The sequence below is a fragment of the Dasypus novemcinctus genome, chromosome 9, assembly GCF_030445035.2.
Source record: "Dasypus novemcinctus isolate mDasNov1 chromosome 9, mDasNov1.1.hap2, whole genome shotgun sequence".
Taxonomy (NCBI): Eukaryota; Metazoa; Chordata; class Mammalia; order Cingulata; family Dasypodidae; genus Dasypus; species Dasypus novemcinctus.
Window position 1 is genome coordinate 93,762,406 of NC_080681.1, and position 106,886 is coordinate 93,869,291.

The 106,886-nt window shown below is 41.7% G+C and overlaps 1 protein-coding gene across 9 annotated transcripts; it reads right to left on the reverse strand.

The window, feature by feature from the left end:
• Positions 1-6,166: 6,166 nt before the first annotated feature.
• NFYC (nuclear transcription factor Y subunit gamma) lies at positions 6,167-83,446 on the reverse strand. Of its 9 annotated transcripts, XM_071217524.1 has the most exons (11): positions 83,177-83,446; positions 36,872-36,984; positions 28,049-28,120; positions 26,299-26,412; positions 23,341-23,436; positions 17,948-18,121; positions 13,877-14,035; positions 10,742-10,849; positions 8,327-8,386; positions 7,252-7,384; positions 6,796-7,072 (listed from the first exon to the last, which is right to left on the reverse strand). In XM_071217524.1, the coding sequence occupies exons 2-11, from the start codon at positions 36,974-36,976 to the stop codon at positions 6,945-6,947; spliced, it is 1,149 nt and encodes a 382-aa protein (XP_071073625.1). In that variant the 5' UTR covers positions 36,977-36,984; positions 83,177-83,446; the 3' UTR covers positions 6,796-6,944. The 9 variants fall into 9 exon arrangements, with proteins under 9 accessions (XP_012377723.1, XP_071073624.1, XP_004450704.1 ...); XM_012522269.4 differs by lacking the exon at positions 7,252-7,384 and having other exon boundaries at positions 6,167-7,072; XM_071217523.1 differs by having other exon boundaries at positions 6,167-7,384; positions 83,179-83,283.
• Between the last annotated feature and the right edge of the window lie 23,440 nt (positions 83,447-106,886).

The window sequence follows — 106,886 nt, forward strand, 5'->3', positions numbered from 1 at the left end:
GGGCCAACCAGCTCAGAGCCACAGGAAGAGGGGAGGGAGCGGGGTTGCTGAGCTCAATGAAAGTGAACCCCCATTGATCCTAAGGGCTGGAGGGGGCTGACAGGGAGGAGACACAGAGGGAGAAGGGGATGTAGAAATGAAGGTCAAAGCCATCTCCTCTTGTGCTGCTCCTCCTCTGCCTTCAGGATTCTTCCTCCTTAACCCCAGCTCCTGGAAGACCATGCAGAAGGCAACAGTATTGCAGTAGTGCTGGGAAGTTCCACGTTCTCAGTGAGAGCTGCTGGGACAGCAGAGTTGGTTGGAAAATGAAGAGGCAGGACTTTTCTGAGTTGCTGAGGGTGCAACTTCCATGCACTCAGGGCTTTCATGCTCCCTGTTCCCCTAGTGGAGAAACTTGGGTGAGGGCTCAGGGAGGGAGACAGGTGAGTAGGTGTGACTGAAGATTGAGTGACAGGGAAGGGGTTCAGAAATGGGATGAGATGTGATAAGGGAGATAGGAGTTAAGGAGGAAAATGGGGCTCAGAAGAGAGGCTAGGAGCTCAGTAACAGGGATGGGAGGTTCAGAGAGGGGATGAGGACTTCCAAGTCAAGCTTGATTGAACACTTACTGAAACCCCTCCTCCTTGAAATATAAGATATGCAAAGATCAATATTGCATATATTTTTTAAAATTAAAAATACATACTTCCCCCTCAAAAAACCCAAACAAATGGAGGTGGTGATGGTAGCACAACATTGTGAATGTAATTAACAACACTGAATTATATATTTGAATGTGGTTAAAATGGGAAGTTTTAGGTTGTACATTTGGTACTAGAATTTTTTTAAAAATTCTGCAGAACTGCATGACACAAACAGTAACCTAAGTTAAGCCATGGACTATAGTTAATAGTATTATATAAAATGTGCTGTCATCAATTGTAACAAATGTTCCACATCAATGAAAGTTGTTAATAATAGGGTGGTATATGGGGATCCTGTATTTTATACATGACTGTTCTCCCAGTAGATGGGAGGGAAAAAAAATTCAATAGGTGGACTGGTAGACCAGATACAGCTGAAGAGAGAATTAGTGAGTTAAAAGCTAGAACTGAGGAAATCACCCAGAATGAAGCACAGAATAATAAAGAGATTAAATATCTGAAAAAAAAGAGATGTAGAAGATTGAATGGGACATGACAGCATATGTATTGTTAGTTCCAGATAAAGATACTGGAAAGTGTGACTAAGCTCTTTCCAGAAATAAGATACGAATTTTTAGACTTAAAAGGCCCACAGGCTACCTAGTAAGAGATCTTGAAAAGAAAAACAAAACACTACATCTAGACACCTTGTAATCAAAATGTAGAATAACAAGAATAAAAGGGGAAATTCTAAAAGCCACCAGAGGAAAAAAGATCGTTTATCTATAAAGGTCCAATAATTGGATTGACAGTAAACCTCTCCTAAGCAACAAAACATGCCAAAAGACAATGGAATAGTATTTTCAGAATGCTGAGGGCAAATGATTGTGAGCCTAGAATTCCATACCTTGCCAAGCCATCATTTAAATGAAAGGGCAAAATACATTTTCATATATACAAAATCTTGGAAAGCTTCTGCCCCACGGACCTTTGCTGAAAGAGAGAGGCACAGGGGTTTGGGGAAGGGATTGGGAGCCAGAGAGGGCTCAGCGGGAAGGGCAGGGTGCTAAAGAAAGGGCTGGAGTCTCAGGGAAGGGAGGCTGGCTCTGCTTCAGACTCTCCTCAGCACCAGCCAGAAGAAGGAGCCTAGCCCAGCCTGGCACCTCTGGGCCCCAGCTCAGGTTCTTCCCTCCTGAGTGCCTGTCTCCTGTCCCTTCTTCTTAGGCCATGGTAGGAGCATAGCAGCCAAGCTGGGGGTAGGGGTGGATGGGGGCGGCGGTGCTGCCAGCCTGGCTCTGAGCTGCTCATGTGCCTGGGAACTTGATCTGCATTCTAGGGTCCTCTTCTCCAGGGAGGTCAGATGCCACCTTATCGAGGCCTGTAGAGGTCTGGGGTTGTGGGACAAAGGCTAAGTCCCTACCCAGGAGGTGGTAGGGGAAGAGGCTTTCATTTCTGCATAAAGAATCCTGGGCCAAAGGGTCAAGACCAGTGCAGGCTGAGCTGGCTGGGCTACAAGGGACAGGAGGCATCTTATGAGCATCTGGCTCCACTCAACTTGCTGCTACCCTTGGGTAATTTCTTAACCTCTTGAGGATCAGTTTCTCATTTATAAACTGAGAATACCTACTGACTGAGGATGTGAGGGTGAAATGAGATAATCCACTTGAGTTCCAAGTTTTAGATATATTTTCCTTTAGAGAAATTTCTTAAAAGAGTAACCTGTGTCTTCATCTAACAACCCTGCCAAGCAGTGCTCAATAAGAAATCATTAATGGAAAAATGTAATGGTGAGAGCCAAGAGCAGAGGTGGGAATTTGTGTGGAATGCTGAAGGCCCTGTCTGCAGTTTGGCTACAGGGAAGGGTTCATGTTCATTCATTCCCTCATCAGTTACTGTTATGGTCTTGGTGCCAGCACCTGTGCTGGGCTCTGGAGGTACAGAGATGACTCTGAACTGGAAGAGAACCATCTGTGAGGGAAACAGCCAGAGACAGAAAAGCCTAACATAGTGTGATATGGGGTTTCTTCAGAGCTTAACCTGGGCTGGTGCTTATTGTCTATCTCCTCCATTTCTAGCCACCACCACCCCCACCCCCCCACACACACATGCAATATAAGCTCCATGTTAGCAGGGACCTCGTGTGGCTTGCTTTCAGCTGTATTCAAAATGCCAGAAACAATGTCTGACACACAGAGGATACCAAAGAAGCATTTTCTGAATGTGCATACAAACACTAATAATAGAAGTTGTAGAATTTGCTATGGAAGCATCAAAGAGGTCTTCACTCACTCTGCCCAAGGAATTAGAAGTTTCTCAGAAAGGGCCATTTAAGTCGGGCCTTGATGGATGTATAGGAGATCAATAAGTGAAAAGGGAAGTGAACGGACATTTTAGGCAGAGAGGCCAGCACATTCTGAAAACATGGAGGTGAGTTCAGGGACCAGTTAGTGGGTATGACTGGAGCATAGTGCAGGGAGTAGAGGAAGAGAGTAGAAAGAAACAAACCTGGGGAGATAGGAAGGGCCTTGAATGAACTTGGGCTGTCAGAAATAACATTAAAATCTAACCACCTACCCTGAGGCAATACTTTGGAGAGTATTACAACGGCTTTAACTGTTGTCCTGCAGAAGTCCCTCCTTTCAAAGGTAAAGGTCTCATCAGGAAGGCAGCTAAGGATCTAGTACCTTCTGAGAAAGAGGACAGCCACAACCCCATTAGCAACTAAAATTGTCTCAAGTTGGGATGAGGGTGGGACCAGGCACCTCCCAAACTTGGGTGTCACATGCTGCCCCCTTGTGGCCAGTGGGTAGAACTGAGCTACAAGGCCGCCAGCGGCCAGCTTGTCTGCTCACAATCTCCGGGCTTCTAGTCTCCAGCATCACTTAAGCGGAGCCTCAGGGGAAAGTTAACCTAACCACCAGCTGACCCCAGGCCAGGCTCAATTGCCATATTTATTCCACATATACTCAGTGCTGGGCCAGTAACTGAGAAGTGCACAGTAAAAGACAAGTTTCACATTTGGTAAAGCCTTGTTCTTTCCCTTTCCCCTCCCATATCCCCCCATCTCCCCTTTAGCCAGAGAGCGACTGAGCACGCACAGGGGGTCAGAAGACCAGTGTTTTGGTTTCAACTCCACCCCTAATTCATGGAGTGACCTTGGACAAGTCACTGCAATTTGCAGGGCCCCCATGACTCCATCTGAACTCAGGAATCACGATACTTCTTCCTGTCTCCCCTGCAGGGTCACTGTGAAGATCATCAGGAGGTCAAAGCCGAAAGTGCTAGGGAAAGTGTCAAGAGTGCTCCGGATGTAAGGGGATCGTGCTGGGTATTAGACAGGGGCACTCCAGGGCTGTACCAAAGTGTTTGTTTACACACCCGGTAGGGATGGGCCTGCTGGTCCGGCAATTTAAAGGGAACGTGCTCAGCAGGGTAGCTGCTTGCCAATCACAACTGATCTCCAGAACAAGAATGGAAGTCTACAGGAAAATGGGATCCTATTGACTGACCTTAAATCCCAAGCACACTAGACTTTTCAGAGAGGGTCTAAGAGCAGCAAAATGGGACAGAGGAAGCTGGCCTCAACACAGGGGTTGGCCAGGAAAAGAAATAGTAGAATTTCTGCCTGCTCCCTTCCAGGCCAGGGCCCCTCTGCTCTCTCCCTCTCTCCCATTCTATTAATGAACACTTGCTGACCACATAATGTCTCACTAAGACATTTTTGGGTATAGGACAGTGGGAAAGGCCAGGTGACCTCCTTCAGAGAAAATTCCAGAGCCAGAATGAAGGTAACTTGAGGCAAGAGGAATGAACTTGGGTGTCAGAAGCATGTGGACCCAGTTAGAGGGGCAGACCTGCTGACTTCTCATGGTCATAATGACCCCAGCTTTACCTATCCTGATGAGTCTGGGAGGTACCATGTACCCAAAATCTTACAACTACGGAAATCTTTGCTTTTGCAAAAGAATATTATTTTTCTTCCTTTTATATTGTGAATTGAATTCCTCACCTGACTCTTGTCTCTCTAATTGCTTTGGTGGCCAGAAAGCTCAGGGTCAAAATATGAAACCTAATTCTTAGAACTATATAGGTCTTTACAGCCAGCATATCTGTTCTTGTTTTTTATGATCCTGACTTCCCACTCAATTTATATTTTCCTAATTCTAATTCATACACTTGTCCATTGCATTATGTATGTTTTCATTGCAAGCCACCTCATTTTTTTCTGTGGAATGAGGTAAGGTGCACCTAAGTAAATGTGTTAAAACAGAACAGGTAACACAGATGTCAAAGTATTTTATAAACTACCAGTAGAGAGATGTGATAAACTACCAGTAGAGAGATGTGATCAACAGGGGCCTTCCCACCTCCCTCCCCACCCCATCCACCTCCTCCGCCCTCTCCCCCATTCTGGAAAGGAAAGAGTAGGACTGGGCAGACCTGAGGCTAGGCAAGATACTCAAGCAGATCCTTGGGAAGAAAGAACATAGGGCAGGCATGTGTTCTCTGAATCTACTAAAAGAAATTCTTGCAAACTTCGTCCCACCACCATGGTTCCATGGTTTATAGTGGGATATTTGGTAAGGAAATTTTAAGGGCTTATATGTCACACCTTGAAATCACGTTCCTCACCCTGACCCCCACCCCTGGAGACAGTCCCAAAGAGAAGGGAGTTGCCCAAGAGTCTAGAATATGTTACCATTATAGAAGAAAAGTCTACTTTTCCTGGCACACAGTTCACTGTTCTTTCTGAAGCAGCAGGTCTCATCTGCGTGATGGAGGTTAAGAAAAGACATGGCTCCTCACTGGCCTTTACAGCCAGTGAGACACTGGGAGCAGAACGCCTTCTATTCTCCCTGCTTCAGCTAACTGGAAGCAGGCCCTGGCCTATCCTCCATGCAGATACCATTCCTTTGGTAATGGACACAGCCACAGCAGGCAGCTCAGAGTGACAGGCTGTGCTGGGCATGAAGGGAGGAATTTACCCAGCTCCTTACGGGTGGCACGATAGGGCCAGCTTTCTCCACGAGACACCCTCCTAGTTCTCAACCAAGTCAAGCAACGGCCGAGTTTGGCACACATGGGGGAGCTCAGTAAGGTAGGCTGGTAGGCACCTCTCTGTGGCAAACATATTTGGATGAGGTTGTTTTTTTTTTTAATAAGACAGTACCAGGCAATGAACCCAGGACCTGGTACATGGGAAGGACATGCTCAACTACTGAGCTACATCCCTCCCCAATGAGAGTTAGTTTTTTGTTTTGTTTTTAGGAGGTACTGGGGATCAAACCTGGGGTCTGTACATGTGAAGCAGGTGCTCAACCACTTGAACGACAGCCACACCCAAGGTTCATTTTAAAAACTGGTTGAAGATCACGTCTGAATCAGATGTGCAGCTCAAGATGCCTCAACATTGGACATCCCCTGCTCACAAGCACCCCACTCTTCTTCCCAGCCATCTAACCTGAAGGCAAGCAAAATTTCCCAAGCCTTTCCCAAGCCAAGTGGCCCATAAATGCCCCAGACACAGAAATTGAGACTCTAAATAACCTAAAATGAGATTTATTGCATTTCATGCAGTTTGAAGTCCATGCAGCAAAGGAGGCTGGCACAACTGTTAATGCATTTAAAAAATAAAAAATGGGGATGAGGTGGGCAAATGCACCAAGTTCTAGACTCCTTGGATCCCTGGGAGAGAAGGTTTGGGAATGAAAGCTCTATTCTCCGCAGGGAATGAGCTAATTTCTTAAATGCAAGGAATGTTTCCGTGGCCTCTGGATGCAAATACACAGAGCTCTGGGCAAGAGAGATGGGGAGAGGACCACTAATGAAAAAGAAGCTTCACACATTCACCTAATTTAATCTGCAGATAGAACAAGGTGGCAAATCCTGGGAGAAGCAACTTGTTCCCAGAGTCAGGAGATGGTAACATGAACCCCTGGGGGAGATTTGCTTCTAAAAGGAAGTGGCAGTGAAAACAAAAAAAGAAAAACAAGAGAAGAAATATATCTTCAACCACACTCTTCAAGGAAATGCCATAAATATGTTATTTAATATTTTCATTTCATAGCACTGGACACACAGCTCGACATATTGAAATATTGATTCCTTGGGGGGGGGGGGAGAAAATGGAAAAAAAGGAAATAAAAAATATCGCATCTTTCTGTTGGAGAATCTCGGCCCCCCAGGCATGGGGCGTAGAGCACCAGTGTCCTAGCCTGCAGGAGGTGCTGAGGTCGGCCGGGTCCTCTGGGGAGGGTGGCTGTGCCCATCGCCTGGGGCTGTATGGCAAAAATTGTGTTGGGTGTCCTTGGCCTTGCCAGCTCAGGCCCTCAGTCGCCGGTCACCTGGGGGGCCTGCCCGTCGGAGGGCTGGTTGGCAGACTGGATGAACATGGGCTGGGCGAGGTCCTGGCCCGCAGGCATGGTGACTTGCTGGATCTGGTAGAGCTGCTGCGAGGGGTGGAGAGGAGAGAGTGAGGTCACCCCTGGGAGAGGGGCATGCAGCTCCCTATGGGCCTCGAGTTGGTTGGGGGCCCCAGATACTTCAACCACCACCCACTGCAAGGCATCAGAGGGAGGAGGGGGCGTGGAGTTCTGCTGGGGTCGGGAACAGCAGACACAGGAGGTACCAGCCCGGTGTGAGGGTGTGTGTGTGGTGGGCAGGGAAGAGGTGCAGGGAGTTGAATTTCCTGTGGCTTTCACTTCTCTGGGCTCTGCCTCTCCCGTTAGCTCAGAGCCTCGAGCCTGCTGCACGCTGTTCCTCTGTGACAAACACAAGCAATTCAAACCACTGTACCAGCAGCTTGGAAGTCAGCATTTCCCCAACTCTTGGTAATCCTCACTGGCAGGGGCAGTAGGCTTATTCCCTCTCCTCTTTTCCTCAGAATGTCCAGCTCAAATTAGGCTGAAATGATCCTGCCTTTCCTACATGGGCCCTGCTGAGGAGGTGGCCTAGAATTAAACATTTCCTACAGTCAAGACCCATGCAGGTGAAGAAGATGCCACAGAGCCACTTAGGAAGGCCAGGGCCAACTGGCCACTTTGTTTCTCAGGTGCCCCCAAAAGAAACCAAGTCAAGACTCCCCATGGGAGCCCTGGTACATGAGCCCAGCACCTGGTACCGGCAGAAGCTCCTCTCCCTTCTGGGCAGCAGCACAAGCTAGGGCATATCATTCTACTATGTCTTCAGGGTCTGAGGGGAAATGGGGAGGAAGAAGGAAAGAGCTCTTCCTTGTGTAAATTTTGAGTGAGTTTAGGATTACTGAAGTCCAGGTACCCAGGAAGCCCAAGAGGTTACATGTTCTCTACATTTCAACTAATCCATGCTATTATGAAGCAGCATGGCTTAGAAAAAAAATAGTCCTAGAGGGAAACAGGACCTGCATGCTACTCCTGGCTCTGCATTGAACTGCTAAGCGAGCTTGGGCAAAGCACTTCCCATCTCTGGGGCTCAGTTTACTCATCTGTAAAACAGGGATTTGGGCTATATACACATATAATGTCTAAAATTATTTTCAGCTCCCACAAATCTATCAATCTGAAGGGCAGGCACCCTGACTTAAAGACTGTGCTTGTTTTAATCAGTTTTGTTCATTCATTGCTAACAGAGGATGGGAGAGTTGCCCTAACCATCCAAACCCATAGAAACCATCCCTAACCCCTGCAATTTCTCACCCTCTCCCCCACCCAGGCTGGGTGTCCTACCTGTCCATCTGTGAACTGGCTGAATTGCTGCTGTCCTTGCTGGACCTCTGTCTGTGTGATCTGTAGGAATCAAGCACAGTAGAGAAGGCAAGTTGGCTGTACGGCCTGGTCCGCCAGCCCATCACCCAGAAAAGGGTAGTGAAGATCAAACAAGAAAATGTATATCAAGTGCCCAGAATGAGGATAGGCACAGAATAGGTGCTCAGTGAGTAGTAGAGAAACAAGGGTCCCTCCCCACCCCTCAGTACTGACAGCTACCTGGAGCTGGCACCATGCAGACACACAGAGGATCCTGGAGGACATACTATTCAACTCCCACACCCATCTCCTTTCATGTCCACCAGCTCCCCCACCTCCCTACTCATCCCAAGGCCTTGATGGGGCCTGAGGTTCAAGTCAAGCAGAACCCTAGCTCCTAGAACCTACCATCACATAGCATGACATTTCAGGTTTAGGCAGGAGCCCTAAACTGGTGTTTTAGCTGGTGGAGGCAGATTGTATAATGTTGGGTGAGCAGTGAGTGGTCCATTTCATTCCTGGAAGGTGGGATCCAAACCAAACCCCGATCGCCCAGATTATCTGACTGGAATATGAAACACCCTGGCAAGCAAGGTGGCCTTGGCCCTGGCAACTCTTGTGGCAAAACCATGAAGTACTTTTTCCGAGTGAGGCCATGTTCTGTCTCTGAGCCCAGGGAAGGGAGGAGGATGGCCTCAGAGAAAGGAGGAGGGGCAGTCGGTGGAGTAAGGAAGGCATTTATCATAGGCACTTACAATCTTCTGTGGGGTTTTTACTTAAATGGATTTTATTTTAAAGTAAATTTACTGACACAGAACTGCATCATATAACAATAACTGCTGGAGCTAGCGGTAGAGTGGAAAGAAGACTGAGGAATGGGTTTGTGTATCTACGGAACGTTTGACTAGCAACAATCTCTGTGTACTCTGCAATCACCATAGCCAACCTGCAAGGTAAGGACTGTTCTCAAGTATCCTCACGGGGGCCAAAAGCAACCCTGTCCAGCCTACCTGTAAGGCTATAAAGAGCAAGAAAGGGGATGACTATGCAAAGAGTCATCAAGATTTCACACTGTTGTTGTTTTTGGTCTTTTTCCTCCCACCAGTCTATAAACTGCTTGAGGGCAGGAATTAAGTTTTGTCCTTATACCCCCAGCACAAGTATTCAAGAAATGTCTGTAGAATAAATGAATGACTCTGAGACATGGAAAATAACCTCACAGCTGAGATTAACTATGCCATTTACATCAGCTGAGAAGAAAATTCATTTACTTTTAATTTTTAAAATTAACCATTCAACAAATGTTTACTGAGCACCTAATAAGTGCCAGGTTGTCCCAATTACAATTTATTTCTCCCCTCCTCTCCGTACACTCAACTTTCCTCACTGTTTGACTTTATTTTCCATTTCCAAAACCAACCTCTTGTGAGCCAAGAACACTTCCTTCTCATTTCCTTCCACCCCTGGGCCATGAAATGTTTTCAAAACCCCGGGAAGAATCTTATAAGGTTACAAAAAGGAGAGAGAAAGGTACACAATGGTACAACCAATTTTGTGATCTGATTCAGTGCTAGTGAGCCCCAAGGAAAATATGGAAAAGTCTAAGTCCTTAGAATAATCAGGGAGTTGGTATGGAGAGTGCCCTTTCATGATCACAGAGACTGTATGGAACTCAGAAGCTCTGCTTTTGGCTCATTTCCAAAATGGCTCATTTTCCCAAATGAGATCTTTGGAGACCTGCTCTACAAAACTCAGCTTTGTCACCAGTGTCAATAGATACATCATCAAAAAGGCAACTGGGCCAGATAGGTCTCTTAAATGATTGTAGCTTTTTTGGGTCTGAGGCAAAAGAATCCATTAATAATGCTTCCCTTTGACCAGCATCCTCCAACCCCTGCCAATGATACCCATGTCTTCCTACCTCCCCAGCCCAGGAAGGCAGCCCCTTCAGGATCTGACTCACTTCCCCGTGAATATCTTAGGGTATGAGAGCAGATGAGAGGGGCACTTTCTCTGGTTAGGAAGATGTGACGAGGTAGGGGGCAAAATCTAAGTAGGTTTTTCCAAAGGACAGGAGGACCCAGGGAAATGGCCTGATGATTAAGCAACCTGTCAAAATGCTTTCTATAGTTAGTCATGGATACACACATCAGGCTTTCAATTATCGTGAGGCTTCCCATGCTATGTGTTTCTTTACTCCTTGAGGAAAGGCTAAAGAGACACATCTTGAATACAATTTTCCAATTACCTCTAACTGACCCCTGGGTGCAGAACAGGTGTGGAGGTTCCTGCAGAAGGATAAGGTGGTGAGAGAGCAGTGTACGGAATACCCCTTTCCAGGCAGGAGCCAGCTCCTGCTCATCTCCCATTCAAGCCCCACACCTCTGGGACACATACCTGCTGGGCATTGGTGGCAAGTGTCTGGATCTGTCCCTGTACAACTTGGGTGCCTGATACAGGCTGGGCTAAACGGATATACTGCAGCTGGCCAGCATTCAGCTGTACCTGGGGCAGGGACAGAGACAAAGAAACCACAGGAGACTGAGTGCAACCTCAAACAAGCAAAGTTTCCATGACTAGAGATGCTGGCTGCTTCCCTCGCTCCCAAGATCTCCAAAGCCCATCCAGAAGAAAAGTTCCTTTTTAAATAGAGGTCAAAACAGGCAAAACCACAACATCTCCACCCCACAAGACACACAACATGAAAGAGGCTATATTCCCTGAATGGACCTTGGAAAAAATTACCAGAGGATCGTGTCGCATATGTGAAAACAGTATGGCTGCATCCTCATGATTCCCTGGCTCTTGGCTGTGTGATCACAGTCTGTCTTAGGAACTGATCCCCAAAATTATCTGACATTTTCAGAATGCGTGTACCATTAGTATGGGCGTCTTTCCCCTCCATCTCCACACTTCCCCACACTGGTTCTGGGGGTGACTGACCCAATTATGCTAAGAGCTCTGGTGTCCACCAGAAGCCCAAAGCAGACGGCCATGGCCCTGTGCCACTGCCCTAGCACTGCACAACCCTACACTGCAAATCTTGGAGGGAAAAAGCTGGCCCAGACCAACAGGAGTGGAGGTGGAGGGGCCTGGGGCCCTTTAAGGATCCTTGGTGTTCAGCACTAGCTTCGGCCAAACACCTCCCAAGGGGAAGCTGAATCAATAAGCCTTTTGCAGAAAGCCCCATCATGGGAAACCAAAGCTACAAAAGTGCCTTTAGAGTCCCTCACGCTTACGATTAAGTCTCAGATAATACAATAATACCACATGCCGCAATTAATTGTGTGCTAAAAGCCTTAACTCAGGCTCTTAACGCTCCAGTGTACCATGAAAGTATTTTGCTTCGAGCGTGAGAATGAAGAGAGGACACCAAGGCAGTTTCAACGTGAGAGGAACTGTAGCTCAGCAGAGAAGGACTGCAGGTATTCACACCCAGGATCTGGGGGATGAAAGACGTTCCAGGAGCACAGGTGGATTTCGTGTGTCTCTATTCTGGGGACCCAGAAACCACCACCCTCCCCTGGCTGACCAGGCAAGAATCCTGCCTCTGTGTGCTGGAGTATATTTCCCCTCTTGCTTTCAAGCGCAGACTTTACTGAAGGGAATTTTATTCCCCTGAGGAAAATGCTGATGAGATAAAGCTGCATTCCTGCATGCAGTATTAAAGCAAACTGCCTCTTTGAAACTTCTAGCCTTAAAGAGGATATGAACCACCAAGAAAAGACTAACTCTGAAGTTCTTGATACAACATCCCAGAATTGTCAGCTAGAGGAAAGATGGAGGGGCACAAAACCTAAACAAATTAATAAACTGGTTCAAAGGAAGTAGGACAAGAATATTGTGATCTGCAGTCATTTCTTTTCTGAGAATATTCCAGGAGCTCAAGCTGTGGCTCCAAGTCTAAATTTTCTACCTAAACCCCATAATGCAGTTTTCAAGGCAACAATGTTAAATTAAGATGCTTGTGAAGATGAAGGCAGCTGGGTGGAGAATTGTGAAATCTTATCTGAGACTGATGGTGGCTGGTCCTACAGGTCACCAGAACTCCAGCCAAAGATCACAGGATGAAGGCCTGAACTCAGCCTTATTCCAGGAGTGGGGAAAAGGGTTCTGACAGCCATAGGGACTTTTTTTTTTCCTAGCTGGTAAGAGGGGCTCTTTGTAGAAACCTAAATGTGACTAGAAAGCCAAATGGTTCCAAGCAGTTCTTAGACGGAAGCAAGAAGCTCTGTTCCTTGAGGTTTGGGTTAATGCACCTGGTCATGCTCTGCCTCACAGTCCTTTACCATAAGGATAGGTCTGGGAGCTTCACAGTCTTTTTATGTTAATTATAGAGCAATAAATCTATCCCTTGGGCTTTCAAAAGGAAGTTTCCTTCCCGAAACTCATCTTTATTACAGGTACTCTGAAGACGTACCTAAAGAGCCTTTTGCCAGACTCCTGCAGAAGGTGTATAAGACCAGTGAAGATGAAGTTGTGAATTCTGTAACACATTTTCTAGGCCAAAGCTCGGTGCCCAAGATGGTTAAGAACTCTACAATTAAAGTCACTGTAAGGTAGGAGATCTTCTCTGGCTTAAATAAATGTGTCTTGGTGTATTCACAAGCAAAAATGAGAACCGTTCAAGAGAGAGGTATTGGGTTGGTGGCTGAAAAACAGTGAGGCAAGGCAGGGCTCAGTCACCTGTAATTGATGGGTGGTATGCATGTAACACACACACACTCTCTCTCTCTCTCTCTCTGCTTTCTCAAGCCTTCTCTTAGAATATTACCATGTTAACTTAATAAGAATAGTTCCTAAACAGGGCTGAGGATGTTTTTCAAAGAGGAAGTGGTTGACAACCAAGTTCAAGTGAGTTTCTGTACCAGCTACATTTCATTCACAATAGAAAGAGGGGCATGCAACAGGAAAGAGAAGGACTGCTCCACATCATTTGCTTTCCACATTTTTGGTGGCAAATGACCATTATACAAACTTCAAGTGTTAAGACAAGGACATTTTTACAAAAGAACAAGTTAAAAAAAAAAAAAGCCAACAAATCTAAGAAATGAAATCCCTTAAGGCACACAGGAAGCAGCAGTCCACAGTGAAGGAATGGATAAGTTAAATGAAAGCCAAAAATATACTTTACTGCAGGGTCCACTGGGAACTGACTCATGAATATGCAACAAGTGTATTTATGGCTTTTACCATATACCTCCCTCTTACTGTCTGCTAATCAAAAGACAGGACTGCCTTGGCATGAGATGGTGGTTACAATGATTTCTCTGCGTAGGTGCAATGAGGCAAAATCGAGAATATCTGCCCCATAGTGAACCTGGATTAAAGGAAAGTAGGGAGTAAACATAGTGAAGCAAATTGCAGTCTGGGGGCAGTGGATATATGGGTAAAAAATACACACACACACATACATGTATGTATATGTATGTACATGCGGGTGTATGTATGTGCATGTTTATGTATGTGCATATATGAAATCTTCAAGCATTTCCTATTATGAAGCTGAGAATGGTGCCATGCGGGGCTTACCGGGATCTGCTGGATCTCTCCTGTGTTGGTTATGATCTGCTGCATCACCTGCATGGTCTGTCCAGTGCTACTCTGGGCCTGCTGGGCTTGCCCCTGAGGCTGGGCCTGCACAATCTGCACCTGCTGACCTTCTCCAACCTGCATCGTCACAGGCGTGGTCTGGAAGGAAGTCACAAGAAGGCTGACTGAGCTCTGGTTTGGAGCCAGGATTACCACGGGACTGATAGCAAGCAATTAATTGGGAGTAAACCCTCTCCATTAATGCCTGAACTCATCTCAATACTAATGACAACACTCAACCTACAGTGTCCTTCAGGCTTAGAATATTGCTAATATTACTCTTTGAAACAAAAGATGGGAAAAGCAAACAGGTTTTGTTTTGTTTTGTTTTTTTTGAGGTACCAGGGGCCAGGAATTGAACCTGGGGCCTTGTATGTGAGAAGTCGGTGCTCAAGCACTGAGCCACATTGGCTTCCCTGGGTTGGTTTCTTCATTTGTTTTGCTTGTTGTTTTTGTTTTTTTCAGGAGGCACCGGGAACCAAATCCAGGACCTCCCATGTGGGAGGTGGGCAACTCAGTAGTTTGAGCCACATCTGCTCCCCTGTAAACAGGTTTTTTAAGTTCATACTACAAAATATATGTCTAGGCCCCAAACATAAATTTTTATGCCTCAAATGTTGCAATTTTTCCATAGCCCCTTCAATGTTAAGGCCTATATGGTGCAAAAAGAATCAAAAGCAAACTGTGATGGTTCACTTACAAAATGGACAAAGTCAAGTCTGAAGAAGGAAAATTTCAAGGACAAAACTAAATGGAAAATGGGGTCAGTATGAATTTAAGACTATTCAGGGTTCTGGGCTCCTTCCTTTGGCACATGAGACACTGGAAGGAAAATAAAGCACATGAGTGCACCCCTGATGCTGAGCCTGGTGTCCACTGGCTTTCACCCCTATTCAAGAAGCAGAATGACTCCTGCCCATATTAGCCAGATGGCTGCTTTGGACCACAGCATGGCTTCCCAAGGGAGAGGAAAACTACCTGGACTCTTCACTGAGGTTATCCCTAGTGAACAGAATCTAATAAAGCAAAATCGTTAATGTTCTAGAAAAATGAGTCTCAGATTTAAGGAATTTCAGTCTACATGACTTGGCAGATTTTGTTCCTCTTGTACAGACTCAGTGGACTAGAGTCCTGTGAAATTTGTTTCTCTGAGAGATGGCAAAGGCTTGAACTGTCAAAAGAGTCAATTAGTCATTCCTTAGTCCTATATGTGGCCTTTACAGGTTAGAACAGTGAGCCCAACCTATCTAACTCAACTGGTGGTGGCAGGGATGGTGGTGTGGGGAGGTGGGGGGAGCCTTTTAAAATGACACCTGCAACTCCAACCCAATTCAGACATGATCTCTCTCCACTTTGAATTAAGAATCATCTCGGGGAAATGGACTTTGGCCCAGTGGTTAGGGCGTCCGTTTACCACATGGGAGGTCCACGGTTCAAGCCCCGGGCCTCCTTGACCCGTGTGGAGCTGGCCCATGCGCAGTGCTGATGCGTGCAAGGAATGCCGTGCCACACGGGGGTCCCCCGTGTAGGAGAGCCCCACGCACAAGGAGTGCACCCGTAAGGAGAGCCGCCCACCGCGAAGGAGGGAGCAGCCTGCCGAGGAATGGCGCCGCCCACACTTCCCGTGCCGCTGACGACAACAGAAGCGGACAAAGAAACAAGACGCAGCAAAAAGACACAGAAAACAGACAACCGGGGGAGGGGAGGGGAATTAAATAAATAAAATAAATAAATCTTAAAAAAAAAAAAAGAATCATCTCAATGAGAAGACTCTTGGGAGTCTCAACAGATCAAGGGCATAAATTGAAGTTGTTATCCTCATACTTTTACATTCTGACTGCGTAAGTCTACTGTACATTAAAACTACGCATCTAAAATTACAAGGGAAGGGGAAGTGCTCTGGGAGCATTAGATGAGGATTCAAGGGATTACTAAATAGGGAGAAATTACTACAAACTGGAGGGAGGGAGGGGAAGAATAATAGAAGGATCTAAGTAAAAATATTTGCAGTGTGGCTAGGACAACAGGAATCTCTCTTCCATTTTTACTCCACAATTTTCAACTCAGCCTACTTCCCAAACTTCCAAGAATAAAAGTTTCCAATTTTATGACAGAAAACACAGGAATCACTTTTACCAAATTATCCTGTCCTTCCAACTTTCCTTTATTATGTATTCTGCCCTGCAAAAGTCTTTGCACTCAACTTGAAATACCTAACAGTACAGGGAGAGGGAGGTGTGACACAGCATGAGGCCACCCTGAGGCAGACAGTGAAACAACAATTGGGAGAAGCTGGGAGGGACCAATCTCAACCTCACCACCCTCACAAGCCTTATCAGCTCCAAAGCGCCTAAGTCTGGAGTGGCAAAAAAAGTGATGAAATTTTTGCTGACTTAAAAAAAAAAAAGCATGCTAGCTTGCTGGCAACTTATCACTGTAATACATCAGCCCAATTTTCCCAAGAGGATTTCCAAGGTATTTCTAAATCATTTCAGGAAAATGAGAGCTTGTGTTAACAGGGCAGCTGTCAAATAATGTATGGAGTGCCTTGCTGTCAGGGCACAATGGCCATGAGCATCTTAGGATGATCAGCCAATCAGAGTCAGTCCTTGGCAGACTCCCTTGATGTTTGCTCTGTAAAGGTTTTGATAAAGCCTTTGGCAGGTCAAACTCCCACCACTGTAGAGGCTAAAGCACTAGCAAGATAAGGTTCCTTAGGTGTCATAGTGCAAGGAACACCATGAAGCAGGGCCTGGGCTGTGCTCATGTTTGAGCTCCTCCTGCCTAGCACAGTGCCTGACATAGAGCAAGCACTCAATTTTTGTTACATGGATAAAAAAAAAACGAACAGGAATAAATCCTAAAATGATAATTAATATTTAAAGTCCCCCCTCCTCCATTTTTTCTTCTAGGCAAACCCAGCTCCTTACCAGAATACAGCAGGCAGCCCAGGATATGCCCTCTGCCTATCTTTTCAGACTTGCCTACATGTTTCCCTATGCTGACTGCACTTTCCCACCACTCCCTATGCTGTTTTCTCACTCCGAGCCTTTGCTTATGCTGTGCCTTCTCCTGGGAATGCCCTCCCTCTCTTCTTTAATTTTTATATTTCCACTGTTCCCTCTAAGACTCCTACCATTCCCTTAGAAACCTTTTCTGATATCCTCTTCTACCACCTTCATCACATTTTTGTTAGGAACCCCCTTAGATGTGTCTGCCTAACATTCTGTATACAATTCTGTCTTATATTTTCCATAAGGTGGTATAATCTTTAAATATTTGTCTCTCCCATGAGACTGTAAGTTCCCTGAAAACAGAATCTATTTTATTCATGCTCGTATTCCCCAGTACACAGCATAGGACTTTACCTACAGAAGTGCTCGATATATGTTTGATGAATAAATGAATTAATGACTGGCAGGGAATTTAGATTCAGAGGACAATTCTCTGCAGCCTCCCATGACCCCTAAACAAACGTGGATGTTACTGCTCTCACAAAGACACTACTGGGGAGAGAAAGAACCCCATGATTACTACTGTAAAAAGAACAAATCACTTAACACAAGTATAGGGGACAGAGAAATGAGGGGGAGAGGGGTTGGAGAGGATGCAAGCTGGCAATGATACCCAATAACCCTCATTAAGGGCACAGATTCCAATTCTGGTATAGACATGTACATAGCAGGCAGGGAGTCCACTTAAAACACCTTCTACAAGGATTCTAATACTCTTCATGGGAGCATTTTAGAGATTTTTCTTTCCCTTCTAAAATTTTTGAGCTCATATGGATCCTGGAGAGCATCATAACCCATGAGGAAACTGAGGCCCAGAGAGATGACGGTGACACTTTACCTCAGGGGCTGAACTTGGGGAAAAGCCTAGGTTTCCAGACTTCAAATCCAGTGCTTTATAATGATTTGGCCGCCTCTCTGCCCTAGTCAAGCTTCTTTCCCCATCCTGAACCTAAGAGGAGCTGTCTTGCTGGGTGGGCACCCTTGGCAGCTCACAGACCTGGCCCTGCTGAGGCTGTGCAATGATGATCTGCCCTGGCTGGATGGTGGTCGTGGAGCTGGTGGTCTGCTGGCCTTGCTGCTGCCCCTGGACTTGGACGGCGGCGGGCTGCTGAGCCAGCGTGAAGTAGTACTGAACAGGCTCGGCAGGAGTCACAGACTGGCGTACCTCCTCCTGTGGGGTGGAAGGAGAGGCAGGTAAGGGAAAAGAACTGACTCAGCAGTCACCGCAGTGAATTTCCACTCTTCCCCCAAAAGGTCTCTGTGCAGTTGCCTGCTGAATGCTGAGTTCTCTACATTTAAAGCCAAGGGAAAGTGGAATACGAAGAGACCAGTTGTGCTAAATCAAACTAAAAATAACAGATTCCACAGGCTTCACAAAACAGACAGCCAATTTTCTGAAGTAGAGAGTAATCACCCGTTGCGCGATGAGTTGCAAATGGGCAAATAATTACCATAACTAAAAGCCACACACCAGCAGTGCTTGTCAGTTAATGATGTCAAGGCCTGTGATCTGAGAACAGTGCTAACTGCAAGCGTCAGGAAGATGCAACCCAAGCATCGTGCTTCTCAGGCTGGCTCCCAATTTCCCATTTAGGCAGCACTCATTATTTTGTTCCCACCACCTGACAGGGACAGAGCAGGAGAAAGAGAAACGGGGGTTTTCCTGGATGGGAACTTCAGAATCAAATGTTAGGATCAAGAGCACTGGTAGGCAAGTGGCCAGTTTTTTTACAGCACATCGAAAGATCTGTGGTCACTGAGAGCCTTGTCTACCCAGTGTCACATCTGGTTCTGCTCATACTTGGCCACAGAAGTACAACCCAGGGGGCCTGACAGCTCTCCACTAGGGTGCTGTCTTGACTGTCTAGGGAGGTTGCATTCTGTCCGATCGGCCGGGTGAAGACACTGCTCCTTCTTCAGCTGACGTTTTCCATGGCAGAAGGAGTAAACAACCCTCTCCCAGCCACCTTGAGCTCACAGCTGAGAGTGTAGGATGTTTACACACACTACAGCATGGTTACAGCCCGGAGGGTCCGGGGCTGGCCGGCCCCTGACTACTTACACAGAGACCAGTGGTCTGCTCCAGTGACCTATGACATGGTGGCCCTGCCAGGGACAACAAAAACAATAAAAACATACAACTACACGGGCTGGTTAAACAAAAATATTAGCTAAATATACAAGTTTCCTTGATTTGGGCTAACTGTGCCAGGGAAACAATGGCTCTGTAAAGGAGGAAAAGACACTTCTTCAAGGTACAGACCCTGTGTACTGCCTCAAAGCTCCCCAAAGTGATACTGTAAAGTTGGTAGTGACCCCATTCCTTCACTAGATTAGGTACCCCAATCTGTTCTTCCACAGTATCTGTACGTCTTTATTATATTTTTGAACATGCTTGTTGAATTAACTGCCTTCCCCACAAGACTGTAAAGCACTAAGAGGGCAAAGACTAGCTCTCTCTCGCACTGTCCCTACCATTCCCATGTAGGCACTCAAAAAGTGCTTGCTGAATGGTGATTTAGAGAGGCAGGAAAGTAGTTTTCTGAACCCAAGTTGGTAGTATGACAAATTCTTCTGAACTCAAAAGTTGTTAGCAGTAACAGTCCTTAAATTCTCTTTTGCTACCTCTAGGATTCTATAGTGATAATATGAGAAGCTAGCGGCCCCTAAAAAACAGAGTACTGAGCTGGGCATTCTTTTGCTTGTTCTGTGGCTGGGGACCCAGGATACTACAATCGGGATTCTTACAGCTAGTCTCTGAGAACTCAGGGTCTCTGTGTGATAAGGTTTGCTGATGGCTGTTTACTCAGCCTGGGCAGATGCTTGAAACATTCTGGGTTTCTAAGCAAGTCCTCAAACGTGCACCAATTTTCTAGGCTTCAGACCCAGTTTTCTGTTTTGTTTTGTTTTTTTTTAAAGATTTATTTATTTATTTATTTCTCTCCCATCCCCCCCCCCCACCCCACTTGTCTGTTCTCTGTGTCTATTTGCTGTGTCTTCTTTGTCAGCTTCTGTTGAAGTCAGCGGCACGGGAAGTGTGTGCGGCACCATTCCTGGGCAGGTTGCACTTTCTTTCGCGCTGGGCGGCTCTCCTTATGGGGCGCACTCTTTGTGCTTGGTGCTCCCCTATGCGGGGGATACCCCTGCGTGGCAGGGCACTCCTTGCGCGCATCAGCACTGCACGTGGGCCAGCTGCACACGGGTCAAGGAGGCCCGGGGTTTGAACTATGGACCTCCCATGTGGTAGACGGACGCCCTAACCACTGGGCCAAGTCTGACGCCTCCAAACAGTTTTAACCCTGAACACATTGATGCTGAGGCAGAGGAAAAAGGCAGTCCCCTTTTATTTTAATCTAGGTCTCAGTTTCCAGAGCAACTTAACATGGATAATGCCAACTTCTTTTCACCATTATAAATAAAGGTCAACCTGTCAACTGTATCTTGGCTGTGGTCAGGATAAAATACATATATCCTCCTTAGCCAAGAAACAGAGGCTAACTCCCTTTCAAAGCTGCTGAAAGAGGTTCAGTGTATTTAATTTTCACACTGAGATTTCCCTTCCTATTTTCCAAAAAAAAAAGAGCAATCACTAAAGGCTAGACGCAACCTGGAAAAGCTTCTGGGTGATGAGAGTGTATAGAGGCTGAGAGACCCAGAGCCAACTAGGAAGTTGGGGAGTAGGGAGACACCGGCATTTCCTACCCCTCACCTATTATTGTTCTATCTTTAGTTGATCTGGAAGTGAATATGGCCCTTTTGCCAGACAAAAAGCAAATCCTTTTAAATACCGCTTCCAGAAGCTACTGCCAGAAGTTGAGAGAGCAGGGAAAGAGTTTCTCCTACACTGCCTACTATACCCTCTTAGGCTGCTTACCAACTAGGCAGTGTCTTTGGGGATGAAGTATAAGACTCTGTTTGAAAATCAAGTAGAGGTGCCTGGTTTGTGTTGATATGATAAGGCAAGACTGTTCTCAAATCACTGGAATGGAATGCATGCCAGAGGTTGTTCTGTATTATAGAACTCATTTTGCCAATGGAGGTCAAGCTAGCAAAGGAATGATTATGCTTGGTTTAAAGAAATGGGTGAAGAGATAATGACATTTCAATGGGCAGGAACTTTCAACTCAAAGCTTTAGGGGGGCAGATGTCAGGCCTCAGTTATCTTCGGTTTTCAAAAGGTCTTCACTTGCTTCCCTGAAGAAAAAGAGAAATTCCCCTGCATGCTCTGATAAGTCAAGGGCCACAGACCCCCATCTCAGTATATCTGGACTAGCTCCTTTCCCCAGCATTCCACATGGGACATTGCCCCAAATGCTAGAACAATCTCAGAATGACTGGAGCAATCCAGAATGGGGTACCTGCCCAGCTTTAATAGTGGCCTTCCCAATCAGAGGGCTTGCTTCTGGAATCTTTTCAGAAGCTGAGCTTGATAAACAATGCCAGCAAATGAGCTGCACCACATTCTAGGGCATCACTACAGTGTTGTGCAGTCAGCCCCAGTCTGGAGAAAAGTACATTCGCTGCAGTACCAAGAGTGAACTGCTGCCTCCTTCAGAAAGGGTGACTTTTGGGGGAGTAGGCGTTTTTAAAGGACTTCAAGGAGGTGCCAGCCAAATTTGAGTAGGGAAAAACATGTCTACGGAGGATTAAAAGTGCTACCTTAGAATTTCAGGCCAGCTTTCAGCAATCTCACCCGTTTAAAGGCCAAGCAGCAGCTTTCCTGAACAGGACACCAATCAATGGCTTGAACATCTATAAAGAACTGAACCCAGGCAGCAAGAAGCTGGTTCAGACACTCACACTTTTAAAGAGACATGCATCACAGCATTTTGAGTCCTGTAAGGATGGAACAAGCAACTGTCTGATACCCTGAGAGAGCCAGGAGCACTGAGGACTTTAGAGGAGGGGACAGGACACGACCTTTCTCTATAGCCAATCTATTCAGCAAGCAACCCACAGAGAAGCCGCAGTTAGCACTAAAGTGAGCAAGGCTTGATTTTGTCACAGAGCTCACCACTTTGCTTCTTAATGGGGCTTCTGATAGGTACAAGAAGGGAACAAATTGAAACGAGAAAAGGTGTGTGGTATCATTTGTTTTGAAGGTAGAGAAGTGGTCTGAGCTCTTGTTGTGACTTCTCAGAGTCAGAGGAGGAATCAAGTCCATGGGCAAAAACTTACAACATACAATGTTTCAAAGCCGATGTGCACCCAGGGACGACCGCAGCCAGGGACGACCGTGGCAGCCTGCCGCTGTAAACATCCGACTGAAAGCTCCTCTCAACACTTTACAGCTTCCAGTCAAGGATGTTTACAGTAGCAAAGACTGCCCAGAAAGGAGACACAGTGAGGCACACCCTGATCTAAAAAAGAGGTGATAGGGGACTTGCTAATCCAAGGGCCCCGTGCAGGGTCAGGATTACAAACGTCCTTTAGGATGCCTGCTTCTCCTACGTGTTCTCTGATGGTTAATATGGGAGAGAGGGGCAGAATGGTTGTCAACTGAATGACTCTATTTCTAAGGCTAACATATTCTGAAGTCATTTGTTAAAAATACTTAAAATTTTATTAAGAAAACAAAGCAAGCAGAATGAGGCACAGCTCTGCTCCTGCCAAGCTCTGTCACTATTCTCCTAGAGTCTCTATAACACTTACTGAGTCATGCAATTTGCATGCCTAAAACAATAAGCTCTAGAAGATAGGAGTTCATTACAACTACAATTAAGAGCTCTGTGCATCCAAGGTGCAGAAAAAAATAATCAGTGTGACCTTTGAAGCAGGGCAGGCAGAAGAGAGGGAAAGGCAGACACACTCATTCTTATTATACTTAGAAAATTTTAAGTGGTGGTTCTCAATTTTGGTTGCATATTAAGTCTAAGGAGCTTTAAAAAGTACTAATACCTGGGCACCACCCTCACATATTTCTGATTCAGCAGATTTGGGGTGGAGCCTGGGAACTGGTATTTCTTAAACCCCAACAAGTGATTTTAATATGCAGCCAGGACACTAGATAGAGAACCACTATAAAGAGCAAGAGAAAACCTAAGTCTACTCCCTTCAAATATCACTGCGCACATAGAGAAACTGTTTCTTAAAGTTGTAAAAGGTGTAACTTGCTGGGAATGTTCTCCCATTCCAGATTAAGATCTGATAAACTTCAGAGGATACCTTGAAATGAGCTTTACTTCACTAGTTGTATTCCCACTAAAATACCACCTCAGAGGCACTGAGTTAAAAGTATCCATAAATGAGATGTTGAGGATGACTCTGGTCTAGGGAAGAAAGAGTAAAAGAAACAGCAAATGGCCTGGGCTGAGAGGAAAAGGAACATATCTGACACAGTGTGGAAGATGCTCTTCAGTCAGCAGCAATAGCAACGCCTTCCCAGCTCACCTGACGCTTTGGAGGTTTCAGTTCATCTCTTGGAACAATATCGATGAGAAAGTCAAACTGATCAAATTTTGTAATTGCCATAGCGATATCATTTCTCTGTAACAAAGTAAAGGAGAGTGAAAAATTAGCCTGGGGAAAAACCAGTTCACCTGGCTTTATACTCTCCAAGTTACCAGTAACATAAGAGGAAGACTTCTAAGCCAAGCTATAAACCCATGGCCAAGTCTAGAGCTGAAACAAGGAGGGCCAAACTCTAAGGCTCTCAAATGACCAGACTTGGAGACAGTCATCAACAAAAAACAAAAATACAAGTAGCTCATACTCTACAAAGAGGATATCTGAGTCTCCAACCACTACCCCATCCCCCATCCTGACCCAAGGTCCTCCCCTATTGTTGAATTATTGTCCTCAAGATAAATTAGTCCAAAGCTAGCAATCTCAGCTAGCTGGTTTCTGGTTATCCTGTAGTTAAGCAATGTTAGGTTATCATTCAACCTTGTAACCTTTTTAAGGCTCTGAATAATAGTTTGCCCTCTTTGCCTTACAAGTAGTCAGAATCTATTCTGAATCTCACAACTGAAATCCTACTTCAATAACTTTTTGCAACAATTTTTAGTCACTAGAGCTATATTAGTTCCCACAAAGCTATAATTTTTATTTTGGAATTAAAATTCCCAATGTTAAATCCATGGTTTAATATGTTATGGATGTGAATCTGAAGTTAGTGGAATAGAGGCAGGAGTGGACAGAGAACACAGAGGCAGCTGACTAATGATACTGAAACCACGGTCTGCTCTGATGGGTTCTTCTCTCCAATTGTGATACTTCCTTGAAAACCAATGCACTATGTATACTTAAGATCTGTGTATTCCATTGAATGAAAATTTTAACACAGAAGGGGAAAAAAAAAGAAAAAAAATTGAACTTTATTATGTATGTTCAAGTATTTAGAGGAAAGTATACAATTTAGTTTTGAAATGCATAAAAAATAGATGAAGTGATGAGTGATAGAAGGACAGAAGGATAGACAGAAATGGGGATAAAACAAGCGCTGTAAAAAGTTAATGGTAGAATCTAGGTGGTAAGTATATTGGGTGCTCATAGTAGAATTCAGCTTTGCTTATGCTTGAAATTTTTCGTAATAAAATGTTGGGGGTAAAAATCAACACACTAAATAAACTTGAAAAAAAAAAATCAACATACTAACCGAAATCCTCAGCAATTTTTATACACTACTATACCATAAGAGAAGGTAGACTCATCAGACAAAACAGGAAGGGATGGAAATTTCCTGTGTTTCCTTCGTCTCTGCAACAGTCCCAAGCCAGTGAAATGCAAAACTCCACTCCACCCTTCTTGCCAACAACCAGCTTGATAATAAACCCTTCTAACTCTCTCTAGTCAATACCCATCCCTGCACCTCCAGTCCCCCACAACCACGACTCTGACCTCTATCACCATAGATGGTGACAGTGTGTGGAACCATACACTATGTAATTTTTTCTCTGGTTTCTTTTGCTCAACATAGTATTTTTCAAATTCATCTATTTTGTTGTATGAATCAATGGCTTCTTTTTAATGCTGAGTAATATAACAAAACAAACCAAAATCTGTTAATATGTTTTCTTAATGATGGATATGTGAGCTATTTCCAGTTTTTGCTTATAATAAATATGTTATGAACGTTCTTATACAAGATTGTCCACATTTCTTTTGGGTATGTAACTGGGTGTGGAATGGCTGTATCGTAGAATAGGAATATATTTAACTTACAAGAAAGTGCCAAATAGTTCCTAAAATGATTATACCATTTTACTTTCTGACCAGTGACATATGAGCTTCAGTTGCTCTGTTTCCTTGTCAACATTTGGTAACGTCAGTCTTTTTTTATTTTAGCCATTCTAAGTGATTACTGTAAACTGGTATCTCGTTGTAGGTTTATTTCGTATTTCCCAGATGACTAGTCATGTTGAATACTTTTTAATATGCTTATTGGTCATTTGCCTATCTTCCTTTTTGAAGGGCTATTTTACTTTTCAATCTGAACTGACTTGGCAGTGGTTTTTAACTGGAATTCTCTAGATGCACACATTTCCTTCATGGCAAAATAAGTAAGTTCTCAGTATCTAGCTGTACTGGAATGCAGGCATCTCAAGGACAGGGATTTTTGTCTATTTTCTGCATTGCCAAATTCCCAGAGCCTAGAACAGCTGGCATATCCTGGTTTTTCAATAAATAGTTGTAGGAGGAATTGAGTAATACATGCATTTTCAATTTTTGAAGATAAACAAGAGCAGAAAGCATAATTTACTTTCTTGGCTTAGTTGGTACAACACTGTCACTGTTTTGTATCTGATACACCTTTCCTCTTGTATCTGGGAAACCTTTCTTCCAAGGGCTGGGAGGGCCTACTGCAAGGGCAGGGCTTCCAGAACCAATGACTAAAGGTTCATCACACAGTATGAATATTGACTTGCTAGATTATAAAAACAATAATAGTAAGAAAAGGATGTCAAGGGAGGCAGACAATGAACAAAAAAGCTAATGAGGTTACTGAGCTTTGAATGACCATCTTTAGGTGGCTTGACCTGCTGATTCTACCTGAAGTTACCCTTTCCTGGAGTCTCCCAAGGCTCCCAAACATAAGTTGTTTACATCTGGGAACAGGTAAATATTTATCACTTAAGCCTCTGTTTAAAGTGAGGGCTCATCAAGGGGAGAGTTCAGTCACTGAGCTGTGAAAACCATGAGAGACTGGAAATTAAAATTCTTTTGTGGGAAATTACTATCACCATGGCTATATGGTATGCCTGTCAAGAGGGGAAAAAGATGCCAATTACATGTCAGCTTCACAGAAGCCTAAGGAAAAACAATCTTTGGTCCAAAGCCACATAAGAAAAGCAGGCAAAAGCAGTTGTTTACTCCAGCTTCCCCAATGTGAGGTCTTTATAGTGTTACCTGTAGAGTCCGGCGCTTGTTATCCTCTGTGTGGATCCAGGCTCGCAGAGTCAACTCTGTGATAAAAATCTGGGCCGCCTTGGCAAAGAGCACAGGGGCTTCTGCACTGATCATCTGCAACAGACGTAGGCCCTCCCTGTCAATCACCAGCAAGGTACACAAGCCAATCAGTTTGTCTCCTGCCTCATGTCCTGACATGGGACTATGGAGCAAGGGTTGAAAAATAAGAAGGTGGTAGGCTCAACAGATTCCAAGGTAAATTCATGGGTGGGAGGAAAGCAGGTAGCAGGGACTAAGGTAAGAAGGGAAGAGGGAGAAGGAAAACTTAGGTGGCACCTACTATATGGTTTAGATTCAAGCCCAATGGGCAAGAACGTGGGTAAAGATAATGAGCTTGAGAGTCCAAGAATTTAGGTAAAATCTCAAGCTCTCCATCGCTTCTGGGTTGTATTTGTTACACAATGACAAGGAGGAAAACCTTCCTGTTAGTGTGAGAATCAAATAAGATTACATATGTAAAAGCATGCAGCACAGGGCGTGGCATGCTGCAAGTACTCAAGCAGTATAAGCTGTCTTACTGTGTCTTTTTTTTTCCTTACTGTGTCTTAATTCAAAGTGCAAGTTCCTGATCTGAACAGTGCAAGGCTCTGAATTCTGGGTGAGTCACTTAACCTTGTTATACCCACTCCCATATCTGTAAAATGGAACTAGCAATCTTTAAGCTATAAAATCTCAAAGCATTACTGGAGGAGGAAGTGAGCTAATAAAACAGAAAATTGCTGTGAACTGTTAACTTCCTATACAAATACGCGGTTACTATCATTTTGAGTGATAAGGAGAGAAAATTGCTCTTTCCCTGAGAGTTCTAATGGGAAGTGGACTCCGAGGAATACACAGAGCCACCCCCAAGTTAAATCTCTCATAAATATAATTCATGCAAAACACACTCAGATCAAAAGGTCAGAACAGATGTATAACATTACCAAAGATTTCTCAGAATTTGGATCAACAAACTAGGGATTACAATTAAGAAGCAAAGATGATGGGAAACGGACTTTGGCCCAGTGGTTAGGGCGTCCGTCTACCATATGGGAGGTCCGCGGTTCAAACCCCGGGCCTCCTTGACCCGTGTGGAGCTGGCCATGCGCAACGCTGATGCGCGCAAGGAGTGCCCTGCCACGCAAGGGTGTCCCCCGCGTGGGGGAGCCCCACGCGCAAGGAGTGAGCCCGTGAGGAAAGCCGCCCAGCGTGAAAAGAAAGAGCAGCCTGCCCAGAAATGGCGCCGCCCACACTTCCCGTGCCGCTGACGACAACAGAAGCGGACAAAGAAACAAGACGCAGCAAATAGACACCAAGAACAGACAACCACGGGAGGGGGGGGGGATTAAATAAATCTTTAAAAAAAAAAAAAAAAGAAGCAAAGATGATAATACTGTCTTGTTGATTTGATGATATGTTTATACTACACTGTGACAGGAAATGAGCGATACTACCTAATTTCAAAAAACAAACATGCAGCACCCTTTTAACATCTGGGGGGAAAAAAAAGATCTCTCTAATGTTCAGAGAACAACCAGATAAGAATGAAAACTTTAATTTCAGCTCACTTAACATTTTTAAGAACCAAATACAACAAAAGCAGAACACAATAGAAACATTTTCATTTGTGTTTAATCAAATCTTGAGCTCTAAGGAACTGAGCAATGACCATTTTAGCTTCAATATGAATAATAAAAATGAGTGAATTCACCTTCACATCTTCATCCAGTTTCATAATCTTCTTAATACGAGCCAGTGGGAGTTCCTGTACTCGGAAGTCTTTCTGAAATTAGCAAAAAAGGGTAAATAAATAGTGGGGACAATCAACAGGGTGGCAGAGAATGACAGGCATTAGGAAACTCTCTTATTGGCTTGGTCACGCCTTTCAGGAAATATGTCAGGAGAGAAGGTACAGATGAAACAGACAATACAAGCACCAGAGCAAAATTCTTCTTTGCTTAATCCATGCAGAGCTCCAAGCAATTAAAGGATTTTAGGATAAACTTATGATGGCTTCTAACAGTGCCCTCGTGTAACATAGCCCCAATCAGGTTCTTTGCTTCAACACAATACAGGTGGATTAGGAACACCTTTATTTTCCCCAAGAAAGTTCATCAGTCTATAAGATGCAGATTACAATAAGACTTCTTCCCCTCAAGGGCATTTTTCTAAATTGCCAGTATTCTATTTGGGGACTACAGGGCAATTGTCAACTGGTTTGACACTGGCAATTTCTGACCTTTGGACTAACTTGACAACAGATATGGGAGGATGCTTTTTTCCCATGACAGCAGTAAAGGACTCGTCTCCAACACCTGCTTGTGGGGGAAGGATAGGGAGGGAATAGGTATGGAAAAGAGTAAAGGTGAATTTTTCAGCTGCCTTTTAGGAATAGCCTTATCAATTTTTTCTTAACACACTGGACTGGGGTGGATGGGACTTAGAAAAAGGCTTTTGACCAGCACTATTCAATGAATTGCAATTTAAGCCCTTTTTTTAGTTTTGAAACTAATATTTAAACACATGCTCAATGATGGATGCAATTCTAGAAATGAGACATCAATTCTGAGTTTCAGAGCTGAAACGAAAAGAAAGATGCAAAGGCAGAGAATAGCTAAAATCAGCTAAATCTACTGAGACTAAGTGTCAAATGATTCTATAAGTGGTGTGAAATGTGACTCACCAAACCCAGTATACTCACCTGGGAATTTGTATCATCACATTGTGGAAGACACAGCTATAATTCGAGATTTGGTGTAATTAAGCAAGCATAAGTGGACTTTCTTTTCCAAGACTCACAGAAAAACATCTATGTGTCAAAGAAGGCAGTGAGCATTTTGGAAAAAACATTGCCAGTTCTATTAGTCGGCCAAAGGGGTGCTGATGCAAAATACCAGAAATTGGTCGGTTTTATAAACGGTATTTATTTGGGGTAGGAGCTTACAGATACAAGGCCATAAAGCATATGTCACTTCCCTCACCAAAGTCTATTTTCTCGAGTTGGAGCAAGATGGCTGCCGATGTCTGCGAGGGTTCAGGCTTCCTGGGTTCCTCTGGGCTCAGCTCCTCTGTTTTCTCCACAAGGTCAGCTGTAGAAGGTGAGGCTCTCTAGGCTTTGCCTCTCCACAAGGTCAGCTGTAGACTATCAGGCAAACGGCTCTGCTTCTTTCCCCAGGGCTCCAGCTTAAGACTTTAGCATCAAACTCCAACATCAAAACTCCAACATTAAGAGCCCTCAACTCTATCCTTTGCCATGCCCTTTATCTGTGAGTCCCCACCCATTAACTCAATGCCCTAATGACATGGCCCAATCAAAGTCCTAATCATAAATCAATCACGCCCAGATACAGACCAGATTACAAATATTATCCAATATCTATTTTTGTAATTCATAACCATATCAAACTGCTATACCAGTCTTCCCAGAATCTGTTTTATGATTACAGAACAAAGAACAACTATTGGGATAAAATGTACACCCAAGATTCCTCCATAGAAACCCAATAATCTGCTCTGCTCTACAAACTTTAAACACCAATTTTTCATATTTTCCTCTTCCAAACTATGTATCAATACTTATTAAGAAGTCTCTACTAACTAATAACTCTGGAGTGGCAGAAGGTGAGAAGTTGATTTTTCTTTTTTTTTTTGCTGCTGTTTTAATTTTACCAAAAGAAGACAGCAGGGCATGTTTTGTTTTGTTTTTTTTTTAAAAAGGAGGTACCGGGGATTAAACCTAGAACCTCATATGTGGGAAGCAGGCGTACAACCACTGGGCTACATCTGCTCCCAAAGCTCCCCCAATGAGAGTTGATTTTTTCGTTTCTTTGTTTTTAGGAAGTACCACAGTTTGAACCTCAGATCTTGTACATGGGAAGCAGGCACTCGACCACAGAGCTACATCCACTCAGGCACATTTTTTTTTAATAGGTACTGGAACCAGGGATTGAACCTAGGTGTTCATATGTAGGAGGCCGGCACTTAACCACTGAGTCACAGTGGGTCCCTCATCTGTTAGTTCATTTGTTTTTTTTCCCATTCATTGTCTGCTAGTTGTTTGTTTTCTTTAGGAGGCTCCAGAAACCATGTGGGAGGTGGGTGCCCAATTTCTTAGAGCCACATCCACTCCAGCATATTCTTTTCATTCTTACTTTCTCTCCTCTTTTATTTACTCCTTTGTGCAACTCAACTAACAGTGAATGCAAACAGAAAGATGCAAAAGTGAATCAATTCTTACCTTTGAACAGTTTATTGTTTATTAGAGACAGTCACAAAAAAATATTAAAAACCCCTATCCTATATTAGAGGTGGGTGTAAAATTCCATGAGGGATCAAAGAAAGTAATGACCAGGTGGCAATGGGGCTGGAGTGAGGGAGAGGCATCAGGAAATATTCTAGAGGGGCCGACACCTCAACAGGGTCTAGGGGAATGATGCAGAGAATTTGCCTGGTATGAGGATGTTATTCAGACAGAGGGAACAGTATGCAAAAAAGCAAGGAGACACAAAGAACATGGCCTATTTAGGTTTTAAAGCTCATGACCTGAGTACAGAAAGCATATGAGAGAGCAGCAGGAAAGGAGAGGCCAGGTTGGGGCCAGATTCTGAAGGGACAAAAAGAAGTTTAACCATGGAAATCAATCACTGATCTTCCTATTTGTGTGGCATATCCAAGATGTGTTACACAAAAACGTCAGAGAATGCTAGAGATGATACACACAGAAAAGATTATGACCATAAGTTTTAGCTCTCTTGCAAGTATGTTCTCATTTGATTTGATGTTTAATATATTTTCCAAAAGCTTGTTCCAAGTTTACTTAACCAAAGCCCAAAGTTGATATAAAGACCTACTTCCCTGACTTGAAAGAGTAAAATATTATTTTACAAGTTCCATGAGATTATTTAATCAAAAACAAGGAGTCAAGGATAGTTTTCTTTTTTCTTATTACAACAAATGCCATTATTTATTTTGAGGTTTCCAAATCAAAATGCCTTCAAACACAACTAGGATATATACAGCATAAAATGTGATTTATCCCTATTTCCCACACAGGTTTTCAGAAATTGTTTTGCCAAAGCCAACTGGTAGATCACCCTTTTCCTCTCTTCCCAGTAAAGGCATCTAACCAACCCTGCATGCCTTGCCCTCTGTGGGCTGGGGAGACAGGAGACAACACCCCACCCCATTCCAACCTCCTTGGCTCAGTCTCGCATTCTACAACTGACAAAAGTCTGAGTGCAGTCCTGTACCCCAGCCAGAAGTGGCCACAGAGAAACTGATGTGGCTAAGTGTGTCATTCCATGGGGCTATAGTACTGTGTCCTTAGGGAAGGGGCTGTGAGGGGGAGGGTGTGGATAGAGCAGAGCGACATTAGAGGTCACCTCTAGGCAGCAAGCATCCAAATGATCAGGAAGGAAAGAGTCCTAAGGATAGAGGAGTTTTTATCATTTCTACCTTGGAGAGCTGTAAAATGAGGCAGAGATTTTTTTAAAAAGTTCTGCTCTAAGATGCCCATTCTTAACCTTTTCTTTTGTAAGAAACTACTTTTCATGATCCCAAACCTAGAGATCTCAGAGGGCAGTGTGTGAAAAGCAGGGAAGAGGGGAGGTTCTATAATCTCATTCCTAGTTTTCCAGTCACATGCAGAGGTTGGAGAGGGGAGACCTTCTGCTATCAGTAAATTGAGGGCCACTAAATCGGCTCTCAAGTCAGTGTTCCCATGCTGTTTGCAAGCAGGCAAGTAACATCTATGTGAATAACAACCTCTCCTCCTGATGCCTACCCAAATGGAAGAATAACTGACCCATATCAACTTTTTCTTTCTACTTTTGAGGGTGATGCCAACAAAGTAGAAGAGTAGATCCTGTCTCAGAATATTCTCAAGCCCCTGACCGCAACCAGAGAACTACATTAAAACTGCTGACATCCAGGGACTGGGGTGGGGGTACAGAATGAGGAGTTAATGCTTAAATTGTATAAAGTTTCTATTTGGTTTGACTGTAAAGTTCTGGTAACAGATAATGGTGATGGCAACATAACCCTGTGAATGTAATTAACACCAATGAATTATATATTTGAATGTGGTTAAAAGGAGAAATTTTAGGTTGTAAATACGTTATTAGAATAAATATTTTTTAATAAATAGGACTGTGAATAGGACTGTAGGTAAACAATGGACTACAGTTAATAGTACAATTATAAAGCTGTTCTTTCATGACTAGTAACAAATGTTCCACACTAATGCAAGATGTTAGTAATAGGTTGGTATATGGGAACTCTGTATATTATTTATGATTTTTCTGTAAACCTATAAATCCTCTAATTAAAAAAAAATTTAAATCAAAACAGTAAAAACAACAACAAAAATTGCTGGGAAGTGACTGTGGCTCAATCAGCTGGGCTCCCGTCTACCATATGGGAGGCCCTGGGTTCATATTCCGGGGCTTCCTTGTGAAGATAGGCTCACCCGCATGCTGCGCAGAGTCGCCCAGCCCACAAGCACTGCAGAGAGCTGACTCAGCAAGGTGACGCGACAAAAAGGGAGACAAGCAAAAATGCAGAAGAGCATGCAGCAAACCGACACAGAGAGTAGACAGCAAAAACAAGCCATAAGGGAGAGGGAGGAATAAAAAATAAAAATAATAATAATAATAAATATAGACACAGAAGAATGCACAGTGAATGGACACAGAGAGCTGACAGCATGCAAAAAAAAAGCTGCAAGGGGATTTAAAAAAAAAAAAACGAAAAAAAACAAAAAACAGCTAACATCTGAAAACTGCTGAGTTTTAAAATCTGAATTCACTCAATGAGATTTTACAGCTAAAAAAAATTCAACAGGTCTCGGCTATGTTAAAGAATGTCCAGCGTTTCAAATAATGGTAGGAAATCTTTTCTAGGCCTACTCAGCCACTCCTGCAAAGTCTGGATTCTAACACTCTCTAAGGTTGGCTGCAGGTAGAATCACCTGCTTAGCTTTTGAAAAACAGATAGCTGGGCTCTACCTTAGATCAACTGAATCAGGAATTTGGGGGATGGAGTCCCGGCATTAGTTAAAACAAATCAAAGCAAAAAACTCCCCCAGGTGACGATGATCCATAGTGAGGGTTAAGAGCCACTGTTTTAAAGCCTTGCTACTCAAGTGAGGTTTCAGACCAGCACTGTCATAACCTAGAAACTCAAAAGAAATGCAGGCTCCAACTCAATACTATTAACTCAGAATCTGTAATTTAACAAGATCCTCAGGTGGTTCATACGGATAAAAAAGCTTGCGAAGATCTGCTCTAAAGGCAAGGCTCAAGTGGCAAAGGACCTATTTGTAACGGTCTACCAACCTCCACCACTGAGTTCTTGTTTAAATAATTATCTGATCTGATTATAATGTTAGAAATGTCGTTGTCCAATCTGGAAGCACTGAGGAATGAAAAGATGAAACTGGCAATTAAAAGAAAGTGACCTAGGTGTTAAATTACATCTAATTCAAGGCTGAATACAACATTGGGAATAGTTAGGGAAGATTTGTATTTTTCTTTTCAAAGTCAGCTAGCCCCCAATCCCACAAGAGACAAAGTTTGCATCTCTTCTTATTCATTTTCAAAGAAGTCCAGAAGGATAAAAATTCAGTGCCAAGAAGTCTGTTATAATTATTGTTCCCAGAGCTCTACTGAGCAGAAATATGGTATTTTACACAATCACCCTGGTATACAATCATTTTGGTATGGTTTTTAACCAACTTCAGTCCCAGGTAAACACCAGCTAGATTTACAACACAGAGCTTTGAAGAGTGAGGGGAGTGTGATGGCCAAGCTGAGAGTAAAGATAAATTGCTTTTACAGGACTCAGACAAAAATGACTGGGGTCAGTGTTTCTAATACATCACAAAATATATCATCTAGCAAACTTCAATTATTTGTTTTTGGAGAAATCTGTGTCCCTGTCTTAGAGAAACCACAACACCTTATGACTATTCTCAAAAGTTCTGCTTGTGTTTGAATAGTTGAAACATAAAAGATTTATTAAAAAGTTGTTCAACATTTTGAGGTGTCAATCCAAGAGATTCTGACATTTCTGAGGATGTCTGGTCGTAAGTACTGTTGAGTTCTGGAAAGGCACAGACTAAACGCTAAAATGTTTGGCCACATTACATAGGCAGAGAGGCAGATGCATGCCTTCATGTGCTATAGTCACGGAAGCCCACACAGAGTCAAAAACAAGTCTTACAAAAGGAAAAGTCACCCAGACTTTACTGGATTGCATTCTCACTCAAACCTGGCACTGATGCTGTTTTGCAATGAATCTGAAATAGAGGAGTCTGATTCATTCAAATATTTTTTGAGCATCTACTAAATGCCAGAAACTATTTAAAGTATCTGATATAAAAGACAGACCATGGTAGAGGTCTAAAAAGTCTTTTACAAGAGTACAAGGGAGGAAAATTTCAGTTAGACGTCAACAGAAGAATGGTAAATAAACTTTCTTTCTCGCTCTTCTTTGTCTTTACCCACAAAGATCTGAACCAAAACTGAATCTCTCAAAGAAACCATATTATAACCTCAGAAAGACTCAGTTATAATGTGCTGAAATTCAGTCAATACCACAACCTGCTCTGTTGGCAATCAAATCTTTTCAAGGTTTACTTGAAAAGTAAACCAAGTGTGTTAAATATCAAAGTCCAAGAAAGCAGAAAAGTTAATGCTGAGTTTGAACCTCCAGAGTTTATCTGGCCCTTTTCCTGATTCTAGATTTGTTTCTGTGCTCAAGCTGGAGCTCAGACTTGCTGCTTTGGCCTAATTCCACCCAACCCTGGAAGCACTAAGGACACTGATTTTTAACCTGGCTGTCCCCAGCACTAAAACCTGTTAAGCTTAATCATGAGATTATGTCCCACTCAAATATGAATAAGACACTCCATTTTTTACTTTACTATTTCATTTTTAATTCTCTTCTCTTTCATAATGGAGACACAGTATAGATAACTACTGCCTTTGGAATACAGAAGAGAAAAAACTACTTTTCAGTGGAAATTTACCTCTGAATACAAGACATTCTAAGAGAGGCCAAGCCAAGTTCAACTGCTGAAAACCCTCACATAAACAAGCATGAGCCCAGGTACATTCACAATATGAATTAATTTTTAACCCTTGAAGTTAGCATGCATTTATCACAATGAGACATTGTTTTACTTATTTTATTCATTACTTGCTATTGTCTGTTACCCCCATCAGAATATACTGCAATGAGTGCAATGATCTTGACGATTTGACTGCTGAATCCACAGCATCTAAGATGGCCACAGTAGTTGCACAGGAAGTATTTATTGCGTGAATGAATTAAATGACTGTATGTCAGAGGTTAAAGGCTACTCTACCAGCTCTTAGGAATTAAAACATTAGTTCTGGATCAGGAATGAATTCAGTGTCCACTGTGCCAGGATGCTAATAATTCCAAGACAGGAATGATACTTCCAGCACAGGGAGCCCCTTCAGTATTTGCTAAAATGACACCAAATAGAACATTCTTCACAAGGACATGACACCAAATTCTAAAAAGATTCCAACTGTAATAATCGGTTTTACCTCCTGCTGCCATTCTCCAAGACCCAACAAAAATGTTGCTTTCACTTCAAGCCTTCCTACCCCCACAAGGGAGAAAGTGCTATGTTCTCTGTGCTCCCATAGCACTTGGACTTTTACTGAATCAGGACTCATTGCTGTGACTAACTCAGTAAGTATTTAATAAGTATTTATTGAATAAATGACTGTGGTTGTAATGATTAGATTGTAAGTTCTTCAAGGGCCAGGGTCATATTTGATTCATCTAAGTCAGTAGTTCTCAACAAAGGGCAATTTTGCTTCCAAGGAGACATATGGCAACGTCTGGAGACATTTCTAGTTGTCACAATTGCAGGGAAAGGGGAAAGTTGGGTTGGTACTGGCATCTAGTGAGTAGAGGCAAGAAATGCTGCAGAACATGCTACAGTACACAGGATAGGCACCTACACAAACAATTAACTATTCCAATGTCAATAGCACTATAGTTGAGAGACCCTGATATAATTGTTTTGTTTTTTGATACGTGGAGAGGGTATCCATAGCCTTTTGTTATTGGTTCCCAATAGCTTTGCTGTTGAATAAACTGCTTTAATAGTTTTCAACAGGTTCTAGAAGCAAAACAAAACAAAATACCTAGAAATTTGGCAGTACTACAAAATCAAGCCTAAGGAATGAAGGGAAGTGAGATCTCTGCTTTTCTGCATCGCCTAAAAGATATGCCTCACATTAAACTACCTCGAATTCAAAGAATCCACCACCCACTCATGCCTGAGGAAAGCCACTAAAATATAAAGGACACCCTCATAGACCTCACCAGGAGTAAACTTTTTTTTTCCCATTTTCCCACCTCACAAGTCAGGAATGAACTGTCCCTTTGTAAATGTGCCTGATATTAAAATATCTTAGTCTAAGTTTTGGTTATTCATCTTACAACTCTATATTTCTTTAAAACTTTTCTCATAAAATTTTCCTTTCTTTCTTACCACCGTTAAATTCCGAATTTCTTCCATGACACGAGGCCAGAAGGACTGTAGGCTTTGCTGGGCATCACTGCTGCTAGTACCACCAAATCCTCCTTCTGTAGACATTTCGACATCTAAGAACAAATACATACACAAGACACATTAGAAATAATAACTTAAGACTTTCTGTCCAGGTTATTTTATATCTTTCTTCATGGATGTTTTCATTAACTCATTCAAGTTTTTCATCTGAAAAAGTATGTAACTGTGCAGAAGAGGTTTTTAGTAAAGATTTAATCTTTGCAAAAACATAACCTTATACCACACAAATCACCAAGGCATTCCAACTAAAAAATCTAAAGTTGCTAAAAACCCAAACTTAAAATACTTATGTGACTCTAGGAGTTTCGACTTACTTGGGAGAGAGAAAAAAATAAAAGGCACTTGGCTGCCCTAGTGTGACCCATAAGTTTCAAAGTCATTCCCGCCAAGGTTTTTTCTTTTCTTTTGTTTTTTTAAAGATTTATTTCTCTCCCCTTCCCCGCCCTCACCACCCCCCAGTTGTCTACTCTCTGTGTCCATTCACTGTGTGTTCTTCTGTGTCCACTTAGATTCTTGTTAGCAGCACCAGGAATCTGTATCTCTTTCTGTTGCATCATCTTGTTGCGTCAGCTCTCCATGTGCGCAGTGCCACTCCTGGGCAGGCTGCCCTTTTTTCGCGCTGGGCAGCTCTCCTTACGGGGTGCACTCCTTGCACATGGGGCTCCCCTACGCAGGGGACACTCCTGCGTGGCATGGCACTCCTTGCCTGCATCAGCACTGCACGTGGGCCAGCTCATCACACGGGTCAGGAGGCGCTAGGTTTGAACCCTGGACCTCCCATGTGGTAGGCAGACGCTCGATCCATTGAGCCAAATCTGCTTCCCATCCTCCAAGGTTTTTTCAAGTTCTCCATGGCTTTTCATACTTTATGCCATGGCCTGCAGCAGATATTTTAAGCGTCCCTGCCATTAACAGTATACAAAAACGTAAACTCTAAGTCTTAAAATTAGGAGTCAAATTTATTCTTTTTGTTTTTGGCACTGCTGCTCTATTTCAGGGGAGCTACTAATGTTTTTATTCCTTCTAATCCTAGGCTAATCTGCCTCTATGGACACAAAAGTGTTTAAGCCTAAACCAATAATTGAGTAAGTGGCAAGAAGTATCTGAATTACAACTACATCCCAGTTCTTTCCTGACCTGAACCTTGTTATCAGGCACAAAGCCAAACACAGCACCCCAGCAAGTGGAAATTTAAAGATGATTAAAAACAATGGGGAATTAAAATCTGGAAGGAGAGAAAAGGTTCAAAACCTACATTTGGTCAACGGTTTTATTATGGGTGAGAGAATATGAAGAACGAGCCCCAAATAAGTGTAACCGTAGATAATAGTATAATGTCTTAAAAGAGTGATGGGAGAAAGTGAAGAACTCCAGACGGTTTAAAATGTTTATCTGGCAAAGTGAAATGCAAGAAACAGTTTAATTAAGCAGGAATAAAGAAAAACTTATTGTTCCCCTAAAAATTTGTATTGTGGGGAATTATTCTATAAGATTTAATATTACAGTGACAGAAGAGGTATATAAATGATTGAGAACTAATTTTTTTTTAAAGGAAGTATTGGAGATTGAACCCAGGACTTCAAACATAGGAAGCAGGTGCTCAGTTACTGAGCTGCAACTACTCCCCAATAAGAGTTGGTTTTTCTTTCTTTTTTTTTTTTAAAGATTTTTTAAAAATTTATTTCTCTCCTCTTCCCCCTCCCCCAATTGTCTGCTCTCTGTATCCATTCGCTGTGTGTTTTACTGTGTCCACTTATATTCTTGTAGGTGGTGCCAGGAATCTTTGTCTCTTTGTTGTATCATCTTGCTGCGTCTGCTCTCCATGTGTGCGGTGCCACTCCTTGGCAGGCTGCACTTTTTTCACACTGGGCGGCTCTCTTTACAGGGTGCACTCCTTGAGCATGGGGCTCCCCTAAGTGGGGGACACCCCTGCGTGGCACGGCACTCCTTGCACACATCAGCACTGTGCGTGGGCCAGCTCATCACATGGGTCAGGAGGCTCTGGGTTTGAACCCTGGACCTCCCATGTGGTTGGTGGACACTCTATCCATTGAGCCAAATCTGCTTCCCTATTTGTTTTGTTTTTAGGAGGTATTGGGGATCAAACCAGGACCTCGTACAGGGGAAGCAGGCACTCAACCACTTGAGCTTCATCTGCTCCCCAAGAACTAATTCTGAGGGGCTGAAAGAAAAGTGCCAAAGTGTTACAAGACCAAACTTGTTACTTTCCAGGCTCCATGTGGATGCATGCTGGACAGATCACAATCCATCACCAGTATGGAAGGAAGCCTGATAAATCTAGGTTGAAACTATGAGGATGTTCAATTCATTCTTAAATGTTTGCCTGGGTTGTCCTAGAGGTCTCTGGTGGTTGTTGCTTTTCCTTCTAAAGGAAATGATGAGAGGAAAGACATGGAAGGAAACAAGAGCACAATCTTCAAAGCAGATTTCTCTTTGGTGTAATGACATTAGTGGGCGATGATTAAAGAGAAAAGGTTTGGAGCCAATTTCTGGTGCTAGAGGCCTATAAGCAGCTCTATAAGCACCAAAGGAATGCTAAATACTAGTACTTGGGAATCAATATGATACTGGGGTTTCTGGAGGGAATTAAAGGGCAGAGTGTTGACCCACCATTTGAAATGACAGGATAAAACCACGAGACCTAAGTAACAAGTGAGGTCTCCTCAAAACTCAGCTCCCACATGGCATTTTCACAAATCAAATGTCCTATACACTGTTTTCTCAGATATGAGAACAAAGAAATCAAGGTAATCTAAGGACTCTTACTGTTTATTTATTTTTACTAACAGTTTCCTACAAGTTATTCTTGACAATCAAGAAAGATTCCATCTAACCCTCTTTAAATGGGGCATATAAAATATTTTTTCTGAAAATGAAAATAATTATCAAAAACCATAAAACAACCTAACTTCATTACATGGATCCAAGGACAGGCCTGATTTTAGCAAAATCTGCCATGTAAACTACAAAGGTCAAAGGAGAAAGATACATGATTGCTACTGTGATGTCTCTGAACTTGCTAATGATGGGTAAATTTTATTTGGAGTGCAAAGATCTGTGAGATTTAGGTTACAAATAAATTTTGGCTGTCCTTTGATCTCCCCTTACAAATATTAGAAAAGTACATAATCCAGGAGGCACTTTTAGAACCCTTGTGCACAGTCAGCTTTTAAATTTTGAGTTGCTCCTACTATGACGTGTTGACATGATCAGTTCCCAAACATCTAGTAAGTCATTAGATGATAAATAAATCTCTGGCTGGCTTGGAGGCACACACTGCTGTAGTGGTGGGATGGGTACAACACAAAAGTTATCAAATCTTTCTGAAACTGCAAAATTTATTTAAGTTGTGACTGACTTCTGGGGAAGATGGTGGAGTAGGGAGTTCCAGGACTCAGTCCTTCCTCCAAAACAACTAATTCAACAGGCAGTAACTGTCTGACACAACTGTTCTGGGGCTGAAGCCAGAAAAACACTATACCGCATTCAGGGAAGAACAGGAGGAAAAGGCTGATAAACTGTAGTAAAAAACAATGAGGAGGGAAAAGTGGCTTTAACTCAATCAGTTGGGCTCTCGTCTACCATATAGAAGGCCCTGGGTTCACATCCCGGGGCCTCCTTGTGAAGGCAGGCTCATCCACACACTGCAGAGAGCCGCCCAGCCTGCAAGTGCTGCAGAGTACCACCCGGCTTGCAAGCACCCTGGAGAGGCGGCTCAGCGAGGTGGTCCAACAACAAAAAAAGGGAGACAAGCAAAAACACAGAAGAGCGCACAGCGAATGGACACAGAGCAGAAGCAAGCAAGCCACAAGGTGGGAGACGAAATAAAATAAATACAGACACAGAAGAACGCACAGTGAATAGACAGAGCAGACAGCACGCCAAAACACCACAAGGGGGGGATTAAAAAAAATAGTATTTAAAAAAAAACAATGAGTAGGCTCTCTCCATGTCATAGCTGCCAGTGTCCCATCTTCCACTCTCAAGGTGTGGGGGGAGACCTTTGGGTTCAGTCCCTGGCTATCTTGCTGGTTACAGTAAGGGACATAAAAACCCTCTTCCCCAAGAACAGGGGTGGGTACAGCCAAGCAAAGATCATGGCTTATGATTAGTAAATTCAGATTGATGGGTCCTGGCTCTGAGCTACTGTCTCAACCACCCTGGACAAAAATGGTAGTAGCCACTGTTTCAACTCAGCCCTAGACAGGGGCAGAAATGGTGAAGATTTAAAGATGCAGTGCCTCCTCAGGCATGTGGGGAACAGTTTGCTGAAGGACAGCATCTGCTGAACAGGCCAGGAAAGCAGAGCTTCAAGGAACTGTCAACAAGAATTTGGGCATCCTTCCTGATCTCCCAGGGCACTTCGAAGCTTCATGTACATCCACTTCTTGGATCTCTGGCACCGTTTTGAATGGGAAATACTGACTAGGGAAAATGATCTATGGGATGACTCTCCTCCCAGAATCTGCCCTCCAGGCAAAAAGCAGCTGGAGACAGAAAAAAAAGTGTTAAAAATTAAAACAACAACAACAACAAATAACTTTAGAAGCAAAACAAAAACCAACACAAGAGATCAAGATTTCCAGAGAAGGAACACAGGAAAGGAAGCTTTCTCTTGAAGGTGAAATTGTACAAAAAGTGCAATCTTGAAATCTGTACCACATACCCAGGGCAAGAATCAGAAGAAGAACAGCAGAAAAAAATCTTATCAATTAAACAAGGACTATTCTAAAGGTCCAGAATAAGTTAAACCAAGGGTCAAAGAGACTTAACATAAAGCCAATCAACAATAAAATGCTATGCAAGAAAGAGAAACTGACCTTCAGAGTAAACACATCAAGATAATCAGATGCCTATATATCAGCAACATATTACAAGCCATACTAAGAAACAGGAATACATGGCCCAGTCAAGGGAACAAATTAAAACTTCAGAGGAGATGCAGAATTTAGAACTAATCAGTGTTCAAACAAATCTCCTAAATTAATTCAAGGTGATGAAGGAAAATGTGGCTAATGAGATAAAGCATAGGAGTAAGACAATGTGTGAGCATAAAGAATTTGAAAGTATAAAAGACACAAGAAAATAAAAATAAAAAAATGTAACAGAAATTATGGGGATAAAAGACACAATTGAAGATATTAAAAACAGAGCCATATTGGGGATCGGATATGGCTCAAGCAGTTGAGTGCCCGCTACCCACATGGGAGGTCCCAAGTTTGGTCCCCGTGTCTCCTAAAGAAAAACAAAAACAAAAACAAAGACAACACACACACACACAAAAACAAGCAAAAAAACAACTAGCAGACAACAACAAGCAAAAAACAATGAGCAAACAAGGGAACCAACTGGGGTTGGGGTGAGGAATGAAACTAATTTTTTAAAAAAGATACATGTATTTTAAAAAATAGAGCCATATAACAGCAGATTTGAGCAAGCAGAAGAAAGAATTAGTGAACTAGAAGACAATCAAAATCTTACAGACAGAAGAGATAGAGGAAAAAAAAAAAAAAAAAGAAAATACTAAGCAATGTCTCAGGGATTTGAATGATAGCACAAAGGGTGAAAACATACATGTCATGGGTGTCCCAAAAGGAGGAGAGAAGGGAAAGGCGGCAGAAAGAACATGTGAGGAAATAATGGCCAAAAATGCCCCAACTCTTACAAAAGATATAAATATCCATGTCCAAGAAGTGCAACATACACCAAACAGAATAAATCCAAATAGACCTACTCCAAGACACACACTAATCAGAATGTCAAATGCCAAAGATAAAGAGAAAATTCTGAAAGCAACAAGAGAAAAGTGATTCATCACATACAAGGGATAAGCAGTAAGTTTAAGTGCCAATTTCTCATCAGAAACCATGAAGGGGCGGCGGACTTGGCCCAGTGGTTAGGGCGTCTATTTACCACATGGGAGGTCCGTGGTTCAAACCTCGGGCCTCCTTGACCCATGTGGAGCTGGCCCATGCACAGTGCTGATGTGTGCAAGGAGTGCCGTGCCATGCAGGGTGTCCCCCGTGTAGGACAGCCCCACATGCAAGGAGTGAACCCCATAAGGAGAGCCGCCCAGCGCAAAAGAAAGTGCAGCTTGCCCAGGAATGGCGCCACACACACAGAGAGCTGACACAAGATGAAAGATGACGCAACAAAAAGAAATACAGATTCCCATGCCGCTGACAACAACAGAAGCGGACAAAGAAGACACAGCAAATAGACACAGAGAACAGACAACCGGGATGGGGGGAAAGGGGAGAGAAATAAATAAATAAATCTTAAAAAAAAAAAATAAAACAGAAACCATGAAGGTATTTAAAGTACTGAAAGAAAAACTTCCAGCCAAAATTTATTTGGCAAAACTGACATTCAAAAATGAGAGGGAGTTTAAAATATTCACAGATAAATGGAAACTGAGAGAGTTCATCAATAGAAGACTTGCCTAAAGAAAGACTAAAGGGAGTTCTGCAGGCTGAAAAGATAGGAGAGAAACTTCAGGTAGAGTGAAGAAATGAAAATTATCAGTAAGGCTAACTAAAAGGATAAAAAAGAGAGACCAAAAAAAAAAAAAGATATGACATATAAAAACCAAAGGATAAAATGGCTGAAGTGTTAAGAGAGGATGTGGAAAAATTAGAACATTATTCATTGCCGGTGGGAATGTCAAATGATGCAGGTGCTGTGCAAGACAGTTTGGTAGTTCTTCAAGAAGCTAAGTATAGAATTACTATATGATCCAGCAATTCTACTGGTAAATACCCCAAAGAAGGGACCTGAACAGATATTTGCACACCAATCTTCATAGCAGACTTATTCATAATTGTCAAAAGATGGAAACAACCCAAGTGTCCCTCATCCAAAATAAATAAACAATATGTGGTATGCATATGATGGAATATTATTCAGCCCTAAAAAGGAATGAAGTCATGGTATGTGCAACAACATGGATAAACCTTAATGATATCATGCTGAGTGAAATAATCTAGATATAAAAGGTCAAATATTGTATGATTTCACTTCTATGAAATATCAAGAATAAGCAAATTCAGAATAATCTACTTTCTGAGGAAAGCAGATTATAAGTAATAATCTACTTTCTGAGGAAAGTAGATTATAGGTTACCAGGGGATGGAGCATTATTGCTTCTTTTTTTGGGTGTTGAAAAAGTTTTGGTAATGGTTGGTGGTGATGGTAGCACAAAATTATGAATATAATATCACTTAATTGATACATATGAAAGTGATTAAAATCAGAAATTTGTGCTGTAGTATTATATGTTACCACAATAAAAATTTAAGAAGAAATGTGGGTACACACCATTCCCAACTCTAAATCTTGTGAAAGTCAGAAACTTCTCAGGAAGATGACCAGGATAGACAAGCAAAGTTCAAAAACTTAATGAAACCAGTTAATTAAGAGGCATACCCCTATGTCTGGCATGCTATTAGCAGGAAGATAAAGGAGAAAATCATGGAAGTGGGATGATTCAATCACACCATTCAAGGGTGGCCAATCTAACTGTCACTGTAAAATCCAGTTATTCTTTACCACTCTGGAAAAAATACAGATGCTTAAGCAGTTTTCAGAACATCCCAGAAGCAAAGTGTTCCTCTTTTAAGATTCTCTTGTAAATCTCCTGCTTTTAATGAGGTACCATGCTCACCAAATCCTCCCATACATTGATTCATCTAGACATGGAACAGGATGTATTAAAATCATCAATGTCACAAAATACAGAAGAGTACTTTTATTGCAATATCACCTTGTTTCTAAAACTCTGTATTCTTTAGGCTTTAGCTCTATACTCCTTATCATGTACTTCATTCTCTTTAACAAAGTCTTTTTTATAAGATGACTAAACCCAAAGCCAGAAATGATGTTGGGCAATTATACCTTTTAAAACCCTAACACTAAGGAAGCTGTTCGAGAAAGAAAGACCACTAGAAGTTTCCCTAAAATGAAGTCCAATTCTTGATTAATGCTACTTCCTACTGAAGTTCTAGCTGATCCATCCCTAGCAGTCAAACGTTAACTAAAAATGATGAGTTCACAATCAAATGCAAGTAAACATGCCTTAAACCAGTTCTGCCTAAATATTGGTATATAATCATCTTCCCCTTTCTGGCCCCTACTCCAACTTGTGGCCTTTAAGGCTTTTCAGTTTGTTAGAGTCCCCAATCATTCTGCGTGTCTCTAACTTCACATATCACCAATTATTTCCCTATGTTCAAAGCATATATCTATCTTCTCTACTCTTCTTTGGACTTGCATTTTCATCATGTCCCTGTCATGAGATAACATGGTTTTTATTTTGCCCATTTGGGAGCAATGTCACAGTCACTTTGTTTCAATATTGCTGAAGTATTTACTGAAGTTAGTTCTAGGTTTCTCCATTTGAATCACCATTTCTGTCGGTATGTCTTATTTTAAAGGATGAGTGAAAAAAAAAAAAGAATATTGATACAAATAAAAAGATGGATAAGGAAGAAAGGGGATAGGACTTAAATCTATTTTGTGGGTTGCTGTTTTAAATATTCTTCCAGACTATGTAGAAAAATGAAAACTGAAATTCAGGACTTAGATATTCAACACAAAACAATGCCACCAACAAAAGATAATTTGGTCTAATATTTACACACATGGATATATTCTTTAAGACATATTCCATCAATTATAATGGCTAAAGAGCATTTCAAGTTTTAAGGAGACATATGCTCTCTATACTAAAACCTATCTTGACTTGCTAATTTCAGAATGAGTAAAAGAGCACTACTCTGGAAACTAAGAACTATAATTGTGAACTCACCTGCTACCTACTGGCTGGACTACCTTGGGCCAGTCATTCCACTAAGCCAATCCGGGAGTTACATACAACTGAAGACATACCAAGGGGGTCTGGTGGTCTGGTAAAGAATCCCTACACCTCACCACTTGAGAATGCAATAAAAGAATGAATGCAAGAGAAGGCAGGGGTGACAGGAGAGAAAACAAAGTTCAATAGTCTTTATTAAAGCTAACCTAAGGTTTTTATTTAATCAAGCAAGGAAGCACTAAGCTAATAGCCAGAAAACCTTGCATAACTGGGTACCAGTTAGTTATATTTTCTGGTAGGCTATTACATAGTCCCTATTGCTGCAAGAATGAACAATGTAGCTTTACTAGAGACCCTCTTCCCCAACTCTGTTTAATGCCAAGTTCAGTGTTTGACAGTGTGTCTGTATTAACCCTAAGAGATAAAGGAGGAGATGCTTTTCAAAGTGCCAAAGTAGGAAACCATACTCCCCAAAATAAGGATATTTAAAGATCTAATCACAGGACAGTTAACATTTTCAAACTGGAAAAGAGCCACTTTCCCTTTTAAAACAAAATTCAAGTATGTTCCTGTTCACTACCTCCTACAACATACCTTTGAAACAGGGGCTACATCATAATATGGTTGTAGTATAGTGGGGGGAAAAAACCCCAACATAGCAACTGGTATAAGCAATGAAACTGAGAGGAAGATATAATAGTTTGATATGGTTATGAATTCCAAAAATAGATACTGGATTATGTTTGTGATCTGGTCTGTACCTGGGTGTGATTGAGTTATGACTGGGGCTTTGACTGGGCCATGTAACCAGGGTGTTCGGTCTCCGCCCCTTGGTGGGTGGGGACCCACGGATAAAAAGCATGGCAAAGGACAGAGTTGAGGGCTTTTAATGTTGGAGTTTTGATGTTGGAGTTTGATGCTGAAGCTGGAGCCCCAGGCAGAGAGACAGAGCCGTTTGCCCGATAGTCTACAGCTGATCTTGTGGAGAAAAAAGAGGAGCTGAGCCCAGAAGAACCCAGGAAATCTGAACCCTCACAGACATTGGAAGCCATCTTGCTCCAACACGTGAAAATAGACTTTGGTGAGGGAAGTAACTTATGCTTTATGGCCTGGTGTCTGTAAGCGCCTACCCCAAATAAATACCCTTTATAAAAACCAACCAATTTCTGGTATTTTTCATCAGCACCCCTTTGGCCGACTAATACAGAATTTGGTACCGAGGAGTAGGGAAATGCTTTTGCAATTACCGAAATGCTGCAACGGTTATATAAATGGGTAAGGGGTATTTTTTGGAGGAACTGTAAGATGCTTGATGGAAAAGACCTAGAACGCTTTGAAGAGACTGCTGATAGCAATATGATGCTAAAGAGACTTTTTATGATGCCTTAGAAGTAAATGATGAAATTACTCTTGGAAACTGGAGGAAAGGTGACCTGTGTTTTAAAGTTGCAGAGAACTTGGCAAGATTAACTCCTGGTGCCTTATGGAAGGCAGAATTTGAAAACAGCAAGCCTGGTCATTTAGCTAAAGAAATTTCCAAAGTAAACCCAGAGAATGCGGTTTGGCTTCTCCTTGCAGCTTATAGCAAAATGCTAGATGAGAGAGATATGCTGAGGACTAAACTGTCCAGTACAAAGAAAACAGAAACTAATTCTGGAAATTACAAGCTTCTGAAAAAAATCAAGATCCCAGATTAAAGTTCCCCATTGGAGGACTTAACTAAACTTGGAACTGATAAATCAAGATTGAAGATGCAGTTATCTAGGAAAGACTTATGGAAAGTCTTTCTGTCTGATGGCTTGGACCCCTGCTGCCTGCATCTACATCAATAAGGCTTTTGAGAGAGCGGTATGAACAAAACCACTGTCAACATGGAATAAAAAGGAAAGGAAAGGAGAGACTGAAGGAGAAACAGCTTTAAGAGGAAAACATGGAAGCTGAGATCTGGAATTAAGACGTCACCTTGGGCCAAGAGAGGAACCCCACCCATGTGTACAGAGAGGGTGAGCTTGCACCAGCAGTTGAAAAGGATGGATGTTCCTGCCCGATGTTCTGGGAGAGTTTTGCTGGCCCAGGGTACAGAGAGGGTGGAACACATTCCCCAAGGATTAGGGCAGTTAAGTCAGCACTCCACAGGTCTGAGAGGGGTGGACCTGTCCCCCAAAGGTTAGGGAAGGCCCAGTGGTCAACTCATTGCTTTGAGAGGGTTGAGCCTTAATGCCAAAGGTTATGGGGAATGTTGTGTTCACATCACTGTACTAGGGGGATATTAAGACTAACCCAAAGACTGGGTAAGGTATGGCAATCATCCTAACACTCTTGAAGGGGGAGGTCTGGAGCCTGGCCCACACCCAGATGCTTGATGAGGATGGAACCAAGAGCTGTACTGTAGAAAGGGTGGGTCCCCAAATGGCCCCAAGGAGAAGAAACCATCATCTTAAGAATGACTCTCAGACTAAAATCAAATGGAGGATGCCCTGCAGGTTTACTGAAATCTAGAGGACCCAGTGACTCATGTTTCCCTCCCAATTTCTCCTTATTGTAATGAAAATATTTACCCTTTGTCCATTTGTGTATTGGAACAGATTGTTTTTTAAGTTTCAGGTCTATAGTAGACAGGACTTTGCCCCAAGACAAACTGTATTTCTTTAAAGTGATTGTGATATGATCTAGTACTTGCATTGTTACTGATTTAAGATTTTTTCAAATATTGTAATGTCTCTTTGGATTATGTTTGTGATCTGGTCTGTACCTGGGCGTGATTGAGTTATGACTGGGGCTTTGATTGGGCCACATCATTAGGGTGTTAAAAGGCATGGCAAAAGAGAGTTGACGGTTTTTAATACAGGAGTTTTGATGTTGGAGTTTGATTGCTGAAGCTGGAGCCCCAGGGAGACAGACAGCTGCTTGCCTGATAGTCTAAAGCTGACCTATTGGATAAAGGCAAAGCACAGAGAGCCTCTCATTCTACAGCTGACCTTGTGGAGAGAACAGTGGAACTGAGCCCGGAGGAACCCAGGAAGCCTGAAATCTCACAGAGTTCAGTAGTCATCTTGCTCCAACACGTGAAAATAAGACTTTGGTGAGGGAAGTAACTTATGCTTTGTGGCCTGGTATCTGTAAGCGCCTACCCCAAATAAATACCCTTTATAAAAACCAACCAATTTCTGGTATTTTGCGTCAGCTCCCCTTTGGCTGACTAATATAGAAGGCATGAACAGAACATTTTAAAACATATTCCTGCAGAATAGAAAATGGCATATAAACATCGTATTTAACACATTTTCTCCTTCATTCCTTCATTAATGCTCAAACTTAAACCATCCCCAATTCAAAACACTGTATTTTGTATGACTAAGAAAAGGGACCAAATATTTGAGTGAAGTATTCTAAAGCAAGGGTCCTCAAACTATGGCCCTCAGCCTTGCTTTGGTGAAGTTTTATTGGAACAGGGTGATACTCATTCCTTTATATATTGTCTGTGGCTGCTTTTGCATTCCAATAGTCGAGTTGAGTAGTTGTGACAGAAACTGTGTAGCATGCAAAGCCTAAATTACCCGGCCTTTTACAGAAAAAGTATGTTGACTCTTGTTATAAAATACTGCATTAGGTACTTTATTTCATTTACTCCTTCTATGACTCGCCGCCCCCCCCCCCACAGATGGACTGAAGAGTTTGCCCTAAATCACACAGCATTATGGGGAAACTCTGCCTTCTCACCTACCCAGCCTCCATTAGGAGTGAGCTGAGGCAGCCCCCTCTGACCCACAGAGATATCTTTAATCTCTTTGACCCTCCAGCCTACTGAGAGTAAATAAATTTTTGCAGGAAGAATGGTGAGAAACTGGTTTTTCAGGCCTAGAGTCTGAAAGGGATTTCTGACATGAACTTGAGAGAGAAATACTGCCTGTAAACCAGGTTAGGTTATATCCTAAAACAAAGAGACATTCTGCATTACTGGGTATCCCTTTGAGAGAATACCCTGAGAATAACCTCTTGCCTAGTTTTCTGGCAGGATCCTGTGTTTGTGTGAGGTGAGAAATGTGATTCTGAAGACTCTTTCAAAAATGCCAAGAGCTTCAGAATATACACATTATCTTACACTCAAATGATCTTCACTCAGCTCTGTGACAAAGATATCAATTATTCTTCCCATTTTACAGATAAGAAGGCTGAGGATCAGGTATTATAAGTTACTTCTCCTCAAGGACAGAGGAAGTGATGGAGTCAGAAATTGAAAAGCTCTAATATTGTTCTTGATTTATTATAACTTGTTCACTCCAATTTTTGTACTGTTTTAATTTATATATATATTCGAACTGTTCGGACAGATGAGCAGTCTCAGCCTGGATCACTGACTCAAATCCTTAGCCCAAAAGATGATTTTCAACCACTTCCAAAAATCTTTGTGGAAATCCAGGAGAGATTTTACAACATAAGCATCTTTCTCTTCTTTCTTCTGTTGTCTCTCCCATTTTATCCTTCTTCCCCTTCACAACATCCCTAGCCTAGGAATACCCAGCTGTGAACAGTGGAGGGCAGTAAAGTACAGGGTACATAGAAAAGAAAATGTATTGTATGTGCAGGTTCTTGGCTCTCTCTTAACTTGTTGTATGCTTATGATCTTTGGCAAATCACTTAACTTCTTAGGACGTCTGTTTCTTCACTTGTAGCAGCACCTTACAGGCCTGACGTGGCACACAAATAGAAAAATGCATTTGTTAGGAAGCTTCAAAAAGTACTGAGCATCACACAAATGCCAGATGGCATCATACCATCATTACTACTCAGAGTTGACATCTACTCCTGGCCTAAACAGTCCCAGATGCAGTACCAAGCCTAAAAACAGGGGGGCCCAAGGCTCCAGTAATACTTTGCCATCTATATAAAATTTTAGCATTTTCTTCATCATGAATTTTCTATACTAACTTTGACTTTTAAAAATATTGCATTAAAATATGATAAATCTTTAAAAAATATTATGGTCTTGGAAGCAGATGTGGCTCAAGCAGTTGAGCTCCTACCTATCCCATGGGAAGTCCCAGGTTTGGGTCCTGGTGCCTCCTGAAAAAAAAACAAACAAACAAGCAAAACAAACAAAAAAAACAATTCAGGGAAAGGGATGTGGCTCAACCAGATGGGCTCCTGTCTACCATATGGAGGGTCCAGGGTTCAATGCCCAGGGCCTCCTGGTAAAGGCAAGCTAGCCTGCGTGGTGAGGTGGCCTATGTGGAGTGCCGGCCCACACGGGAGTGCCGCCCCATGCGGGAAAGCCACCCTGCGCAGTAGTGCCACCCCATGCAGGAGTGCAGGCCAACATGGAGAGCTGGCACAGCAAGATGACGGAACAAGAAACAAAGAGGAGAGACAATGAGAAGATGTAGCAGAATAGGGAGCTGAGATGGTACAAGAGAAAGACCGCCTCTTTCCCACTCCAGGAGGTCCCAGGATCAGTCCCTGGAGCCGTCTAATGAGAATACAAGCAAAGAAAGAACACACAGCAAATGAACGCAGCAGACAACAGTGGGATGAGGTGGGGGAGAAATAAATAAATAAATCTTATTTTTAAAAAAAAAACACACAATTCAGGGAAGCCGATGTGGCTAGGTGGTTGAGCACCAGCTTCCCACATATAAGGTCCTGGGTTCATTCACTTGGAGAAAAAATGGGGGGGGGGAATACACATATACATATATAAAATGGTCTTATTTTTGAGTTTTTGGGTACTCTCTTAATTCCACACCTGAAACAAAGGCCTCAATGGCCTCACATGTGGCAAGAGAAGAAATAAAACAAAAAAAATACATTTTCCTAACTTTTTTTTTCATATTTTCTTTTTTTGTATTCCTAAGTAACTCTTATACTAATCCCCTTTAGGTATTGAAGCAAGTGACCCAATCCACTTCTTTCTATCTCTAATCTAGACTACTTACTTGGTGGGTTTTTGTTTTTTTAAAAGCATATTTTAAAAAGAGCCCAGTTTCAGCCACATAAAAATACATGTTAAAATAGAGGAAAATCATCTCCCATCTCTTCTATAAACATGAAATAATTTTTTATAGCCCCTTAAATTATTAAATTTACAGTGAATGTACTGGTTCCAAATAAGCAAAGAACTCTAACTGGAAATGATTAGGGATGCCCCAAATTTAAATCCCCAAGAATGCCAATGATCAGGAGCTATGCAGGCTTTCCTTCCATACTAATCCAAAAACATTTGGCCACCTCTATGGACACCTCAGACTTCTGGAAGCTAAGTGTGTGACTGTTTGTAACTCTTGTTAAGTTAACCTAGGGGGCAGAGAAGACCTGGAATCTAAGCGGTTCTTCACCCTCTTCCAGGCCCCCACCTTTCCTTCACCCTTTCTCCCAAGAAAAAGACTCTGTTTTGACTTCCAAAGAGAGTGTGGATGTTTCCATCTCTATCCAAGACCCTGGAATGAAGGAAACATGTTCTGCAGAGCAAAATTTCTGAGATTATTTCATGGATTTAAACCAACTTCTTAAGGTTTTTTGGGGGGTTTGGGGGGTGGGAGGGAATAGCACTGATTAGAAGTTTGCCTTTACAGTAAAACTGTAATGAAATTAAACTGTATTATAACATTGACTAATCGGTGACTACAACAATTTTTCTCCTCAAGAAACCATTTCTGATACCCAATCAAATCTATTAGCTTATTCACTTTCTTCAGACTTATTTGTGTCATATTATTTTTTAAGGATTTCAAATATTTTATTTAAAAAATGTTATTTGTAGTTCATTTAAGATAAACTTTATATTGAATTCCATAATTTCTTTTAAAAAAACTTTTATTAGAGAAGTTGTGAGCTTACATTTTTTAAGTCTAAAATTTCCATGCTCCTATAGTTCTCCCCAGTTCTTTTTAATTGTCTTTGCTTCTGGCACATCCTCAAGGCAAACAAGCCCTGTACACAGTGAGAGCTTAATATACATCTGTAGCCTCACTGTGGGTTCTTTTCTTGGAAATTTGCATATGGGGAGTTTTCCTTCTCAAGTACTAGTGCTCAGGTGAGCAGTAATGTTGTACAATCAATAATCCAATGGAAGAGTCAAATAGAGTTGGGACTGAGGGAAATCTCTACTTTAGAAACTGTAGCTCAAATGCAGACAATTATCTAAAAACAGGCTCCCCTGGAAAATGGAAGGCTGTGTTGGTGAGTTAATCCATCTAAAAACTGTAGGGGGCACAGAATTCTCAATTAAAAATCTGGAGGGTGTTATAAGAATGTCAATATAAGCTTGGCTGTATTGATTTGGCTGTACAGATTCTGCTGACTCACAGATACTGTGAATTCTACCCTCAGCTTAGTGCTTTTTATCATTGATTAAAATTTTTTTTTCCTTTTTAAAAAAAAAGCCACCAGAAGAAACAAATCCTCCAAGCCAACCAAACCCTAAATCTCCCACCTCCATGTACATAGCAATCAGGAATTAAGAATGTACAGACCACTTCAAAGAGTACAAAGCAACTGAGAAAGCTATACTAATTCCTTACAACTGTATAGTACTTTACACTTTTTAAAGTAGCTTTACTTTATCTCACTTCAAACATATAACACAGAATAGCTCCTGTACTAATATTCCCAAGTGACAGAAAAAGACACTTCCTACAGGTGGAATGTACAGAGTGCAAATACTTGACAAAGCTAGAACACCTATTATCTCCTGATTCTCAGTTCTGTGTTCTTTCACCACAAGTTCTCCTCCTACTTTAGAGCTGGTAACTCAACAGAGAGGAGGACCAAAAACTTTAGAACCTATAGGTTTTCTCAGCCTGAAACATGAATCCACCAAGCCTTTTTACTTTTACTTCAAAATGCCAAGATGCTGAATTCCTACACATTTCAAAGTGGAGAGCTTTAACAAGAAAATTTATTTTGTTTAAGCTGCAGTAGCTCCCAGGACTGAGACTTGAACATCTGCTCACCAATCAGAGACAGAAAGCCCTAGCAGATCAAATTCACTCCATGGGGGCCTGGTGATAGGAAGTCACTTATCTTTTCGGAAGAGCAGCAGCAGCCCAGTGCTCTTGTAGGAGATATTTCCTTAGCTGCACACTTATAAGAGGGATCATCTGGCTAAATTCTATACAGTGCTTTGAAATTATAGCTATTGGTATATTGTGAACATAACAATGCTACTTTAATTATGCAGACATTACTCCAAGAAATCTCAATTTCTGTTTCCTAACTACCCCACTAGGGGTAAAGCAACCATTATAAATAAAAAATAAATACTTTCAAATCACAGCTAGGAAATCTACAGCAAGATCATTTTAAAACACCATAACTCATTTAAAAATGCCCATCTCTGTGGTCCAGGACAAGTTTGGTGGTACTGAATATATACCACAACTTTGCATTTGCAAAGCTAAGGAACACTACAGAATACTGTGACAGTATGAAGCTGTATGGACCCCAGAAAAAGTGTGTTCTTAAAGTTAATACATTCCTATGCCTGTGGGACACTTTTGATTGAATGGCTTAAGTTGAAAGCCTTTGACTGGACTGCAGGACCCAGGATGGGTTCTTGGTCATCTTGCTGGAGTCTTTTATAAATGGAGGACTAAAAGCAGCAGACACACAGAGAGAAGGAACCCAGGAGCTCAGAGAGCAACCTGGGAGATAGGAAACCACAGATGGAACAGCTGTAGAAGCTGAAGAGATAAGACTGGAAGAGAAGCCAGGCGCCTTCATGTGCCTTGCCACATGGAAGGAGTCCAGGATTGCCAGTAGCCGACCTTGAGACAGCATCTCTGATGATACCCTGATATGGACATTTTCACAGCCTCAAAACTGTAAGCTTTTAATCTAATAAATTCCCATTATAAAAGCCAAACCCATTTCTGGTATATTGCATTGGCAGCCTTTAGCAAACTAAGACAAATAACTAACATATATTTAGCCATATACCTATTTGGGAAAAGTCCCTCAACTACTTCTTATCTGACCTCAGTGAATTTAGGATTCACTAAAGACAATTTCCCAACACACTGACAGTGCTCATATAGTACCTATTTGTACCATGTTCTGATCTGAAAAGAAAGATGGCTGTTTCACCTATCTTATTTGGCAAAATTTTAAAAATAATTCCTCTATATTTGCTTTTTATGATCAACTTGTTACGTCCCAATAATGCAAGATTCTGTGAGGTCAGGAATCATTCCCATAAGATAGACAGAACAGTATCTTGAGTTTTTCATATACAACAATGAAGTGCAGAGCAAAGAACACTGGGTTTGTATCATTGGGCTCTGCTACTTGTTTCTTCATCCACAAAATGGAGATAATGACTCTCTGTGCTACCTAGCTTAATAAATACCAAATGTGAGAATATGTATGAAATCATTTCATTAACTATAAAGTTCTATGTTTCATATAAATATAACAAGCTATTACCTGGCTTAACCACCTTCACGGGTGAGGCTCTGTGGGCATTTGGCCAATTAATTATCAGGAGAAAAATAATCATAAAGTTAAGGATATAAAAAATCAGGTTAGAAATTTACCACTATTTCTCTAGTGAAATTTTTCTTTCTCTCTTTATTTTAGATTGAGGATAATTACAAGATGCTTAGCCTAGAAACTAAAATAGATGCCTTATATTAAAAACTGTGCTAAATCTTACAGATGGGGTTGGTCCCATTCCTGGTCATTTATTGTGTGTGCTGCTCATGGGTGTGATCATGACCATGTAGCTATAATCTACTTGCTAAGCAAATGTGACCAAACTTCTGCATGTGTATTTTGTATTTATGTTTGGCATCAGAGGATGCTGCCATCTGAGACTTTACAAAGCTAACAACAATAAGATTAAGGCCAGGCAACTCAGGAAAAAAACAAACTGTATTTGCATTGAATGGATATATGGACACACACATATATGAGTGTGTACATGTATGTGCATATATTAATCTCAAGGAAATACTGGATAAGATCTCAGGGAAATAGTCATATGTCTTCAGAGTAAATGAAGGCCATCAGTGCTTCTAATCTTTTTTTCTAATCTTTCTGGGGCAGTATTTACAATCTTTTTCACATCAAGGCACATAAGAAACTTTTTTGAATATTTAAAATATGGCCTGATGCTGGTGTCCTCACTCAACTTGTCACAAGGTCATCTATCAATGCAGAGTGCTCAAAGCATTCTGAGAAAAATGTGGGCTAATAGTGATACCCTTACTTTATTATGTTGTCAGGTAAAAAGTTACAAATTTTAACTAAACTAACAGTCAAAAATCAAACAAGTGACTTTTCAGAGTAATGAATACTAATATATGGGTACTGCTTGCTTAGAACTTTTTTTTTTTTTTACTAACAGGAGGGTGCAATCGAAACAGTTTGGAGACCAATAATCTAGAGGGCCATGCCATGCTCGTTTCTGGATGTCTCAACTTCAGGGTGAGTCTTTTTTGTGTTTTCATCTTTGACATAATGCTTTAGTCTTCTGGTCCTTCTTGCTGTTCTCTCCCTTTTTTCTCTCTCAAACATCTTTCAGGTTCAGCTATAATCTCTATGAGCTTAAACTCCAAATATGTGACCAATTCTGATATTTCTCCAAAGCACTAGTCCTCCACGTACAGTTGCCTGCTTGACATTTCTAAACAAAAAGCTACTCACAACTCAAACTCCAAGTGTCCAAAATCAAACCTACCTTCCTCTTTCCCCAAACCTGTTCTAACTTTTCTATTTCTATTAAGACACTGTCATTCTCCACTCAACTAGGCTTGAAATCTTATGGTCAACCAGGATGCTCTTTCTCCTCTGTTTCTCTGTTTCTCAAATCTAATCAACTGCTAAACCCTGTAGTAATAGTGTCCAACAGTATCCTCTCCTGACCTTTATTTGGACTGCTAATATTCTGTTCAGGCCTTCCATGTAATAATAAAAATTAACAGCTAATATTTACTGTGTGCCAGTCATAGTTTTAAGCCCTTTAAATTGTACCTGTCAACCTTGCTAACCGTTTTGAGTTGCGAATCTAGCATGTTAATTCCCTTTGTTGGTCAATTTCTACTGTCTTCTAACTCAAATTCATTCTACATAAGATGTCTAATAAATCATGTAAAAGCACAACTCTGATAATGCCACACCTATCACCCCAAATCTTCAATGATTCACCAATTTCGAGGGGACAAAGTTCATGTTTCTTAGCCTGGCAGTCAAGAAAAGACCCTCCAAAATATGAACCCAACTTACCTCTCCAGACTTTTGTACCACTCTCTCGTCCCCAACTCAGCTCATTATGCTACAAGCAGAGTGAACCATTTACTGCTCTCTTCAGCACAAGCTACACTTTTTGAATCATGACGGTGCTCATGCTGCATACCATGCCTGGAATGCCCTTGTCCCTACCTCCCTGAGTCCAGTTAAAGTACCACAATACCTTTTTCACTCCTGAGCCAGAAGTAAAGGTCTCTCTTTCCTCTGAATTCTGTGTAAGCTGCATATCAGTTTCTAATACCTGATAGATATGTCATCAGTCTCTCCTATTAAGAATGTTAGATCCTTGGGAACAAAACTTCATTTGTATGTATCTTCAAAGTCTTCATATCCAGATATACTAAATGTCTGTTGAATAAGTGAAAGAAGGTTGAAAGATCTAACTTTAGTACTTCTCAATAGCTTAGGTAGATAAAGTAAAAAATCATTTTATCTGGATATTTCTGGTCAAGCAGGTTTCCCCTTAGCTGTCACAGTTGAAACTATGCAGAGAGACCAAAACTATAGTACTTCCAAGAAAAAAGGATAACCAAATGAATTGGCATTGCTGTGTACTGTGATTATTTTAGTCTCATTTCTTCCTTTGATCTAAGGAACAGAAGGTCGCAAGCTATGTTATGCCACTCTAAAGTTAAATATTTACTAGGCGGGTTTTTCTTAGTTCTTCCTTTACACTGGAATTTACCTTCATTTCTTATCCTTCAACTACCCTTTTTCACTGCAGAGTGTGGAACTGTAATTTAATTTATAATAAACACTCTGAACAGAGAAAAACTTTTGGTCAATTATTGAACAGTGGGGTCTGGTTTTGAGGAGCTGAGGGGAGAGCCTAGAATATTAGGGAGATATATAAATAGAATCTGACCACGTTTTAAAGAGCTGAACCCAATATTTGAGGCAGCAGTAAGAACAGATTAAAAAGAAAACTAATAAACCAATATTCATAGTGGGAATATTCACAATAGCTAAAAGGTGGGAGCAATCCAATCTCACTGAATGGCATGCTTGGGAATGGTTAAGATGGGAAAGTTTATGTTGTATGTTTCCATAATTTTAAAAAAAGTGATTAAAGAGAAAATAACAATTAGATGCAATACATGATCCTGTACTGGAATAATGAAGGAGAAAAAGCCCAAACGGACATTATTGGGATTTATGAAAAAATTGGAATACAGACTATAAGTTTTATATCAATGTTAAATTTTCTGAACTTGATAATTAAGGCCGTTATGTAAGTGAACACCCTTGTTCTTAGGAAATACAAATGGAAGAATTAAGTGTTTAAGAAACATGATGTATACAACCTACACTTAAATATTTAGAAAACAGATAATAGATATTTAGATTGATGGATGGAGAAATGGATAGAATGATAGAGCAAATGTGGCAAAATGTTAAAGGTAGGTGGATCTGTGTGGAGGGCATGTTAGAGTTATCTGTCTGGGTCTTCTATTATTTTTGCAACTGTCCTGAAAGTTTAAAACTATTTCAAAATAAAACTTTTCTTTTAAAAATTAAGAAACTAAACTTCTGGGAAATGCAGACACGAGTTACATCATGCAAGCTCTCATTCTTTTTTGTTCAAAAATATGAAGGTGATGAAAAGAAACCCAACTATAAAAGAGGAAAATAAAAATTTTTCAACTAGATCATGGTCTTTCAGAGAAAAGAACAAAAATCAAACCCAAGTCTATCCAAACATGCATATTCACATACACAAGTAATACCAGTTTGCCAGTAGGAAACAGTAAAGTCAGTATAATTAAAAAACTATTTGAAGAGTATGTAAACTTGACTGACCAACACTGATATTTTCATCTTGTCAGATGCTTAAAATTTGTTTATTAAATATAGGTTAGCTTAATGACTCACTTGAAGAAACAGGCCCAAATTTGTTTGGGAATTAGCTTGATCTTGTAGTGTTAATAAAAAACACTAACTGCATACAGGTGTTGTATCATATACCTTAGGTTACTTCCTTGTAATAAATGTAACCCAGCTCTCTGGGACACCTCAGCCAGGTGGGCATCATTAGCTTCCTAGCTGATTCTCAGTTTTCTGAATAAGCAATTGGCTGAGGCAAGAGATATTCAGATCCCAAAAGGGACGAGTTAAGTCTGCTGCCTCAGCAGACATTTTAACCAGCAGACCCCATAAGGAGACTTCTAGATCTCTTCTATCGCCCATTTTCTCTCTGTTCCTTCAGGGGGATCCAAACAGCAAACCTGAACAGATGTACCAAAAGGAAAAGAAACATGAAAAATAAAAAGTAAAAACAACTTGGGGAGAAAAAGAAACACGTAATGAACTAGTGGGAGTCAGAATATTCGAACTTGCATGGGTGAGCCACTAAAAAGCTAAAAGACCTTGATCAGGACACTTAACTTATCTGGGTTTCAATTTCCTCACTTTAAAGAAGGAACCAGACTACATCCCTAAATAATTCCCATCAGCCTAACAACTCTATAACATGTATGTATTATTGGTGATAGGGATGGGTAAATATCATTTCATTCATGAAGTCCACTTATAAATAAATGATCAGCTTTAAGAATGCTTTTTAGGTTGCTGAGGACTCCATCAAAGTATACAGCTTCTTTAAAAGGAGATTTTATCTTGTTTTAGGAATGAAAAACCTACAGTGAAGATGGTTACTGTTTTTAAACACACACTTCCCTGGAATAGGAATTTTATTTGGAAAGGCCAATGCTGATTGTGTCAAACCTCATTCTGTCTGAATATGATTCTTTTAATGCACAAAAAGGAGCAGGCAATGTTAATTGACTATGCCTAAGAGGAAGTGACTTATTACAACAGGAAATCAAATAGATCAGAAAATATCCATTCCACCCCAGAAGAAACAAATGAAGTCCTGAAAATAGATGACAGACATGTATGATGGTATGAATGAAATCCCCATGGGTTTCCACCACTTATCTTAGAAAGATACGTCACAGGAAGTATCAACTATGTGGAACTTATTCTAGTGATTATGTTTTCACAAGGGAAACCAATTATTATTTTTTTAAGTCTTCATCCCAACATTTACTTACTTGCTAACACTTTGTAAACTATTTAACCACCTCCCTAGCCTGAAAACTGACCAAAGGCGATCATGTGATCACAAACCCAGCAAAAATAAAATGACTCTGTTTTACATTTATATATATTTGGTACACAAACTAAAAATGTAACCTCTGCTTGGTAAACATCTGCAATCATTACAAGTCACCTGTATTTAATGCAAATCTCAGTATCCAAAATCAGAACAGGTTCCTAATTCTTATTATGAGAGGTTCCTAAATCTAATAAGGATTTTTTTTTAAAAAAATCAGCATTGCTATTTTTCTTATTCTGAGAGGTCCTTAATTTTCAACAGCGGTTAAAATTCTTTCATAGGAATCTTGGGGTGGGGGTGAGGCTGGTAATCTTTCTTATATGCATTAAATAGAAAGGATCATGTCAGTGTAAACAGGAATATGCAGTTGGAGGCATGTGGAACCAGTTTAAAAAGAGTGTTTGAGGTTTAAACAAGTTCCTTTGTAAAGTATTAAAATATTAGCATTTTTCTTTGACTTTATGCCTATCTTCATAAGCATTTATCCCCCAAATATTAGTATGTAGCATTTCACAATTTGCAAAGCCCTTTGACCATATAAGCTCATTTGTGACTCAACACTAAATAGGAAGGTGATGTTTTTAGGTCCCATTTTTATACTTCAAGATAATGACACTAAACTGCTGGCTTGCCCAAGTTCACAGAGCTACTAGCAGTTGAGTGGAACCTGAACACAGGTCTCCTGATTTCAAACTGCCTGATTTTGCTACTGCACCATACTGTCTCAAATATTGTAATCATAGTAAAATAAAGGCCCAAATTTCAGATTGTGACTAAGCCCCCTCCCCCCCCAATTCCTCCATCCCACCCCTGGTCTAAGTTAGTAGCTCTAAAGGTCTGCTCTTTCTGGAAGCAAAAAAGTTTTCATTTCTCCAGGAAGCATTTATCTGGCTCAAGTGTCAAATGAAGAAATTGTATAAATGGCATTGAACATACACTGGGAAATCTCTCAGTCACCAGGTTTCGCTTAGGCATGCCTATGTGCATTTTTCTAGGTAGTGGGTCAGATTCTCAGAGTCCATGACCCTAAAAAGGCAGGCTAGAGGCAGTGGCTAGGTAATTCCACAAAGTTCTCAAGCTTATAAAGAGTTCTATCTAGGCCTCATACTGTGCCCCACCTTCACTTTTGCCTCCTCCCCCTGCTCTAGGCGTCCTCTCAGCCAAAATGATCATTTAGTATCTAAAATTGTTTTTTCAATCATGTATAAAATCCAAAGCAACTAATAACAAATAAATCAATGACTTGTAAAAATTAAATTTAAATTAAAACACTTCTATTAAAATGTAATCCTTAACACATTCTCCTTTCTCTTCTGACTTAAATTTCCAGAATGACCATTTTCTTATCAAAGGTACTCCAATCCCCACCAAAGAAGTTTCACAAACATACTAGTTTGAACTCCAGAAATACCATTCAGCACTAAAACTCTCTAGATTATGAGGATAAGGTTTCCTGCAAGGAATTCTAAGTCTGTTAGGCAGTTTACTCAACTATCATTCCGCAAGGATTTAGAATTTTTTGCCAGAGGAGGGAATGGAGAAGAGTGGGAGAGAGAATGTAGCCCTATTGTCTTATTGCTTGAAAACTCCTAATTTGAATTTATAACATATTCCTACTAACCACTAGACCCAAATATCAGAAGCACAGTCTCTTTACATCTTAGATAGAGCTTTTCAGTCCTAATCTCTATAAACAAACTTTGTCCTTCAATCTTTCAACTCCTCGGCAGTTTTTCAAGGTCACTTTTGTGAGCAACGACAGAGGCCTGCATTCACCAACTTTGACTGCTACATAAACCTCTCCAACTCCAAAAGCTCAAAAATCTAAACCCCTAATCAATCCTCTCAAGTAAATCCTTTACTAGAGGGGAAGCAAGGGGAAGGCAAATCAACACCCTTCAAACTTCTCCAATAGTCTGCTGCTTTTTCCCATCCAAATACCGAGCGCTGCTGGCTCACAGCTCCACAGTGAGTCTGCTGCAGAAATGTTCCAATGACCTTCATTCCATATTTGCAAATAAAAAGAAAACTAAGGATTGCTTTTATTTAGCCACTGTATTATAGATCTAAGTACAGGGGATGGAAAACTCCTAGTCACAAGAACTGTAGGGTAATGATTAGCAACCTACATTAACTTCCTATTCCACAAGAGGAAAAAAAATGATCAAGGACAAATCTTAACTTCCCTATTCACAAATTGCAGGCAAATTAGGATTTTAAGTGTCATACAGAGAATTAAAAGCATTTTGCTCACAACATTTTAAAGATCCAAATCAGGAGCTGACAGAATGAGTGAATTCAGTGGAAAAAAGATTTGCTCTCTTTGCTCTCGTCACTGCCAATACAGTTGACAAGTATGTTTCTGTCCAGCATTCTAAGCGTATATGTGTGTTTTAAAATAGAAAGGTTGCCACCAAATTAGTATTTATTAGAATCTTGAGGCAGAGAGGTAAATCAAGAAAGTTACGGGAAAATTTCACATTGACATGTGGACCTTTACCATTAGAACCTGCATTGGTGCAAATCATATTTTTACACAAATTCAGATCAGCAAAGGTGTTGCTTCCACCCCTGAAAACGGAGATGTCAGCAAAGCGCATGGTAATAGAAAAACTCTTACGACAGCTCAGCTTATTCTGTAAGAAAGCTTCAGTGCACTTGAACAAAGGAAAATTATTTGGAAAACAGTTAAGTTTATCCAGTGCTAAGAAAAAGTGCTCTGCTTCTGTATGACCCTAAAAAAATGCCTTTCTTCATGTACTTGATCCTGTCGATACTCCCTAGGAAAAGAAATCCTAGTTGAAGGGCATGCAAAATCTAAACAGAGCAAGGTATTCTAGGTGCACCAAAAGGTATGCATGGAATGTAAAGTGGCCATTTTCTGAAACAGTGCAACTTGTCTACACTCTCTGAAGCTAAACAGTTTCCATCATTTCAACACAAAACAAAGAATTAAACTTACCGGGAACTGCATTAATTTTACATGTAGTTATTTATATCTCCTCGGACAGGGAGAATTTAAGTCACTCATATCCCAACCCCCCAAAAGGACGAAGGAAACAAAAGGCAGCAGGAGATGCAGAAACCTGAGTCTGGAATGTCCACTCCAGTGAAAACCCGAACAGCTGTCCCCCCACCCCCCCGCAACAAACTATTCGCCATTTTTCTTTGTCTTTCAGCTGACCCCTGCCTCAGTGAAAAACTCCCAGGCTCCAATGAAGCCCTGCAGCCTCCTTCCACTTTAACAGTCAAAGGCATTCAATCTAGCATGCTATTTGACACCAAACCTTGCCTCCAAAGTGTTCCCATTGGCTGAGTTGCTTTATTGGTTAAGAACACAAAGCCACGATTGGCTGTTCACGTCATCAGTTACCTCCTTTGTACACTTCCTGTTTTAAAGTTACCTTGAGAAGCAGAACAGGGGTCAGAGCCAGGCTTCAAACTACGGGAAATATAAGGCTTGGAAAGGCCAGGCAAATGCACACAGCAGACATACTAGGGCCTCATTTGCTTCCAAAACAGAGGACACAGCAAATTTAGAATTGTTCTTAAAATCACATGTAAAGGTCGTTACAGTTCCCACCCAAGAGATTTCTTATTGGTTGTCAGAGTTCCATTTAAAAAATTTAAGGTAATTTAACTGCTTCTGATTGGTCATCAAAGATGTCTATAAGATATTGCTACAGTATCCTATGGCAGTGAACCAGAGAAGCAATGTGCACAAGGTTGGAAAGTTGTAACTTAACTACCTTCAGTTATCTGGTGCACACTAACAGAAGAAAAAGAAAATTGGGTGTTAATCCATAGCTCCCAAGAGAATGCAGTTTCTTTAACAGTAACAAAGAGTGATATCCATATACAATAGTCTGCAGAGTTTCTGAAAAGGCATCTGTCATATCCATGTCAATTTTTAAAGCACAGATTATATCAGTACCAGGGCAAAGCACTTTATTTTGAAATACAAACTAATTTAAATAGGAAAACTCTGGGGTAATGTATGAAGTTAGTGACAAGGATAGTGGCATTTCCAAAATGTCTACCAGGAACCCAATGAGGGAAATGCAATGTTAAAGGGGAAAACTTTGGCAAAGATGATAGACCATCAGCAAATATAAGGTTTAAAGTACATTATGACTTAATGGTCTAACTTAAAGTGGTCACAAAATGTTACTGATTAGCTTACTTTTAATATCATAGCGGATAAACTTTTTCTACCACATTTTTATGAGTGTGTACCAGAGCTGATTTCAGGAGAGAGATTATAAGTATTCTTATTTGATTTAGGGTTACTGAAGCCATTCGGAGGTGCTGGGCAAAGATATGTTTGTGGATTTTGAGCCCAATAGGTTAAGTTTTAAGAGGAAGCTACTAACATGATGAAAATGAGTTACAGGTCTTATCCTTTTCCTTCGTTTTTTTTTTTTTAAAGATTTATTTCTCTCCCCTTCCCCACCCCCTTGCCCTAGATGTCTGTTCTCTATGTCTATTTACTACATATTCTTCTTTGTCCACTTCTGCTGTTGTCAGCCGCATGGGAATCTGTGTGTTTTTTTTGTTGCGTCATCTTGTGTCAGCTCTCCGTGTGTGAGGCACTATTCCTGGGCAGGCTGCACTTTCTTTCACGCTGGGCGGCTCTCCTTACGGGGCACACTCCTTGCAAACGGGGCTCCCCTACGCAGGGATACCCATGTGGCACGGCACTCCTTGCACGCATAAGCACAGAGTGTGGGCCAGCTCCACAAGGGTCAAGGAGGCCCAGGGTTTGAACCACGGACCTCCCATGTGGTAGATGGATGATGCCCTAACCACTGGGCCAAGTCTGCTTCCCTCTTTTTTTTTTTTTTTTTAATATTCAAATGGAAACATCTTGCCAGAACTTGATGCCTTGAATAATCTCCTTAGATATGCTTCTTGAAAGGTAGATGAGATCATTTCTAGAAATTCCTTGGTTTACTTTACATGAGAAGTCATTCTGGGCATCTGCAAAAATTCAGCAGGGCCCCGAAATAGGACAAAGGTGCTCCTTCTAATCACTTTGACATATTTCCCACATTGAGACAAAATTTCTGAACGCCAACCAAGTGCCAGGTATATTACAGACATTACTCCTTTCATTCTCACTACAACCCCCTTCAAAGTGTGAAAAAGTAAAGTTCATAGGAGTCATATACCTAGGATGCAAATTCAGGTCCCTCCTAGGGTGTTTCTCTTCCCATACTGTATCATACTGCTTACTAAAACATGGCACACCCAGGGCACATCCAAGGAAATTTCTAGGCATCACATATATGTTATGCATAAACCGTTACCCAACTTCATCCATTTAAAATTAGAACTCCCAGACTATTGTTGAGTTTAATCTGTTGATCAGAGACTTGGCTAAGTATCTTGACCAAAAGAGCACCCTATAAGTTAATATAAATTTTATTATTAAGAACATTTAAAGAGTAACATTTATAATCTACAAGGATTTGAGACAGCTAACAAATGAATAAATTATTAACAACCATATAGACTGAAATATTAAGGGATTGTGTGACAATTTCACTATGGCATCCAAGAGTCTGATTATGTGAACAAGGGGGGTATCTGTGCCTGAGGTTATAAAGAATTACAGATATTTTGATTCTTTCTTTTCTCAAACATTTAGATGGCAAATTCTGAATAGCTATCAACCTAGGAACAGAAGACAGAAAGGCCAATAAGCCCAGAAAAATAAGCATAACATGGTCACATCACTAGACTATTAATTAGTGGCAGTATGGCAAAGCACCTAAGCACTTGGGGGTCAGGTAGAGCTAGTTTGGTTCCTGTAATTGTATTTCTGGCTCCTGTAATTAATCGTATGACTCTGGACTAACCCTGAACTTCAGTTTCCTCATCTGTAAAATATGGATATCACCATCTACATCACAGAGCCACTGTAAGGAATAAATGAGCTGAAGCATATAAAGCACATTGTACTATGCCTAGATATGCATCAATAAACACAAAGTGCTATGCTGTCCAATCCAAATCCTTGTTTTACAGAGGAGCTAAGGCTCAGAGAGTGGCAAGACCTGCTTAAGACCCTGAAGATACTTGAGGAGAAAGTCTCTCCTATCTCCAGCATATCCCACAGGTCTGCATTCAGCAACTTCACAGCCATAAAGTGCAGTGTGGGAGGACTACCAGTTGCTACCAAAAATCTTCCCCAGTTTTTATGCCAGATATCCATGCCTTTTATCACCAATCCCAGCTGAGGTCTGGATATTATTCCAAAAGTCTGCCCTTTGACTCTACTTTTGATGTACCAGATTAAACCAATATTGTCCCTTCATACTTTGTGAAGGTCTTCAACACAGTTAGACTATGAGGCTTGTGGGATCATTGAGATTCCAACTCACATTCTTCTCTGGTCCTGGATATCAACAGCCCTCAATACCAGACAACTGCATTTACTCATCCTAAAAAAAACACCAGATCACAAAATCTGTAACTCTGGTTATGTGGTTCAAGCTGCAATGCTGTGATAGAAGGCAGAGTGGGAAGTGATGCTCTTGATGAGAAGACTGACTGAATGATAGCTACCTACTTGTATATGATCTTGGCCAACTTACTCAACCATCTCTGAGCTCATTTCTTCATGTGTAAAATGAAAACAAAAACAAAAACAAAAACAACACCACCACCACTCAGGAGTGCTAAAGCTTAACAGGGATAAGTGAAAGCACTGAGCATAAAACTGGCATGTGGTAGGCATTCAAGTAATACTTAAATATGCACTTGACTATACTTGTATATTACAATTACTTTTAAAATTTTTATTGTGGCAACATATACACACCATAAAATTTGCCATTTTAACCATTTTAAGTGTTGCCATTTTAACAATTCAGTGGTATTAATTACATTTACAATGTTGTGCGACCATCACCACCATAAATTACCCAAACAGTAGTTCTGGACCTGTTAAGCAATAACTCTCCATTCCACCACACCCCTTCTCACTAGCCTCTGGCAAAATTCTATCTACTTTCTGTCTCTATGAACTAGTTTATTCTACATATTTCAGGTAAATGAACAAAACAATGTCTGTCTTTTCCATGTCTGGCTAATTTCACTTAGCACATATAATTACTTTTTAATTTGTCTCTACTACTGAGAAGGGTTTCTTGAAGGCAACAAATGTGTTTTATTTATTTTCATATTCCTAGAGCTCAGCATAGACACATCAAATTTGATCTCGTAGTGTCAAGGAAATAATAGGGAATAGTGGGGACTGAGGAAAGTTGGAGAGTGTATGTGCCATTTAAAGGGGCAGCCATTACTCCACTCCAATTGACCATGGTTATGCAGCAATGCTGCCCACACCAGTAAGAGCTTCAGATTATTTAAAAGAAGCAAAAGCCATATTCTTAAAATGCCAATCTTTACATTTTTAATTTTGGTTCAAAAAAATTTTTTTTCTGTAATAATAATCAGATCAAAGAAAATCGAGGGCTGACAGATTACAACTTTTGACCTATATCTTTCACCTGACTTGGTAACGATCAACTATTAGCTATTTCCCAAATTGAATCCCCCTTCAATATTAAAAAAAAAAAAAAAAAAGTCAAGGTATATTCAAAAGAATCCGACAGATATTCTAAAGATAATAACCCAAAAAAGTTTTTGTGAGCAATGATAACATCACTGGAATAAGAAACATGGCACTGGTACTCAGTAGATGCTTGCTCAAAGAATAGAATAGAATAGACATTAAACAGATTATAAATTCTGAAATAATTATTTTTTAAAAAAATAAGCTATATTCTCCAAAGTGTAAATTAAGATCGGTGAATGAAAAAATGTTCTTAAGGGATAGAGGGACTCTCTCTACATCAGAGCTGTCCAAAGATATAAAGCTATGGATGAAGTTGATAAGCACGATAAGCATGAAGTCAACAAGGAACAGTAACAATCCTCCAAGTGCAATGGCAAAGACCTATAAAGAAGGATGGTCCAACAATGAGCCCTTGATACTGATGGTTACGATTGTGAGCCTGTGTGCCTGAAATATGAACTAGGTCTAGAGCTGCAGGGTGCCTAAGAGTTACCTCCTGAGAGCCTCTGTGTTTCTCAAATGTGGCCACTCTCTAAGCCAAACTCAGTATGTAAATGCATTACCTTCCCCCCAGCGTGGGACATGACTCCCAGGGATGAGCCTCCCTGGCACCAAGGGATTACTACCAAGCACCAGCTGATGATGTAACTAGAAAAAGACATTGAATAAAAGGGTCAACTCAGACCAGCAGAATATCGCAGCCTACATGTAATATCAGGTGTTAAAAACTGCTTTTTGACTTTGGATAAAAGGGGGAAATGGAAAGGACAAATGAGTTTATATGGCTATGAGTCTCCAAAAAAGAGTCAGGAGATCAGAGGAGTAATTACAGAGGAGTAATACTGCCTCAGCAGCAGTACCAGAGACAGCCAAAGTACACAGAAACCCAGGTACTGGTTCTCCTAAGGGCTACAGAGACCCACAGGTCCTATGGTGATGACAGATGACTCTGGAGTTCAGTGTCATGTCAGTTGGTCCTACTTTGGAGTTTGTGTTTCTGAGTGTGATGGAGTTGGACTCAGATATGACCTTTCCACACATGCCTCTTCTGTTACTTTTACCAGACCTGTGGTTGGCATTGGAGTTGGTGTATACTCAGGACACCTGAATCTCTAGACTGTCCATGTGATAGTCAGGTCCTGAGCCTCAGCAGACTTGCAACTCCTACCCTCTGGTTTATTGGACTTACCCTGGCCAGCTAATAGGGAGGTGAAGGTCAACCACCACACCAGGGAGCCAAGAGTGCTTACAACTGCAAGCAGGAGAACTGCATCCATCATCCATGTGGAATCTAAGCCCCCTCTTGATGTAGAGGGGGACTGGATGAGGAATGGAGTATGGATTAGAGTGGATATACTGGTGTTCTGCTGAGGAACTATTGTGATTAGTAATGGAAAAAATTGTAGTATTGATATGGAGAAAGTGGCCACAGCAGCTGCTGATGGTAGGGAGAGGGAAGAAGAGATACGATGTGGGGGTATTTTCAGGATTTAGAATTGTCCTGGGTGGTGCTGCAGGGTCAGATGCTGGACATTGTGTGTCCTGCCACGGCCCACTGGGTGGAACGGGGGAAAGTGTAGACTACAATGTAGATCACTGTCCATATAGTGCAGCAGTGCTCGAAAATGTATTCACCAGGTGCAGTGAATGTGCCGGGATGATAGAAGAGGTTGTTGATGTAGAAGGAGTCGGGTGAAGGGGGTGGGGGGTATACGGAGACCTCATGTTTTTTGAATGTAACATTTAAAAGAAAATAAAGAAGAAAAAAAGAAAAAGAAAAGAAATGAGCTCTATGGTAAAAAAAAAAAAAAAAAAAGATATATGTAATGGCAGGATGAGAAAAAGCAGACACATAGGGTTGTGGGGGGGGAGGGGAGGGAAGCCAGGCTTCGCATCTATAAAGATTTAGATGCTAATCTCTCCTCACAGCAGTTTAGTTGAGGGACCTCAGGCTAGTTACTTAACTGAGGCCAGTTTTCTATACTGTAAAACAAGCTACAGGGATGTAAGGATTAAGGATAATTCAGCAAATATTTACAGGTATAGACATCGTGATAACTAAGCTCTGGAGATCCTAAAGAAAACAGGGTCCCTGTCCTCAAAGAGAGTAAAGTCTATTGTAAGAAAGGGGAGAGTTAAAATAGGCAATCATAAATGCTGTCTCTTAAAGGTTACAGTAGGGGCAAACACATACGAGCACAGAGGCAGGACAGTTAACCCAGTGTCTAACTCAGTCTTAGGCTGGCCAGAGAAGGCTTCTTGGAAGAATTAACATCCTAAAAATAGGAACCTGCTAAGGCGGAAAGAACAAAGCAAACTGCCTGTGCAATGGCCAGGCATTGACAGAGAGCATCCCATTCCTGGAAATGCTGTAGCATGATACGCGTGGAGGCAAGAGGCTAGAAGTAAAGTTAGAAAGGTAAATGGAGATGGACAAGGCTGATACCAGAACTTTTTTCTGAGGACAATGATGATCCACTGGAGACTTTTAAACACGGGATTGGTCCAACCATAAATACCCTTTTAAAAGATCATTTTAGGGAAACGGACTTGGCCCGGTGGTTAGGGCGTCCGTCTACCACATGGGAGGTCCGCGGTTCAAACCCCGGGCCTCCTCGACCTGTGTGGAGCTGGCCCACGCGCAGTGCTGATGCGCGCAACGAATGCCCTGCCACGCAGGGGTGTCCCCCGCGTAGGGGAGCCCCACGCGCAAGGAGTGCGCCCGTGAGGAGAGCCGCCCAGCGCCAAAGGAAGTGCAGCCTGCCCAGGAATGGCGCAGCCCACACTTCCCATGCCGCTGATGACAACAGAAGCGGACAAAGAAACAAGACGCAGTAAATAGACACTGAGAACAGACAACCAGGGGAGGGGGGGGAATTAAATAAATAAATCTTTAAAATACATAAATAAATAAAAGATCATTTTAGGGAAGGGGATATGGCTCAACCACTTGGGCACCTGCCTTCCACATGGGAGGATCTGGGTTTGGGTCCCAGTGCCTCCTAAAAGATGAGCAAATGCAACTTCCTGCTGAAACAGAGCTAGATGCCACTACAAGTCAGCAGAAGTCGCATCCCATGGGGAGCGAGTGTGGTTCAGCCTGTTGGGACCTCGCCTCTCATGTGGGAGTTACTGGGTTTGGTACCTGGTACCTCCTGGAGAAGGTGAGCAAACAATGAGGAGACAGATGAGCGAACCATCTGGGGTAAGGGGGGAATAAATAATTTTTAAAAATAAATAAATAAATAAATCCTTAAGGAAAAAAAAGATCACTTTGGGTGCAACTTGTGGAAATGCTGGAGAAGAGGATAGGGTTGAAGGATGGCAGCACTCCAGATGAATTAAAGGCGGGGAAAAAAAGATACTGCAGAAATCCTGTTACCAGAAGTGTAGTAGGGGACTTTCAAAAGTAGATGACTGGAGAATATTTTGGTTTAAGAGAAAAAAAAAAGTTAGCTGCCACTATTACTATTATTGGTGAATAGACTAGATGACCTTTGAAATCACATCCATCCTAAGAGTCTATGTTACTTTGGAGACATATATATGTTAGGATGTTAAATTTTACTCCATAATAATCACAAGGAAAATATATGAAAAATCTATCAGATAGAAATGAAAAGGAATTTAATATGGTTCAATACAAAAAATCAAATAAATATGAAAGGCATTAATGGAAGAACTGAGGTACAAAAAAGCCTAAGACTTTAAAACACTAAATAGCAAAATGGCAAAAGGAAAGTCCTACATTATCAGTAGTGACTTTAAAAGTAAATGGCTTAGGGAAGTGGCTGTGGCTCAATCAGTTGGGCTCCCATCTACCATAAGGGAGGCCTGGGGCCTCCTTGTGAAGGCAGGCTCGCCTGCACATCGCGGAGAGCCACCAGCCAGCAAGAGCCACGGAGTGCCGCCTGGCCTGCAAACGCTGCAGAGTACCACCGGCCCACAAGCACTGTGGAGAGCCAACTCAGGAAGGTGACATAACTAAAAGGGAGACAAGTAAAAACACAGAAAAGCAAGCAGTATAAATGGACACAGAGAACAAACAACAAGCAAGCTGCAAGGGGGGGGGCGGAGAATAAATAAAAATAAATACAGACACACAGAAGAATGCACAGCAAATGGACACAGAGAGCAGACAGCAAGCAAGCCAAAGGGGGGGATTGAAAAAAAAAAAAAAAGTAAATGGCTTGGCCCAGTGGTTAGGGCATCCGTCTACCACATGGGAGGTCTGCAGTTCAAACCCTGGGCCTCCTTGAACCGTGTGCAGCTGGCCCATGTGCAGTGCTGATGCATGCAAGGAGTGCCTTGCCCACAGGGATGTCCCCTGCATAGGGGAGCCTCACATGCAAGAAGTGCGCCCCTTAAGGAGAGCTGCCCAGCGCAAAAGAAAGTGCAGCCTGCCCAAGAATGGTGCTGCACACACGGAGAGCTGACACAACAAGATGACACAACAAAAAAGGAGAGCTGACACAACAAGATGACGCAACAAAAAAGAAACACAGATTCCTATGCCGCTGACAACAACAGAAGGGGACAAAGAAGACGACGCAGCAAATAGACACAGAGAACAGACAACCAAGGTGGGGGAGAAGGGGAGAGAAATAAATAAATAATCTTTTTTTTAAAAAAAAAAAAGAAAAGAATATAGTGTTATTAAAGATGTAAGTAACATTTTATATATATATATATATATATATATATAAAGTAAATGGCTTAAATTCTCCACTCTCCAACTTAAATTCTGTCAAAAGGCAGAGACTGGCAGAATGGATAAAAAAGCATGCCCAAACTAAATACTGTCTACAAGAGGAGTCCCCTTATATTCAAAGACACACGGAGGCTGAAAGTGAAAGGATGGAAAAATATATCTTGTAAGTAGTAACCAAAAGAGACCTGGGGTAGCTATACTAATATCAGTTAACTATTTTAAGCACAGTCCCAAATATATTAAATAAACACTGACAGATTTGATGGGAAAAATAGACTGTTCTACATTAATAGGAGACTTTAATATACCACTTTAAATAATGAAGAGAGCTTTAGAAAGAAGAGCAATAAGGAAATACAAGACTTGGATGATATTTCAAGAATGAATTAAACCAACTAGACCTAACAGACATGTTAATAGAACACTTCACCCATGAGCAGAATACACATTCTTCTCAAGGGCACGTACATCATTCTCTAGTATAAACCATATGTTAGGTTATAAAAAAACAAGTCTCAATAAATTTAAAAATACTGAAATCAAACAATGTACCTTAAAAAAAAAAAGTACCTTCTCCAACCACAATGGAATGAAGCTAGAACAGAGAGAGAAACAGAAAATTCAGAAATGTATGGAAATTAAACAATGTACTCCTAAACAACCAATATGTTAAAGAGGAAATCACAAAGGAAATTAGCAAACAACTTGAAGCAAATGAAAATACAACATAACAAAACTTAAAGGATGTAGCAAAGGCAGCACTGAGAGGGAAATGTATAGCTCTAAATGCTTATATTTAAAAAAGAGAAGATTTCAAATCAGAGAACTTCAAAACTTGAAGAACTAGAAAAAGAACAAACTAAACCCAAAACAGGAGAAGGAAGGAAATAACAAAGATCAGAGGGGAGAAAAATGGAATAAAGAAAAAAACTCAATAGATGGGATCAATAAAACCAAAAGTTTGTTCTTTGAAAAGATCAATAAAATTGCCAAACCTTTAGTTAGATTCACAAAGAAAAAAAAGAGAGGACAAAAATAACCAAATCTGAAATAAAAATATGAAATAGAAAGAATATAAAAGGAAATTTTGCAGAACTATACACCAACAACATCAGATAAACTAGATGAAATGGGCAAATTCCTAGAAACACACAAACTGCCTACACTGACTCAAGAAGAAATAGATGATTTCAACAAACCAGTAACTAGTATAGAGATCAACTCAGTAATCAAAATAATCTAGGGACTGAATAACATATTGAACCTAGAGGTGGATGAATATTACAGTTAACAGTACAAACACAAGAATATCCTCCTATGAACTGGAACAAATGTGTGTCACTATTGCAAGGTGCTAAAAATGTGGAGAAGCATTGGAAAAATACAATTAATGCAACTTATGAACAACAGTTAACAGAAATACTGTAATATTCTTGCATCAACAAAGATGTACTGTGATAATAGTAGGGGTTAATTTGGAAAAAAATACCAAATATTCACTATAGACCATTGTTAGCAGTAATAGTCTGATGATATTATCTCATAATTTATAAAAAGTGTTCCACAACAATGAAGTGTGTTGGTGGAGGGGTGTTGTATGGGAATTCCACACATGTGCATGATTGTTTTCTAAGTTCACAACCTATCTAATTAAAAGAAAAATATATATATATATATATGTAACAAAAGCAATGGGTTTTATCCTAGGTATGCAAGGCTGGTTAAACCTAAGAAAAACAATTAACGTAATACACCCCATTAACAGACTGAAAAGCCACATGATCATCTCAATTGATGCAGAAAAGGCATTTGACAAAATCTCATATCCTTTCTTGATTAAAAAAACACTTAGAAAACTAGGAATAGAGAAGGAAACTTCTTCAACACAATAAAGGGCATATATGAAAAATCCACAGTTAACATACTACTTAATGGGAAAAGACTGAAAGCTTTCTCTCTAAGATCAGGAAACGGCAAGGGTGCCATTGTCATCACTGTTATTCAACATTGTATTTCAAGTTCTGGCCAGAATATTAGGCAAGAAAAAGAAACAAAGGCATTCATATTGGAAAGGAAGAAGTAAAACTTTCCCTATTTTCAGATGACATGATCCTACATCCAGAAAATCCTGAAAAATCCACAACAAAGCTCCTAGAGCTAAAAAAATAAGTTCAGCAAAATGAAGAGGTTCAAGATCAACATCCAAAACCCAATTTGTGTTTCTATACACTTGTAATAACCAGAAGAAAAAAAAAAATTCATGTACAATAGCAACTAAAAGAATCAAATACCTAGGAATAAATCCAACCAAGGATGTAAAGGCCTTGTACACAGAAAACTACAAAACATTACTAAAAGAAATCAAAGAAAACCTATATAAATAGAAAGTCATTCCAAATTTATGTACTGGAAGACTAAATATTGTTAAGATGTCAATTCTACACAATGCAATTTACAGATTCAACAAAATCCCAATCAAAATTTCAACAACCTTCTTTAAAGAAATGGAAAAGTCAATTATCAAATTGATATGTAAGGGTAAGGGGTCCCAAATAGCCAAAGCCATTTTGAAAACGAAGAACAAAGTTGGAAGACTCACACTTTCTGATCTTAAAACTTATTATGAAGCCACAGTATTCAAAAGAGCATGGTACTAGCACAAGGATAGACATATATATCAGTGGAATTGAATTGAGAGCTCAGAAATCAACCCTCACGCTTACGGCCAACTGATTTTTTGACAAAGGGCAAAGACCACTCAATTGGGAAAGAATATTAGAGGCAGATGCCCCCCCCAACCTCATACCATAATAAAAAAATCACTCAAAATGGATCAAAGATCTAAACATAAAAGTAGGAATTATAATACTAGAAGAAAGCATAGGGAAGCATCTTTAAGACCCTGTGTTAGGCAATGGTTTCTTAGACTTTATATCTAAAGCATAAGCAACAAAAGAAAGAATAAGTAAACGGGAACCTCATCAAAATTTAAAACTTTTGTGCATCGAAGGACTCTGGCATGAAAGTAAAACCACCACATAATGAGAAAAAAATATTTGTAAACCACATATCTATCTGATAAGAGTTTAATGCCCAAAATATAAAGAAATCCCAAAACACAACAGTTAAAAAATGGGCAAAAGACGTGAATAGACATTTCTCCAAAGAAAATACACAAATTACTAAAAAGCTCATGAAAAGATGCTCAACATCATTAGCCTTTAGGAAAATGCAAATCTTAACCACAGTGAGAAACCATTTCACACCCACGAGAATGGCCACTATTAAAAAAAACCAAAAAACAGAAAAGGGAGTGGTGTAACTCAGTGTTGAGCACCTGCTTTGCATGTACAAGGTTCCTGATCCTTGGTACCTCCTAAAAAACAACAACAACAACGAAAATTATTAAGTGCTGGAGAGGATGTGCAGAAATAGGGATACTCACTCACTGCGGGTGGGAATGTAAAAAGGTGCAAATTACTTTTGACAGTTCCTCAGAAAGTTAAATATAGAATTACTATATGACCCGGCAATCCCAATTCTAGGTATACACTCCGAAGAATTTAAAGCAGGGACTCGAACTGATATTTGCACACTAATGGTCACAGTGGCATTATTCACAATTGCCAAAAGATGGAAGCAACATAAGTGTCCATCAGCCAAAGAATGGATAATCAAAATATGGCATATACACACAAGGGAGTATTATTCAGTCATAAAGAGGAATGAAGTTCTGATACATGCAACAACATGGATCAACCTTGAAGACAGCACATTGAGTGAAATAAGCCAGACACAAAAGGACAAATGTTGAATGATCTCAGTGATATAAAATAATTAGAATAAACAAATTCATGGAGTCAGAATCTAGAATAGGTTAGCAGGGGACAGGTGAGGATAGGGATAGAGAGTTAAGGCTTAAAATATACAGTTTCCATGTAGGAAGATGGAAAAGTTTTGATAATGTCTAGTGGCGATGGTAATGTAACTTTGTGAACATAATTAACAGTGTTGAATTATATATTTCTGTGTGGTTAAAAGGGGAAATTTTAGGTTATATATATATACTACTAGAATAAAAACTTTTTTAGAACAAACGTAAAATACTAATGCATGGTGTTAATAATAGGGTAAGTATGGAAAAATATACCAAATGTACATTATAGACAATTTTTTTTAAATCCATGAACTACACAACACAGTGAAGCCTGAATTAAATCATGTACTACAGTTAATAGTACAATCATAAAAACGTGCTTTCATCAATTGTAACAAATGTACCACACCAATGCAAACTCTTAATAATAAAATGGAATATGGGAATCCAATAGTAAATCAATCAATCAATCAATGTTACTTTGGAGACATGTCTTACATGCTCCAATAAAAGTTTTTTCCCTCAACTGGCCAGGTTATCCTGTATAATTTTTTTTTCTTTTAAATTTATAGATTCTACCAGAACTGCTCAACTGGGCTCCACTACACACCAATCATTAACATGAAATGTTTATTAGGTGTTCTAACAAACAGGGTTCAATGGCCAAATAAGATGAAGAAACACTGTATAATGTATCCCCCCCTTGAAAGGTCATAGGGCACATGAAGGTAATTCTTAATAATTGTGCAGTAAAGAAATTCATTTCACTTTTGCCATTATTTTGTCAAGGATACTTTTTCATTCCCAGAGCATTGTACAGAACTAAAGTTGAATGGAACAAGTTGGGAAATGCTGCTCTAAACCAATTTAGAATTCTTGTCAAACTAAAAGAAGACTATTCAACTGTATTCTGATGACCTGCAGATGGTTATAGTTTTACACACATTATGCCATCTTCCTTTTTAATTTAGTACTACTGAAAATGACATTAAATACTAACATAAGCAGCAATCTTCTGCCTCCCAAATTATTGCCATTCAAGTATTATTTACTTCTCTAAAAGGCCCTTCTTAAGTCATTTGATAATGAGCAAACTCTATGCTACCTCCTCAAGGTATAATAATTTTTAAGATAATTAAAAATAATAAAGATGTTCAACTGTGCAGATAGTATGTACTGTTTCTCTTTTTTCTTTTTTACAATGGGCAGATGATGTCAGTGGTGAGGGGATATGTTTTCTTAACACTGGGCAAAGAATCTTACTTTATATATATCACAGGACAATTTGACAATAGGAATAACAGTAATTTTGTGAAAACCTTCAGTAACTCTAATACATTTAAGCCAATAACATGATACAGAATATTCCCCACTCTAGTATTTCCTATGTCATCTCATTCCTCTTCTTGAAGCACTGCTTATGAACTATTTGTAGTTCATACCATGAATGTATTTAAGAACAGAACAATTTTTGAATCTGATTTATAAGGATATATTACTGATTTTAAATAAAGGGTATTCCTTTAAATAGGACAACTTATATCCTTGGACATGGATGTGAACCTTTAATTTAAGCCTATTCTACTGTAAACATTCAAATGCAAAGGTTAGATATTAGTTTCTCTCTAAACTGCAAAGGAAGTTTATCCATTAGATAGTTATCATGGTATAAAAGAAAATGCACTGGTTTTAGAAGTAATCTATGTGCAGACAAGTAAGAACTTAAATAAAAATGGAAAATATAACCCCCCATATAAAAAATGAGTTCAGACACCTGCTAGCTCTCAGGTACATCACTACTAAAACATGAAGTGTGGAAAAGGTGCAGCAAATTTTGCAACCTGGCAAAAATGTCTGCAGGCAGAGAGATTCTTTTTCCCTGAACCATTCCAAAATGGTGTCTTCTTGCTTACTTCCAAGAAAATGTTACCCAGGTGACTACACATCACATAGACCAAAAAGACAGTCCTTCTTCAACTGATCATTTCCACAATTAGAAAAAAACTTTTAAACTGTAATATTAGCAAATGCCTACTTTTAGACAGAAGCATAAAACTGATTGTTCTGGATTTTAACAATCATTGTTATTTGGCAAAATGAAAAAAAGTTGTCATCTCAGTATCATTATCACTCAGCACTTAGGGGTTAACAGAGGAGATCAGGAGACAATCTTTCCCTGAAACCAATGATCCTACTATTTTGTGAATTCTAAAGTAATACTGATCCACTGAAAATCAGCTTTGAAATCATATCAGCACAACTAAATGAGGTCACTTCTTTCATTTCAAGCGTTTGCTCCCCCCATGCAGAAATTTTACTGTACATAACAAAGTAGATAATTACATAAGACTTCCTCATCAGGGAAGCTCTAACTGGCTACCAGGACAGATTTTATACTGTTCTAAAAGGAAAGTGAAGTTTTCTCACTGACTGAGGTCCACTCAGTGATAGGCACCTAATGTAGGTATTATGCTACTTTAGAGAAGAAACTGAGTTAAGAATCTGCCCATCCCCACCCCAGCTCACATAGGGGGTAAATGAATTTGCAAGAGACAGAATTCTTGTCTAGGTCTGACTCCAAAATCAGTTAACTGTATGGCCCCCCACCAAAGGCACTTTTTGGCCAAAGTATTTTAAATCCATTTCCCCTGGCATTTTAATCTCTTTAAATTATGTTAGGTGCTTCGAGGCTCTGAGGAAAAATACTGACATGACCCCGTAGCCTTCTTAGCTTGTCACAGTGCATGCATGAAAAACTGAACAAACAAAATGAAAAGAGAGACTGTAAGACATCAGATAACTCAAAACCAGTTTGCTCTGAGTTTAAAAAATAGAATGGAAAAAACAACTTGCTGGCTAAGGAATGTTCTACCTAGGTTATATGGCTGCGGCTGGAATAAACCTCAGAAATGTCATTTGTGACCCTAATAATATCCTCTGCCATTCAACCTCATATGAATGAGACAAACTTGCCAAAACACAGATACCTCACAGTCATCTCATCCATCAAGTCAATGCCTCCACTGGAGAAGCAGAGATGTCCAGTGGAATGAGCAACGGTCTGGGAATCCAGTGATCTGGGCTAGACCTGACTCTGCTCTTGAATAACTGGGTGACCTTGTCAAGGTCTTTTCACTCTTTAGGGCCTCAGTACTAATCACCAGCCTGAAGGATTCTGAAGACACTTACAGAGCTAAGATCCAAGGATTTTTTCCTTCCATAATATTATATGGAGTCAAAATAACATACTGTTTATGAATAAGGACTCTGCAAACTGTTTTGGAATTACAGACCTGTGTTTGAATCACCACTCTGCCACTCACTGGCTGTGTAACCTTGCACAAATTACTTAACCTCTCCAGGCATCTCATCCTACAGAGCGCATGTACCCATGTCTTGGGTGTGTACTATCTCTTTCCTTGTTTCTTAATAAACTCTTTTACAGGCCTTAAAAAAAAAAAATTACTTAGCCTCTCTGTGACAGTTTCTATTACATGTAAAATGAGGGTGGTAATGGGAGCTACCACATATTTTATGACAATAATACACATAATGAATTTATAACCTAGTTGGCACAATGTAAGCACTCAATAAAATGTAGGAACTATATTATTCTAGATCCTTAGTGGTTCTGAACTAAGACAAGATATGTGAATTTCAAAATTGCCTCAGACATATATCACGGCCTCATTTCACTTTGCCTCCATTTCTATGTATATAAAATTGGGATTAAAAAACCTGTATTTTCCCTAGTACGCGAATCAGTCTTGACCAAAGGAAAAATGTGAGCATAAATGAGATAACAGAATTATTTGTCATAAGGATTTAATAAGATGACATGGACACAGCCTGTAAAGTATAAAGCATTAATATGATTTCTCTTAGCAAACAAAACTGAGGCTCACAAATCTTTAATATCAACTCAGATCTACTCAGACCTCCCAGGATTCAAGACTTCTGAGGTGGTCAATTCTGGATGATAACAAGGTCCAGCAAGTGACCTTGGGTGTAAGGGCTAATATGGAATGAAGGTGGTCACGGATTTTGAAGGGCAGGTGCTAAAGAAATGCTTGTTGAATAAAGATATACATAGAAAGACATACGGATATCTAGATATATACATATATATAAACCCATACTCGTTTCTATAATCTTGTCTAGACTTAGTAATAAAGAAATTAAGTTATATATATCATAACATTCTTCGTATTTGAATAACAATGATTTGAGCAGAATAAGGCTGAGATCACCAATGCACAAAATACAGTCCTTTCAATACCAAGCAAATACAAGGCAAGTGCTATCTCCACTCACATAGCTTTACGTCTACTTTCCACAATGCAGTGTTTCACAAATAAAACTTCTAATTCACTGGTCTCCCCTTGAAACCTGAATTATTTAAATGGTTTCCAAGCAAAACTGGAAATTCATTTCACACATAATTCTAGATAAATATATTCTTGAATCAGTTCGAAGAAGGTGCTAGGCCTTTGGATAAATCCTGGTGTTTCGAGACAAACATCCTAGGTTGACTAGTGATGTCTGAAAAGCTATCTAGTGATCTCTTCACACTATGCACTTGGTAGATCCTCACTGTGTGGCATAAATCACTTCCACATACAGAAAGTGATAGCAATATTCTGAAGCCTGGTACTAAAGAATCTAGATTCTTAAGGTTTCTGTACATATTCCCCCCCCTCTACCTTCGCTCAGGAAAAAAAATCCAGAATTTACTCTTCAAATCTTCCCTTCCAAAAAAGAAACCAAGAAATATAACTGAAGTACCCAGTTGAAGAACCCATATTCTATATGGTTATAATTCTGTGGTCTGAATCCTTGTGACAGTACAACAAATTCTTATTAATATATTCTCCCATCCCATACACTTTAATACACAGAAATCACAGTAAGGCAATCCACTTTGGAATATAAAACTAAGAGTTTGACAAGTCCCATGACTAGCCAAACATAACATAGTAGATAAAACTACAGGCTTTGGCATCAGGCCCGCTGAGTTTGAATATCAGCTCAAACATTCCTAAGTGACATTGGGCAAGCTACTTATAATCTCTCTGATCCTCAATTCCTCATCAGCAAAATGGGGGTGATAATGCCTACCTAAGAGAAGAGTTGTAGTCAATGTGCCCTAAAATGTCAATTCCCTTTCTCTACTTCTTCCTTGGAAATTTAGTTGCATTCACATAAAACTGACCAAATCTGAAAACCACAGGAGCTTACTGAAATGAGTATGAAGTGTAATATTCATCTAAAGCTAGAAAGGACCACCTAATATAGACAATCAAAAACAAATTATGAAAACACAGAGGTTTAAGATAAATGTGTTTCCACTGTCCCCACGTTTTAGGATGAGCAAATGTAATACAATCCCAGTGGTCACAATTCAGTGGAAAAGGAATGCACTCCCAGGGAAGGAGACTCTAACAACTTTGAATTAAAACAAAAGCCTTTTGAAATATGAACCAGAAAGTGTTGACAAGTCCTGTTACTTAAAATACAAGAAGCTATGCTTTGCTTATTTTAGTTTGGGACTGCATATTTAAAATGAAAAAAACAAAACAAAAACAAAAACCTGCATGGATGAGTGTGTTTTTAGGCACATAAAAAATGAGCCAAGAGCCAGGAACTCTGCTAAGTTCCCTTCCTCCAAAGGGGAACCTAATCATTCAGCTAACAATTGCCAAGTACCCAATATTTGCTAGAAAGTGTAGCTTTGCGAACTCAGCCTTTACCTGTATCCTTCCTAAAGGAGACAAATTCCACACTCAACATCTCAAAACTAACAGCCTGATGCTGAGACCCAATAATCTATCATTGCTCTTTTAATATACTTTCCAAATCTGAATATGTTCCCGAAATGCTTCCTATTTTGGACATACAGAATATGGGTTCTTCAACTGGGTACTTCAGTTACATTCCTTGGTTTCTTTTTTGAAAGGGAAGCTTTGAAGAGTAAATTCTGTGTATCCTAGGCTTGGAATTTAGTTACTAAGACTGGGCACACCTATCCTCTTAGCCTGGGACTTGTTTACCTCCTCCTCACATCAGATCCCAGGTCTGGTAACTGGCTCCACCAAAACTTTGTTTCAATGTTCACCCTCTAGAGCAAAATTCTTGTCCGACCCTATCGTTCGGATAGGGTCCTGTTGCCTTTTATTCCTACACCATGCCCTCAGATCTGGGATCCAAGGACTTCAGGGTCACTCTCAAACTATGTCATAATTCACGTCTGGCACCCTCCGACCTAGAAGAACCCCTCAGCCTGTAACTCGGGTTTCGCTCTTTCTAAGTCTGGCACCCTAGGAGCTTGCACGCCCCCATCCTGGGGCCACACAACTTCCAGGTAAGGACACCTCTGAAATTAGAGGCGCCCACCCCCCACTCCGGGCCATACCCCAAAGTACTTGCCAGACCTTCACCCTCCCTCCCTCCTCAAGTCCTCTAGGCTTGCCCCATCTTCCACCCCACGCCTGCGTCGTAGGGGGTCACTGCCCCAGCAGGTTCCGATTTTTTCACCCCCCAGTCCGGAGCCACAGCGACCAATAAGGTGCCAGGTCCATGGCCTCCCCGCCACCGACCAATCACGAGCGAGCCCCCCCGCCGTCGCCTTCCGCCAATGGGAGAAAGCCCGCGGGCCGAGCCGACGAAGCGCACGGACCCCACGAGCGCAGAGGCGACAGCGGCGAGAATACAACATGGCGTCAGGCAGGCCGGACCGAATTACGGCAGCGGCCGTACGAAGGAAGTGAGGTCTCCACCGAAGGCGGGAAGCGCTGCCCTTCCCCCCGCCGCCGCCTACCTTACACCCTCCTTCCCGCAGATGCTCCCGCATACTCACACGCCTCTGCTCAGGAGTCTAGGGAAAAGCAGGAGCCGCCTCCGAGGTCCTGCGGTGTCGGGCAATGCAGCGGCCGGGGCTGGGCGGAGGGGAGGGGGAAGCGTGCGTCACGGAGTAGAGCGCGCGCGAAGCGGGGGCACAAACAAGATGGCGGCCACGCCGTTTGCACCGTCTCCCCCTTTCCCCTCCCCCTCTCTTGGCGCCTCGACTCTTGGTAGCTTATAATGCGCTGAAGCTGAATTGCTTGAAGCCTCGCGAGAATTTAGAAGTGGCGCCGACCTGATGAAAAGGCGTGAGAGCCGAGTTTTCTGGCTCCGCCCCCTTCAGGGGTTCGGGGAGGGGTTACTTGGTGACCTGCCTAGGGCGACTGCCTTTGTGGATCTCTGCTCTCCGTGCGCACACTTTGGGTTTTAGGAATCAGTAGTTTTGTTTTGTAATTTGGGGAAAGGCGAACTGGGAATGAAGGACGACATGGGAATGGCAAATTAAGTGAACACGCCGGTAAAGTGGTTGTCAGCTTCATAAAATTCCAAAACTAAATGATATACTCCAGAATAAACTAAGTCCCAAGAATGTTGTTTGTAAGCCTATGCCAACAGACATTGTTTTTCTCTTTTGAATGCACAGTTTACAACTTCATCGAGGACAATTGGAAACCACAGATACAGTGAGCTTATAGATTTTCATACTTTAATCTTAACTCCACGAACAGATGGCATTAGTATTATTTCCATTTTAAAGATGATAAAACTGAAGCTGAAAAGTTACTTGCTCTGAGCAAGACCCCACAGGTAGTGTCAAATCCAATTTGAATAGCTCCAAAACCCACGGAGTTCATCAAAACTGCAGTTATCTACAATGAGCTGATTAGGTAGCTTGGACAGAGAGGAATGGGACTGCCCTTGCCAATGGCAACTTGGATTTTACAAATGACTTTGGAGTCTTTCAGAAACTTGGGTTGCAGGCTCTTCAACAATATAATCAACACGCTATTATTATTTCCTTCCTTTGGGTTCATGACCCAATGATAAAATAGCTGAGAATAGTGGAATAAACCCTTGACTTATATTCCAGAATATTGTTTCCAAGTCCAACTTCAATAAATCTCACTTTAAGCACTGAATAAATATTTGATGAATGAATGAATGAAACCTAAATAGGTATTAAGTCACCTGACTTCACTGAGTCTCTGTTTCTTCACCTGTAAAATGATCTAATTCCTACCTCCTGGGAGTGTTGGGGAGTGTTGGGGAGATTAAATGAAATAGTGTACCTAAGAGTGCTTTGTAAAATGCAGAAGTGTTTTTTATTTTTTTATTTTTATTTTTTTTAAGATTTATTATTTATTTATTTAATTCCCCTCCCCTCCCCCCGTTGTCTGGTTTCTGTGTCTTTTTGCTGCGTCTTGTTTCTTTTGTCCGCTTCTGTTGTCGTCAGCGGCACGGGAAGTGTGGGCGGTGCCATTCCTCGGCAGGCTGCTCCCTCCTTCGCGCTGGGCGGCTCTCCTTATGGGTGCACTCCTTGCGCGTGGGGCTCCCCTACGCGGGGGACACCCCTGTGTAGCAGGGCACTCCTTGCGCGCATCAGCACTGCGCATGGGCCAGCTCCACACGGGTCAAGGAGGCCCGGGGCTTGAACCGCGGACCTCCCATGTGGTAGACGGACGCCCTAACCACTGGGCCAAAGTCCGTTTCCCCAGAAGTGTTTTTTAAAAAAGTGATAATAATGACATTTTCAGACATGAGAAATGACATTTATGAAAAACAAGGAGACCTAAAATAAGAAATAGTATGTTGAGATAGAGTGACAAGGTTAGCTAAGGGGGGAAAGCCAGGTACGTCTGTAAGTATTTATTTAGTGAGCAGTCATGACGTATGATACACTATTTATGGAAAGGAATGTAAAAATGTATAGGAAGCACTACAAATTGTTGTTATGATTATTGTCAGTACATAGAGACTGCAGCAAGTTTCTCTCCAAGAGTTTGGAAATCAGGTTGCTCTCAAAAATAAACTAATAGGGAAGTAGCTGTGGCTCAATCAGTTGGGCTTCCGTCTACCATATAGGAGGCCCTGGGTTCTCGTCCTGGACCTCCTTGTGAAGGGAAGCTCAGCAGCACATTGCGGAGCACCCTCCAGCCCACAAGCGCCTCAGAGAGCCAACTCAGCAAGGTGACACAACAAAAAAGGGAGACAAGCCAAAAAAAAAAACCACAGAAGAGTATGCTGCAAATGCACACAGAGCACACAGCAAGAAAGCCGCAAGGGGGAATGGGAAATAAAAATACACAGAAGAACGCACAGCAAATGGACACACAGAGCAGACGGCATGCAAAAAGCCACAAGGGGGAAAAATAATAAAAATCTACATATAAAAAAATAAATCTACATAGTAGAGGAAATTAGCCAAGGATTATATTAAACATTTAACCACAAATAGTATTAATTAAACAGATTAAAAGCCCTAAGTAGGGTGCTGGAGGTATTCCTCTCTGCTAGATGTTAACCCATAAGTTGCTGGTTTGTTAATAGTAGGTACTAGGAGATCTCAGAATTGTTGGTCAGGAGGCTTGGGACAGCAGCTATTTACCAGTTAATACTTTTAAAGTATTTCATATTTTCAAAGTCAATATTTTAACTGGTAACATTCATACTGGTGCATATACAGGCTGAACAGTCCTTGCTGGAGACTTTATCGTCAATATTGTGACCCTCTCTTTCTAGGACCTCCTTACCTGACTTGTCCCTTGGAGAGGATTATACTTCTTATGCCAATGTCATCAAACTTGACTTATTTTAATCAATATGAACAGAAGTGGAATTAGCCACTCTGGGCAAAAATTTATGAGCCATCTCATGATTCTGCCATGTGTTGTTTTTTTTCTCTGCCATGAGAGCAGAATGTCTCCAATAGAGCTACTTCTCCAGCTTTGGTCCCAAAATGAAGATGTGCTGCAGACATGTAATATAATGCAGCTGACATGTAATATAACATAAGAAAAAACCTTTGTTGTTGTAAGCCACTGAGATTGTTTTAGTTGTTTGTTACTGGAACACAACTAAGATTAAGACTAATACTATCTTGAAAAAAGCTACTTGTGAGAGAAATTCTAGAGTCTGTCAAAGAATATCAACAAAAACAACCCAAACTCCGATCCAGTTCATCTGGAAGGAATTGCAAAAAGGTAGTGAGATGTGATTGTAATTTAATAAAGAGAAGCCTAATCAATGTTATCAATCATTCTGATCCTGTTTTCAAAAACTCTGCAAACCAAAGGGCTTGATGACCAACGGCAGCCTCAGACAAGGCAGTCATAGAGGCAAGCACCAATAATGACCCTTTAAACGCTGTGTCTGAAGTCAAATGGACCTGATCACTAGGATTTCTGTGTCTATGTCATCCCTGTGGTGGATGAGAATATGTCAGGCTGCCTGAGCTAAAGAAATGCTTCTTAAGATCAACATGCTTTCTTGGTATGACTCTATGCTCATCCAGCAAATGTGTTGCCTGGAAGGACAGAATCCAATTATCTGCCACTTAGAGGATTCCAGTTCTCTTGATAATAGTATTTTTCATTATAAATGAATCAGTTGGGTTCTGGTTTATATAAATATCAGTTTCTATGAACTTAATGAATACAAGAGCACCCCAGGGAGAAGATTCCATTCTCTGCTTACAGTTAAAATCAGGCTTCTGGGTTTTCAAGGTTGAAGATCAGTCCCAAGACAATGGTAAGTCCTTTAAGGTTATAGCACTGTGGAAGGATCTGTCCAGATGGCCAGCTGGACTTCCTTAAGCCATACCAATCTATCTTATTGTGTGCCTTCTTTGATCGGAAAGAAAAGCAGTAATTGCTAAAGAGAAACAATTCATGTGCTGCTGGGGCTCAAAAAAAGGGAGAGAACACATCTAGTTAGTGTGCAATAGTGGGGGGAGTTCAGGAAAGATTTGTAGAGAATATGACATTTGAACTGGGCCTTGAAAAATGAATAGAATTGGGGGAAGTACATGCCATCTGTTGGTTGCTATACTAGGACAAATGTAAGGAAGCAAAGGATCAGTTGAGAAAAAAGTAGGAGAAAAAGAATCATCTGGAAAGATATATTATGGTCAGATCAAAGGCCTTGGATTTTATTTTCTGCTATGGAGAGTTAGTGGTGGAAGTTTTTATAAAGACAATGTGGCAGAGAATAGAATGGAATAGAGTTGTGGAATGACCAGCTAGAAACTTCCACAATGGTTTAGGCAAGGTGTAATGAGGACCTGTACACATCAGAAGCAATGAGAATGAAGGGAAGAAGATGAAAATGCAGAGGTGATACTGCCATTGATTGGCTATCACAGGAGGGGCTGGGGGAGAAGAAATGAGGGAGTTTAATATGACTCCCAGCTTTCACACTGGGAGGATGGTAGTCTCCAGATGAAGAGTCAGAGAGTGGAAAAGTCATGAGTTGAGGTTTGGACATGTGGAGTTTGAATTACAAGTGGAACACTGGAAGCGGTGGTATGAACGTTTGTTGCCTTACTTGCTCAAGACTTCTTACCCTTTCAACTGGTAATGATATTCATATATATACACACACACATTTAGAATAATCTTCATATCTATGTATGTACTGCCGTGCTGACAGGGCTGGAGACCATGAGAATATACCTCAGATCTCTGATTAAGAAAACCATAATTAATCAGCAGTTCAGTTGCTGAGTTCAGAAATCTTTGGTACTTCACTCCCAGATGCTGCATCCCACAAACTGCTCATAGGCAGTGACTGACCATAGCAGGGATTTTAGGACATGCCTGTTCATGGAATAAGCTGTACTCTTCTGATGGGCGATTTTGGCTCAAGGACTGCTGAATGGCCTTGCCAAACCTTCCTTACAACTACACTGCAGGTTAAGACGCTTCCACTTAAAACTCCTCTTCCCTCTCTCCTTCCCTCAGGGTCACATCTACCACACACAGTCTGATGGCTCTCCCAGTCTTCCTCAGCTCTCTCCACATTTTGTCTCACAGGTGTTTACCCCAATAAATTTCTTGCATTTAATGTTGTCTTGGCCTTTTATATTCTGAGAATCTGCGTTCAAGGAGAGGGGATGGGATGCTTTCTATCGTACTACTGCTCCCACGCCCCATGGGCCACGGGGGTAGGCACATGACCCAGACTGACCAATCATAATGATCTCTGCATCTTGGCCAGTGCCTCCTCAAAGTCTGTCAGCTTCCTGTGCCATTAGCCACTTGGTCCACCTCATCCACAGCCATGGCTGACCAACACTGAGATAGTCCTTACAGTTCTGTTGCCTGAGGCCAACTAGTTGCATACATGGAGTCTCTGGCTCCTTTTACACCTTCCCTGATAACATGCCACTGCACAGAGCATGGGATCTGGCTTCCTAAGTGGCGGCTGAAGGGGCCAATGAAGCAACCTAGCTGTATCAAGGATTTAACTACCCATGGGGCAAAATTGATCAGTGAGAGATAAAAGACAACAAGCAACAGGACAGGACAATCCACTCTCCCTTCCTTCCTCTGATAGATTGTTTCAAGGTATAATTTCTCCATACAACCTGACTGGAGACACCCTGCATGACCAAGTGGGTGCATCTGTCAAGAGACCAGCTGCTGCTTCTCAGTGCTCATTATGAAGAAGTGATCAGCAAATACTTCCTTGCATTGCTTTCCATCCTTTCCTGCCTCCCCTTTTCCCTCATTCTCACTGCCCTAGGATTGTGTCTCCCATACAAACCTTTTGCACTTAATCCCTTCTTTAGGCTTTGTTTTCTATGAAACCTTGCCCAAAAAGATCATAGTTTCTGAACATGATCCAAACTAAGCTAAGCAAAGCCTTCCTAAAGATTAAAATATAGATATAGGAGAAACAGGTTCTCTCTTCTGGAGATCTTGAGCCATACGGAGCTGTGGGTGTCTTCCTAGAGAAAGACTGAGCATGAAGGCACCACAGAAGAAGGCAGAGATGAGAGAAATAGAGAGATAGCCCTAACGTCCTTTAAATTCCTAGATCCAACTCTCCCCAATATGTGTAACTATTTTGTAATTTCTCTATTTCTCTGAGGACCAGTTTTCCAAATTCTATGTCATAGAAAACATGGTCACACACAGCTCCTAGATTTTATTCCCACCATTCAACAGATCAGCCAGTTGACTAGAATATTAGACCCAATCCTGGATTCCTAGGAGGAAGAGTTCCTGGCTGGAAGAGCTTTGGTCAGGTGTATGCCTCTGAACCAATCAACATGGGGGTGGGAGTCATGTGTAAACATGGCTATATCTACTGTAACCATGTGAATGAAGGGGTAAGGGACTGGACAGACCAAACAATGGCTGTCCATTCCCTGAGAAGAAATAAAGGGAGAAAGGGTAAAAAGAAGGGGTCAAAGGACAGACTCTTCATCTAAAAACAATGCTATCCATTAGAACTTCTTGCAGTGATAGAAATGTTCTATATCTGCGCTGTCCAATATATTATCCACTGGGCACATGTGTTTATTGAGCACTTGAAATGTGATAGGACACCACATATCTAGACGATAGGTCTGCTTTGGGGGGTAAACATGGTATAATAGTTTTGGTGGTTTGAAACTGTATGTACCTTCCAAAAAGGCATGTTCTTAAAGTTAATTGATTTCTATGGGTGTGGACCTATTAGGGTCTTCTGATGAGGCTACTTCAGTTAAGGGGTGACCTACCTCATTCACCATGGGCCTTAATCCTCTTACTGGAATCCTTTATAAATGGAATGAATACAGAGATAGAGGGAAAGCCACAGAAACAAGAAGATGAAAGCAATGAAACCTGGGAAGAGAAGGGAGAGATCAGCAAGACACTACCATGCTTTGCCATGTGGCAGAGGAGCCAAGGATCTCTGGCAACCGGTCTTCAGGAAGAAAGCATCACCTTGAGGATGCCTTGATTTGGACATTTTCTGAGCCTCAAACTGTAAGCTAATAAATTCCCATTGTTTAAGCCAACGCATTTCATTGTATCTGCTTTAAGTAACCTAGGAAATTAAAACACTGGTTATAGCATGATTTGAGTCCCTGATTTGTTTCCCAGCTCCATTCCTTAGTAGTATGAATTGAGCAATAATATGAATTAGCCTCTCTGAGCTGGAAGAGATGAACGATAAAAAGAACAGTCAACTATGATTTCACAAAGAGAGAAAGGGGTTAAAAAAAAAAGGACAAAAGGTCAGAGTCTGTTGGATATAGCAAATAGGAGACTAAGAATTAATTAAGGGAAGTGGACTTGGCCCAATGGATAGGGCATCCGTGTACCACATGGGAGGTCTGTGGTTCAAACCCAGGGCCTCCTTGACCTGTGTGGAACTGGCCCACACGCAGTGCTGATGCGTGCAAGGAGTGCCCTGCCACACAGGGGTGCCCCCCACGTAGAGGAGCCCCATGCACAAGGAGTGCGCCCCATAAGGAGAGCTGCCCAGCATGAAACAAAGTTCAGCCTGCCCAAGAATGGCATCACACTCATGGAGAGCTGACACAACAAGATGATGCAACAAAAAGAAACACAGATTCCCATGCCGTTGACAACAGAAGCGGACAAAGAAGAACACACAGCAAATGGACACAGAGAACAGACAACTGGGTGGGGGGAAGAAAAGAGAAATAAATAAAAATAAATCTTAAAAAAAAAAAGAATTAATTAAGACAGAGAGGTGTTAAAGGTGTGATAGGGCAAAAACCAGACCAGCATCCTATTGGAAGTCTGTTTGGGTTTTCTCCTCTGGCAAGGGATCCCAGGCAGGGAGAGGTGGAGAATGCAAAACTTATCTCCTCTTAATCCGAAGGGCCCCATGGGGCTGAGAACCCAAGGCGTGTCCTGAAGATCAAGACACATTCCAAGGTCAAGCCAGAAAAACATTTATAAACGTTATCAGTCATAGGGTCTGGAGAGGGAGGTGGGGTTCTCTAGACCAGGGAAGGGACAAAAGAATAGGTCTGAGGTGGGGGAGCCTAGGCCAGAGAAGCCACAAGGAGAGAACACCCCAAATACATCCCCTTTTAACATCGTAATTCCTGTGTGGCTAGACTGTGAGACCTTCAAGGTTCAGGGCCACATTCATCTTGGTGTCTCCAGCACCTAGTAAGTGCCTGGCATCGTAATAGGTTCTAATCAACATCTATTGAACAAATGAATGCAAGTAAGCCAATCCTCTCCCTAGTACATGGTAGACACTCCATAAATGTTCTCAGAGGGAGAAAACTGGGATGAGAAGGTGCCAGGGAATCCTTCTTGTCTTGGATACCTGCTTGTAAGGCTCTAAGCATATTGCCTGGCATAGAGGAATTGCTCAACAAATGATCACTGTGGTCATTATTTTTAGGTGGGGAGTAAAGTTCTGTTTAAGAATGAGGAAAGACATGATAATAATAACTGCTAGCTTGTGTTGATTTCATTTAATCCAATGATACAGGTTTTACTAGACTCATTTTAGAGATGAAAAACCTTAGAGATGTAATTTGTTCAAAGTCACCCAGTTCAGAAATGGCAGGGCTAGGTAGGGTTAAACCTAAACTTACCTGGCTCCAGAGTCCAGACTCTGGCAGTTTGGGAGTTGGGAGCATAAGGAGGCTCAAAAGGGGAGTTTAAGGATGGTGGTTCCAGGGTTGAAATTCCCTTCTGATTTCTATTCATTTACACATATCTTGATACCTTCTTCTCCTTTCAATGCCCATTACTTGTCTTCTTACCAAACTCTTTGTCCTTTCTCCAGGTTCATTTCTAGACCACCTTTCTGCTTCCTGTCTCATTCAATCATATCTAATCTGATTTATTGAAGGAAGCAGAAGCTGAAATGGGGTCAAAAGAGGGCTTTTGATTTGTTGGTTTGTTTTTCATTTTAAGAAGGGACATTCTAGAGTAAATTTGTAAACATGGGAATAATCCTGTAGACAGGAAGAAATTGACAATGCAAAAGAGACAAAATATCTGCAAGTTAAGTCCCTGAGAAAGAGAAAGGAGATGGAAGCCTAAGCACAAGTTGTTGGTGATGATGGGGTTGACTTCTGATCTCAGCTGGGACATGGTAACTTTTCTCCAGAGTAGCAGGAAGCAAGACAGAAGTACAGGAATGCAGAAGCAGGAAAGTTGGGATGCTTAAAATCAGGATTTTAGAAATTTTGCAGCAATTGATGATAGCATGGTATAAGGCTTTTTTTTTTCTTCAAACTGTAGGTTACTACCGGATAGTAGATCATGAAGTCATTTAGAAGCTTGCAACCAGGAAGCGGATGTAACTCAACTGATAGAGCATCCACCTACTATATGGGAGGCTGAGGGTTCAAACCCAGGGCCTCCTGACCCGTGTGATGAGCTGGCCCATGCACAGTGCTGATGCATACAAGGAGTGCCCTGCCATGCAGGGGTGTCCCCCCGCGTAGGGGAACCCCACATGCAAGGAGTACGCCCCTCAAGGAGAGCCACCCGGTGTGAAAAAAGCGCAGCCTGCCCAGGAATGGTGCACACACACAGAGAACTGATGCAGCAAGATGATGCAATAAAAAAGAGACACAGATTCCTGGTGCCGCTGACAAGAATACAAGTGGACACAGAATACAGTGAATGGACACAGAGAGCAGACAGCTCGGGGGGGGAGGGGAGAAAAGGCAATAAAAAATAAATCTTTTTTTAAAAAAAAGATTGCAACCAACATTTCTTTTAAAAATGGAATACAGTAGAATTGAAACTATGAATTAATTGCACATAGTAAGGGTAAATACTGTGAAAACAACTGCGAAACTCTTGTTTCAGTTATAGGTACATCTATGTGTGTCCTGGGTCACAGTGTAAAAGTTATTTCTTATTGAAGATAGAGCAAAAAAAATGTTGAAAAAGCCACATGCCTAGGATGTGACCATGGGAGAAGTGACTGATCCCTAGAACTTTCTCTTTCAGAGTTTTCCATGATGTTTATAAATTGGCCTTGCTTTGTGGCAGATAGGCACCCCAAGGGACAGGATTTTGGTCATCTACGCCAGAGCTTCCTAAGCAGTGGCAACAGCACATGGGTTAAACATGGGTCAAAAACTTAATATCCTTATTTTCAGGGCTACTCTTTTTTTCCTGGTTTTTGTTCCCCTTGTTGTCTCAATATGACTGCCAGTAGCTTCCAGAGCCTGCACTCCTCCTCTTTCTTGGTTATCAAAAAATCAAGAGTCTGCGTGCCAGCGTTCCAGCAAAAACCCTGAAATTCACTCTGGCTGGATTGACCACTTGGAAATCAGTCATTCTTTCCAGTGGGTAGAGTGCACTGATTGACTCAGCTCTGCTTTACCTTGATGGAGTCAGCTTTCTGGAAATACATAGGTCCTGGAAAGGAAGTCCGGGGTTGTTGGAAAGTTGGAGATGGAAAAATGAGGTAATCAATTAATGCCCATTACATATTGCCTTTCAGGGGCCAAAATAAGTTGAAAGTTTCAATAGTATTTGAGTTAGTCATTTGCCTGTTTGCCCTCCACTCCATTCCAGCCTTTCCATGCTCTGCTTTGTACTGAAGGTGGCTTGTCCTTGTTTGAGTGTTTTGTGGACCCCAGAAAATCCTGCTGTTAAAGTGAACCCATTCCTGTGCCTGTAAACCCAGTGTGGATGGGGTCTTTTGATTTGATTCAGTTAAGGGACCTTTGATTAGATAACTTTTATTCTATCTCTTTGGTTAAGGGCCTTTGATTAGATTGTGGGACCCAGGGTGGATCTTAATCCTTTTACTGGAGTCCTATATAAACAGAGGAGAGGGCAGAGAAAGAAAGCTGCCATTTTACCCTGTCATGTGAGAGAGGACTCCTGGATTGCCTGCAGGTACAGAAAGACAGAAACCCCAAGAGGATGAGAGAGAATCCAGAGGCTAGAATCAGCAGAGCAGCTGAAATTGAAGCAATGAGAAGAGGTGTGAGACAGCTGTATGCCTGATTGCCCACAGCTGAGCTCAGGGAGAAGCTAAGCCTGCAGTAAACGGCAGAGACTGGTTGCCATTTTGCCTTGCCACGTGCAAGAATACAGGATCACTAGCAGCAGACCTTTGGTGAAACAGCATGTCTGATGATGTCTTTTTTTGGACATTTTCACAGCCTCAGAACTGTAAGCTTTAACCTAGTAAATCCTTATTGTAAAAGCCAATCCATTTCTGGTCATTTGCATTTGCAGCCCTTAGCAAACCAAAACAGGGCTGGATCCTGAAAACTACATTTCTCAGCTGGCTTCCTATCAGATTGACCACCAGGAAGTACAGGTGGGAAATTGGATGGCTGGAGATTGGATGTTTTGAGGATAGGCAAAGCCATTGTACTTTTCTCTGCATCTAGTGGAAACTCTGACAGCAGCTGGTGGTTATGGGCTTGGACATCTCTGGCATTTCCAGTACTGGTGGTGGTGGGCTACTGCCACAGGCTCCAGCAGCAGGAGTACCTGCAATAGCAGCAGCAGGGGCTGCAGGCAGTCGTGACCATTGATAGTTCTGCCAGCAGCATCATTTCAAAACAATACTCTGGTAGTGTCAGCAGTAAGTGTACTTCTGGGTTTAGTAACACCCTTCTGATTTGTCCAAGGGGTAGCCCAGGGGCGGTAGAAACTTCTTGCAGTTACAACTCTCTGGCATACTTCACCTCACACTTTTTGCTCCTTCAGGCCTTCTAATACATTTAACCCGTTATTGGAAATAAATTCTTCGTTGACAGTGTGGTGCTGTCAGAAGGACAAACATAGATCAATGGGATTGAAGTGAGAGTTCAGAAATAAACCCACACATCTATGGCTAATTGAATTTTGACAAGGGAGCCAAAATATTTATGGGGAAAAATAGTCTCTTCAACAAATGGTACTGGAAAAACTAGATATCCACATGTAAAAGAATGAAATTGGACCCCTACCTTAAACCATAGACAAAAATAAACTACGAAATGGATAAAAAATCTGAATATAAGAACTAATACAGGGGAAGCGAACTTGGCCCAATGGATAGGGCGTCCGCCTACCACATAGGAGGTCCGCGGTTCAAACCCCGGGCCTCCTTGACCCGTGTGGAGCTGGCCCATGCACAGTGCTGATGTATGCGAGGAGTGCTGTGCCATGCAGGGGTGTCCCCTGTGTAGGGGAGCCCCACGTGCAAGGAGTGCACCCCGTAAGGAGAGCCGCCCAGCGCAAAAGAAAGTGCAGCCTGCCCAAGAATGGGACCACATACACGGAGAGCTGACACAGCAAGATGACACAACAAAAAGAAACACAGATTCCCGGTGCTGCTGATAAGGATAGAAGTGGTCACAGAAGAATACACAGCAAATGGACACAGAGAGCAGACAACTTGGGGAGGGGGGAAGGGGAGAGAAATAAAAAAAAAAAAATCTTAAAAAAAAAAAAGAACTAATACAGGGAACTGGATGTGGCTCAAGCAATTGGGCTCCTGTCTACCATATGGGAGGTCCAGGGTTCGATGCCCGGGGCCTCCTGGTGAAGTTAAGCTGGCCCATGTAGTCAGCTGGCCTATGTGGAGTGCTAGTTTTGCCAGGAGTACTACCCCGCACAAGAGTACTGCCGCGTGCAGGAGTGCTGCCCCACACAGGAGTACTGGCGCATGTGGAGAGCGGCTGCAGCAAGATGACGCAACAAAGAGAGACACAAAGGAGAGATAATAAGAGACTTAGCAGACCAGGGAGCTGAGGTGGTGCAAGAGAACAATCACCTCTCTCCCAGAGACAGGAGATGTAGTGGATAATGATGATAGCAGCACAACATTGTGAATATAATTAACCACTGGATTATATTTTGAAAATGGTTAAAATAGGAACTATTATGTGTTATATATGTTACCACAATATTTTTAAAAATTTCTGTTTAAAATTCTGAGTACATTTTCTACTTTGTTGTCTTCACTCTGACTGGCATAGCATTGTCCTGGTCACTTGATAGGCTGAGTGCAATTACTAATTTCCCAGCTGTGCTATTTAGAGTTGGTGGGTTGGGTTATGTCTCAAGAGCTGTGTATTACTCTGATTTATTGAACTTACCCCACTCAGCTAACATGGAGTTGAAGAAGGTCAACCACCACAACATGGAGCCTAGAATGCCGACAACTGAAAGCAGGAGGATTGCATCCAGTATCCACGTGGAATCTAAGCCCCCACTTGACATAGATGTGCAATGGACACAACCAATCCAAAGTCCACAGAGAAAATGTGGCATGGGTGTGGGAAGGGTGGCCATGGTGGCTGCTGGGTGCGGGGAATGGGAGGAAGAGATGAGATGGGGAGGCGTTTTCGGGACTTGGAGTTGTCCTGGGTGGTGCTTCACGGACAACTACGGGACATTGTAGATCCCCCCAGGGCCCACTGGATGGAACGTGGGAGAGTGTGGGCTATGATGTGGACCATTGACTATGGGGTGCAGTGATGCCCAGAGATGTACTTGCCTTGCCAGGTGCAATGGATGTGTCATGATGATGGGAGAGAGTGTTGCTGTGGGGGGAGTAGAGGGTGGGGGCGGTGGGGTTGAATGGGACCTCATATTTTTTGAATGTAATATATTTTTTTAAAATGAATAAAAAATTTAAAAAAAAAAAAAAAGAGCTGTGTGTTAGTCAGCCAAAGGGGTGCTGATGCAAAATACCAGAAATTGGTTGGTTTTCATAAAGGGTGTTTATTTGGAGTAGGAGGTTACAGATACCAGGCCATAAAGCGTAAGTTACTTCCCTCACCAAAGTCTATTTTCACGTGTTGGAGCAAGATGGCTACCATTGTCTGCGAGGGTTCAGCTTCCTGGGTTCCTCCAGGCTCAGCTCTTCTCTTCTCCACAAGGTCAGCTATAGACTACCAGGCAAATGGCTCTGTCTCTCTCCCGAGGGCTCCACCTTAAGACCAGCATCAAACTCCAAATCAAAACTCCAACATTAAGAACCCTCAACTCTGTACTTTGCCATGCCTTTTATCTATGAGTCCAAATCTCACCAAGGTGGGGACTCAACGACTTAATGACATGGCCCAATCAGAGCCCCAATCATAACTCATCACACCCAGGTACAGACCAGATCACAAACATAATGCAATATCTATTTTTGGAATTCATAACCATATCAAACTGCTATACTCCACCCTCTGAATTCCAAAAAGACATTACAATATTCAAAAAAATCCCTTAAATCAGTAACAATGCAAGTACTAAATCATATCACAATTTAAAGAAATACAGTTTGTCTTGGGGCAAAGTCCTGTCTGCTATAGATCTCTGAAACTTACAAAACAATTTATCTGTTTCTAATACACAAATGGACAGACAAAGGATAAACATTTTCATGACAATAAGGAGAAATTGGGAAGGAAATATGAGTCACTGATCCTCTACAGTTCAGTAGACCTGCAGGGCTTCCTCTATTCAATTTCAAAGTCTGAGAGTCATTCTTAAGATGATGGTTCCTTCTTCTTGGTGTCTTATTGGAACCCACCATAACCACATGCTTGCCCAATGGCCATTTTCTTTTTTCCACCCTCATCAAGCATCTGGGTGTCAACCAAGCTCCAGACCTCTCCCTCCAAGAGTGTTGGGGTGATTGCCACACTTTACCCAATCTTTGGGTTAGAGTCTTAACCCCTTTAGTACAGTGATGTGAAGACAACATTCCCCCTAACATTTGGCAAACAAGCTCAACCCTCTCAGAACAATGAGTTGACCACCTGGCCTTCCCTAACCTTTGAGGGACAGGTCCATCCCTCTCAGACCTGTGGGGTGCTGACTTTAACTGCCCTAATCCTTGGGGAATGTGTTCCACCCTCTCTGTACCCTGAGGCAGCAAAACTCTCCCAGATTATTGAATAGGAACATCCACCCTCTTCAACTGCTGGTGCAAATTCACCCTCTCTGTCCACATGGGTGGATTTCCTCTCTTGGCCCAAGGTAATGTCTTAATTCCAGATCTCAGCTTCCATGTTTTACCTCTTAAAGCTGTTTTTCCTCTGATTACTCCTTTCCATGTCTCTTTTAGTCCAGGCTGACAGTCGTTTTGTTTATACAGCTCTCTCAAAAACCTTGTTGGTTTAGCATGCAAGAAGCAGGGGTCCAAACCATCAGACAGTAAGACTTTCCACATGTCTTTCCAAGATAACTGCATCTTCAATCCTGATTTACTAGTTTGGTTAAGTCCTCCAGTGGGGCACTTTCTTCTAGGAGCTTGATTTCCAGAGGCTTGGAATTTCCAGAATCAGTTTCTGTTTTCTTTGTGCCTGACAGGTCAGTCCTCAGTATGTCTTTCATCTAGTATTTTGCTATAAGCTGCAAGGAGAAGCCAAGCCACAGTCTCTGGGTTTACTTAGGAAATTTCTTCAGCTAAATGCCCAGGCTTGCCATTTTCAGAATCTGCCTTCTATAAAACACCAGGAATTACTCTTGCTAAGTTCTCTGTAACTTTAAAACATGGATCACCTTTCCTCCAGTTTCCAATAATAGTTTCATCATTTACTTCTAAGGCATCGTAAAAAGTCCCTTTAGTATCCATATTGTTATCAACAGTCTCTACAAAGAGCTCTAGGCCTTTTTCATCAAGTATTTCACCATTTTTCCAAAAAATACCCCTTACCCATTTATAAAACCATTCCAGCATCTTGGTAATTGCAAAAGCACAACTCCACTCCTGGTACCAAATTCTGTATTAGTCAGCCAAAGGGGTGCTGATACAAAATACAGAAATTGTTTGGTTTTCATAAAGGGTATTTATTTGGGGTAGGAGCTTACAGATACCAGGCCATAAAGCATAGGTCACTTCCCTCACCAAAGTCTATTTTCAGGTGTTGGAGCAAGATGGTTACCAATGTCTGTGAGGGTTCAGGTTTCCTGGGTTCCTCCAGGCTCAGCTCCTCTCTTTTCTCCACAAGGTCCACTGTAGACTATGAGGTTCTCTAGGCTTCGCCCGTCTCCACAAGGTCAGCTGCAGACTATCAGGTGAATGGCTCTGTCTCTTTCCCCAGGGTTCCAGTTTAAAACAAGCATCAAACTCCAACATCAAAACTCCAACATTAAGAATGCTTAACTCTGTCCTTTGTCATGCCTTTTATCTGTGAGTCCCTACTCAACAAGGCGTGGGGACTCAATACCCTAATGATGTGCTAGTCAAAGTCCCAATCATAACTCAATCACACCCAGGTACAGACCAGATTTCAAACATCATCCAATATCTATTTTTGGAATTCATAACCATATCAAACTGCTACAAGCTGCAAACTAAGCTCTCGTCTGTGGCATTGGGAAAAGAGTAAGGGTAGGCCCTAGAGCAACTAGAGGAAAAGCTGCCTATTGCCTTTTGCTTCCACATCTATCCCTAATCATTAGAACTACTTTATGGAGAGCTTACTACATTCCTCCCAAAACAACTTGACTCCAGGTTGTGGCTGTAAGGGATGGACTCCACAATGGCCAGGTGCGAGCACAGCAATGAGCATGCATGGTTGGCAAGGGGACCCAAAACAGAGGGGCCAGGAAAGCGGCCCCTTGCTGCAGAGTGGAGTTTAGAAAGGGAGGAAGGGCAGAGATTATTACTTTCTCTTCCTCTTCTGTCAAGGTACTGATGGAGGGTTAGACCAGTGGTTCTCAACCTTTTCTGTCTTCTCTCCCACAAAGTGTTCTGTAATAATAATAAAACAAAAACAAAAAAACTGAGAGTTCCAAGGGTATATATCCTTATCAGTACCCAAAGAACTGTTAAAAAACCCTTACATCCAACTTAGCTTACTTCTGTGGTCTCCTGGTGCTACCCAATCCCCAATAGGTTAGCTAAGCCTCTGTAGGGATTGGAGGGGTATGCTTGTGAATGATCCTTGAAGACCTCAAAGGCACATGGTGCCAAGAAAACCAATTCTCTTAGAGGTTCTTGACCAGTTGTGTGCTGCAAGGCAGTACCAGACAAGTCCTGAGAAGAGGACTACAAGCTTAAGTGTGGTCTATAATGGGAAGTCTTTTAAATCTAACTTAGCCATTAACTTGCTCTGTAATCTTGGGCAAGTAACTGACCGGGTCTCAATATTTCCATTAGGGAAACGGACTTTGGCCCAGTGGTTAGGGCGTCCGTCTACCATATGGGAGGTCCGCGGTTCAAACCCCGGGCCTCCTTGACCCGTGTGGAGCTGGCCATGCGCAGCGCTGATGCGCGCAAGGAGTGCCGTGCCACGCAAGGGTGTCCCCCGCGTGGGGGAGCCCCACGCACAAGGAGTGCGCCCATGATGAAAGCCGCCCAGCGTGAAAAGAAAAAGCAGCCTGCCCAGGAATGGCGCCACCCAAACTTCCTGTGCCGCTGATGACAACAGAAGCGGACAAAGAAACAAGATGCAGCAAATAGACACCAAGAACAGACAACCAGGGGAGGGGGGGAAATTAAATAAATAAATAAATCTTTAAAAAAAAAAAATATTTCCATTAGTTTGAAAAAGAGAAGAGGGATACATTCTTTAAAATTTCCTCTAAAATAAATTGTTTTAAGGAGGTGGAAGGGATGGGAGAAATGATAGGTACTATTTTCTACCTACCCCTCTCTCTCCTATCCTCCCTGGGTTTCTGTGAGTACCAAATTAGATAATAAGCATGAAAGTGCTTTTGAAAGTACAAAGCACTATACAAAAGCAAGGAAGTATTATTATCAACATGGTTATTAGCTTAGAAGGATGAAGGCAGGACACAGAATGAGAGCCAAACAGCTGGGAGCAGGAAATCTTATTATCTTTGTTCAAATTCTTCCTAGAGTGGCACTTTCTTTGGTGCAGACCTAGTGCTAGAATCCTCTGAAATGTTGAAATCGGTCCAGAAAGTCTAAAGGGGGCAGATAGGACATTCAGCAGCTGAGAGACACCCGAGAAATACCAGCCCTGGTTCCTCAGTTCCTTTGTTCGATTGCAACAAAGGTTGCAATTGAAGGGGGAGGCTGATTGTATCAGCAGGTCTCAGGTTCAAAGGCAGGTGTGTATTGAGTTCTCTAAGAGCTCTTTAACCAGCTACTAAGCTATTTTGGGAGCCAGGATGTCAGAAACGCTCTGGACCTAATACTGAACTCACTTGTCAACAATCTAAAAACCATTCCCACTACACACTGTTCTAAAAGAACATTGATCTACAGAGGACCTTAGAGGTTTTATGGTCAAACTGAGACCCAGAGAACTTGCTAAGATAACACAGTAGAGTCAGGCAAGTGGGCCGCAAAGAACAGAAATCCTCTCAATGTAGCTCAAGTACAAAGGAGTTTCATGTAAGGACACACATGAAATGGAACTGAAATGTCAGCAAGAACGAGGCAGTCTAGGACCCACTGCTCTATTCTTACCCCTTCTCCTTACCCCTTCCCTGTCTCTGGGCAGAATTACTCCTTTCTCCCCTCCCTACCAACAGAGTTTTGCTTACTCATGTTCTCTGCCCCCTCTTATCTTGGCTTGTACATGATTGGTCAAGGCCTGCTTGTCTCTGACCACCCTATTTCAACTCCCTCTTCTAGCTGATAATTTCTTTCTGTTCCTTTGATCACAAGAGGCTCTAATTGATCAATCTCCACTAGGCAATTGCTGAGAGGTCACCAGCTAACATATGAATATGGCTTCCTTGGGTGAGGTGCTGACCCAATCTGCTCAAGCTTAGAGGCTAGAGGGGCCAAGAGGTCTAAAGCATAGCCCCAGCAGGGTTTGTGGGCTGGGCGGCTTTTCTTAGAAATGGACGTGAGTTGGGCAGGCGTACACCATCACTGAAACAATATAATTGGAGCCCAAGGATCCAGGTGTCCTGCCCAGGATTCTTACCATGGAATCTGCCATTTCTTTCATTTATTTGTGCAGCAGACATGGCTGCTAAATGTAAATTCCTCCTCCTCTCCCCTGCCCAGAGGAACTTATGATATAGAGAAGCAAAGGCAGGAAAATAATTAGAAGACACAAGGGCTTTAACAGTATAATCAAAGGAATAACAATGGCTTTCACTTTTTGAGTACCATGTACTCAGTTCACTGCAGATCACCTTAGATACATTTTCTTATTTAACCTTCACAACTCCCCTAGGAAATAGGTACCACGTTTTACACCTGTGGAAAGAGGCTCAGAGAGGGTTTCACAGATAATAAATGGCAGAGCAGGCCTCTGATGCCAAAGCCTGCTCTGCTCACCACTATGACAGCCAGCCTTTGCTGTGCTGTTAGAGCACAGAGGACCATCTTGGTCCAGGGAGGAGTGCAGGGAGGACCAGAGAGAGGACTAGAAGTGCAAGAAGGAGGGGCTATCTGAGCTGAGCCTTGGACCATGAGCAAGCTTTACCAGGCAAATGGGGATGGGGGCGAGGGTCACTGTAAACAGAGGGTGCCACATGTGTGAACAGCATGATGTGAGCACTAGAAGGGGTGGAGTGGGGGTACGAGCAACGAGCAGAGGTGGGAACATAAGACAGGGCCCTGAGAGTGAGTGCCTCCCTAACTTTTGCACCCTAGACTTCTCACTTGCCTCACCCTAGTCCCAGCCTGGGCCTATCCCTGGCACGGAGTGAGGCTAGAGGAGCACTGAGGGGGAAGATTCAGGAGAAGGCACACTCAACAGAATCTAAGAAATGCAAATACTATTACCCGGGTCTTTGTTTCCAAACAAAGGATATGTGTGCAGGTTCTGGGGGTTGGGGGCCCATAGGGAAGAGCACTGAATATGTGTGATGACCGTGGGGTGGGGGCTAAGGGGCAAGAGAGATACATGGATTTGGGGAAGCCTGGGGTCCATGGGTAGAGTCCAAAGAGAAAAATTCAAGAGGGAGAGATGACACCTTAAAAATAACACTACACATGTAATATGGGGGTATTTTGGGGGCTTGGAATTGTCCTGAATGACAATGCAACAACAGATACAGACCATTATATATCCTGCATAACCTACAGAATTGGGTAGGAGAGAGTGTAAGCTACAATGTGAACTAAAATCCATGCTTAGGAGCAATGCTCCAAATGTGTTCATCAATTGCAATGAATGTACCACACTAATGAAAGAAGTTGTTAGTGTGTGTGTATTAGTCAGCCAAAGGGGTGCTTGTAGCTGAGCGTGAGGGTTTCGTCCTCGCTCAGGCCCAAGAGTCAGGGGGGCTTGCTCCTGCCGATCAGCCGGCAGGGGGTGCCCCAAGAGGGAGCACCGGTTCTCCAGGCGTGGGGGACGCGCGGTTGGGGAAAAACCACGGAGACCGCTTGAGCGCAAGAACAGGTCTGCTTTATTGCGGAAGTACACTTGGTTATATAGGCAGGGAAGGGGGTGGAGTATGAAGGGGAGAGCAGGGCGGAGGGGTGGCTGCGGATTGGCTAAAACTGGGGGGGCAGACCTCTGGTAATACGCCCTAAGCAGTTACTGGGGAAGAGGGCAGATTGTAGGTTGGTAATATGGACGGGACTGGCGGGAAGGGTGGCGGGGGCTGGAAGGGGAGGAGGGGCGGAGAAAGGCGGCAACAGGTGCTGATGCAAAATACCAGAAACTGGTTGGTTTTTATAGAGGGTATTTGTGGGTAAGAGCTTACAGATACCAGGCCATAAAGCATAAGTTACTTCTCTCACCCAAGTCTATTTGGAGCAAGATGGCTGCCGATGTCTGTGAGGGTTCAGGCTTCCTGGGTTCCTATGTTCCTGGGGCTTGCTTTTCTCTAGGTTCAAGGTTCCTTTCTTTCTGGGGCTGGCTACTCTTTCCTCTGTGCGCTTACTTCCCAGGACTCCAGTTTAAGTCTTCAGAATCAAACTCCAACATCAAAACTCCAACATCAGAAAAACCCCCAACTCTGTTCTTTGTCATGCCTTTTATCAACGCCCTAATCATAACTCAATCATGCCCAGGTACAGATCAGATTATAAGTATAATCTGTCTATTTTTGGAATTCATAACCATTTCAAACTGCTACAGTAGGGAAGGGTGGGAGGTGTGGGGAGTAGGACATCTGAGAATTCCTTATTTTTTTTGTATAACATTTTGTGTAATTAAGCATCTTTTAAGAAAAATAAAAAATATATATCAAAAAAATAATACCACACAATCCTACTTCTAGGTATATACCCAAAGACCTGAAAGTGGGGACTTGAAAAGATATTTGTACACCAATATTCATAGCATTATTCACAATTTCCAAAAGATGGAAGCAACCTAAGTGTCCATCAACCAATGAATGGATAAATAAATGCGGTACATACACTCAAAGGAATATTATTCAGCCATGAAAAGGAATGAAGTTCTGATATGTGCAACAACATAGATGAACCTTAAAGACATCATATTGAGTGAAATAAGCCAGATACAAAAGGAAAGATATTGTATGATCTCCCTGATAGGAAATCATCAGAATAAGCAAACTCCTACAGTCAGAATCTAGAATACAGGTTAACAGGGGATGGGGTGGGGATAGGGAGTAGGAAATTAAGGCTTAAAATATACACTTTCTACTTGGGAAACTGGAGGAGTTTTGGTAATAGGTATTGGTCGTGGTAGCAAAACATTTTGAATGTAATTAATAGCACTGAGTTTTACATTTGAATGTAGTTAAAAGGGGAAATGTTTGGTTGTATATATGTTACTAGAATAAAAAATGTTTTAAAATAACCATTGGACTGCACAACACAGTGAACCCTAATGTAAGCCATGAACTATCGTTAATAGTATAATTACAAAAATGTTCTTTTACCAACTGTAACAAATATACCACCCTAATGCAAAGTGTTAATAATAGGATGGTATTATATATGGTAACTCTGTATTTTATGCATGATTTTTCTGCAAACCTACGACTTCTCTAATAAAAATTTTTAAGAGAAGTTGTGTTTACAAAACAATCATTCATACCATACAAGATTCCCATACATCACCTCACCACCACCACCTTCCATTTGTTGTAGAACATTTGCTACAAATGAAGAAAAAACCACCACCACCATCAACAAAACTCCCCACCTTGGGGTTCCTCACGTGGCTATCCTCTCCCTGACTTTCAGGTCTTGTCTTAGATGTCACTTCCTCTCAGAAGCATTCCTTGGTCCTCCAAGCCTGCCTTAGGACACTTGGGATACCATTTAGTATTTGCCTGTTGCCTTGTCTGTCTCCCCCACTAGGCTGTGAATTCCCTGAGGGCAGGGTCTGGGTCTTGATCACCCTTCTATTCACTGCCTGGCACAGCATTTGGCTCTTAGTAGCTGCCCAGTAAAAGACAGTTAGATGAAAGAACAACAAATAGCCACCAAGGTACCTCTGCTAAGTCTCTCAGGTCACATGATTTTTCTGTCTCTGGAGTCCTACAGACCTCAATACTTGGAATAGAATACATCGTAGAGTCTGTAGAAATCTAAAAAATTACCTAGTTTATTTCATGTAGGGTGTGAGGGAGGTCCAATTACCTCCAACATTTTCCAATTTTCTCTCCATCTCCAGGTCTGATTTCTCCTCTGAAATCCAGACTAACTGACTAGGTGCCTGCACAGTCCCTCATCTGGGGTGCCCCACAGTACCTCCAAATGAGCATGAACATGGTCAGAACTGGACTCAGCATCTTCCCCAGGCCTGGTCCTCCAGGCTTTCAGCCACCCTGCTGCTCGGGCCGAAAAGTTGGGAGGCCCCTTGGTTACCCCCCCATAGCCTCCCACCACCAAATCAAATCCAGCAGTTTCTACAACTTAAACTACAAAATCTCTCCAATTCCTCTTTGTCCTCCTAGTCCAAATGCCCCCACAGCTCTCAATGGACCCCGTAAGTCTCCTCATTAGTTTCTGTGTCTGCTCTTTCCTTGTTCTAATTCATGCTCTTTGCTGTAGCCAGAGTGACATTTTAAAAATGCTACTTTCTTATTTAACTCCCTTGCTGATAACCCTTCAGTGGTGCCTCACTGTTTTTGAATTAACTTATGGAAACCCTTTTTGAAAATGTATTGTGCCCTAGTCTCTGTTCTAAGGACTTTATGCATATGAACTCACTTAATCCTCACAACTCTGAATTTCTCCATTATATAGATGAGGAAATTGAGACTCAGAGAACAACTTTAGGACCTGCACCCTCAACTCTTTGACCTGGTGGACTTGGTATTCAAACTTCAGATGGAGGCCTTGGGGAGCTTTCCAGGACCTCTCTTACTAGGTCAGGCCCTCCTATAGCATGCATCCCAGATTACATGTTTATTTTGGTGGTCATTTGATTGTTGTCTGTCATCCCAATAAACTGTAAAGTCTATGTCTGTTTCACTCATCACTGCATTCTATGTACTAGACATGTAACAAATGCTCTTTCATCATTTGTTGATTGAGTCCATGGAAGAGTTTTCAGTAGGAAAGGGCATGTGGTCATGTTTGTTGTGGAAGGATTCCTCTTGCTGCTGTGTGAATGCATGGAGGTGGGGAGACCACGGAACTGGCAGCAGCTGAAATGCAGGAGTGAGAGGAGGATGATCAGGTCTAGGGGAGCAGCAGTAGGGATGGAGAGAAGTGGATGAGCTGGGGAGGTAGACTGGGCCTGATCATTAACTGGATGTGGTGAGGAAGACAGAGGAGTCAAGTGTGGCTCCCAGATTTCTGGCTTGGGCAACTGGTGCCATGAACAGGGATGAGAAGCACCTGGGAAGAAAGAAGTTAGCTGGGTTGGCAGAGCAGACAGCCCCTAGACCAAGTCAATTGAAACATGGAAAGATCTCAAAATCTTGGTGCCCAAATTCTTCTATGCCCAAACTCCTTCACTTGGTCCCATT

Bases quoted from the DNA above. Each gene is read 5' to 3' on its own strand.
- NFYC (XM_071217523.1), bottom strand. From the start codon at position 36,976: ATGTCTACAGAAGGAGGATTTGGTGGTACTAGCAGCAGTGATGCCCAG. The intron at 28,121-36,871 runs GTAAGAAAGAAA...TGCTAATTTCAG, and splicing joins AAATTCGGAATTTAACGGTG to AAAGACTTCCGAGTACAGGA. The intron at 26,413-28,048 runs GTGAATTCACTC...CGTCTGTTGCAG, and splicing joins AACTGGATGAAGATGTGAAG to ATGATCAGTGCAGAAGCCCC.